The sequence below is a fragment of the Glycine max genome, chromosome 8, assembly GCF_000004515.6.
Source record: "Glycine max cultivar Williams 82 chromosome 8, Glycine_max_v4.0, whole genome shotgun sequence".
Lineage (NCBI taxonomy): Eukaryota > Viridiplantae > Streptophyta > Magnoliopsida > Fabales > Fabaceae > Glycine > Glycine max.
In genome coordinates, this window is record NC_038244.2 from 8,828,595 (window position 1) to 8,957,595 (window position 129,001).

Here is a 129,001-nt window from a genome sequence, read left to right on the forward strand (position 1 = left end):
TTTATATATATATATATATATATATATATATATATATATATATATAGATACACACTACAGTGCTCGTTACTAATTCGCCACAATAAAAAGTGTTTCCAGAACCGAATATATAAACCCGTGCATGCTAGTTATGGTCTTATGGATGATGAAGCTTTCGGGTTGCTGTTGTTGGTTATGAATTTCGTCTTTTCTTTGGGGCTGCAAAATGTTTCTTTTCAAACTGGCTACAAAGGAATTCTTGATAAAGTGAATAGGAATCATTTTGATATTTCTGAATTGGGCCTTGTTATAGCTGAATCCAAGTTTCTGTCTTGATGTTGTAAGGAGACAAGGCATAGAGTTGCTCATGCTTTTCAAAAGTAGCTCCATCTTGTACTCATAATGGTTTCCAAGTTTTTTTTTTTTAATAGTCACTTTTTTAAAAATTTGCTTGACAAATGTATCCCTGAAAAATAAAAATATAAAATTTATTTCTCAAAAATATAAAAAATATAATAAATATATTTAACTTTCATCCGTCACCATTAATAAAATAACCTACGTGACACAAAAAAACGAATTTGTCATTGAAATAATTGTTAACATGATAATCTCTAATTGCCAACATAGAACTATATTTGTCATATAATATTTTATTTACTTTTTTTCTTCTCACTCCTTGGGAATATGAATGGGTAAATAATCACTTTTGTCCTTGAATGTGTAATTTGCTAACAAATTTATTCCTGAAAGATTAAAATATAAAAATTAGTCATGGAAAGTATAAAAAGTGCGACAAATATATTCGTCCATTAACTTTGATCCGCCACCATTAATAAAATAGGCAAGATTCAATGAATTAAACTATGAGATGTATTTATCTTTTAGGGTAACTTGAAAAAAAATTGTAATGATTTGTACACTGTTACAATGTTTTATTTTAGTAAACTAGTACAATATTTATTTTGGATAATTTGTATTGTGACAAACAAATTATGGTTGATAATCAATATTATTATTATTATGTTTATTTTAAATTATGTTTGTCAATATATTTTTTAAGTGATTATTGTAATGTTATGTTTGTAACAATAAAAAATGGCGAAAATTTATCCTAAAAATATATTTTACCCTTAAGTGAAACAAATTTTTTGATCTAACAAATTAGTCCAATAAAAACATATTGATATTTAAGTTCAATAAAAAATTGCTAACATTTTCATTCAATAATGATAACTTATTAACATTTTTTTGTCCAATAGAACACACTAACATTTAGGTAAAAAAAATTATTAACATTCTCCTCCAATAAAAAAATATTGATGTTTTCGTCCAACAAAAAATTATTGGCATTTACATCTAAAAATAATATCTTATTGACATTTTTGTCCAATCCAGTGAACATGGTCACGTTAACAATCATTTCAGTGACAAATTTAGTCTTATATGTCACGAAAGTTATTTTATTAACATTAACAAATAGAAATTATCGGTCGAATATATATATATATATATATATCGTTGTATTGCTCATTTGATCATTAATGAAATTCCTTAAATTGATTTTTGTCAAAAAAAAAAAAAAAAACCTGAGGTTCAACTTGAAATGGCTTCGTGAAGCACTCCAATTTGTTCTGTAGCTAGCAAAACCATAAAAAATAATATAAATTAACAATTCATTATGAGCAATGAAAGAAGCATTATAAAAATTGATTTGGTTGTAAAATTCATCCTTTTCAATTTGAACAAACCCAATCAATTAGTTTTTAACTTTTAGATTAAGTTAAACTGTAATTCTATTCCCCTTAATCTTAATTTCATCATTTTAGGTTTTCCATTTTCTTTTCCGCAATTTTAATATTTACATTCACATTTTAGAAAATCTAAAATTTTAGTTTATTATTTAATCTTGCAAACATCTTATTTCTTTTACTTTAGTACAATTGAAGCACATATCTAACATGTTTATCATAAAAAAATATTTTAATTAATTAAAATGTAAATATATAAATATACATATGCACAATTTTTAATTGAACCAAAGTTGTTGATTTTTAAAATGTGAGGAATAAAATCACGAAAAAAAAAACTGTGACCAAAATCAAGGATCGGTGCTATAAAAAAATCTAATTAGTTCATACTTAATTTTACCCTAAAATCAAACCAATCAATATTATCTTATGAATAGTGATGAAATTTTACAAAACTTACTGTTCAAAATTAAAAGTGTTTTTTTAACAAGTTCAATTACATAACGTAAATGCAATAAAAGGGATAAGGAAAGAGGAAAAAATACAAGTGTTTGTATTGGTTCATTTAGTAACCTAAGATTATATCCAATCTTTTGCAAGAACCATGGTTTCATTAAACACACAAATCTACACTAACCAAGATTTACACTATTACAAATATTCTTCCAACTTTGTTTCCTTCGGAAATGACCGAATTATTTTTTCACTTGGCTATCTTATACTACAACAAGTTCATCCATTTCTTTTCATCATATTTATAAAACTAGCTAAAAAAATTACCTAAAAATTGAAAAATTATTTGATAATTAAAAATTAAAAAATTATCCTATTAAATTATAAGTGTTTAATAAAAATATATAAAAATTAAAAATACAAAAAAATTATCTTAAATAAAAAATTAGAAAATGAATATAATAAATATAAAATACTAGAAATTAACGTTTTAAAAAAATAATTAAAACAGCATATCAAAAACCAGTAAAAGCTAAAGTGTCTTTTTTTAAAAAACTCATGCACAATTTTTTTTAACATGTTACAGGTATAAAGTATCTAAATTTTCACATTGAACCCTCTCTTTCAACTATGTTTTTTTATTATTATTTTATTGAAAGGGCTCACATCGAGATAGTCTAATTTGACTTAGTCCAATATTATGCTGGTTCATGCACTGTTGTTTTTTTCTTTTAATAAAATCTTGGGCATGTAAATAAATTTTAATTGACTAAAATATATTTTTTGTTTTATATTATTATAAAAAAACCGTTTAGCTTTTTATCTCTGAAAATATTCATTTTAATTCTTTAACTTTTAAATTTAAGTTAATGTTGTCCTTTCAAAATAATGATTTTGTTTTATTTTGTAACATGATTTTGAGTCCTTATTTAGCCAATCAAGATGTAAAATTTATCATATTAAATTTATTTATCCAGTAATGTTAAGGTTAAAAATGATAAATTTATGGTGAAAATGGCATGAGAAGTGAATGAATCATAAGAGCATGAATGAGAGAGGGGGGGGGGGGGGGGGATAATCACAAAAAATCAAATCCATCCAATAAATATATATTATTAATTTTTAAAAAATATTTATAGCCAAACACACAAAATCTTATCACATAAAAAACACATAACATCTTTCTTATATGTCACGAAAAATCAATAATTACTATTTTTTAAATATTTTTTTCAATGTAAACTAACAAATATTTGATAAAAAATATAATCTTTTATCGTATTATGAAGCGTTATCTTGTTACTCTAACATTAAATATAAAATAAGAAAAATAAAATAAAAACTTTCTTTTGTATGGTGGGATGCCTTTCGCTCTTTGTCGATCGTATCAATGTGGCCACTCATAACTATAACAACCGTTATTATGCGTTTTCGTAGTTTGAAAATTATAATAATTTCCAACCAATATAATGACATTTGTTTATTTTAGTTTTTTTATGGGTTCTTATTTTTAATAAGATTTGAAAAACAAGAATTCCTTTTGTTGCAAGAAAATAGAGTTTAATAATTAGATATTAACTATATAATAACTAAAATTTAATGTAATATAATATTTAAGTCCAAATTTCTTAAAAAGATAACATTTTCATTAATTTCATAATTTAAAAAAGTTAGAAGATACAAATTAATTATATAATAACTAAATTTGATATAATATATTGAGATAAGATTTTTTTGAAAAAATTTACTATTGTTTTTGTAATTTTAAAAAATAATGTCAAGAGATAAAAACTAATTGCATAATATTTTTTTAAAATATAATATTAAATTTTAAATTAGATTTATTTACTTAATAAAAAATTCAATTTCTTTAAAATGCTTTTGCATAAGTGATAATTACGAAATCTGAATTAATTTGATAGTCAATTTTGGCTAATAAATGAGTGTAATTTTTTTATTTTATCATTGTTTTCAAAGAAATAATGAAGAAATTAACATCTTTGTAATTTTTTATTAGCATGATTTAAAAGAAGAAAATTTCAAGTACTTTAGAGGAAAAATTGGTGCAAAAATTGAAAGAAAAGTTGAAAAAATTAGACAGTTTGTTTAGCGCGAGCTGCAGGCATAACGCGATAAATGTAGGCTTAGCATGCACGACAAACTTATTGCGCAAAAAGTTCACAGTAAGACCCAAATACGCGTTTAGCACGAGCGCGAAGTCAGCAAGAAAATTAAGCTACCCAGAACCTATACAAGGAGGAGAAGCAGAAGAAAAAAAACACTCAGACTCATACTTATCCAAAACCTGGGTCTATCTCTTAGGGAAAATCCCTCTCTCTTTTAAAGTCTTTCATGACTATGAGAGGCTAAACCTTTTTTGTTGGGAGTTTGGAGGCCAAACTCTTGCAATGTAATTATTTCTTATTATTTATTTAATGTAATTCTATTTCTATTATTCTTTTTGTATGCTTTTTTTGACAGTATGATTTGATTATCCATATAATGTTTAGAAGATAATGTATTAAAAATGATTTTTTTAAATAATTGAGAAAAAATATCTAAATAAATAAATTCATTACTAGAAATAGATTGACATTTATTTTGTCTAAGAATTTTTGCATTTTTTATCTTAATGCGATTTGTTATTTTATCTCTTCAAAGAAATTTAGGAAAAATGATAAATAAACTAGATCCTTCGTGCGGAAAACCAAAGATAGGATAATTTAGTGGGAGATGCGGCTAAACATGAATTTCATTGATTAGAGAAAATATATTACAATGCAGTTTTGACATGTTAGACCCCAGCATGATAACATTTTAATTTCATCATTTTGTATTAAATTGTTGCTTAATAATTGGATTTGCCTACAACCCATTATGATGCAAAAATTTCTTATCATTTTTTTGCCTTTTTTTAGTTAAATCATTAGTTGATCCCATAATTTTATATAAGTGAATTTAATGAGATAAATATTGTGTATTAAATTATTCATAATTAAAATTAAAATTGTGTTTCAAAATAAAATAAAAATGATAATTATTTCACAAGAACATCATAAATTCAAATTTGAAAGTTGAAAAACGGAAACAAATATTTCAAAAGAAAAAAAATCAAAATGAATATTCAGAAGATAGAAGAACAAAAGTATATTTTATCTTTTTTAATTAGAGCAAGTCTAGGTCCAAGTTTCTTCAAATTAAATATTAGACTTTGGAATCACAAGTTGAAGAAAAAAAAAAACGAAAAAGTAGGAATGATGTGTGGATAGAAATAGCACTACGTAGCAGCCGGTGGCAGGCAAGAATAGAAGGTAAATGCACTTTCCCTATCTGAGTGAACATTGAATAGCTTTTGGTGGTACTTGTAGCCATAGGGTTGGTATCGAATAATTTTGTCAGATTTTCTAGAGATTAGTTGAGTTGAAAGGAAACTTGCCAATTTGTTTGCGCCTCAATGAAAATAAATAATGAAATTTAAGTCAAAAAGGCTAATAAAGATATAAGGTTGATTTTGCCGATAAAAAAAACGAAACGGCTGAACCAAATTTGTGAATGTTAACTTTAACCTGGAAAAGAAAAAGGAAAGACACGTTTATATTTTAGATTTAGATTTTTAGTTCCCAAAGGCCAAACACACATACGTACGTTGTCGTATTTTACATTCTCTCTTACGGGGAAAGCAAAGCAAACCCAATCAATAATAATACCAAGAACCAATGCCGTGTGGGTTGTGGTCGTCCTCATGACTCATGTGAGTCATGGGGGTATGTTAAAAATGTTAATGTGCTATTTCACTTTCTTCTTTCCCAACCATACCCTAAACTAAACCCTTCTTTGATATTTTTATTTTATTTATTCTATGCCTTTATGCCTAGGTAAGTTATTATTATTATTATATGGATACGTTATGATATATTTATTAATATGATGACTATGGCTATATACTCCTTTTCTTCTCTAGTCTGATCTCGCTTAAATTGAAGACATTTATTATTGTTTATATGATAAGATTTGAAATGATATGAAATCCACTTCTTGAAATCCAATCCATTACCCACTCTATTCTATAGATTATTGCTTGAGCTGTGAAAATTTGATTTTTGTGCAGAACGTTTACTTGAAGCTGCATCAATCGAGGAGGGATTCTTCTTCATCTTTGGATTCGCTTTTGATGCCTCGGAGTCAGAGCTGGGATGAAAGCTGAATTTTGGGGTATGAACGCTTTTCTCACTCTTTTGGAATCAATTTGATTTGGTTTCTTTGTTATTGGGGTGTGTGTGGGTTGAAAGCCTGAGATCAGGTGAAGAGGAAAGATAAAATTGAATCTTTGTTATTTTTTAAGAAAAAAAGATGTCCAAAAAGATGGGCTTGCTGAGAATAGGTTCTAAAAAGAGACAAGGTGACATCAAAAGATCAAAACCCAGATGTAGAAATAGCAAGTAAGAATTGATTCGAACCTTCTTTAACATGGCATAAAAAAGTATCCAATGATTCACCCTTTATCCTGCAACAATACCAGTGGATGTATATATGCACTGTGTTTCTGATATTTGTTTGATACCAGCTTTAACAGACTGTTGATTGCTTGTCACAGTTAGTAATGCATGATTCATGCCTATAATAATGAATTTACTGTTGTGAGTTTATTACTAGTCTCCTCCTGTGTGTGTTTACTTATTGAGAATATATTGTGTTGCTGTTAATTTGCAGGAAAATGGCAACTCTAGTTGAACCTCCCAACAGAATTAAGCCAAAGGGCAAGCATTATTATACAATATGGCAAACATTGTTTGAGATTGATACGAAGTATGTTCCAATTAAACCTATAGGCCGAGGAGCGTATGGCGTGGTGTGCTCTTCGATCAACAGGGAGACCAATGAGAAAGTTGCAATTAAGAAGATTGGTAATATATTTGAGAATTCTATTGATGCATTGAGAACTTTAAGGGAGCTGAAGCTGCTTAGACATATTCGGCATGAGAATGTCATTGCTTTGAAAGATGTTATGATGCCAATCCACAAAACAAGTTTTAAGGATGTCTACCTGGTCTACGAACTCATGGATACAGATCTTCATCAAATTATTAAGTCCTCTCAGCCACTTTCCAATGATCATTGCAAATATTTCTTGTTTCAGGTACTAACCAGTTTGTTTTGGCATTTTCCATTCCTTTAGCTCTTCTTTCTAATTTCTAAGCCTTTGTGGTAGTGAATTTTTTTGGATTTGCAGAAATGTATAAAAATAATCATTTGAAGGAGATTTTGTTGGGGTTTGAAGTATGATTGCAATGCATTCTTGCAGCGTTTAAATGACATTGGCATGCTTCGAAGTGAATTCCCATTTTCTATTATTAACATACAACTTAAAAGTGAATTAACTATTAAATATCCTCTTTCATGCATTCTTATACACAATCATCAGGCTGCTTTTGAGGAGTTGGGACAATTTGAGTTGTGGCTTTACATTTTCTAGTTTGAATGTATGTTGCCTGAGTCAAAGAATTTAGTGTTTCAGTTCCATTATTTTTCAGGTGAAGTAACATATACTATCATTCTGTAAATTAGTGAAGTCTAGGGAAGGGGTATCTGTATTCTCTTCTTCAGGCTGGATATTGACATGGTACTAGACAAAGAAAACCATTGGCCCAAATTGGGAAATTGATATGACCTTAGCATTGTTTGATTAACTGACGAAGCTTCTTATGAAAAAAACCCTATTATGGACTATTCTTGTCACTCATATTTTCTACATTTTTATGAATTTTGCAGTAGAATGTTGAACAGAATTGACAATAATAATCTACAAGTAGAAAGCAGTTAACGGATTCTTTTTGAACTTCTAACCTTTGCATATTTTAACTATTCTTGTGAATGATACTAACCACATACTCTTACTTTAGCTCCTTCGAGGTCTTAAATACCTTCATTCAGCAAACATTCTTCACCGGGACTTGAAGCCTGGGAATCTGCTCGTCAATGCCAATTGCGATTTGAAAATATGCGACTTTGGGCTTGCACGAACTAATGGAGTTGATGGCCAGTTTATGACAGAGTATGTTGTCACTCGCTGGTATCGTGCACCGGAGCTCTTGTTATGCTGTGACAATTACGGAACCTCTATTGATGTCTGGTCAGTAGGGTGCATTTTTGCTGAGATTCTTGGTAGAAAGCCAATCTTCCCTGGGACTGAGTGTCTCAACCAGCTGAAACTAATTATAAGCGTTCTTGGAAGCCAGCATGAATCTCATCTTGAGTTTATTGATAATGCAAAAGCAAGGAGGTTTATCAAATCACTGCCCTATACTAGGGGCAGACACTTCTCTCAGCTATACCCACAAGCAGATCCATTAGCCATAGATTTGTTGCAAAAAATGCTTGTGTTCGATCCAACCAAGAGAATTACTGTCTTGGAAGCTCTCCAACACCCGTATATGGCTAGCCTATATGATCCAAGGTGCGACCCTCCTGCTCAGGTTCCCATCAGTCTCGACATAGATGAACATTGGGGAGAACCGATGATTAGGGAAATGTTTTGGAATGAGATGCTACATTATCATCCTGAAGCTGCTTCCGCCAATGCATAAATGATTAATTCTTCCAAGGCTTTCAGGTCTTGTTGCTTGTCTCTAGGAGTAGTTCTGTTTTTTCCTAGACAAACTGTAATCTTAAAAGGATTTAACTACCGAATTTTGTACTTTGTATGAGATTGCTTTAGTACTTTTTTAATTTGGCGTCTCCACAAGGATAATGGCCTCTTGTAACTTGTATATAGCCATGCATACTGTTTTTGGTGTTTCGGTTAAACCCATTTGAACTAGTGTCGTTCATTAGTTGTTTCCTAACATTTAACAGAAAAGAGTAAGATAATTTGTGCTTTCAAATACATCCATGGTTATGAGGTTATGCTTTCCTTAAATAACACGCCTACCTGGTTTTCAATCGCGGGATCATTCAATTGAACCAGAATGTGTTTGGGTTCAGACCATGTGTTTAGATACGCAATATAATTAAGTACTTCTATTCATTCAAGATCTTATTCACAAGCTTAACAGTGAAATTTATTGAAATATGTTGAAAATAATTTATAGAAAGGTCGTAAATCACTTTCATATCCCTAAATAAAGTATTTCAAATGCCTCCTTAGTTGATTTACAGTTCTCATATTGTAATCTCTTCATTTCTAAGGGACTTGTATCAGTGGCATTTGCTTTGTGGAACTTACCACGGGTTTGAAAATCTTGTGCCTGTGCTTTACTGGTACAGTATCAAATATCAATACCGGGAAAATGTATCATAGTGTCATAGAAAGTTAATCGTTCCGGGTAACATAGGCACGTTTGAAAGGGAAAGTTATAAAACAAGATGAACTATATGTTTTAATGAAGTTTATGAGACCTATGAGGAGTGTAATTATATTTTGAAGTAGAAGCAGTAAGGAGATTATAAAACATATAAAGACCTCAGAAGTGCATTTTACCTTTTTTCTTGCAAGTTGCAATCATATTAACCATTAATTTGGTTGCTGAGTTGACAAACATTGGACTGCTAATGTAGACTGCAGAGGAACTGAATTGAGTAGGCTGGAATCCATATACATCTTGCTGCTAATTATGTAGTCGGTGACAAGTTCAGTACTAGGTTTTTTGGCCTTTTGTTTCCTTGCCAAAATATAAATTCATATTCAGCATTAGTATAAATTAACATGGTAATGAAATTAACAGTCTTTTATTCCCCTAGAAATGCGAATGTGTATGGAAGTCTTAATATAAACCCATGGTACTAAAAAGAAAAATGATCCATGAAAGATTTAGTGCTCGCATTCACCTAAAGAGAGAAAAATGGAGAAGAGAGAAAGGTAATTGTGATAGTATAATAATATAGGGTTAATTAAGGAACGTAATTGGACTGAAAATTAACCCAATAATATACTATGAAGATAAGATTTAGGATAAAAAAATTGTTTAATACATGTATACTAAAAAGGCTTAATTATGATATGGGTATGCTGTATTGATAATCCTTTTTTTTTATATACATACTGTGCAGATAATCTTATATATATAATTTTTTACAACGATCTTATATAATTTGCTAAAGATATATAACTTAATGATGTTATTAAAATGCAGATACAGTATTAATGCAGATACAAACTTATAAATTAATTAGTTTAATAGTACACTAAAAAACAAATCTTAATTAAGTAGATGTTGTTATTTATTATCTTTTTTATGAAATGCTTGAATTAAAATACAATGAAACTTTACACATAATTTATTTAAAAATAAAAAAGTAATTTAACATTATAAATAACAGTGTTTTAGGCTATTCGTGGGTATATTGGAATCCGATAACATGCAACAGAGATAAAAATGAGTATTAAAATTTTAAATGTGTCTTTTATACCAGCACATAAACCCTTCCCACCTTTTATGGGGATGTGAATGAGAAGAGTTGTTTAAGTCCCCCACCATGTTGTCATCCTTAGTAGGACTGTAGGACTTTAAGCGGATCTCAATCGGATTGAGTCATTGAATTTGTTTAATTTTAATTTAATAAACTCAATTAAAATTAAATTAGATGATGGATTTTAAATTTTGGACTTGATTAAAAATCAACCAAATTCAAAATGTATACAATTAAATTACCAACATAAAAACCTAAACTAAGTATACCTCTTTCCGGAGGTAATGCATTATTTTTGAGTTTTTATTTTAAGCCAATACATTATTTTATGAATCACATTGTGATTATATATTTATGATTTTTTAAATTTTTTTTCAAGACGTAAAGATGTTAGACTTTTTTAATGATCCAATCCTATAATCAACTCAATTCAATCCAATTAAAATTAAATTCAATTGATAAAATACAAATACAAATCCAATCATATCATATCCAATTAAGTTTAATTAAATTGGATTAGAAAATAAATAAAATTTAATCCAATTCATATTACTTACACCCCTAATCCATAGTATCAATTGAGTTTATCCTTAAAATTGGAAAAAAATGTTATTTTAATTTTCAAAACTATTAAACTGACTTAATTATTAAACTATAAATATTAAAACAAAAGTAATTAACATTTGATAGTTTTAAAAACTAAAACAATATTTTTATAAAATTAAATGAATCCGTATTTATATTTTTAAAGATTAATTTAATATCTCATCTCCCATCCAAACTCCAAAGTCATAAAAAGTGTGTTTAATTGAGGTGGTGAAAATAAATAAAATAAAAAAAGAAAAATATTTAAATTAAAATAAAGCTTAAAAGATATGAGATCCATGTAGGCATAACAATGGAAGAAGGGCAGATTTAATCTCCGCACCCCCCCTCCCCCAACTCCCTAGGTCATTCCCACTTTTTCCTTGATTTCTTCCATGGTCCAAAATTAGATCCATTCTTGCCCCCATTTGGGAATTGGTTTTCCCCACCTTTCATTCTAACTTGTTTTTTCCCCTCATAAAAAATTGAAAAAAATAAGACAATTTTTTTTATAATTGGATCAAATCTATTATAACATGTTAAATTAAAATTTTGAGTAAAAATTGCTTGATTTAATTTATTTTTTGATATTTTAAACAAACAGTGATCATGACATCTTATTTATTAATATTGAAATTCTAAGTGTTTAGCAACAAATTAAGTAAAAATCATTTACTTTCATTTATTTTTTAACTCAACATGAAATTAAGTAAAAATTGTACATAATTATAAAGAAAATAATAATTTCATACATAAAACAAGTATTAATCCATTTAAATTGTAAAGTTATAATAATTTAAAATATTTATTATATTAGAATAGTAGTGGGATGGGGTAAGTACCAGCATATCCAACTCTAATTTTCTCAATCGAGAAAAACCCAAAGCAGACCCAACTTCTCTTAACTTGATTTTTTTTCCATTAAAATCGAAATGGGTTCATATTGGTCCCCGTGAGGATGAGTGCAGTAGCCATGCTTAATCCATGTAAAATTTATCATAATTCTTTATTTCCCTTTTCTCCCTCTACTATACACATTCAGAAGTTGTGTGATATATTGGAAAATACCTAAGTCCCACATCGGCTGCCTCATTCCTTGGAGTGCGGCTCTTATATATCTGTTGGGCAACTTCACTTAATGCCAATTGGTTTTAAGATGAAATCTAACATGGTATCACTTAATACCAATTGATTTTAAGATGAAATCTAACTTGATAAAGAACAAATAAAGTAAAATAAATAAATTTCATCTTTTTTCTCTTTAATTTATCAAACATAAACTAAAGTGAGGGAGGAGTGAGTAATGGTTCAAGAATATGCAATAGAATCTCCGTATTATTATATGAGTTGTGACTGTGATGCGTTCTTTACCGATGAAAACGGTGTGAAAAGAAAAGCAATATAGGAAAGAGAAATCAATAGCGCCCGCCAGAGTCAGACACAGGGAGTGCTGACAACGTAAAGTAACATAATGATAAATTATAGGGTGTTGCTTGTACGTCTTTGTCTTTGGAGCACCCACATGACATGATCAGATTTTGTAATAGTAATACATTTCGTTTTTCTAAAGTGATCAAATTTTACAAAATAACTTGCACTTATAATTATTGAATTAAATAGTCGAGAATTGTAATAAAAAAATAAATTAAACATATAAATTAAAATTTAAACCTATTTATTCATTAAAATTTTAAAAAACCAGTTAATTTGTTTAAAATATTAAATTTGTCCTACATTTATACATTTTTTTCAAAATTACACTAACATTAATGAGATATACTTCTTTTAGGACAATAATTAGAAGTCGAAAAAAATCCAAATCTAAACCTGAAATCAGTCAAAGCAAGTTTTCTTCCCATTAAAGTTAAGATGAAGTTAAATGGTAAAGTTTGTGAAATGATAAATATGTAATTAAGTCAATTATTTCCTCATAATATTCACCAAATTAATACATTAGAATGTGTTATAAAAAAGCTCTATAAATCTAGATATGTTTTAGATTTATCAACGATCTTGTTGAGAATGCCAAATTGACAATGGATATGGATATGCATGATTTTGGACAGTGAGACTCTCTATCATAACTACTTCTATACACTTAGGCTTCCGTTCCCGGCAGCGAGTATGTTTTCTATAACACTTCGTGGTTATATAATGTTTTCATTTTCATCTCATACTTCCCTTTTTTTGTTCTTCTAAAATTATGTTGGTGTCTTTTTTTTTTTTATGGGACATAGTTGGATATATGAACAATCTAATTTCGGGTACCGTGAGTAAAGTAACTTTTCTTCCATTTAGCAACTCTACACATTCGGAAAATTTTCTGAAGAGCGAATGTGAAAGCAATTTGCAGCTATATTGAGTTGCTTTTTTTAATTGTTATTTTTTTTTTATCAAATACACACATTGAGTGTGTGTTTGTAGGCATACTTAATCACATTCATCTTTTGTTTTTTGACGATTCATAGGATTGGGTCCCGTTTCTGTAATAGGGCGGGTAGCTATGTTTATGCTTGGCTATTATTTCTCCTTATCAATCAGCAGGTTTGTAATTGTAACTACATTATAAAACAAAAAGCCGACAAAGATTAGATAAAGACAGAAACGGACGTCAAAATTGTCAAAAGATTTTAAGAGCTTATTGTATAGTACATGTTTAGGGAATTCAGAACAAGTTATTTTTTGACTGGTCACAACAAGTTACCTTACTTTAAGTTAACATAATTGAACTTTTGCAACAGCTCCCTTGAAATACAACTCGACTTTCTTTATTAATGGTGTAAGTAACCATATACAGTTTTTTATTACTGTGCTAAAATTCTGATTTTGTTTTGGAAGGAGGTTTAGAATTGAGATTATTAGCAACTCAGAACTTTCCATCTTATCTAACTAAATTGGACTATAAAATAAGCTAACAGATAATCGACCCAATGGAGATTATTGGTCAAAGAAAAGATGAACTGAAGCCGCCATCTGATTTTTCCTAGGATAAAATTATAGATAATTGACACAACGAAGATTATTTAGTCAAAGTAAAAATGAACAGAAGCAGCCATCTATCTAGTTTTTTTAAGGATAAAATTATAATTTATTCTCCCACGTGGAAAGCATTTGTAATTTTCCTGAAACAGAAGGAGTCATAAGTCTTTAAACAATATAACTAAAATAAGATTTGGCTGGCGCTGGTGATGTCAATAACTTAAGCGATAAGGTTTATATGCACAGTTGTAACATGCATGAATGTAACCGAAATCAATGGTAGAAGTGGTTCAATTTTATTGTGAAAATAAAATAAAAGTGGTTTAATTTTTGGTCTCTTAATTAAATTTTGGGATTCATTTTTTGATTTAGAAATAAAGTCATCACAACTTGCACTACTATAAAAGTGTCAATTTCCTGTAGGAAATTTTTTGTGGATTAAGCTGCGGAAGTTATATCCGAAGGAGATTACTACGAAATTTTATCAAAAAATCATTCGTACAAAATACTTTCTAATTTTTAAGCGGAAAATTAATCCGCAGAAAATACCTATTTGCCTGCCAATTTGTTTTGTTTCTGTGGGTAACATATACTAATATAATAATAATGGGATAGGAAAATCTGTAGACAATTTTTTTTTTGCGAATTTACCTGTCAATTTATTTTCACAGGAAATATTGAAACAAAATTGTATTTTTTAAATTATTAATTTTAAAATAATTAAAAATAATTCGCTTAACAAAATATTATTTTATATAATCAATTATAAATATCTCATTTTTTAATCGAAACATCCTCTGTCCTATAATAATAGATCGAGCCGGTGAGAAATATTAGTTAGACGTAAAATACAAGTCTAATATTAATATTCCTGATTAAAAAAATGCATAAATGTATGTTAAATTGAAGCTTCCTAGAAACAACATATATACAAAGATGGAAATGAGTGAGACCCAACTCAAACTGGTTTGAAAAAGGTTTGTTCGATCTGCATACATGGCTTGTACCTATTTGTAGAATATAGTGTTATTAAAACACTCATGCGATCTTGAATGGGAGTTTCGTAGAAGAAATTTCTCATTGGGGAACGTTTGAGAAAAGAAAATAATAATAATTAATTTTATGTAATATTTTTTATTTTTCATTGTTATATTTTTTATATTTTAATATCTTTGTGTTTAATTATCTATTATTATATAAAAATATTTTTATTAGTATTTTCTTTTAATGTTATGTAATTTTTATTATTTTTTATTGATATTTAATATTTTCTTCAATTATTCATATTTATTATTTTTATACATAAAAATTTAAAAAATGAATTAATTATTTTATTTGAACAATAATTAAGTTATAATAAAAAACATAAATATGTGAGTTTTTTGAATTTTTTTATGATTTCTTAATATTAAATAGATTTATTAGACGTGAGAATTATAAAAAGTGTTATGGAAAAGAAATTAAAAAACTTAGAATAAAGATAGATGCCCATTCACATTGAGGGATTTAATTTGGATCCTTCTAGCTAGCTGCTGGATGATGCAACAAAGAGAGAGAGAGACGCAGAATTTAGTGGAACCTAGCTGACAAATGGGTCTCACTTGAATCTTGTATGATCTTGCTTTCTCTTAGCTACATCAAGTAACAGCTGGAAAATAAACCAAGGAACATATATATACACTATTCTCATTTCTTTTATTTTCTTCTTCTCTTGGATTTCTTCTTCCTCTTAAAAAAATGCATGAAATAGTTGGGCAACTTGGACTGGCATGGCCACCCCACTGGATTTTGGTCGGGAACCTTTTTCTTTCTTTTCCAACAACCCATAACTGGAACCATGTGCTTAATGTTATAATGTACATCGTAAATCAAATAAATATACATTCTGGGGTTCAAAAGCTGCCTCTGTTGAAAAAAGCATCGATCACCTTCGGTAAATTAAATACTAGTATAGAAGTAGTACAGTACTAGTTATGGTGCATCATGTGACAATAATTGATTTTAAATTATTTCTGCAGAATATGGAGTATAGTTAAGTTTGTTAATATTCGAGTTCAACTCCTCTCAGATCTCAACCAAAACCTCACATGAAACGCATAAACAAATTTGTTCAATACGTTTTTGGCCTGCTTAATTGAATCTGTCCGCCATGTGGAAAAAATTTCTTAATGATAGTAATATTTTAGTAATTAAAAATGTGCATGCTGTGATTTCAAGATGTCCATTTTTTTGGAGATATAAATATAAATATATATATATATATATAATAGCTGTGACAGATAGATTTAAACCTAAACCAACTGCAAATTATATATATATATATATATATATATATATATATATATATATATATATATATATAATACATCATCAATGGCTCTAAACAATGTGGAAGTTTTATGTACATTACTTTTGAATTGATTATTTGATTCGTTTATATCTAATTATTATTCTGTTTTATAGAGTGTTGAAATGATTAGAGAGAGTTATTTGTTGTTTTTTCGTGAGTTCTAAATTCCGTTTCGGTGATATGATTTGTCAGGAATAAACAAATTCAATTTAAGTGATTTTATTTAATTTTTTATATTAGATTTAGATAATTAAAGACAACGGGTCAATTGTAAGTATAAATAAATTATGCATATAGTGGATGATTTTCTGTCGTTAGTATTTTTTACTTGGTTATATACGTATGTTTATGTTATGTGTATATATACAGTATATCATAACGTCCAGTGCTCAGGTTTTCTCATCCCATTAAATACCCCTTAATACTCTATGGAAAAATATGTTGAAAGCTGTTGATGTTTCATTAAAATAACAGGCCAGGGTAGTTGAACATAGTATTGTTTGATGAAGTAACTTAATTATATATTTTAAATTACGATAAATTGTAAACAAACTTCAAATGTTTAATACATGGAAAAAATTAATCACACGTTGAAATTGATGTATATATAATAATTTGAGTTTACAGTAAGAGGTCAAAAGCTTTTAATTGTAGCTCACTCAAACAACCCTAGATGATTGCCAATACAAAGAGTAGAATATCTGACACCAACAAGGAGCACCAAGAAAATAAATAAATAAAAAGACCAGAAAATGATTATTATAAAAAACCAAAAGGAACTGCAACTGCCTAAGATTCCACTAATAAATAAATATTTGAAATGGGTGGTCCAACATCTACGAAGTAGATCACCGTCATATTGCATTACCACTTGGTAAATAAATGGCAACATATAGTAAATAAATATAAAAAAAAAACTGCGCGTGCACATGAACAGGAGCAGTGAACATCGTCGTACTGTGTGACCTTTTCCACCTTCTTTTATTTCTATTGACTTTATTTATTTTGCAGTGCACACCAAAAAGCAAAAAGCAAAAATCAAAAGACCAAAAAACCCCACTACTCAATTTTTTTGATTTATTTAATCGTATTCCATTATTACAATGGGCTATTTTTTCTCTATAAATTCGATCCCTGAATCCCTTCAAAACCTCTTCCCCTTCTCATCTTATCCTCCTCCTAAAAATTGGTCAAAATCTATCCTATCTCTTTGCATATTCTTTCTTATCATCATCTTCTTCTCTCTTGCCTCCAGAATTGAAAAGTTCTTCCTCTGCCCATAGTCTTTGACACCCTTTTCCAATCTCTAGTTTTTTTATTTTCTTCCCTCTATAATTATCTCCTTCACAAACCTTCTATCCCTCATAACATCAATTACCACAAACCCAAGCCTTGTACCTCTCAAAGTTTGATTCTTTTCTCTTGCCCAAAGCGATTTGGATTGCTATAATTTTTGTTCGTACTACATGTTATGCAGTCATGAATGATTGAGAGACAACACAAATGTCTTCCCCAGTGATCAGCGAGATCCTCCTCTCTGGCTTCACCATAAACTCTTCCCTAAGACGCAGGACACACTTGGTGCAATCTTTCTCAGTTGTTTTCCTCCACTGGTTCTACGTTTTCTCATGAACTAAATTAACTGACCTCGTACATAGGAGTATAAACATAGTACTCGTGTTCTTTTTTCAATACTACATCACATTCAAATCATTAAATCTAGCTAGCAAATTAGAGTTATTATTTATTATCATTGCACAAATTAAATAGCATACTAGTACATGGCTTCTCCTGGTGGAAGTGGGACCTATTCATCTGGTTCAAGTTCTCTTCAAAACTCTGGTTCTGAGGGAGACAGAGACATCATGGAACAGAGGAAGAGGAAGAGAATGCTATCCAATAGGGAATCGGCACGTAGATCGAGGATGAGGAAACAGCAGCACCTGGAAGGTCTCAGTGCCCAATTGGATCAGCTAAAAAAGGAGAACACCCAAATGAACACAAACATAGGCATCAGCACGCAGCTGTACCTCAACGTGGAAGCTGAGAACGCGATTCTGAGGGCTCAAATGGAAGAACTGAGCAAGAGATTGAACTCTCTGAACGAAATGATAAGTTTGATTAACTCCACCACCACCACCAACAACTGCTTGATGTTCGATGAGGCACAGGAGACTACGACTCAGTTGTTCAATGATTGTGGCTTCATGGATGCTTGGAATTACGGAATACCACTCAATCAACAAATCATGGCTTACGCTGACAATGACATGTTGATGATGTATTGATTGGTGAAATTAATTTTGAGTTGGAGTTTTTGTGAATCCTGGTGCTAATCCTTTGTAACACAACTACAACACGTGTTTGTTGTCTCTTGTTTTAATTTGTTTTTTTGTTTTTGTTTTTCTTGTAATAAGTAATGTCTATTGTTTTCAGTTTATGTTATGTTTAGGGTTGTCTTTGTGTATTTTAAGAGGGGTTATTTTTTCTTCTCGAAAATGTAAAAAATCGAGCTTTTATTTTCCATGTAGTAGTATATGTGATTTTCGTGAATTTCCACTCATATCAATTAAATCTCCAGCTTATGCATAGTATAATATTCCATATTTGTTATGATATTTAAAAATAAAAAATATTTCTAGACATTATTCATTCCTAGAAAGTAGTTTATATTGTATTTTCCTTTTCAAGACGACGGTTGAAAAAACCATATTTCTCATGGGAACCTGGAAAATAATTTTTCAACTCAATTATAACTTCTACTCTATTTTTTATTTTTATTTTTAAAAATATTTTAGAAATATTAAAATTTAACCAAACATTTTTAAATATATCCAAAAATAACATTCTTACTTATAATATTCTTGAAAATATGATTTTTGAGATTAAAATATAATATCTTGATACAAACACTTTATTATTATTATTATTATTATTATTATTATTTAATAAGATAGAGTCACATTTGATTCGTTGCTGTTTCGAAATAAGCAAAATATAAACAAGAATCACTCTTCATCTGACTAATCACGTTTTCATGTGACAGTATGTTCGTCTTTAAGCTTGAGATAATAAAAACAATTAAAAAAATGTTGTTGACAAGGTATATAAAATTTCCTCAAAGAAAAAAAAAGCATATATATTAGTAAGAAGTTTATAATAAAAAAGCGTGTATATTATTGTCAATTTGTCACAATGAACAGACAAATGACGTATGTCATATAAACAAAACTTTAAAACCAATCACAATCAGTTAATGTGCAACTTCTTTTTATTAATTGTAAAGGGGGAAATAATAAAGTCGGTGGATGCTTAGATCTTTTAATTTAGGAAAAGAGACAATTGTTTCATTTCATATGATATTTTTCTTATTCTTTCATTTCATTTCATATATGATACTATAATGATACATTTGTAACTTGTAAGCACAAAAAATAATGATACATTTGTACCGTTTCCTAAAATCCAAGTGTTAATTTGTGCATGTGAATATAATATTTGCATTATTGCTGATGCATGCTTTCAATGCTGAAGAGAATAATCGGGGAAAGATATATAATAATCAAAGTGAGAGTTAAACAACAGTTAGTAGTTCATCATCCTCTAAAGAAATGAAAATGTGAAAGCAATGAACTGGAATCTATTAGATATTCCTTTATGAGAACAGAAATCTATCATGCATGTATTAGAAAAAGGGCCTAATCACATGGCCACTCGCGAGCTCATCCTGAATCCAGACAATTCGAAATCACCAAACTATAGCCTGATTGTTTGTGTTTGACTTTTTTTTTAAATTACTTTTTGTTCCAAATTCAAATGTTTAAGAGATTGTTAAGAGTTTTTTATATTTGAGATATTATCTTCTTAGATATTTGATCGGATGTCATAATTTTATAAGATATCTCGGTGATTTTAATTCTCAAGCGAGACTTTATGTTTACTGAAACATGTTTCATTAGTTATATATATATATATATATATATATATATATATATATATATATATATATATATATATATATATATATTAAATAATAAAATTGGAAAAAATCCAAAATAACAGCTTTAGAGTTTTTCTTAAACTATATAAAAAAAGTTATAAAAATATCATTAAAAGTTTTCTTTTTCTTTTTCGAAACTTTACGTGATTACTGGTTAGTTTGAGTCATGATTTGTTTTGTGGGGGAGAAGTCATAATTAATTTTAATCGGTCTTAAGAGAAGTTCCATTAAAAAAATGAGAATTCTACAATGAAGTCTAACCATTTGGGCAAATCATCCATTATTATACCATTTTCTAAAATATAGAAGTTTAGCTGTGCATTAGAATATAATATTCGTATTATTGGTGAATGCATGCCTTCATTGTTGGACAGGACAAGTGGAAAAAAAATAATCAAATATTCCAAGTGATAGTTGAATAGTTAGCTCATCGTCCTTTATAGAAATGAAAATGAAGACGGTGCTAGCAGTTTGGACAAATTATAAAGCAGATGAACTGACATCTGTATAATTTTTAATTTTCTAGAACTGAAATTAATATGTAATGTGTCGTAACTCGTAATAAGACCTAATCATGTCTTCACGATCCCAGCATGGACCCAGAAAATCCGAATCCCCTGATTGTGCATTTGTATCATTCTCACATTCGTTTGTGTTTTTTAAAATAAAAAAAATAGTTTTTTAAATAATTAATTTATAAAGAAAAGGCTAAAAAACAGTTGATATTTTTTCCAGAATTAAAAAAACAGTTTATGAAAAAATAATCTCATTAAAACAATTTTTTAAAAAACTTATATGATCAGTTTGAGTTATGATTTTGTTTCGTAGCAAAAGAAAAGTCATCTTTTCTAATCATAAAGAAATTTTAAGAAATTTTTTTATTTTTAAAATCAGCAAATTCCATACTTATAAAAAAACATTGGTAATAGAAGTACCAAGTAATACACCTCAATAAGGTGAGGTAGTCCTGCATAAGCCAACCGGTTAGTAGCTATTAATATCCATCACAGATATAAATACAGTTTAACCGCAAAGCTAGAGAGCAGAACCCCAACCCCACAAAAAGCACCCATCACAAACCCACTATTCCCAGAAATATATGCACGCAAGACACCCCACCCAGTTCTAAGTCCTTCCCTTCCACTTTAGCCACCTACCACGATACAAACTCAGTTCAACCGTTGTATAAACAAGCTGCAACATTACTACTCCATTGAACATATGAATACTTAAATCCTGAATCCAAAGAGTGAAGACTGTTGAATTTTATATGATTCAATCAATTCTTTTTTTATAAAAATAATCACTTATTTTTATCAACATTTAAGGGATTTAAAAAAATAAATGATTGTTTTTTTTTCCAAGATTAATGTTAATCAAACATGGGCTAATTACTATATAAAAGGACCGAGGTAGTTATAAGCTTTAAAATTGTTTAGAAAAATCATTCAAATTTTAACACTACTTTTTTGTTTGTTTAAATAACTGTGTACTACAAATTAGTCACTGGTCTTTGAAAAAGAAAATCACTTTATCCGCACTTAAAATTATCCCAAGATGATAAGCAAATTGCCAATGTTGTAGTTCCTTTTGGAGGAGGGGAAGAGGTATCTTTCCTTTTGGAAGAGGAGAACGGGTATCCGCATCAGATAGATAAAAGTAAATTGACGTCACCAAATATTAACGTGTGTTTGGATTTATGTTCTCACACCTCAAACTTTCGTTCATCTCAAATCATTCAAGGGGGATTTTTTCTGGTTGGGTACATTAGAACGCGTGTAAACGATTACTTAAACACACCCTAAGGTTAGCATGAATGCATTGAAACATCTAAAATTTAATCCTCTACTATTTCCAAATTACACATTGCAATTAAAGTTAGAAGTTTCTTGTTAGATATAAATGCCATTTAACATGGTGATATATTTTTATTCTCAATTTTATTTCCTTCATATCTCCATCTAAATAGTAAAAAGCTTCTTCTTCTTCTTCTTTTTTTTTTTTTTGATTTCTCTATTCACTGTTTTCTTTCCTTATTTTAAGAATTATTAGTTTACCAATAAGAATAAGAGTGATTTCAAAAAAAGGTATTCGAGGTCAAACTACAGCAATGATAATTTTTTTTATCCCACTAAATAAAGTTGACTACATAATTGTATTGGTTAAAGACCAAATTCTAAGAAATGTTATTCGAGGACTCTCGTAACAATTTCCTCCAATGCTTTTCTTCATCTTCATCTTCCTCTCCCTCTTTTCGTAGGGCTAAAAGCAGACCAGGTAAAATTAATACAGCTAAAAAGTTGGGACCACAGACCATAATGTAAACGCTGATTAGTAATTAGTACAGCTATGACAGTGAAAGTGACATCATAATTGCAATGGTTGATGTTGTGTTGTATTCTGCATCACTAGAGTTTGATACTTTGCCCCAAAGCACAACCTTATTTATTGAACTACAATTGTTCAGGATGCAGGTGTCACCATTTTGGGAACAGTTCCAAGCTTAGTAAAAACTTGGAAGAGTACGCAATGTATGGAGGGCTTGGATTGGACAAAGATAAAGTAATATCTCTCGTTAGTGTAAATAGTCAAGTTGCTACTAAGAAAAGTGAACTGAGCTATGGTTATATGCTGAACATTTTGTTCCTCTGGAGAAACATCAAATGTTGATGATGATATGTGGCTTTCTTCAAAAGCTTACTACAGTCCAATTGTTGAATTGTGTGGAGGCACTGAGCTCGCATCTAGCTACATTGCAGGAAGTCCCTTGCAGCCTCAAGCTTTTGGAGCATTTAGCACAGCATCAATGACAACTGGTTTTGTCATTTTTGACGAAAATGGAGTTCCTTATGTAAGATAATTTTCTGGATATTTTAAGTTCTTAGGTCATGATTTTTATTTACTTATGCTGCCACTTGTGACAACATTACATCATGCCCATATCTGGGTGCAATTTTGTTGTTTGCAGTGTGGATCTGCCTATTACATCTTCTCCAATTCTTTTAAATTTTCATACTCTTCCCAATTGAGTTGTTTGCATTTTCTCTAGCAGATGTCTAAACAATTAATTATCCAATAAATTTCACCATCTTATTTTCATAATTGCAAACCTATCTACGGGTTTAGATAAATTATAATTTAGGTTTTCTAATTAATTTGATCTCTTTGACTAATATGACAGCCAGATGATGTTGCTTGTGTTGGGGAAGTGGGCTTATTTCCTCTCTCTCTGGGAGCATCTGACAGATTGCTTAATGCTGACCATGAGAAGGTTACTTTAAGGGAATGCCCATTTATAAAGGGAAGGTAGGACCTCAATTAATATGCTTAGAATGATTTCCACTCTTAGATACAGCTATCTTCGAACATGAATTCTTTCATGTGTACTATCTCTCCTCTGATCTGGAAGTATTTTGTGGTTACTTTTTTTTTTATGGTCCTGTTTCACAATCACTTGTCTTCATGCACACTTAACAAATTACACGTTGAAAATCAAAACTATTTAGACTGTTAGAGTGAAAAGTTAGAAATATCTTTCAATCTGGACTTTTGGATGGTTTATAGTTGGTTATCAAATGTCATCAATACCCATGCAAGCTTTCGATGTCTAAAAATACTGTAGATCAGTAAGACCTCCATTAAACATTTTCAAATGATCCCTTCTTTGTGAACTACAAAATAATATAATAAATTAAATTTGTAATTTTAACTACTCTCATTCTATTATTATGGTTATAATTTGACATGTCTAATTGTCTATCATTGTAAATTTATTTACAGGTTCTTAGGAGACATGGAGATATAGTCAAGAGAACAGTTGACGGATATATCGTTGTGTAAGGGAGGGGTGATGACACCATGAATCTTGGAGGAATAAAGGTATCACTCTTACATGGAAACAGCTTAATTACAAACTAATCAGGAATTTCGAAGATTCTGATAGTAGTCAGAAAAAATTCCATTCCTTGATTCACAACATCTGATCAACTTTCCATTTATAAAGGGTGCAACAGAAATTACAAGAAAAAAAGAACATAAAATGATAAACTATAAACAACTCTGCTACACTTGATTATGAGCTACACTCCTTCCAGCTTAACAATTCATTCCAGCTCGGCAACAATAATTAGAAACACTGAAAACAACTGTAATAACTTTCTGTTCAGAATAAACATAGTAATTAGCCATCCTGGGACCATCACTTCACCTTCTATATTTAAAGAGTTCTACACACACTGACTGGGGGATGAAGCTTTTGAAGAATAGGTCTGCTTGTTACACATAGGGTGTGAGAATACTATATCGTTCATGTCCATGGTCTGCATAAACTTGGTAAAATGGAAGATACTCTAAATGATAGTGGATTCTTCGTAAATTCTTAAAATTATTAAGAATGATTTATTTTCCATTCTTTACACATATGGTGTAAGAATTCTATCATTCCTTTCATGTCCATGATCTGCTCGACTTAGTAAGAATGTAATACTCTCTAACTGATCATGGATATATCAGAAAATTCTTAAAACTTACATGATTCTTGCTCTTACTTTGCCATTGTTGGACTCGCTGTTCTTTTAACTTTGAAATTTCTGTTTTTCTGATATGTAGACAAGTTCTGTAGAAATTGAGAGTGTCTGTGATGGAGCGGATGAATGCATTTTGGTGACAGCTGCAGTTGGTGTTGCAACTGCAAATGGAGGCCCAGAACAACTGGTTATATTTGTAGTTTTAAAGGAAGGATACAATTCCAGTGCAGAAACTCTAAAGATGAAATTCACTAAAGCTATTCAAAGCAACCTTAACCCTTTGCTTAAGGTCTGACTCTTGGTTTGTTTTAAACAATTGTGAATTAATTGCGGTTTATTTATTACTTTGTGAAAACTGGCCTGACTTGGGATGATACAGTTCACTGACTTTGCATTCACAATTTGTTTTTCATTACATAACAGGTAAGCCTTGCTAAAATTGTGCCAGAGTTTCCTGGGACATCTTCCAACAAAATACCGAGGAGAGTAATGAGGGATCAAATGAAGCGTGAGCTATCAGTCCAGAGCAGACTTTAGTGACACCATTGATTCTCAAAAGACTAGAGCAGACTTTAGTGACACCATTAATTCTCAAAAAAAGACTAGAGCAGACTTTAGTGACACCATTGATTCTCAAAAGACTAGAGCAGACACCAACATTCAGTCCTCTTGATCTCGAAAAATAAGTGAAGGATTATTTGGGTGAGGGATGAACATGATAGACAAAACCTTGGAATTGGAAGCATTCAGATTTTCACTGCAATGCAGCATAGATTATTTATTAGCTGAAGTCCTTGGTGTGTAATCAAAGGTCAAAGTTAAGAAAATAAGTGCTACCGGTGGTGGGTGAAAATATAGTAGATATATGAATATAAATATTTTTCAAGTACATGTAGCAAAAAATAAGTAAATCTGGTTGTAGAATTACAACCATTCAATGCTCTATACGCAATGCACCTTTATATAATAAAATAAATTTAAAATGAAGACATTTTCTTCATAGATACATGATTTTATCATTATTCAATATTTTTAATTAGGCTAAACTATTAATTACTTATACATTTTTTACATGATTTTTTAAAAAAATGCATGCTTTTAAAATATGATATAGATTTGATTGAGGAATTGAAGAAAGAGGTTAACTCTAAACTTGAGCTCTAAATATGGACATTGGAAGCAAAAGTGTTCCCCTTGACTTGGAGTAAAATAGAGTACGTGCATTGACTTTTTTTAGCAAGAAACAAAAGGAAAGTGACTTAGAAGTAAAAACATATCACATGTTTCAAATTTAAATCATCTCAAATCAATATTACAAAATTATGCAAAAATTAATGATGTCATGCTAAAGACTAGCTAGGTAATAAAATAGGAAAAGACATCAAAGGTTATTCCTGACTACAAAATATCTATCAAGTTAAAAAGAAAGTTTTATTGTATTATTATAGTGTAGTAGCGGGTGCAAAAAAATATTATACAACAGAAATTTGTTTTCAGTTGTGGCAGGGATTTTTGTCAAGAATAAAAATATCTATCAAGTTAAAAAGGAATTTTTGTCAAAAATAAAAATACCAACTCTCGGGGGGTTTAAGTAGCACAGATGGGGTGCCAATAGCGAAAAAAGCAGCACTAACATGAAGACGCGACTCGCCACAGATGAAGCTGAGTAGCATAGTTAGCAGAAGTGACATTGTGGAGAAGAAAGGCAACTACATACACACACACACCCGTACTTCTCTCGTTTCAGTGCGTATCGCTCACTATTTCGGAACTTCAGTTGAATCATTTTCCACGTTCGGAACCCCAAAACAAATCAAAGTAAGGCTTCATTTGTTAAAGTTTGGGATATTCTCTGTGTTTTGACCCTTGAGCACTAGCTGTTTGATAAAATAATCCAACCATTAGTTTCCATTTATTTGAAATTAATGTTTTCCAACCCTTGAGCACTATCTCGACGATGATTCTGACACTCTTTGACACAGCTGAACAGAGAAACAGACTCCTCGTTCTAGATAAATAGATGAATTTCCGTTGAGAACGTTGTGAAGTTACGAAAATGCTGTTTCTCCAAACCACTGTCTTAACTAGACGCTTCTCACCTTTTTGTGATGCTACTTTGCATCCATTGTCATTACTTAATGTTCAAAATCCTATGTTGGAATGTGCTCACAGTTTTTCTCATTATTCCCCTGTACCTAGCAACCGCACTGTAAAGTCTATATCATGCTCTGTTTCTAGAAAGTCCCATTCAAAACCTGAGCCTGAACCACCCGAACCTGAAGCTAATTCGAACCAAAGAGCAGGGCCTAAGGCGAGAAGCAGAAGTCACCAACCTAAAGATGTGGAATCCAGTAACGACGATAAAAGTTCAGCAGAGACATTCCCCACAACGATTCCCAGGAAGCCGAGGCGTGGTCGTAGAAGTGAAGCAGTGGCAGTGGAAGATTTTGTACGCGATTCGCTCGAGCGCACGTTTGCTGCAATTCGGGAACAAAACAAGGATGCTTTGGAGAGTCATGAAAATATAATGAAGGAGAGGGATGGTGACAGTTCTAAATCTGAAAGCAGCGATAAGGACGATGACAATGATGATGAAGAGGAAGATGGCGGAGAAGGCGTAAGAAATAAGATGGTGATTGAGGAAGAGAGTAAAAACTGGCCATTGGATGCAGATGTTGGGTGGGGAATAAGAGCTTCTGAGTATTTTGAGAAGCATCCAATCAAGAATGTGGTGGGAGAAGATGGGTATGAAATTGACTGGGAAGGGGAGATTGATGACAACTGGGTGCAAGAGATCAACTGTTTGGAATGGGAGAGTTTTGCTTTCCATCCCAGCCCTTTAATTGTCCTTGTCTTTGAACGCTATAACAGGTAATTTCTACTGTTCTGGATTTCCCTTTGGGTGGGTCTGCATGGATTTGCTGGAGTAAAGAAGAATAGAATTAATCGCTGGTAATACTTAAGGCAAGAGTGGGATGGAACAAATGGTATTACTGAATGAGATGGTAAAAACTTCTCAACAAGCACTCATAAACAAATGGACAAGGGAGAAAATGAATCAAACTTCTTGCATAAGTTATGTTCTTCATCTTTTTCAGAAGCTTCCTTTTTCTAACTTCTCTAAAAGTACTGATAAACCTAATAGAGCTTGGCACCTATACTTCCCTTATAAAAAAGACAGCATTTGGGAACATGGGGTGCGACAAGTTGCTGGTTGGTTAACTTTGGATACTTTTTCTCCACATGCATTTGAATTGGGGTCAAGAAAACTTTTGCTATACCTACTTTTAAGATGTCGATTCTTCAGAGAAGATAATTGTTGTTTATTCAGAGGCACGTGATAATGCACATGAGTGTGGAAATGCTTAAAAAATTATAATTTTTTTAAAGACATGTTAGTTTGTTAGAAAGTTAATTGGTTAGTATAGGGAATCAAATCCATGACCTTTCTTCTCTTCCCTTCTCCGTTGACTATTCAACTCACCTTATATCTCCCAAAAACTTGTTAGCCATTGTGAATAAAAAAATATTTAGAAAGTAAATTCCGTAACAATTATTTTAATTAAATGTTTCTTTTTGTTTGTGAAAATTGAATGAATATATGAAATGGCACATCCCCATATATAATGAATGATATGTTGGTAGCGATTTCAAATAATGTTAGTTATTTATAGGTAAATGTAACCTTTAGTTTGGCGTTTGATTTTGTTATTCCACAGGGCATCTGATAACTGGAAAAATTTGAAAGAGCTGGAGAAAGCAGTAAAGGTATTTTGGAGTGCAAAAGATCGGTTGCCTCCCCGGGTATGGTCATTTTTCTATTTCATGTGCTAAGACTGCACTTTCATCCATTTATACATACCTAAAATGAAAAGAATGATGTTGCTTTCCATCAATACAAATCTTCCCTCTGATTACTAACTTGTTAGATTTATTGAATTATATTTTCTGTTATTTAGTTATCACTATACAAATGTTACAAGTGATAACCTCACTATTTTAGAATACCATGTAACATGCTGAATTTCCTATTTGTAGGCGGTTAAGATAGATATCTATATCGAGAGAGATTTGGCATACGCCCTGAAAGTTAGAGAATGTCCTCAAATTTTATTTTTACGGGGTAACAGGGTCGTGTACAGGGAAAAAGGTGAGATCATTGATCTTTCTCTTCACTCTTTTTTATGTATATAAGAGTTTTTGTTTGGTTGGTACCAAGAAATGCACATTCTCTTTCTCTAGATTCTTCTTTTATAATAATGCACTGTTACTTATACCTTTGCAGAACTCAGAACTGCGGATGAGCTGGTTCAGATGATTGCATTTTTCTATTATAATGCAAAAAAGCCTGCGTGGATAGATGATAAGGCCCTGTATTTTCGTTTTTAATCTTCCCCAATATCATATAGCCCTTGACAACCTGAAGATTGTGTGTCTTTGTAATGAAACAAACAAAATTGGCAGCAATTTTTTTTTTTTTTGTATAAAAAATATCTAAGCAAAACAATCCTGGACTACCAAATTTAGAAATTTTAAGTAGAACAATAGACATTCATATTCATTGTTTTCTCTTCTACGCATTAGCTACTGAGTTTAAAGTCCCTTGGATTGTTGGTTTCTCTCCCTTGGATTAATTAAAAGTCGTATGATTACCATGAAAAGTTATATCACTAGGGAGGGCAGTTTTACGTGCACAACAAATATACTGCCTTTCATCTCGTACTATACATACGAATTGCGAGCATATTAAATATGCAATTTATATAGGATTTTTTAAAGAAAATAAAGAAAAGAATTTGAGTTAGTGGCCTATGTACTAACAATATAAAATTATTTTATCTTCCAATCACAAAAATTTCTATGATGATAAGTTTATTGATTTGTATAATAATTATCTTGTGTTAAACGTAGCATATGGTATGATCAATAATATAAAGATTTCTACCCAATTATAAAAATTAAACTCAGGGTTTTTTTTTAATTAAAGAACTATATGTTGTGAATGGCTATTCAGCTGAAATGCTCGACTCTAGCCCCACTCATTGGTCATAAATCATAATCATTCGTATTCCTTGGTGGGTGGTCCTCTTGGCTTTCAAGCGATGCATATAACAGAATATGGTGATGTCTATCGAACTAAAAATAAAATACAAGGAGTGGCTTATTTGTTCTGGATTCTATTGTAAGCAGCCTTTAAAGGAAAAATAAAATTTATTCTGTTTCTTTTACGCCAATTTTCGTTAAAGAATCTTAAACAAATAAGTTTGAAAATTGGAAAACAATGTGATCTCTTTAATATTTTTTTTACATCTTCTTAATCATTCACAACCAATTATTAAAATAATCAATTCTTTCGCTTTCAATCAAATAATAATTAATAATATCATCAGCATTCTTCGTTAAAAAAAAATATAAATTCAAACATTAAAAAAGTATTGTTATGCTGCCACCTTCGCCAACATAGAAAGATGGGTGTGGTTTACAAGTTGCAATACCAGTCTAGATCCAAATTTGGTGTTGCGTGCCACGAAGATCGAATCTAAAATGTTTAGCTTGAGACTCAATTGGCTCTAGAATAAGTTAGCTTTCCCTTTATATCGAAAAAAAAGAGATTAAGATGGCTTTCATTCTATTTGAACATTGTATAAAACAAAAAATTGTAACAATTAAACACAAAGGAGTACAAAAACGTGTAAGGGGACAAAAGTTTGATGTGATAATGGCCATTCAACGACAAATCCTAAGGGAGAGTTTGGTATTTTTTAGCTTCCACAAGTTTTATATCCACCCCACAGCAGCAACCAACCAATTCCACAAGTTGGCAACTCTCATGGAATCACACGTCCTCGTGTGGAGCACCGATATTAGATAATAGATACAACAAATCTCAAGTGTCAATTCTCTAAAATGTCCTTCATGCACTCCTTATTTTACTCTTGTAATCCGTATCCTATTGCCCTTCACATGATTGTTATGCCATAGCAAATGCAAATTCAGAAGGCCTTGCTAATATTTATTTGGTAATTGCTAATAACTTTGTTCATAATGGAAAATATTTCTTATTTATTTGTAAGAATAAAAAATCGATACTAAAAAATACATAATAACTTATATATCTAACTCAAGCATGTGAATTAGACTTTCTTGCTATAACGGATATGATTCGAGTAGAGTATCATAATTCTTTTGTTATATTATCCACCATAAACTTTATTGGATACTCATCCTCATCCAGTCTATATACGAACCAAATAAAAAAAAAACGCAAAGCTCATTCGTTGCAAGATCCGAAAGCAACCAACCCCACTTGACACTTGATGGAACATTCTTCTTTTTCCTTTTTATTATACAATATACACGTCTATACAGAAAGAACCGCACATCATATGCACCACTACACTTGTATACAAATATACAATTGTAATTTTCATATTACGTAACCAAAACTGCGCTTTGAGCCACCATGAGGAATCATATTTCATATATTGTTAGTATGAAATTTTTTATATTGTGAATTAATAGAAAATAATCTAAAGTATAATTGTTGATAATGTTATAAAAGTTAATAACCTTCACCATACATAACAATTTAAAAATATATAAATATATGTACCATCCTTTCAGATAGGCCTTCGATATTGAATATTCTAGCGCCTTAAAATGTTTGAATATAGGCTTTTAAGAAGCTATGCCTAAATTTGCCCATAATTAAAGTAATGGTTTGACTTATTAGACCCGACGCACCTAAAATTCGTTTCTATCGCTAAGGATATGATAACTAATCTTCAGAAAAAAAAAAAAAAAGATATGATAACTAATACTGCATATAATTTCAGTGGCTTGGGAGTAAATGTCATATTTATCTCTAGTAAATAACGTATTAATAAAATTATAAAATGGATCGATGCAGTATTTTACACCAATATAACATGGTGAATAAAATAAATTATAATATGATTTTTTTATATCATAAATTAAGGCCACTGAAAATGTCAAATATAAAGAATTAAATTTAAAAATAACATAAATTTGCTTATATAATTAAGTATATAAATATATCATAAAAGGCTAGCGACAATAACTTAAAACTAAAATATATTCCAAATTTTTTAAACCTCTATTTTTTCAACTTCTTATGTGGCATTTGATATATGATTTTTTTTTTCATTTTCAATTGAACAACTTCTCTACAAATGAACTATCAATGAGTATATATTTTTAATAAATATTAAATATATCTAATTATTATTTAGATAAAACTTTTTTTTAACTCAGTTAGATTGGAATATTTTTAGAAATGCTATTTTTTAAAAATAAATCAAACATGGGAAACAAACATCCAAAAAATTTATAAATTTCTCTTGTATCAAACATCTTTTAAATGTTAAAATGTTGAGTAAATCATATATATATTGTTAGTGTAATTTTTCTTTTTATATCTTTATCAAGTCACGAATTCTTATACATGATAATTCTATTGATTGTCATAAATAATTATTTTTAATTACTCGTAATTGAGAATATTAAAATCCGTACACTGATAACATATAAAAATTTAATTCTAAAATATTACATATACCCACTATTACTTTAAAATAATTGCATTCTACTAGAAAATGATTAGTTTTTTTTTCTTCTCAAAACATGGTATTACCTCAGTAAAAAATTATAAGATTAATCCCTGAATAAGAAGTAGAATACAAATTAAGAAACAACTTATTTTTTCATAAATGTTTACTCTATTCACATAAACAGAAATTAAACCCTTATCATATGTTTAAATGGTTAAGTTATTAATCACTTGTGTCATACTTGGTGGTAATAAAAAAATAACTAGTTAATCGCGATTATCTCCAATTAAATAATTAGAAACTAGTTTAAGCAACCAGATAATCTATTTAAATTTGGAAAGAGTAATTAAAAATAAATAAATAAATGACGAACATGGATCTCATTGGCCGAAAACTAGTTTCGTAAATTACAGGAAAGCCAAGGTTAATAACAAAAAAAGAAATACCACATTAATTTTATCAAAATGTTGTTCTCTCATTTGTTGGGGGAGGGAGAGAGCACGAACAACAACAACAAGGTTTACAATTTATAAATGCGCTTCTAAATACTGTGGCCTCTCTCTCTAGGATTCCCCCATACCTACTTTCAGCTCCTAAGAGCACGCATCACTGTTGCACTTCTTACTCGTTCTCCCTCTTTTTTTTCTTCTTCTTCTTCTTCGCTAAACCCCCCCTTTATTTTTCCTATCTCACTAACATCGATGGGAGACGAGAATAAGACCAAGTCCCCTGCTTCCGGCGTGTGGTCCACCATCAAGCCTTTCGTCAATGGCGGAGCCTCCGGCATGCTCGCCACCTGCGTCATTCAACCCATCGATATGATCAAGGTGAAGTAAAGCTTTCACCTTTCTGCCTTTTTTTTCTCTTTATTCTTCCAAATGGACTTCTGGGTCTCTTCGAATCTTGTTGCTGGGTTCAGATCTGTGGCTTTTTGTTTACGATCTCTGTTTTTGTGTTGTGGGGTTTGATTGGTTTCATGGGTTTTTGGTGGTGTAGGTGAGGATTCAACTTGGGCAAGGATCAGCTGCGCAGGTCACTTCCACCATGCTTAAGAATGAGGGTGTTGCTGCCTTCTATAAGGTTTTTTTTTTTTGCATCTCTTCCCATGTTTTTTTATGTTGTTTCATTTTGGGTGTGGGTTTGGTTCCAATGTGGGATGCTTGTTGTGTTATTGGTTTTGGTATGGCCAGATGGTGTGTGTGTTGTGTTTGTTTCACTTACATGGCTATAGATCTGCAAGTGGAAGTGGATTTTGTATACGTTTTTGCAAGGTTTTAAATTGCCCGCGGTTGCGGTGAGTCAAAAAACCTTTACATTGCACGTAAATGCGTCCGCAATTGTAGTCCTGGTTGCAGTGAGTCAAAAAACCTTTACATTGCGCGTAAATGCGTCCGGAATTGTTGTCACGATGCGGTTGTGGACAGTCGAAAAACCGTTATGTTGCAGCCTCAATTGCGGTTGTGGACCGATATTAAAACCATGTGTTGTTGCTTTGGCTTATGAGTTATGAAGGTTTCTTAATTGATGAGTGACTGTTTTGTTCCAGTTTGAGTTTGGACTTTTTTTTAATTATCTAATAATTATAGTGTCTAAAATGAATCACTTCTTGTAGGGTCTATCTGCTGGATTACTCAGGCAGGCTACATACACCACTGCCCGTCTTGGATCATTTAAGTGAGTTTTTATGACTATGTTCATCACTCTTGATTAATCAAAAAGTAGAAACTCTGTAGTTTTCATTTCTAAAGGCTTTCTGCTATTCCTTTGCTGTTTTGCATTGTTTATACGATGATAGCTTTGATAACTGGAAGGCACATCATCTTTCATGGCTTCTAAGGAATTGTTGTGTGTGATTGTGTCTAACTTAATGGTTTTAATGATTTTTAGAATCTTGACGGCCAAAGCTATTGAGGCTAATGATGGGAAGCCCCTGCCACTGTATCAGAAAGCTCTGTGTGGGCTGACTGCTGGTGCTATCGGAGCAAGTGTTGGTAGTCCAGCAGACTTGGCACTCATTCGGATGCAGGCTGATGCAACATTACCTGCTGCTCAGCGCCGAAATTACACAAATGCCTTCCATGCACTCTATCGAATTACTGCAGATGAAGGGGTTTTGGCGCTTTGGAAAGGTGCTGGGCCTACTGTTGTAAGAGCCATGGCATTGAACATGGGCATGCTTGCATCTTATGATCAAAGTGTTGAGTTCTTCAGGGATTCTGTTGGTCTTGGTGAAGGTGCTACTGTGCTAGGTAAGTAACAATTTTATTATTGTCAAATTATTTTATTTGAACTTGTTGGCTTTAGCTTTATACATTGTGATGGTATGTGTGGGACAAGTAAGCTCAGATGTACTACACCTTTCTAAAGATTTTGCCCAGATTATTTTTAGTGCACTTTATTTAAAATTTTCTGTTGATGTTTCAAAAGTCTATGCTTTACTCCCATTGGCTTCATGTAGATTTGACAACACTGAAACAAAATGATTTAGTCAAACCTTACAATAGTTGGGTTGTCTTCCACATCTACTGCCATTATTATTTGCCAAAAGCTCAAAAATTGCCAACAGATACAATAGTTGGCCTTGTTTGTTTACTGTTTACAAAAACAGTTTTCTGTTTTCTAAAACTTTTGTCCCCTGAGCACATTTGGAAGTGAGCACATTTCTGTTTTCTAAAAGTTTGTTTTCTGAGAACTTGACAGAGAATCCTTGAAGAAAAAAGAAGGGAATGGGAAAAAAACACTTGTTTGGGAAACAATTTTCATAACGTAATAGATTTTACATGAGAAATTAATTGCTCAGTGTGGAATTGTTTTATAAAACAGTTCTAAAGACAATCTGGTAAAGGAATCAACAGGTCCATAGTGTTTCCTTTTACTGTTTTCTATTGTATAAGAACTGAATTTATTGTCTGATGTTTCCTTTTTTTACGACTGATTCCTGTCAATTAGTCACTTCTAGTATGCTGTAGAAGACAAATATCAGTGCATTTTTGAAAAGTTTATGCAATTCAGGCAAAATGAAAACAATTGCAACATTTCTGTATGTTATTGTCGAGGTAGTTTACTCTTTTGAAACTAACCATTTTATTGGGAGGATTTTAGGGTTAATGCACCAATTTTGATTTGGGCAAACTCTTCAAGTAGATGACTGTAATTTAGCTAAACCTTGAAAATGGTCTAAGTTTTGCATCTTATTCTTAATAAGTGTTATTAAAAATTTAAAATGTCCCTACAGTTCTAAGTTTTAGACATAGAGCTATATATCTGTATGGGAAAAAAAATACATATAATCATTAATCCGTTTTCTATTAATATAATTATGATTACTTCAACATTATCTATCTTCAAAATACTGATATGTATGTTTTGAATTTACTGGCTGAATTTTCAAAGTTTAAAGTTGATGAGATGTTGGCTTTTATGGATGGGTTTTTATGTTGCCAAGATCCAGTGGGATGCTCTCTTAATGATTCTCTGTGATATTTGATTATGTGTTCAAGATTTTACATGCAGACTATGGAAAATGTATTACATAGTCTGTGATGTTTTACCCTTTTAGGAAGTTGGGGAAAGAAAATTGAGTTAAAATAGTATCTTAATGTTTTGACTTTTTGGCTTAGAAATGCTTATTTTTAAATAGTATCTTTTAACAAAAGGGCACTAGTGGTAGGTAAAAAGAAAGGAGTAGTAACTCTTGATTGATTCTGTGTTAAGGACTGGTAATGTGATATATTATGGTAATATAATGGATACAGGAGACTAGCTCCTGAATTTTTACAGAAAGAAATACAAGATGTAAATTGAAGTAGAAGCACAATAACAATGGGGTTCTAGACCCCAGGGATCTCCCACTATTGTGAACCAACCCTCCTAATTTTTCCCACATTACCCTCACCTTCCTATATCCTCGCCCATGCTTTTGATCTCTCCTCTTCATACTGATAATCAGTCTGTCTTATTCTCTCCATTCACAACCTACCAGCTGTGCTTTTGTATAAGAGAATCCTCTTTTGTCTCCACTCCAACTTCCTGAATTGTGGTCCTTCCACTCTGCTTGGCTCATTCATTCTCAGCCCACATTTCTTTCTTCTGTAGTTCTGTATAATGTATATGTTGGTTAGAGATGTATCATCCTCATTTCATGCATTAAGGTGGTGGTTATTCATGTTTGCAACTTGCAAGTAATTAAAAATTATCCTCAGTTGAACTATGGTGTCATTATTTTGAACATTGAGTGGTTCTTCATCCAGCTGATATCCATGACGCTTTTATGTTCATAACACAAATTCTTGTGTTTATACTGGGGTGGGGGGTATTGCATATTCACCAATTGCTAGTACTTGCATTTCCCGTGGTATTTAGTTCTTGTACAATGCCTAAGCAGATATGTTTCTTTTATTTCTACTTTTTGTACAAATTGGGGGACTTGGTTACTTTTTGTTGTTTTAGCACATTGGTTAAAATACTGCTTAAGATTTTATTCTCATTGTTACCAACTAAAATTTGTTCTTCTTTAGGTGCAAGTTCTGTTTCTGGATTTTTCGCAGCAGCTTGCAGTTTACCATTTGACTATGTCAAGACCCAGATCCAGAAGATGCAACCTGATGCTGATGGGAAATATCCATACACTGGCTCCGTTGATTGTGCTGTCAAAACCTTCAAAGCAGGAGGACCATTCAAATTTTACACCGGATTCCCTGTCTATTGTGTTAGGATTGCTCCTCATGTGATGGTATTATTCTATAATGATTCCTTTGCTTTTGTTTATTATTTTGATATTCTGATGTCTAATTGTATTAATTTCTTATGCAGATGACATGGATTTTCCTGAACCAGATACAGAAATTGCAGAAATCCTACGGGTTGTAGTTTGTAGTTCTCCGTGGTAACGGATATTTTCTGTTGAATTCAAGCTTTTTGAGCATATTGAATAATTTGTTGGCTGGGTTGTAGCCCTTTTTGGCAACTAAACACCAATGGAGCTGATCATTTTTTAAGTTTAATTAATCATCCGAATGAAGCGAGAATTTGCATACAAACATTGTATTAGTTATATATATAGAATTGGATGCGGCTGGAGCAGTTTAGTATAATTCCATTTTAGCATGGATGTCATTGAGAAACTAGAATAAGTAAACTCCCGACATCAAGTTTTGTAATTTCTTTCCATATTTATTTGTTGCAAGCTTTTCCTTTAATATTATGTTGTTGGTGTCTTGTTAAAAGTTAAAATTACTGGTTAAGGTAAAAATGAATACAAAGTTTTTTATTAAAATTAAAAATCGCATTGGAAATTACAGTGGAAGTAAAACAAGCGTGGATTTCATGATATAATTGAATTTAGCTAACGATTGGTTAGATATTATTTTTCACTATCTTTGGGTCTTCTGTCTTTTTTAATGAGGTTAAAAATTATGTAGTCTATCATCTTAGCTGGTGCTTCTAGTGGTAAATTTACATGTGTTCAAAATTTGCTTGATTCATTTTCTCATTTTTTATCTTTTATTTTGGTCCACGGCTACGGTGGAGAAGTCTTTAATATGGTCTATAGTGGATCACAATTAATAGCCGTTAGATTAGTCTTGTCCTCACATCACTGCGATGTACCCTCAGCTGTATTTTAATAAAAACGAAAGATGAAAAATGACAAAATGAATCATAGTAATTACGGTTGCCTGGGGGACTTGTTTCCCATGTTATTTTCATCACGAATACGGTCCTTTTTGTTCAAACATCGGTAGAATTTCATAGTTTTTATGTAAGGTTATGCTTAATAACATATTTAAATTAATTTTAAATTTTTTTATTAACTGAAAATTTTATTTTTCTGTTCGGTAAACACTTATTTTAATAGTTTTTCATTAAAGTTTTTTTAAAATTCTATTTGAATTAATATTTTTTAAAATGTCAGTTTCTAGTTTTTTTTTATATTTTCTTTTATTTTTATCTTTAATATATTTATCAAAATTTCTTATTATTATTATTTGGTTATATTCAACAAAACTAACAGAAAAGATAGCTAATAGCTGATAGTTGATAGTTGAAGTTGAAAATTAGTTTATTAAATTAGAGGTATTCGGTAAAATTAGTTGTGAAAGAATATATAAAAAAAAACTAGAAGCTAGAAGTTAGAGTTTTAAAAAATGCTACTTAATGTAACATTTAAAAAATGTTAGAAACTACTAAAAAAAGTTTGCTTATCGAACAACTAAATAATCTAATAATCTTTTCAACTAATAAAAAAGATAGAAATAAGTTAAACTATCTTGTCGAACATAATCTTTAAATAAATCATAATTTTATTATTTTTATGTCATTTTATACTTTTCAATTAATGCAATAGTTAGTTTTACCAAACATTTAGGTTATGTTAGACAAAACTTGTTGAAAAGTTAGAAGGAAGTTGGAAAGTTAGCTGAGAGATGAAAAAGTAATTGGTAGTAGGAAGCTAAAAAAACTAACTTATTAAATGTTTTATCAAACATATCTAGTAGTGTTTTACAATGTTAGTTTTCAGATTTTTATATTTTCTTTCATTTTTATCCTTTATATATTTATTAATTTCCTTATTATCTTTTTAAATAAATCACGATATTATTATTTTTTGTCATTCACACTTTTCAGTTATTTTAACAGCTAATTTTATCAAATACTTCTAATTTAATAACCTAACTTTTTAATTTCAAGCTATCATTTCAACTAGCTTTTTAGCTAATTTTGACAAATATAATCATAACCTAAGTGAATCTAATATGGCAAGATTCATGTATTGAATTAATAAAAAAGTGTTCAAAATTATATCCTAAAATTGTAAATAATTATTATTTTCAAAGGATCAATTTGACTCAATTAAAAAATATAAATAATTAAATTAAATTTTTGAAAGATAAAAAATCAAATTAAATATAACTAAAATCATAAAAGACTAAAAATATAGTTTAGCCTGTATATTATTACATCTTGTCTTTTGCATAACAGATAAAAAGAGTAATTTTTTTTATTTTAATTATATAAATATAGACCTATTTTTAATTGTATTAATGGTTAATCTCTTTTCATATCTTTAATTTTTTGTGAGATGAGACACCCACTTATTTGAGAAATTATCAGTTAGCTTTGGACCATTACCTGTGTATGGTCCGATGAAATATGAATCTTTGTAACACGATTTAAGTTTTTTAATTAAAAAAACAATTAATAATATTTAATTCTGAGTTATGTAAAAATTTGTGAGAACCATGAATTAGATGGATCACCAGATAATTTCTCCACTTATTTCCTATGAAAACAGATGCATACTTTTCTTTTTTAATTTTTTTAGGAGAATAATCATGATATTCTTACTTTTAAAAAATATTTTATCCTCTGAACATCGTAAAAAATCGACCATTCTAATTTAGTTAAATCCCAGTAATATAAATGACGTGTAATGAAAATAAATACATAGAAGTATAGTATCTTAATTATAATGAAAATATGGTTAATAATTATATTATGTTTTTGTGTCAAAAAAATATTTTTTATGTTCTGAAAATATATTAAGGACGAGCCCTGGTGCAGCGGTAAAGTTGTGCTTGGTGACTTGTTGGTCATGGGTTCGAATCCGGAACAGCCTTGTTGATAATATTGGTCTTTGATCTTTACCATCCATGGATGTCTTCAATTTTTACTATTGACGATTTTGATTTCCGTCTTTCGATAATTGATGACAGTAACCAAGTAATTGAATAATTGAAGACAAATAATTAATATGCTAAAGTTAAAATTAAATAATTTAGATACTATCTAAATTCAATCCAATTATTAATCAAATTTTACTTATTTTCTGATAAAATTTCAAATTAGCTGATCCCTTTCTACTAATGAACAACATAGTTAAGAGTAAAAAAACAATTTCATATATTATTATTTCTAGTTGAAGTGACTTTGTCAGCTATATCAACTAGTATTTTCAGTTTTTCACATATATTGTCAACACATCATATTCGTAGCATATCTCTTTTCATAATATGTGCAAGGAAGTCGCATACACGGCAACACCCTTCGATTTATTTATTAATTAATAATTGATAATTAGCTTCTAAACTTCAATTTTGGACCTTGTCACTTAAGAGTATGCATCATGCTGCCGTACGTAGCTAGCTCTTCTTAGGCAGCTTCTGCAGAATAACATAAAGTAGTCAAAAAATTCATTCCAATAAAATTCGTGATAAGGTTTCATTAACCTGTTAAATGGCATAGTAAATGAAAAACAAAGTGATAGTAACATATATCATATGCTTTTTTCTTTATGGTGACTGGTGCATATATTTTGCCGTCCATAGCTTTCCTCTATTATATATACACTATCGCGGTATAAAAAGGTTTTTGCTTTGCAATTTCCACTTTGTCTACTCTTTCAAGTTTAGGTTATGAGCAGCAAATTATAAAAAGAGAAAGAAAATCCATCTATTGGGGACTACGCGTGAAATTAATAAGTATATTATATTCTTACTTAATCATGTTTGCATTTCTTAATGTAGCTCTTGCTGGTTCTCGTGACTATATATATACACTACAAAGATTCATAAATCTGTCTAGACTTGCCGGTAACGAAATAGGACATATGAATATATAATCTTGCTGTCTTCCGTAATGTGTGAATTACACATATGATTAATTTCATAAGCGCTCCAAAATATCAAAACTTTTAGAAGGAATAGAACAAAATAAAAGGTAAAATTACAAAAATTGAAAGAGGGTGAAAACAAGAATTCAATACTATTGGTGAGGAACAAGGACATAGCTTTTTTAATTACTTTTGTTTCTCTGGGGTTATCTAATATTTATATCCTCACTGATATAAATATAAATAAAATATAACATAACCTACCCTGTACTTTTCGGTACTACTGCTACCTGTTTTTAATGATATATGTTCGTTGTTGATTTAAAAAATTATTACTATATATCTACGTACGTATCAATTGCTATATCAGATTTAGTTTCTTTTTATTTTGCATTGACAACACAATGCATGTCATTGAGCATGCTTGATGATATATATTTATATATATATATAAAAAATTATTACTATATATCTACGTACGTATCAATTATATATGATTGTAGTTTAACATTGTGCCAATGTGGAGATATAAGGAAGACTGGCAGGAGGGCAGAACTGTGGCCATATCCATACAACCCAGAATACCATGCATGCCTAGGCTCGCGGCCATTATGGCTATAGTTATGGTGAAGACTTTGGCTATTACCACAAGCCAATTGGTGACAACCCTCAGTCTTGTTCTATAATGTGAAGCATACATTTAATTATCGCATCAAGTTCTGGACTTTTTCCTGTCATTAAATGTGGGCTACTTAGAAGAGAATTCTCATTTGTTTGAAGAATAACGTGATTTAAACATCACCACTTAATTCTCAATGAAATAATTCATGCTTTCAATGTGAATATTTTAATAATAAATATATATAGTTGTGATATAATCAAATAAAAGTGAAACGCTAAGTTATAAAGGTCTATATATGAGATTTAAGAGAAAATTATTGAATTAAGAGTAAGACTCATAATTTTGCAATTTTTAGTAAAATTGAATTAATAATAAAAAATATAGCATTAAAAAGAAGAAATTAGTGACATTTCTTTATCGAAATGTATTGTTGTAGGTTGGTTTTGGTAAGAAAAATAAAATAAAATAGAGGCCGCCAAAGCAAAACAAACCCCACTGATGAGTGGTGAGTTTGCGGTGACGCCACGCTGTATGTCTGCGTTGCGTTGCGTGTCGTTTATCGCCTACTCTTGTCGTTTACAAATTCACAATTGGCCTGTTCCCACCCACGAATCCATTGCCCATTCCGATTTCTGAGTTCTGAGAGACTCAAAAGTTCAGAGTGGTATGGGCAGTGTTGTGATTTGGTCCAGAAGATAACAACACGACACTACACTCGTGCCGTTTTCCTTGCCTTCAAACAAGGATTGGATTATATTATTTATCTTGCATCATACATATGGCAACCGCTCCCTTCATTCACGCGCGCTGTGCTTACTCGCCTAGAATTTCCAATCGCAACAACAAGCCTAGTTCGCAACAAGGCCCCTTGGCTTCTTCGTCTTCTCATGCTTCCTCCTCCTCTTCACCCTCCAGTTCTAGCTTCTCTCACCCTTCTGGTAATTTTAATTTTAAACCATTCACTTCTTAATTCCCTAACCTTCGATTTTTTTTAATCAGATTTTATTGCGGATTTGTTAGTATTTGAGCATAAGTTTCTGGTAATTAAGAGTGTTTTGTATCATAAGTCAATTAAGCATCGAGGGTTGATCATTTTCGATTTTTCGTTATGATCTTATTCTTCGCCTTCTGTTCTTCTGTGCACACGAGAGGTTGGTCTACACGTGGGAGAGCAATGGGGTCCACCCCTCGAAAGAAAAACAAAACTACATAGGAGTGTAAATAGCATATTAGCTTTTTCATTTTTGTAGCGCCTTTTTTTTTCTTCGTAAAATCACACTTCCTTAGTGTAACTTGCTTCCCTTAGAGTACTTTTGTGATTGTTTGTTGTCGCCGGTAGTGTACGTGCGTTATTTATTGATATACGGTGAAATTCGATGATTTTTCGTTGCCGGAAAAGAAGATGTGCGTATTAAAAAATTTCAAAATATACGGATTGTTAATCCGTATGAATCATACGGATTGACAATCCGTATGTTTTGAATTTTTTTATTTATAAATTTTGATAATTAAACAAATTTGATATTTAATTGAATGTTATATTTAGATGTTTATTATAGTAATTAATAGTTAAGTAAATTTGATATTTAATTGAATGATGTATTTGGATATTTATTACAGTGATTAAAAATTAAACAAATATGATATTTAATTGAATGATGTATTTAGATGTTTATTACAACAATTGATAATTAAAAAAAATTGATATTTTTTTTACATATGTAAATTTTTATTAAGTCTATGATTTTTATTTACAATTTATATATATAAACAAATTAATTATTAGATAAAAATTAATTATTACAAAATTTATTATGTAAATTTATATGAGCATTAAATATACATTATAAATTTTAATGTTATATATAGCGACATTAATTATTTTATAACATAATTGGTGTATTAACTTAATTGGTTAGAGTGTTGTACTAATAATCCGTATGTGACAGATTAACAATCTGTATTGGGCCTATAGATTGTCAATCCGTATTGGACTTACAAAAGGATAAAACCAGAATTTCGCATGTTATGCTAGGTGTACCAGCAAAAAATACTGGGTGCCCCTAACAGTTTCCAAAACTCTTCTAAAGCTACTTAGGCAGTGGGCCAGGTTTATAAAATTGGGCTAGAGGGTGGGGTGGGACTCGTACTGGCCCAAGGTGCCCTCTATGGTCCACCTTCCTTGATTATTGGGAAGTGACTTGAAGACCAATTTAATTTTGTATTTTGGTACTTGGCAGTTTTCAATGTTCATCTAGTTCTAGAAACTTTATTTGTTGATGTTATAAACAGGACTCTGTTTTGATTGACATGTAAGGATATGCATACAACTTATACCAGAGTTAAGAGGTGGTGACTGAAAATCTCAGTGATAAGACCATTAATACCCTGTGAGTTCCAAGCTTATTGATCAAACCTATCTAACCTTAAAACACTAGTAAAATAGAGGTCTGCAATCAACTCTGTCAAACCTTTAAACCCCATTGGCGTGAAGCTTAGTAATAAAAACTATCGCATACTATTTCCGTTGGTACTATATGCAGAATTGGGATACTATGGACTTTTCACCCTAAGGCAGTTAATTTGAATTCAAGTATAACGTTGATTTTAGTAGTTTATTGATATATCACTTGATATTATGGGTCTATATATCTCATTTTGGGAGTGAGTGTAAAGTGAAGCACCATGCAAAAGCAAAACATTCTTCCATTGGCTAGTGGCTACATTCAACCAAGCATTCCCTAGGTAGATAGTGTGGCTGTGTGGGTGGTTTTCTGTCGTGGACCAGTTCAAATGATCATACGACAATGAAGTCTTCCAACGTTTGTTGAGCATATTCTTAGGACGATCTTCATGGGACTGTATATCTTTCAATCAGATGGATTGTCAATTTTTAATCCCTGTATGCTTAGAGAGAACATGTTAGCACATAATATTTTTATTCCTCAATTTGCTTTGTTTGTTATCCATTAAAACTATAGGGTTGGATCATCTTTTCCTCAAGAAGATTCATACATATGCCGCCTCAAGGCCCCAAAGTGTTAGAAACCTTGTGCATTGGGCAACATTTTTTACAATTATTTCCTCCTTGGTTTGCTTTCTCCGTCCTCTTTCTTTGTCACTCTTTTATCTATTTTCTTTTTGTACTTTTCTAGGCAAAAGACCATTGTAGGAACAATAAGATTTTGGTCGGGAGGAGATAAAAGAGAGAAAGATGGTTGTGCATATTTGTTTTCTGATTGAATATAAGTTTGATAAATGTGATAAAGTACTACAACCTAATACTCCTATAAACCTAGTAATGATTACGGCAAGTACTAGTACTAGTCTAAGCCTACAAACACTACGACTAATAATCCCAATATTCTAACAACAGTATTAAGTTTTTATTTTCATTAAGGCTGGTAGATGAATTTTTGCAGGTACAAACAGTGGACAAAGACACCAGGGCCTTAGAGCTCAAGCTATGAGTACTGTCACACTTGGAAATTCTATTGCTAGCATAGGGAATTTGAAGAACGATCCTGATCATCTCCTTGTTCTTGTTCATGGTATCTTGGCTAGGTATGCGATATATTTATATTGAAAAGAATAAAAATTTGTTCAAATTATTTTGTGTTAAAATATGAGTGATGCTTGTTTTGAGCCATGGGAGTATGGGTCAAAAGTGAAGTTAATGTGCTTAATGCTTTTAAAGTTAGGTACTATATTGAAGTTCAGTTGGAAGGGATTATGATTTTCATCCTGTTTATGATTAGTGGGTACCTTTCCAGTTTGCCTGTCAATTATAAATCTGATTCAATTTATAATCTCACAATTTAGCCTATAATTGTGAATAAAGTAAAATATTCCTTTCAGTGTTTACATTTTTACTAGTTGGTTTCATTGCAAAATTTGTGCCAATGGTTGTTTATCATGTCTCATCTGTCTGCTTCTTTATGTTGGTCATTTGGATGTTGTTTTGTAGTTTAGTCTCATACAAAGTTGTACTGATGTTTTTATTGATACAGCACAGCAGACTGGACTTATGCGGAAGCAGAGTTGAAAAGGCGCCTTGGAAAAAACTTTTTAATTTATGGTTAGTGCATCTTTTTAACTGGTGGTTCTCTATGTTATATTGCATAGTGCTCCTCTAGGTCTACTAATTGAGCTTGTTTGTAAGTTGTACAAGGGTGTAACCACCCTTAAATTTTAGTGGGTTAAAGTAGTTCAAATTAGTTAAATGTGTTAAGATTGTGATGTAGTTGAAAATTAAATCAATGGTGAATACACCCTTGTTGATGTATTTTACATGCAAGCTCACTTTAAAAGAGCTTTTTACCATTATGTATTGTTTGATTGTTGAACCAGAGTTTTCTTAGTTTCTTTAAATTAAATCGTTACTTTTGGGATTTTGATTAAGAAAATATTCAAATGTTTCATCTTTTTATTTGAATATGATGGACAATGTCTGTGTGTGTTATGCACAAAAATGGAATTGGTCAAAGCATGAGAACAATTGTGAATTTTTTCCAATGATCTATGTTGGAGGCAACTGGCTGAGATACCTTAGCCAACTCAAACATAATCTGCTTTACAGGTTTGAGTAAACATGCAAAACTTAACTCTCACTCTTGTGCTGAACACACACCCTGAACTGTTCTTTTCACTTTCTTTGAAGTTAAGCTGGAAAAAGTCTATTTGTATCATTTGGAAAGAAGTAAGCTTAAGCTGCCTAAGATTTTTTTTTAATGTTGTGAAGATTTTCTTGGGTATTGCATGGGTGCCTCATCCATGAATGTAAAATTATTTGTCTGGCTGAAGTCCTTAACAATTATTTGTTGTTTGCAGTAAGTTCATCAAATACTTACACTAAGACATTTACTGGGATTGATGGAGCTGGAAAGCGATTAGCTGATGAAGTGAGTCACGAGATATGCAAATTTATGTATCTGAAGTTAGCACGCCCAATTTCAGTTCTGATATCTTTGGATTTCTTTCAAATTGTTTCATGTTGAATGATTATGGCCTTTCATTAAAACAGGTCTTGCAAGTTGTTAAAAAGACAAAGAGCCTGAAAAGAATCTCCTTTCTAGCCCATTCTCTGGGAGGCTTGTTTGCTAGATATGCAATTGCTGTTCTTTATTCACCTGATACTTATAGTAGGGACCAACCAGGTGATCTAGCAAACAGCATGACAGAAAATTCCCAGGGAACAACCCTTTCAAGAGGAGGGATGATTGCTGGGTTAGAGCCAATCAATTTTATAACTTTAGCAACACCACATCTTGGCGTGAGAGGAAAGAAGCAGGTTTGTTCTGGACGATATAATTTGTTTGCCGTATATATTGACTTCTATTTGAAACATCTATATATCAGATTTGTTTTGTCTTTCTTTTTTAAAACTTAAAATTGTCTTGGTGCTGTATGTTGAAATTATGAGCTTAAGGATAGAGGAGGAAGAGCGACAAGAGAATGAAATTAATAATTTGATATTAAGTATTAACTAAGATATTACTATGTATTGGTGTGTTTGATATGTTCGTAAAACTTGAAGCACTAACTCATATTTATACTAATTAACTGATCATAATCCTAGATAATTAGGTGAACAAATCATGATGAGATAAGGAAATATGTTGTTAACCAATATTAAGAGATAATGAGGAAATATGGAAACTAATCCTTGAAGATAATGCAAGATATGACACTCTCCCCCAAGCTAAAGCTTACTAAGTTTTAGGCTTTTTTTTATCCATCAAATAATGCATTGAATTAACTACATTAAGTTTTAGGCTTTTTGTCTCCGAGCTGAGATTTGACTTAACTATTCACTTTCTTGAATTAGTTTCTTGTACATAGTTCTTAGTTCTTACATTGAATTATGCATGCTTGTATTTATTTTTTTAGTTTCTTTTAAGAAATTTTTAAATAGAAAGAGTGGAAGGAGGAGAGAATGCCAATAACTCTTTTAATAGCAGTTCGGATGGAAAGAATACTAGAATAGGATTTGCATTATCCCCAAAATGGTCCTAACAAAGTTTTAATTATACAGGAGAAATGCTATATTACAATCATGAAAAAGGCGATTAGAAAATAATGCTAATAAATGGGACTTTTAAAGTCAAATGAATGAATTGAATATCCAAACCATCCTTCTGCCAACCCTCCGTTTATATGTCTTGTTGATGCTCTTCATGTTTCTCAACTTGCTGAAAATTTGCAGGCCATAAGAGTTTTGATTGTTTACTGTGCATATATTTCAGCTTCCATTTCTGTTGGGTGTCCCAATCCTAGAAAAGCTTGCTGCACCTATAGCTCCTTTTTTTGTTGGTCAGACAGGTAGTCAGTTATTCCTTACTGATGGTAAACCTGACAAACCTCCTCTCCTATTGAGAATGGCTTCTGATTCTGATGATGGAAAGTTTTTGTAAGTAAAGGAATCTTATTATACTAGTTTATATCCCTCTTTTTCAATTAAGTGATCTAATACAAGGTTTAATATTTCTGTAGATCTGCACTTGGAGCATTTAGATGTCGTATCATTTATGCTAATGTTTCATATGATCGTATCCTCTCAGTATGTTTTTCTGTTTTACAACTTGTTAGGCATATCAATGATAAACTTATGGTTCTTTTCTCCTCAATTTTAGTAATTTCTTTAACTTCATATAGATATGGTTGGGTGGCGCACATCCTCTATAAGGAGGGAAACTGAGCTCAGTAAGAAGGTGAATATGATGATTCTCCTTTTGGTTATTGATCTCCAATATTTAACATATTTAAGTTTAATGATTAATAATTAATACTTATATTATGACTAAATTAAATTCTTGTAGGATGCTTAGAATTATGCTTAACATCCTAACTGTGTTTATGTCTTGCATTTGTAATCTGTTTTACTTTCTTAACTCTTAGATTTATCATTTAAATGATAAGTTGTAATTTAAATTCTACAATTGCTAATAGGATAACTAGACAAATTCTTTAGGTATGAAATATTATCAGGAGTTCTAATATAAAATTTTGTTTGTGACAATGAATTATATCAAGTAATGAAAATAATAGAAGTATAAAATACTAAAAAGAAATTATTATTATTTTTACTACTCTGTGTACTAGAACTGTTACAGAGCATCAAATTTTCTTACCCTCTCCTAATAATAATAATTTGATGATGTATTAGATTTCATCATCATCAATGTATTAAATTTCAACAGAAAAAGGGTTTAAAAGTGAACTTGCATCTACCACGACAAAGTTTATGTGGGACATTGTGAAAAAACAAATATGTAAAATTTGAGAGAACTGAGAGAATTAAGTGTCCCATCAAAATGTGCCTATATTTCATTTTTTTTAATTCTTGGAGAAATACTTGTGTACTACTGTACTTCACTAGTTTGATTGTTGATTGGGATCTTCAGTTCTTCATATTTTCAATTATAAGGATGGTTTTATAATTTGCACTATGTTAACTAAGTTCATTAGTGGCCCAATCTCTATTGTCCTTTCATAATTACTTAATTAGGAATTCCAATTGGAATTTCCTATCACTGCAGAGTCACAGCCTATCCGCAAAAGATGAAAGCCTGTATCTAGAAATGGACGTGTCGTGGCAGTGGTTCTTTTGTATCTGTATCAGTTGATCTATGCAATACTGATGTTCTTGAATGTCTATAATTAAATCCCTTTGAATTTTGAAACGAAGAAAATAAAATAAAATTGATGGATCTATTCAATTGATGCTGCAACTAAAATGTTGTGACCTGTGAGTGGTGTTAATTCTGGCATCCTAGTTTGTCAGTGTTAGCTTCCGTGTTGCAAACATGGAAAAGAAACTATAGACGTTGAGTTAAGGAAAAAATGCTGGAATCCTTATTTTTTGGTGCAGGTTCTGTTTTGAAAACTAGGAGGAGAATTTGTATAGTATAAGAAAAGGGAAACGCTTGAATTGTGAAAGTTAGAGAATGTGAATATGTTTTTATGGTACTAACATTTTCTATTGTATTAGCAGCCTCCTCGCCAATCTTTAGATGGATACAAGCACGTGGTTGATGTGGAATACTGTCCCCCAGTTCCTTCTGATGGCCCTAAATTTCCTCCAAAAGCAGTAAAAGCAAAAGAGGCAGCACAAAATGCGCCCAATACACAGAATACTGTGGAATATCATGAAATTGTAGAAGGTGATTAATGATTATAATTGCCCAGAGTAACTTATTAAACTTAAGCTGTATCAATCATCTGTTCAGTCTCTGGTGTTCCTCTAAAGCCACTAATCTTTTTAACAGATGAGATGATTCGAGGATTACAGCAGTTGGGATGGAAAAAAGTTGATGTCAGCTTTCACTCAGCATTCTGGCCTTTCTTTGCTCATAACAACATTCATGTACTGCATCCATTTAATCTGTCGGATGATGATGGTATCACTGATACAGAGTTTTTAACACGAGTGCTTGTCTGATTTTCAGGTGAAAAATGAATGGTTTCACAATGCTGGTGTAGGAGTTATTGCTCATGTGGCCGAAAGCTTAAGACAGCTAGAAGCATCATCATTTTTGTCTGCTAGCTTGTAACTAGTGTACTAGTATGTGATTCCACTTTGCCGGGAACATGCCTAATGTTGTCTTTGGTTCAGAGAATAAAAATAGAGATGTAAATTGAAGAGAATTTTTTATTATTAAAATAAGGTGTAAAAGGTATGGGTCCACATGAGACCCACCAAATTTCTTTCTTATTTCTCTCCTAGCTTCCTAAACTAAACACCGCCTAACTTATACAATGCAAGATGAGAAAACATTTTTTTTTATTATAGTAGTCATTAATATACTTACAATATTTTATTATTAACATACATTCATACAACTTTTAGACAAATACACAATCATATCAATGGAAACAATATGATTTGTGTGTATCATACCCATTTATACTGGAAGATGGATTTTATATGACTTTGTATCTTATGATACATGAATGAATTTATGTAATTTTGTATCAGGAATACAAATTATACTATTTAATGATTCATTTCGGTTGTTCTTAACATTAATAGTTGTTCATTTAAGTCTTCAGGTAACATTATTAGATCTTCAACAAGGTGAAAATTCTTAGGGTGTGTTTGGTTTGCATTTTCATTTTCTGTTTTCATTTCTTGTTTTCATTTTCTGAAAACTGTTTTCATTTTCAAAAGATTAGAATTCTGAAAATATGTTTGGTTTGACTTTTTGTTTTCTATTTTCATGAAATAAAAATACTAAAAATGTATGATATATTGACTTCTTGTCTTTTTGTATTTTTAGATTTGCTTAAAATTATATTCATTTTCACCACAATTTCATTTTACCCGAAATAAGGTTTTTGTTTTCAACTGAAAACGAGATTTTATTGTTTTCATTTTCTGGTTGTTTCTTGTTTTCATTTTCACTAAAAATGTTTTCAAAAATCCAACCAAACACATTTTCATCACGATTTTCTATTTTCAGTGAAAATGAAAACAGAAAACAACCAAACCAAACACCCCCTTATATTTTATATGTATTTTTTTCTCTCATCCCGTATCTTGTTTTGGAAAAATATTTTTTTATTCTATTTTTTCCCAAATCTCCTTTTAAGGGATGAAATAAAAACTTGAGAAGAAACACTTTTAAACTTGTTCTATTTAATTGTATCATTAGTACTTATATTTTATCTTTTTAAATGTGATTTTGGTCTCTATTCTAATTAATCACATTCAGTCTTCATAGTTTCTCAATTTCTATTAAACTAAATTTCTTTACCTCAAACTTTGTCGTCTAATAATTCATGGTAATGTAATATACGTATAATGCAACATTGATTTGTATAGATTAGTAAAGAAAATGCAAAATTTATTTAAATAAAGAAATATTTGGATTTGATTGAAGTATAAAAATTAGCATTTTTTTTTAAAATGTTAGATCATGGATGTCAGTTTAATATGAAAAATATAGCGACCAAATGTGATGGGGGATTATTTTGCAATTTTGACGTAAATGTGAGTGTCACTATGTAACTGGTTGTACAATTTAAAATAAATAAATTCATCTGGACCATTACATTATTTAAAAATTATATCCAACGGTTAAGAATTAAACGTGACCATAATGAACAAAATTTTGCCCATTATAATTTTTAATGTTTCCGTGTGAAGAACAACCCCCCCTTATTCAAAAAAGTGAATTTGAAATTCAATGCCCACCAAACGCCATTCAATTTGCCTCCCTCCCAATCCCACAGCGCTCCCTCCACCGTGACAATCACTCACTCCCCACTCATCACCAAAAGACAAACGCGTGAGAAACATTCCTCTCAGAGCGCGTGGAAACACCCCCTCTCCCACCACCAACCCTTGCCGTCGTGCCCTGTCCCTCCACAACCAAACCCTTCCTTCTCTCAACTTGCTTATTCCCACAACACAACACAACGCACAAACACACAAAAAATTTCTAGAGCGAGAAAGTGAGAGGAGAGAGAAAGTAGCTGATCCTCCATGGCCTCCACCAAGGAACGCGAAAACTTTGTCTACACCGCCAAGCTCGCCGAACAAGCCGAACGCTATGAAGGTATATTAATAATAATAATCCATTCTCTTCATTTCCATGTTGAGATTTGAGAGTCACCACACTGTGCTGACCTAGATGTTTAATTAGATAATCGCCTTTTCTTAATTTTGGTTCAGACGGTTGAATTTTCGTTGTGGATTTTGAATTTGAACTTTGCGGAGCACAATTGTGTGTGATTTTTTGAGTGTTTGGTATGTTGTGGTTAGAAATGGTGGAAGCAATGAAGAATGTGGCGAAGCTGAACGTGGAATTGACGGTCGAGGAGCGGAACCTTCTGTCGGTAGGGTACAAGAACGTGGTGGGTGCTCGTAGGGCTTCGTGGAGGATTCTATCGTCGATTGAACAGAAAGAAGAAGCTAAAGGGAACGATGTGAGTGTGAAGAGGATAAAGGAGTATAGGCAGAAGGTGGAGTCTGAGTTGTCCAATATCTGCAGTGATATCATGACTGTTATTGATGAACACCTTATTCCCTCTAGCTCTGCTGGTGAACCTAGTGTCTTTTTCTACAAAATGTGAGTGCTGCTCAGTTCTCATTTTTGTTCTTCAGTGGGGAATTTAGACTTTCGTTTTGTGTGTGTTGATTTAAATTAAGCCTTTGTTGGTTGGTTGGTTGCAGGAAGGGGGACTATTACCGGTACCTCGCGGAGTTCAAGTCCGGTGATGAGAGAAAAGAGGCTGCTGATCATTCCATGAAGGCGTATCAGGTCTGCTTGTATTTGGACCTCTTGCATCTGTTGTGGTTTTAATTTTAAGCCTGGTGATTCTGATTCATGGTATCTGTGTTGGAGTGTGGACTAACTATATGGTTGCTTTGCATGTCAATCTAACTGAAGCCAGAGAAGAAAAAAAATGCTTCTGTTTTCACTTTCCTTTGTTATTAGAATCACAAGTCTTGCTTATTGGTATTTCTTTGTGCTAAATGAATCCTAGACAAAAGTGCAAACATTATTGTTGGCCTGTGTCCTTTTTTAGTTTTCCTTTGAAGATGATTGGCAAGTCAAAATTCTATTGTTGTAGTTGTAATGCAAATCATTTCATTGGAAGACCTTCAACATCATCAATATTAATGTATTTGTTATGTTGGTGTTAACCTGTAGATTTTTTAACCACAACTCTTCTCCGGTGATATGATTTTGAAGGAGTGTTTCTAATGGTTCTTTATTATACCTTGTATTTGTCTTATGACCCATATGATTAGTTTTACCAGTGTGGCACTGTGACATTCATTTAGATGAAGTCATCACTGATATGGATTTGGCTGTTTCATCACCGAAGTATTTTTCCACCTGTTCATATTTATCTGAACAATTCATAAATATTGCAGTCGGCTTCCACTACTGCAGAGGCTGAGTTACCACCCACACATCCCATCCGTTTGGGCCTGGCTTTGAACTTCTCTGTCTTTTATTATGAAATTTTGAACTCTCCTGAAAGGTATGACTTTTATTTTATTTTCCTGACAGTATTACTGTTTAAATGCCAACCTCTTTGTGTACTATGTGCCTAAGTTGGGCCCTGTTTAACAAATTTAACACCATACTCTTCATATCTCAGGGCCTGTCACCTTGCTAAGCAGGCATTTGATGAAGCCATCTCTGAGTTGGATACTCTGAGCGAGGAGTCTTACAAAGACAGCACCCTAATTATGCAGCTTCTGAGGGACAATCTCACCCTGTGGACTTCTGACATCCCTGAAGAAGGAGGTATTCATTAATGGAAATCAATGTTTTGTGTCACTCTGTTAGCTGGACTTGTCCACAATGTAAATTAAATACATGAAAACTTTTAGGGTTAATTACAAGAATTACACTAAAAAACATTTGTAGCTAAGCAGAACTTAAAAAATTAAGAGCATTCATAGGCTTAGCCTGGATTGATCCAATGAATTTAACCCAGTAAATACCAAATAATTTAAAATGAAAGGTTTCCAACCAAAAACTCAAACCATCAAAGGTTGGTTTTGGGTGGTGAAGATTCATGCTTGCCCTTATTGGGTCAGAAGCCCACAAAACTTGAAATTTTGGCTGCCTGGTGTCAGAAAAAACTAAAAGGGTTTCCAAAATAAAAATTGCAAAAGCATGCATACCATGCAGCACACATTCCAGTATTGGACATTGTTACAGACTACAGTGGCCTGAAGGCCATACCACTGCTTTAGTATTTTTAGGGTCAGGTGAGTTTGCTGAGAGTATTATGTACTTGGTTGTGGTGACTTATAAGGTGATGTCCTAGTCTTTCGCTTTGTTTTTCAATTCATTTTCACTCTAATTTATTGCTTCTATTGGTCATCATATTTTGATTGTGGTTTACTGTTTGCTATACTTATTTTGCTGTTGTTTCCGACTAGGCTATTGCTTCTCATTTTATTTTCTAGCTATTTTTCTTTCTTTGTTCTGTGGTCCTGCCAACCCAACATCAGTATCTATGATTTGTCTGGTTAATTAAATACGTCCTCTTTTAACAGCTGAGGAACAAAAGGTGGATTCTGCCAGAGCTGCTGGAGGTGACAATGCATAGGTAGGTTATGTACCCATTTAGCTGATGGTATTTGGGTTTTACTTTTCACCTTAACAAAGTTACATTTTGCAATGAAGTGAAGCAGGTATTGGCTAGGAATTTGTGGTGTCATACGAGAAGGCTAGTCTTTCTCTTGATAATTTACCATTAGGATGTAGTAATAGAACATGGAGTTGGTCTCTAGAAAATCACCATAGGGCTTTGTGAGCCTTTTATTCTATGCGTGTGCTTTCTGTTACTGGATGGAGACTGGAGTTGAGATTTGTATGTTGTTTGCCTGTGATTCAGTGAATTTCTTCATTTTGACTTCTTTCTAAGAGGATGATACCTTGCATTCTTTTATCAGTTTACATAGATAGATAATATTGAATCAAAATTATGCGACGAATCATTGTTCCAAAAGAAAAGTGTGAATTTACGACCGTATTTTTCTTAATGGTTGACTGGACTCTTACTTTACCATACCCATGATATTATTGCAACATGATTGTGACTAAATAGACTTCCCAACAACTACTGCCAGTTTTCAATTTTTATTTTTTAAAGGGGGCTTAATATCACGTTCAATGTTTATGGTTACATTCACGACAAGACTGCAGACATGTAGGTAAAATCTAAAAACAAGAACGAAAACACATCCATTGCGTAAACCAAAAATACCAAATTATAATAATGAAGAGTACTAAAATCAGTAAAATCTCAATAATTCGTCTTGTAATGCCCTATGGATCCTTTTTAGTCCCCCGTGGAAAGACATTCTTTATGATACCCTATTCGGCTTTTTATATGAAGAAAAGTGTTTTATTTTTTTAAGGAAGAAAAGTTTCTCTTAAAAATAAGATTAAATGCTATTTTTATTCCATTATATTTTAGTGTTTTTTTATTTTATTTTATCACATTAAGTTTTAAAAAATTTATTTTGATTCTTTTATATTTTTAAAAATTTTATTTTGATGTATTAAGTTTTATTTTAGTTTTTTATGTTTTCAAAAGTTTTATTTTGATTTTTTTTTCAGTTTTTATTAAAAATGTTAGTGTTCCATTTATGTTTTAATTTTGAAATAAATAATTATTTTAGTCGCTACTTTTTAAATTGATTATTTTATTTATATTTAGTATCCTGTCAAAATTTTAAACATCAATAAAGTTGGAAAAAATTTAACGAAAAAAATAATTAAAATAAAACATGAACTAAAATGAAAATTAAGGTGCAACTGTACGCGTGGAGTGCAAGGAAGCTGTGACGAGAGAGTGTAAGCTGGGGAAGAGCAGCAAGGCTGATTGCGGAGATGTTGACAGTGAGCAGCTGGTATCGGCATCGTGTCCCCACTCTTGCCTTCTTCATGAAGGAGTTAACTTAAAATAACAAATTCTTTTTTCATCCGATTAAAATAATAGTATTAACACTTTTTGGAGTCTTCATTTGGGTACATCTAGATCCCAATTAAGCTTTCAGGATAAATAAAATTTTGCTTATAGAAAAAAATTAACACTGAAAAATTCCTATACTAATTAATTGTTAGTTATTAAACTTGTTCCCTTTCATATATAGATTTTATTTAAATTCTAAAAGGTTAGTCAAATGAATCAAGATAGATTCTCACATTTTACATTTGACAAGTTACAAATTCAAACTCACTCATTTCTTTAGGACTAGGAAAATATAAATATTTTTTGAGTTTAGAGACTTTGTCAAACACCGTCTCCTCCCCCAAATAAAAATATCACGTAACTTTTTTATTCTCAAAAAATTTATATAAATATTAATATGATCAATCAAATAAATTTGATTCATTTTTCAAGAGTCACGATGAATCATGAATTTGTTGGTATGAAAAACTTCTTTTCCTCCAAATGTGACACTCTCTATTCTGGTATACATATTTATATAATCAAATAGATAAAAATGTAGACTTACATAAAATGATTTTATTCAATAAATATAAAGGAGTTCGAGTGAGTATAATGTTCACATTTGCGTTATAATAACTATGTCAATTAAGGGTATGAAAACATCTTCGGCTCAAAATAAGGCCTCGGTGTCTAGAACTACATGTCCAGAACTTCACACAATTAATACAGAAATTCATGTCCCGATGTCACATCCTATCAGAGCATTATGTCACAACGTCATCTAGCATGAGGTTCTGCATAGTCATCCACCTAATCATCTACTCCCACAAACACAAGATTCAAGATTATCATAAGATCCAAAGACAAACAACACACAGAGAGTGAATTATCACATTCATAAACAGGTAGAGATAAACAAAGGCACATAAACGAAGGTAGAGATAAACAAACACAAACAACTTAGCATAATTTTCATCATTTTACCACTCATTGCGTAACATCACTTGTCCCAAGGATTTAGTCACAAAATCACATTAATCAACAACACATCCCAAGTGTAACACAATATCTTACACTCACACAATTCATTACCCACCATCACGTAATAAGTCATAATGATCATTACATAGACGTTATTCAACAGATACACTAAAACTCAATCTTATATGTAATGTGGTATCATGTCAGTGAAAAATCTCGTCGGGTGTTTAGGAGTACATAACAAGATAGACCATACACTGGTAATTCAGGTCACTCTCACTAATTAAAATCATAGGAAGATCAATCAGAGTCACGATGTTTTACGAGAATGATTCAACCATGTGAGATCAGCACAAACTTAAAGGATCACTCAAATCAGGTGTATTTACCCACAAGGCCTAGACTCCGAATAGTCCATCAGGGTCTCTCCCTCCTGATTCTGGTCCAACTCAAAAAACATTTTAACACGCAGACTCTATCTATGAATTATACAAAACACATAACTCCTTAATTGTTCTCAAAATAATTTTAACTCGTTGCGTCTCAAAGTAATTAAACTTGTCGAGTTCTCACAGTGGATCCCATCACAATATTCATCGCCCATAAAGGATCCTATAGTTGTGTGATTGTATAGTTCAATGCGTACAATATCTCAATACATATAAATCTAACAATTCAATACATACTCAATTTATCAATTACACATAATCTCAATATAATAATTTATCACACCTTATGAATCATGTACACATCACACATTAGTAACATTTGCATGGTATAAAACACACACACACACACACACACACACACACACATATATATATATATATATATATATATATATATATATTAAATCAAAATATATTATTTTCAATTAAAAAGAGTTTTCTACAATAATTAAATTAAAATTGTATAAAAAGAAATTACTATTAAGCATTAATTTTATAACTTTCTTTAATTTATTATTTTATTACAATGTATATATAACATGTTGATCATCATCGTGGGAGAATACCAAGACAAAGACAATAATTTGTATAAAATAAGCAACTAAAAAGAAGATTATTTAAAGTATAATTCACATTTTTTAATAAAGTGTAATTGATGTGTGTGGTGTCAAATATCAAAAGTGCAGGATACAAAACATAAAAATTTGTGTATGATTTTGGCTTGGTTTGAAAGTTTATTTTAATATAACATTACAATACCTTTTTCAATCTACCGCAATATGCAAAACAAACACAAAGATTTTTTTTGACTATTTATTCTTTATCACAATATGCTAGATTCAAGTATGAACTCATAACGCAAATTAACTAGTAATGACATCATATTAATCATTCAGTTTCATCATTTCACACCAATTAGAAAAAAACCTAATTTCTAGGGTTCACACTCAACACAATAACACATCAATTTTATAAAAATTTCGCATTGGACATCAATTGGCCCGTCAAACATAATGATCTCGTGATTATAATTATAAAGGAAGAATTATAGTACAATAAACATCCCAAAATAAATCTCAATTTGATATTCTAATGATCCCTACACATGTTCATTTTAACTCTAATTGTGATAAATTCATCCCTTACCTCTAAGCGGGTTCACGTGTGTAGTTTGACAGTGATAGTAGAGTCTCTAGTTATTCTGCTAGAGTTTTCAAACGTTAGAAAAAAAATAAGGAATTTGAATCTCAATTTCACGGTCTCCATGCGAGGGACATTTCTCTCTAGAGAGGATTTTAGAAGAGAAAAAAAGAAAAACAAATTTAGAAGGAAGAAAGAGAGCATACAAACATATTGTAAATTTAAAAATTGACCTAATATGTCTTGATCTATTCATCTCTAGGATACCTTGAGTTTATTATTTACTCTATTTTTTATTTAATTATTTTATAAAAAAGAACTTTGTTCTACTTTTTTATTAAATAAATAACCAATTAAAACATTCCTTTATTTTCTAAAACATCATTTTACTCTATTTATTTTTAATACTATTACATTCTTATTTTAATTAACAAAAACTCTTTCATCTCCTTTATTTAATTTCTAAAAACTCTATTAATTTTTAAATAAAACTATTTTTATTTATTTTAGGAAAAACGTTCCTTCCCATCAGACAAAAGGAATTTAATTTAATTAACGAAACAAGTGGAAAAATAAATTACTGATGATCAAGGCTACTCTATCACAAATTTGATACGGTTAATTACATACGTTTACAAAACTTATCCGATTAATTAGATATCGTTATTATAATAAAACAATAAATCTGACCACTTATATTATTATAAAACACGAAATTGGAATCCTTATTTTATTTTAACTTCAAATTATTTTCTTATATTGAATTATTGATACCGTGTACTAAACGTTTAAGCCGGCCTCTAGAACCAAGATGTGACCAAAAGACGGATAAATTCCCTAATTTTCAAGGCAGAGAGAAAATAAATAATTAACAAAAGTAAAATTTGCTCTCAAATTTTCGTATTTACTTTAATAAACTTTTTCCTTTCTTTCTCATTGACCATTTATTCCGCTAATCAATTAATTAATGTAGCTTTTGCGGATCACACGTCAAAGTAAAGGGATTAATGTACTTGAATTAATTCTATAGAGATTTTGCGAGAACTAGAGCATGTAGATGAGAAATAATCTGAACCGTTCACGTCTCCAACAGATAGAACATGGTTGGTTCATTTGCTGTGTCTTTTTTCGAGCATTCGCATCTTCATAATCAGATAAGCTTTTAGATTGTCACTGCCTTTTCAAGCCTCCTTTGTTTCTATCTGATTTGGATGTTAACAAACTTTTTTTGAGTTTCATGCTGAGCTGCACTAACAAGCAATTCTATACAAAAATTATTTTGGCCCATTTTATTTATATGTAATGCCAAAATATTAACTATACAAAAAAGCTTATTTTCCCGGAACAAAATCAAATAATTGGATCATTATCACTTTGCTTGGGTCATGACTCGTGAGTATTCTGGAAGTTGGGAAATTTCGGAGTTCCATGCATATTGAAGTTTTCTTTTTTAAAATAAACACACATCAATTAATGGCTTCTCCATGCTTAATAAGCAAAATATCAAACAAACTCTTTCGCTTGGTACATGGGAACATATTTTTCCTTAGAAAAATCGCTTTAGATGTGTGAATGAGATGAATTTATTAAAGGATTACTTATTTACTCACAGTCTTTTTGAGTTAGAAAAGAAGATACTAACAAATAGATGGATGAAACATACATGCATGTAATATTATAAACAGTTTCGGTGTTTTCTGTTCAATAAATTAAATATACAAAATATGTAACAATTATTACAATAGTTATATTCTTATCAATTACATGTTATACCTTGTGTTTGTATTGGGAAACAACAACAACAACAATACTTATAAAATGGTAATTGATACCTAAGTTTCGTAAGCAAAATTAAAGTAAAAAAAAAAAAAAAAACCCTCCAAGGGAGACCTATGTTAATACAAGAGAAAAAGAGGGAAGAGAAGGCTTAACAAGGTTGAAGTTGAGCACCTGAGATGGAAAAAGCTGCCGGAAGTCAGCGTGAGCAGCGGTGGCAACATGTGATTCATCCAAAGTCATGGCACGGCGGTTTGGCCTTTCGCCGTCCGGCTCCTATTGTCACGTTACTTGCAGAAATGCCTGGGCTGATTAACGTTGTAGTTATTGAAGTAGCAAAACTTGGTTTCCATGCTCTTGCATCTTGGGCATGGAATGATCTTATCAGCTCTCTTTATGTCCTCATCTGTCCCATCTTCTCTATGGTTTTTATCTTCTTTTCTTTCTCTACCATACAACCTAATCGTTGTCCCAAACAGCTTAATAATTCCTTCACTAGCTTGGCCACTTTGTACTTGAGCCATGTTAGAGAGAGAATATTAATTATTCTTACTGAAGAAGGTTTAGGTTGGAATGGAGGAGGAAATTTTTTTAAGTTGCCTTTTATATATACAAAGGGGAATAAAGCTAAAAGTGTATAATAGTTAGTACAATCATAAACCATGGTCTTGGGAAGAAAGTCCATGTGATAAACGCCAATCGTAAGTGGAATATATATTAAGTGCGTTGCCAAATTACACTAAAGAAAAAGAGAAAAGGAAGAAAAGTTAAAAGGGTTTTGGGGAGTAGAAATTAGAAAAAGCTATGGATGAGCTTTTTGTACACATCAGTAGTCTACGTCATGACCATGCAGTGCTAAAATTTATACATGCAACAGGCCCAATCCAGGTAGATCGCTTACAAAGTGTAAAACAGAGTGGAGTATAATATACGATAAAGACACGAATGAAAAGAATTGTTTGCTATTTGATAAGTGATGTGAAGAAAAGAAAGAGAATTATATAAAAAAAATATCATAAAGTTTTGTTATAAATGTATCATTACTTTATATACGATGAGAGAGAGAAAAAAAAGAGAGGGAGAGAGTAGTTTCTTGTATTTAAATTCTACTTATATTCTATTTTCAAATGTAAGCCAGCTCATAGATATTATATACACTAGCCAAAAGGGATGTCTATATATTCCTTGTTAGTTTCTTTAAAGAAAAAAATTCGGAAAGAGAAATAAATTAAGGAATATTGTATATTAATTAATTTTCTTTGAGACGTCTAAATTAATGCATTGATCTATGATCTATGATCTATGATCTATGCAAACTTGCAATTAAAGTTTGGAAAATAAGGATGTTTGCTAGCTGATCATAACGGATAATTAAGTAATGCATGAATGCTCTAGAGTCTAGAGCATGATTCGTTGTTTGTTTAGATAAGTTATTGTCTGGGTGTTGCTATCCTCCCACAGCTAGCCACATAGAAATGTAAACTAATGTCCGATTGGATTCTTTTATTCTCACACATGTTTTAATAAAAAAAATATTAATACTGAAATTAATTTAAATATATGTCTTAATTACATTTAATGATTCAAAATTATTTTTATTAGAATTATATTTGATATTTCAAAAATACTTTTATTAAGATTAGTTTTACCTAACTTTAAAACAAACAAATCCTTTATCAGGTCAAATTAAGTATATATATAACATTTTTTTAAAAAAAGGTTTAACTTATTTAGAGAGTTTTAAGTTTGACTCTTTAATGCATCCTAACATTAATATTTTATAAAATTTTAAATTATCAAATTCATCCCTCAAAAGTTTAAATCATTAACATTATTTCCTTTAAGATTTTGTTAGTACATAAAAAAAATTTCATCTATCCATATTTATCCTTACACAAGACTAAAGGGGCAAATTAAATAATGATCTTTGTATGATTTATTGATTTCATTTACTAACGGACAAAATGTCAAGATTTAACACTATATATCAGTTTTTTTTTTTTTTTACCGGGATACTATCTACAATTATTAATTTGTATATATAATTTTTATTTAAAAGAATTATTTTTTGACAGAATTTAAAAGAAATTCAACACTTAGTATATCTTAATATTCACAACAACAAAAAATTAGTATAAATATATATTGTGAATAAAAAAATACTATAGTTTTAATTTGTTATTTTAATAATAAAAAAACAGTTTCATAACAAGAAAGGAAAATAAATTCAAGAAACTCTATCTGCATGGATATATATATTCTGCACGTGACGTGAGTAGGGAAGGGATGCCTCCAAATAAGTGTGCCTTTTAGAAGAACTATCATAGGTCGGTCACGAACGACTCACGAATCATTTTTAAATATAAAAAAATATCCTGCCTTTTTCTTTCCGTGGATATATTTTGTTTGTTAAAGTGACATGCTCCTAATGGCATTTGGTAGCACTTTTCACACAAAAAACCTAACTTTTCAGGTTCCAATAGATTTTTGGAAAACATTAATGTAGTTTTTTAATTTAAAAATGCTTTGTTGATTAAAAACAAATCTTAAAAATATTATTATTGCATAAGTTTTTTAACAACATAAAAATCACGTAAAATAGTTTGAATAATTTTTTATATAGTGGAAAGTAACTAATAGCATTTAATAAACTTTAAATATTCTTTATCAAACGTTAATTTTTTTAAAAGATAAAAAATAGACACACCGTTGTGGCCTTGCCAGCTCCTTTTAGTACGCAACATTTATATGCCACTTTTTTTACTGAAGGATTTTTAATATTATTAATTTGGAAAGTGATCCCATTTCCAACTCATTACTCTGTTTTATAATGAAGATTAGGAAGCATCAATTTGCTTCTTTTTTTTTTTTTTTTTTATCGATAAAGGATACACTTTTTCGTGAGGATTCTTTTAAAAGTCAATCAGTTCGTATTTATTTAGTCTTTTATCAATTTTAAAAGCAAAGATATATCGGAGCAAAATATCATAGTCATAGATTTCTAATTATAATAAGGGGAAAAGTTGGATGTTGTTGATCTAATCCAGTCACAGAAATCGAACTCATTCGTTATTACTTTTTCTTTTCCATTTTCCTTTTTTTCCTTTACGCAAGAAAAAAGTTCAGCTATCTATAAAATATTAGATTCACTAATATTATGTGCAGGTTTTGGCAAATATCACTTATTTATTATTATACGAATGATATCGATAATAAATAAGATATGCCATAAGGCTAGCGACAAAGAAGATGCAGCAAATTGCCTACCTGTAATGAAATCAAAGAGGAAAACCTTAGCAAGAATATATGAAGAAACAAAAATAAGGTGCAGTATAGGTATTTTTAATATCAAAATTGAAATTTCATGCTGACTTTTATTGTCTAAGTATAGGTAAATAAAACTCTAATTTTTAATTAGAGAATATTATTAAAAATTAACAGCTATAATACTGTAATTAAATGTTATCCTATATAAAATTTAAATTTAAACTAAGGAGCAATAGAAGAAAAAATCACCAACTTCCCCTTGGACACAATGGTGCTGCTACATGAGCCACAAATCGACGCGATGGAACATGATGAACAGCCTGATTCATTGATGCAAGTTGAGGATCTTCAACCTTCAAATAAATATATTTCTGAAATTCAGCTTGTGCAACAAACTCAACCATTTTCTCAGAATTAAGATTTGATTTACCAATGGCACTGGCTTTAGGAGGACAGGAATTTGTGGGGTAACCTGTTAAACAATTTGTGGGGTTCATTTCATAGAAAGAAAAGAAATGAAGAATAAAATAAGAATTAAAGATGTTTATTGAAGAGAAATAGAAAAAAAAATGAATAAAAATAGAATTAAAAAGTACTAGTTGGTCCTATTCTATTTTCATTCAACCAAATAATCAACCTTATTTTCACACCTCCTATTTCCATGGTACCGTACAATGGCTTACATATAGATGAAAAACAGAGAAAAAAAGGTAGAGTTATATAAAAATATTGAACATACAGGGGGAGAGTTTTATATGTAAAAGAAAATTGTACGTGGAAGAGCACAAACTCTAAAGTTAAAAAAATATCTTACCGGTTTAATTTTACTTTCAATCATGTCAATGACAGGTTACAAGAAGTTGTGACAAAAAATGTGTTGAAACACAAACACCATACCTTTGTCTGTCCCGAAGGTGTCTGATGATTAGTCGCTTTTTCTGGCTCTGGGATGCCCTCCATCAATTTGCAAACACTTTTAATTTACAAGTATAAATGGGCATAGGCTAGAGGCTAGAGGGTGAGTGGAGCAAAAGAACATGCATCAAGCTGACCCATGTTTTTACACTTACAATATACAAATTTAATTATTTTTTTATTAAATCCAACATCATATACATTAAGGAAAATCGTATTCCTTTCACTCAAGCTGACCCATATTTTTAACTTATTATATTCTTTTAGAAAGTTTTCTTTTAAAGTAGAAAAATTAAGTGTTTATTTATTATTCATTTCAAGTGCATTATATTTTCACTTTATTAAACCTGAAATTTAAAAACATTCTTATTTTATCATTTTAAAAAGTATTGAATAAATTAATCCAGCACCTCATGGTTTTATCAAATTTCTCTCGATATCTCTTCTCCATATTTGTTTGATAAAACATTGCATCATAAAACTTATAAAGGATTCTGTTTTTTTTTTTCCAAGAGGGATTCTGTTTCATCAAGTTTGTTATGTATTTTAAAAAAATCATTCTCAGGAAATTATTAATTTCCTAGGAATTGTTTTTACCAACTTTCTCACAAAAACATTCTCATAACCTTGACATTTACAACATTAGTACCACCGATAGAAAAATTGGTCAAGAACATTAGTATCTTAAATTGAAATCAAGTCAAGTACTCGGAATTTTTTTTTTTCAGGAACTTTTTATAAACAATGGCTTGGATTTGTGATCTCACAATACATAGGGTCAGCCCAGATATTCAAAGCAAAAACTAAAGAAGACATAAATTCATCATACGAAAATGAATGAAACTGCCTACACTTAATAACAGATAAACAAGATTTATTCACACGTGTGTACATACAATAAAACAAAGCCTCATGCAACTTCACTTCAAGAGGCTAAAAAACATAAAAGACTGCTCATGTATGAAATAAAAAAAAATGTCATGTATCACTCCAGTTATCATCATCTTCACCATCATCACTCGCAACAACCTGAAAGGTTATCCATTATGGGTGCCAGTTAGATATAAAATGCAGACACCAAAAATAGTAATGTATAACCAAAGAGGAGTGACCAATACCTGACGGATTGCATTTGCCTTCTCCAAAATTGCTGTAACTTTGACGTTTGCGGTGGGACCAGTGGTATCATTTGACTTTCCTGTTACTGTGGGCCTCAGGTTGAAGGCCTGAACCGATAAATAAATTGCAAAAATTAACTACAAGAAACATGATTACTTTATTTACAGCTTAATGTTGCTAGAACATGCTCTGGATTGATATGGTCTAGACTCCAATGCCAATTTTTTGTCATCAATTTGTCATTTGGAAGACTAATTTGATGTAAAAAAAATTAAGTATTTAATTATCATTTTGATGTATTTATAATGAAAGACAAAGTCAATGACACTTATATCTGTGGAGGACCAAAATGTTTAGTTACCCTTAAAATAGTTGAGACTATAACATGACTACATACTTTTGTTCTGATTTGATATAGGAAATCTTCTCTTTCATCCGTCTCCTTTCCCATTTTCAACTGGTTTGCTTCCTTCTGACCCTTCAACTTCTGCGGATCCAGCTGCAGGAAATGCTCAATGAGATTAATACACTGTTAAATTCCAATATCTACTATGGCTTCATAAATACAGTGTGCAAGAGAAAGGTAAGACCAAATGTTACCTTGTCCTTCAATCTATATATAATGTTGTTATAAGATTCATGATCATCGTGATTAATTTGTAATTGCTCAACCTGGGTGAGCCTAGGCTGCTGGAAGATAGTAGAATGTGGAATACCGTGATCATCAATATGTTCAGCATCTTCAGACAAATGGTGTGTCCCATTTGTCATATCCAACTGTGGTTTTGAGACTCGCCATTGCGTTGGAGGAAGAGGTGGAGGAGGAGGTGGTGGTTGTGTAGGCTCTGCATGACTATGTGACATAACATTATTGCATTTGGAGTGTCTTTTACTTTCTTTCTCAAGTGCAGGATTAACATTATCATAACTTGGAAAATCAAGTAAAGGCCTAGATAGAGAATGTTCCACACCATTTGTAGTACATGTACCTTGTCCACTTCTTACATTGGTATCATCAATGGACACAGATTCAGCTGATGACCTTCTGCGAGGAGAATCATGTACCCCTTGGTCACTGTTTTCAGGAGTTTCATCAGATTCCCACTGCTCAGAATTATAGTCAGAGCGAGGGCTTCGGCCATCATCTGATATATATGGAGATGATCTACAGAAAGTGTCATCATCATCTGAGTGAGAAACTAAACCATCCAGAGGAAGGGAAGCTTCAGGGACCAACTGGAAAGAAGGAAACACATCCTTTAAGCTTTCATGACGATTACTGCCATCAGGAAATTTCAATTTTAGTTTCGAGATCTCAAGTCCACTGACAGGATGGAAGGATATTTTCATATGTTCAAGTGGAGGTGAAGGAGGAAGTGACTTTATAGGATATCCAGAACCAACTTTCTCTTTGGAGGTTGTTGTCTCAGGAAGTGACTGTCCTACAATGCCATTTTGTCCACTCTGGTCCAATATAACAGATTTCAGAGAATTATAACGTTCCAATTTTTCATCAAAAGAAACTTTCCGCTGAAAGCTATTTATTAGTAATCTACGACTAAGTCCAAACACACGGGATGAGTTTTCACCATTTCCCTGGTTGGGTTCAGTAATGTCCTTTGTGTCAAGGATCGATGGGAGAACACTTTCAGGTGCAGCTACCCTGATTTCCCCTAAACTGTTCCTCTCAATCTGACAAAATCCATTACTCTGCTGAGAATTGCCAGTGGCCTTTTCAGAGATACAAGCTTGGTCATCATTATGGCCTGATGTTAAGAATCTAGAACTTGGTTCCTTTAGAATCTGCTCAGCAACGTCTTCTGATGATTCCCGTTCCTCTTTATAACCATTGCTCTTTTGCATTGAATTATGATGTGAACCACCATCTGTTTCACTTTTAGTGCTCAAAGACCCTTGACTTAAAGAAGTTGACTTGTTAAAGTCAGGAGGTTTTGATGGCTCAAGTCCTAATAATCCACCATTAGTCCAGAACCTAACTGAATGATCAGCCAAAGACTCTCTACGAGTCTCTTCAGATTTGCAGATATTGTTGTTGATCTTACCTGCTTCCTCATCTGGTAAATTAGAGTTATTGGAACCAGAAAATGATATATCAGTCTCAATTGGTGCTGACACTGTATCATTAACAGTAGAAGAACCAATGTAGGTATCAGTGCATACTGAGTTATCCAAAACAGAATTTTCAATTGTGCAAGGAACCTGCTCACAGGCAGGAGTCTTGGGGTGATGAGAATCAGCTATATTCTTGGCTATCCCTTTGCTAACAGAAATATCTGATGGACTCACAGATGCCAAATTAGATGCATGTGGCTCTAATGTTAGAGCAGGAGTTTCTTGCAATGAGTTGGGCAAATTTCCAAACATTTCTTTGTTTAAGGAAATAGTATCAGTGGTCGTTTCTTGACTATAAGGAGCATTTGATGGATTCACAGGTCCCAAATTTGATGTACGTGGCTCTATTGTGAGAGGAGGAATTTCTTGCATTGAGTCGGGCAAATACCTGAATGTTTCTTTGTTGAAGCAAACAGTGTCTCTGGTCATTTCTTCACCATAAGGAACATCTGATGGATGCCCAGGTCCCAAATTAGATGCATGTGGCTCTGATGTGAGAGGAGAAATTTCTTGCAACAAGTCAGGCAAATTCCCAAACATTTCTTTATTGAAGCAAACGGTGTCTCTGGTCATTTCTTCACTATAAGGAACATCTGATGGATTTTCAGGTCCCAAATTAGATGCATGTGGCTCTGATGTGAGAGGAGGAATATCTTGCAGTGAGTCAGACAAATCCCTGAATGGTTCTTTGTTTAAGGAAGCTGTGTCTCTGGTCATATTTTCTCTATCAAGATCATCAGATGGACTAACATATCCCAAATTAGATGCATTTGGCTTTGATACAAGATCAAGAACACGATTTTCTTGCAGTGAGTCGGCTAAATTCCCTTTTTCTTCATTTAAGGGAACAGTATAATCAGTCTGAGAAACGACATCAGATAAATTATTGTCCAATAAATTGGGAGGAGCTTCAGTAACTCCATTTTCAATTGTTCCACGAGTGACACGTGAAGATAACTGCTGCACCTCTCGTTTTGTTATATAATCAATATCATTTTCAGATTCTGATTCAATGGTGTTGAGAGCATCCACGTAATTATCAGGTTCACTATCAATATCATCAGTTTGAACCCTGTTGGAGACTGGTTTCAGGTTGCTTTCTTCATTAAATAGGATATGATTGTAGTCAATGCTGGTTATGGTAACAGCCTCATTTACATGCATATCTAAGTCATGGTTCTCCACAAGCCTCTCAGGAGTTTTATCTATATCACATGCTTGACTCTTAGATTCCACTATCTCTTCCTTTTCATCCCAAGTAACACCAGATGAACTAGAGGCAACTTGCTTTTCCAATGTATCATGTGAAATACTATCATCTATATGATGAGATACTGATGACAGAGTATCATTTTTCCGTTTCAATTTTGTAGAGGATGGTGCTTTATAATCTGGCTCATCAGATTGCTTAGAATTACTTGGATGGAAAACACATTCAATGTAGCCAGCACCAGATTTTGAATCAAAAGAATTTGAATAATGTTCCAGATCTGATTTCATTGTCATATCTATGGTGGAGGTTGTTTGTGAGGAAGAAGTTCGCCCATTGATAGCAGAAGAAATAGATTTCATTCTGGGTAGTCAATACAATATGTAAGTGTTGATTTTGAATGAACAAGAAGTATGCCAAGATTAAATGGACATATATAGATGCAATACCTGCCACTAGTGCCATGACTCTGTTCACCCCTTAAAATGTCTCCATTCCTTCGTGACCTTTTCTTCTGTCCAACATTTTTTGTGTAAGCATCGAGAAATTGTTTGCAAAAAAATCAATGCATGCATATGAAAGGAATGAAACTGGGTTAAAAATAATCTTCCCCCTGAAATGATCATTATTGTACCTTGCTTTTATGAGATTCCCTTGCTTTTTCAGTTTTCCCAGAGTAAGATTTGTCTGAATCTGTAGATACTCTTTGAAAGAAGGTTGGATCTGAATATCTCCTGAAACAAGATCCTGGGCCACCAGTATCAAATCTGATGGGCACATGGAATATTTCATTAACCAGTACAGGACACTTGATTTAAGCAGGACTAGTTGACTGTATTCAACTCTTTCAAAACCAGAGAGAGATGGCAAATAGGACAGGTACAAGATCCAGGGATACCAGTCCAAATTTGAACTAGACTGTATTTTTTTTTTTTATCATCTAGACCTTGGAAATTAATATAAGCAGTAGTACCTAACTAATCTTGAAGTCTCAAACAGAAAGACAAAACATGGAAGGAAATTTAACATACTTATCAAGCAAGTGAACACGTGGAGGGTCACAACATTCTTCATATGAATCCATAATAAAGTGAGGCAAGTCATTGTAAATGAAATGATTTTGAGCAGCTTTCATGCGTGGATGCCATTCACAACCTGAAAGGAAACTGCTGTTCATTAAGGACTCCTATAATCTTTGAACATTGAAAGTTTGAAACCATGATCATTAAATAATGTAGTATTGCAAAATTTGAAGTAAAATATATAGATATATGCTATCTAAAAAGTGCATAAATCTAGCTTAATGCCACTTGACTGCAATCAGGTTAAAAATAATCTGAGATCAACATTACTGTCAAAATTATATATATTATGAGTTTGCTTTATAGTGTCTTTCACACATCAGCTTCCATGCCAAACAAATCACAATGCACACACAAGATTTGATATATAAGCTTCATCATATTTACAGTAAATCATGACCATATTCAACAATGATCAGCCCCTATTTCATCACAATACCTTGACTCGTTGAACATATTGAAGACATGAATACTGAACCAACCACAGTATTTCCAATTTCCTTAAAGTTTTAGAGGTCTACTAACAACTTAATAGCTTGCATGCTAACAAAGATCTATCTATATATTAACTATGGAACACCCAAAGACAAATGAAATTTCTCAGAGCGATTTCCCTTTGATAAATGCAAAAGAGAGAGCAAAAGCGGATTCATGAACAATGTAAAGAAATAGAAAGAAAATACATTGGAAAACACAACCTAACTTCAATATGATTCAGCTGCCTGATCAGCACATCACTAGACAAACAAATGAGAGCCCTTCACATTAATTCATTGATACAAATTCTAGAATGCCAATTAATGTTTAGTGATGATTGGTATATAAAGATTCTACTCAAAGAAACAAGTTTAAGAAGTTTGCGATATAATCAAATATTTAACATGGGAATAACTATCTCAAAAGCTACTCTATTTGATTCACTTGGGACATAAATATGTTTATATCAGAACTTGTAAAACAGTAATGATTTGCATTCTGTGACATTACTCAGGAAGCATTAATTTAAAACATAACACTTTCTTGGTACAAATTTAATTTTAAGATATATTTTGGCAGGGCACATGTTCAAATCACAGAAATAGCCCCCTGACCCCATTAGGCCGCCATTTATATAATTTGGGAGAAATTCTATTTGTGGTTTTCAAAATTCCCTTCAAATAAAATTTGGTAAAGATACACCCCCATTAAGCAAAATAAAATAAGGGCCTGCTTGGGTAAGCTTCTCAAGAAGTACTTTTAGGAGAAGAAAAAAAGGAAATGAGCTCTCCATTAGCTAATTTGTAGATGTCCTCTAATCTTTTAGAGAAACTATATGAGAGAGCTTCTACGAATTAGCTAATGGAGAGCTCATTTTAACTTATGAAGAAGTTCATTTTCTTTTTCTCTTCTTATTTTTTCTCTTAAAAGTGCTTTTAGAAAAAAGCATCCAAATAAGCCCTAACTCTATCTTTCTAAGGCAATAACATTCAGAAATGAAATTAACATCTTCTGAATAATAATAAAAAATTCCAATAAATCTACACATAGAATGAGATAATTGCCTAAAAGAACCATACCAGCTGTGTAAGCTAAATGTATGTGACTTGTTTGTGCCAATACAGCCTTCTCCAAGGCAGGTAATGAAGCTTCAATGTTTTGAACACGAAACGTCAATCTATGACTCCTGGAAGCTGTTGTCATTACTTGCTCTTGCAGACCATGAAAAACCTCTGCTGCGAAACTACATTTTCAAAAATGTTTCGTCACTAATTAATATCAACACAAATAACAGAAGGAAAACTATAACTACTTAGATTAAATTGCATTCATCAAACAAATATTAAACAAGGTTTCAACAAGCATGGAGTAAATGTCACAATTATCAGTAACTGAGTAATAATAATTACCCTAGATAATGGAGCACATACCAAACACACAAACAGATATCAGAATAGGATGGAAGTACACAGTGGGCAATGGAGAGATTAAATTGAATCCAACACAAGAAATCATTATTTATTTTAGCATTAAAAAATTTCATGATTTATTTTAAGAAATGTGCAATCTTAATACGGGATATTTCCAAAACAAAAAACACACACCATAAGTAAGGCTTCACATCTAGCAAAACTAACAATAATTACTAGCTATTTAAGCACTACTTCTCACAGAAGAGCAACTTGTCCAAATGGGGTCCAGCATGGATAAGGTTTTGAAGGAAGAACACACAAGATCCCACATCCGTTCTACTCTATCAAAATCAAAATATATAATCAAATTGATTGGAGTTCCAACTTTGCCAACAAGCTCTACAAATAAAACAACAAAGCCCTACAAATACAAGAACTTGAAACTTTAATTCTTACACAACCATAGCCTGATTTCATTGAAACTAAAGATATAGGTTTTTGAATTGTAACTCAGATCAAAATAAGTAAGGAGTAAAGCAGAGGGGAGGAAGGTGGCATATATCAGTAATGGCGGTCCAAAAACTAGAAAAAACCCCACAATGGCATTCAGATTAGTCATATTCCTTCTACTACGGACTATATTTACAGCTGTTTAGCTGGAGCATGACATGGTATTAGTTTAGTTAAAAGAGAAAACTTCTAGAAGAAATGGAAGTAAGAATCAAGAGTCAGTTCACAAAGTTTAAACAAGAAAGCATTTTTTGACAAATCCATTCCTCGAAACTGTTGCACCTCGTGAACCACCCAAACAAACTCTTAAAGAGGAAATGAATTAGAGTTATTATCCAAAGAGCAACCAAGGTCGAGCTGTACACAAGCTACAAGAGTCTACTCAAAGCTCAATCAAAAACAAAAGTCAAAGAGCATTTTGTCTCCTTATCAATTGAAACTTGGCCCAAAATCCGAAAAATAAAAAAAAAACAGACCTCAGTTCCAACGGCTAAGTATCATCTTTCTCCCTAAACAAAAACTCAGCCATATTTCGTTATAACTAAAACCAACAACATTCACAGAAACCTCCCACCCTTCAACCCCATTAAAGCCACGAAACTACAGAAATTAACCAACCCCATTTCCCAAACAACTCCAATAAGCATAAAAATTGCAAATTGCACCTATTTAAACAAACCCAAATGAAAAAAAGAGATGATATTGAAAGAAAACATACTCAGCAAGATCACCAAGTTGCCTCAAGATCCCGACAAGACCAGCCACAGCCACACCATCCAACACAGCTTTAGGGTCCTCTCTGTTTGTCTTTCTGTACAACTCAGGCTGCCCCAAACCGAACTCATTCCTCACCTGCAACCTCACCAGAGGCATCTTCCTCTCACTCAAACAGTGAAAGCCCAAAACAAAGTACTCTTTTATTTACCCCCTTCTAGCTGTTAACTCTTCTGCTGAAACCAATGAATGTGCGTGTGGAACGAGAAGCATTAAATGAACGAATTAAGAGAGAGAGAGATATCAACAACAAAAAAATGGATTCTTTTTTAGTTTAAAAGAGAGAAATTAGGTGGGAGTGTGGATTGAAGCAGCTTAACTGCCAAAGAGAAGCGACAAAGAGTGAGAAAGCAGGTTAAGTGTACGGATCGGTGAGGTAAGGGAGAAGAAGGACATTGCCAACTCTGCAAGCCATTCTTGAACGGAAATCATTGTCTGAGAAAAACATGGCTGGAATTCACTACTCCCAAAATACCCTCTGTCTTTGCTAAAATGCCTTACGTGTCCCAAAAGTGTTGTGTGATAATAGATTGAATAATCAAATTCATGTATGAAAATATAATAAATTTATGAGATAATTTTGTTAATCGATTTGTTAGCACCTTTATTGTAGCATCTTTTATTGTCAGCTTTTTGAGAATTTGTCCTCTAGGATATTTCATGGTGTCACTTCACCCGAGGTTCTTGTTGGTGAGAATTTCTCTTTATAGGTAATTCTATTTGAGATCACCACAATTTATTTTGATTGTTTTAAGGATCAGTTTGTATGAACTAATAGATGAATTTTCAACATGTTTTATTTACAATTGTATATTTTTTGAAAAACTTTCAAAAACATAATACATCTTATAATTATTTTAAGTCAAATATATTACCTAAAAGATTCTTAATATAAATAATACTAATTAATTTTTTTAAATTACCATCAATTATATATGTGGAGTGTGACAAAAAAAATGTGGCTTTCTATGGCTCCGAACCTTCGACGTGGGTACCACAAACTTTTTGAGGTTTGGTCAAAATGGTAAAACGCAAAGGGACCCTAACGCTAGACATGAATCGGAGCATGTTCAATTTTTGTTTCTGAAATCCTACTGGGTCAACTTATGAAAGGAAAGAATAAAAATAAAATAAAATTGAGAATAGTGAAGAAGTAGAATTCTACGTATGTGATGTGGATAATGCGAGAAAGTGATGTTTATGAACGCAAAAATACGGTGCTTCGGGTGACAATTACGGATGGAATGGTTTCTGATTTTTCAATTTCAAGGATTTAATGCTAAGATCTACAATTTGTTTTATGTGGTGGGATATTATGTATATAGCACCATAGCTAGAATCATGCGGCAGCCTTAAATAGTTCAAGGATTTAATGCTAAGATCTAAATTTTTTATGTGATGGGATGTGTATAGCTAAAATGCTAGAATATTGATTAGTTAAAAAATATTGAAAATGTTGTATAAAATTTATTAATATATTGAGAAATTGATGGATTTTTCAAGGGTAGTAGTAGTAGTACGTACCTAGATAGCCATTCATAAATGAATTATAAGAAAGCAGTTGAAGTTATTTACTTGAGCTACTAAGTAATGGCGACTGCGTGTTACACTCTGTAATCTTTTCTTGCATGCTAATTAATTTGGTTCTAATAAGGAGAGAGAGGGAGTAATGGCATGGCAAGGGCTACATAAATCTAAGTACGAAAATGGTATTTTTGTCAAAGAAAATAAGAAAATAAAATGAAAGAAACGGGAAAAGGAAAGTGATAGAAAGAGATTTGTCATTAATAAGAGTAAGGGGCAAACAAATTCATGTGTCATTTGCCATACATCATAAATGTAGATAAGGTAAGTTTTTTCTTCCTTTCTGGAGTTGTTAAGCTAAAGTGTTCAGTGGATGAATTGTAATCCACGTCTTTCAAAAATCTATCTGTCTAGTAATAAAATGTAATTTTAAATGTATTACGTGATATACCAAAAACTAGATATTTTGATATATAGTCTATCTGAGTGGAAAATGGTTAACAACAAAGAACATAATCACCATGATAAGCCAGTTTTTTGTGAGGCTTTAATTCGACATTGTAGTCAACAGTAAATATGCATTCTAAAAAAAATGCACGTTTGTTAGGGGAGTAGTTAACAGTAATACTAACAAAAACAATAACTTAGGGCAATTCTCACCAAATCCTTGAGGAATAAAATATGATCAATTGTCTCTTTCGCTGAGTCAATAAGCGTTGACTAACAAATCTAGAGGTTAAACGTTTGGTGAAAGGTTTCACTTGAAACAGTTATCAAGAATCTTTATTGGCTTTCACTTCACCCAAAACAAATGCCATTTGATCCCTTTGATTCTAATTATATTACTACTATCAAATTGATCATTATACTACTATTATTCCCGGGTCATTGTAGTAACACTCTGAAATCTTTGAGAGAGCTACATATTTTTAATTTGGGTTTCCTAATCCTAGTTTCAACCAATACACGCATACTCCCTAATTGGGTCAGTAGAAAGTATAAACGCGCCATTTATTTTAAAACATTTTTTTTATTGCGTGTGATACATGGTTTACCGACATTAAATATATTTTATTGAATTGAATTATTTAAATAATAAGACGAACAAAAATTAAATTACATCGACATAACTTAAATAATTATTACATCATTTAATAACTTGATGTAGAATATAATTTTTATTAATTCAATCATTAACTACATTTACATATTATTAAAATTTTCTATGTCAAATTTTATCAAAATTAAACAAAAATAATCAAATGATCTATATTTTAATATATTTTGAAAAAATTATATTACATTAATTTTAATCTATATGAATTAAATAATAAATAATTTTAAATTAATATGAAATTTTAATATGATCTATGTCAAAGAAAGTTTTAATTTAATAATAAATTTTAAGAAAATATTATCTAATTAAAAATTATTAACGGATGTAAATTGTAATACTTTATCAAAGTTACATGTAATTTGATATTTCATTAAGTTTTAACATAATAAATATTTACCCCAAACAACTATTTTAACTTCTCATCATGCTATCATGAATACATAATAAAAATATCTTTTAATAAATATTAAACAATAACTATTATGGTAGACAAGAACTATTTTAACAGATAATTAAATACCATATTTGTTGTTTTGTTCAGGGTCACTTTATAAAAAAAATCTATTTATTTTTTATTTTAAAATTTCAACGTAACATTTTTTTAATTTTATCTTCATCTCAGAGAAAAAAAAACAGTTGTTTGTTGTTTTGTTTAAAATATTTTTTAGTAATTAATAAAAGATATAACTATAGAAGAACAGCTAGAATATATTAGAAAAAATGAAAATAATTTTAACATATTATTATATTCTTAATCCGAGTGTAAAATCTTTAAACCACAAATAAAATAATAGTTGTCTTTATTTTTAGGAATTTGTTCCTTTTTTTTAATGTCCCTGACAATCCCAAAGAATTCTTGGTACTAATAAACAATAACACCAAATTTATTATTAATAATAGCATAATTAAATTTACTATGCGTTATTAATTTCATATGATTGGATAAAAACATAAAATAAAAAATTCACATTAATATTTGAATCATTTTCATCGTTTAAATACAAAAATAAAAAAAATGCATCAATGATATGACAAAAAGAATAAACCATTATCATTCAGTATCGAATATTTATTTCGAACATGGGCATTTTAAACAAATTTAAAATGACCATATCAAGTTGTGGTTGATTATGATTTACTATATCTGAGTCAACATTATTATATAATCTAACATAATTCCAACAAAGTGCACAACGGCACTCTGCTTGCCAAATCCAATGCTGCCATTAGCTGAGTAGTGGAAAGTTCACGCTGTTGCGTCACAGTAATCTATGAAGACAGGCAGTGCCCATAATTAGTCCTTCAATTTGTTTAGGTTTCACAATATTCAAAGGGATAGAATAGAACTTATATTTTAATTACTTTGTCAATTTATCATAAATCAGATCGTTCAAGTTATTGGATTGTGAAAAGAAGTACGTGAAAGCAATCAAATATAATAATACGTGGCAGGCTAGATAAGTAAAGCCAATGTGTTAACATGTCTTTAGGCATCTTTGGCCATAATTAAAGGGTCCATGACTGCTCAATGCAATTAATTATATATTCAGCCAAATAAGCTACTCCTTTCTCTGAGTATGAATTAAATAGTTGGAGGACTTCAATTTTCCATTCCTTTTCTTCCTGGTCTTTTTTTTTCTTTATCTTTTCTTTGTGGCCTTTTAATTTATGTGTCATTAATTTGTTGCTTATTTTCGTTAAAATTAAAATATGGTACATAAAAAGTAAGATGTTTGTGCTGTCCCATTTCTTTACAGAGTGATATTTATTAATTCATACGGCCAGTTCAATGGGTTAGTTTCCTTTTTCATATGTCAATTTTGAAACAACTCGAGTCCTAAATACGTATGCTTAACTCTTACTTAGCACGGGGTAGAAAAAATTAAAATAAAAACGGTAAATCTATCAAATCTACTCAATTTATACTTTCATGAGTAGTATATTATATTGTTTTAAATATATTTTTAATCTCAATTATCACTAGTATAAAAATGTTTTTAAACAACACCTAAAGTTTTAAATAGAGTATCTCTTCAACCATATGTGTTTTAGTATTTTGAACACCCCACGCTCACAAACTTTGGAAATCCCTTTGCAATAGAATTTTTTAAATAACTCTTGTTTGATTTATCCGTACGCAGGTATCATTGTATCAAGGCTTCAAGAAATCATATGGCGTATCATTAGTAAAGTAAGGTGAGAAATTTCATTTCTTGATTTTGTTTGTTTGTTTGTGTCTTCAAATAGGATTCTTAAAGTTCGATATTTCTTTAATAAATAAAAAAATGAAATATTAAATAAAAGGGGAGACAAAGATAACAGTTTCACATGATATTCACGTGAGCTACTTACACATCAAATACAGATAAGGGCAATCAGGTGATGGGATCATGGTACCTGTGCTGTGCTCACCATTTCTCTATAAAATACTGAAGCTACATAGATCATGCCAATGAAATAAATTAATATGTATGGAGGTTTCGAAAGATAATTTTTAAAAATATATATATTTTTTAATTATGTCTTGATTAAATTAATTAGCCACTAAGAGTTACATCACAAACCATTTATTTAGGTGTTTTACAATTAAAATTTCTTATGTTGATGTACATATAAGAATAGGCGAAATTAGAGGATGAAGCAAATAAGAAGCTTTATGGGGCATTCGACCGATATATCTCAAGCTATGCATCTCTGTGTGGAGGTTTCATATTTTGCAGCTTCTTTGGATTGTTCAAACACCTTGTGGGAAATTCTTTTCTTAATAATATTTTTTTGCCTCTTCAAAATAATAATTATAATAATTAATGTTGCAAGTTATATCAATTGTTGTCAGAAAGCCATCAATCACGAACCGCAAGTATGATTAACTATTGAGTCACTCTCTTATGACTTAGGCCTATTCTTCGATTTTTAGTTGAGATATTAATTAATTAGTTAGCATGATAGGCTAATTATATACAATAAATAGAATACTCCTCACACCATATGTCCTTGCGGATTTCAACATGAGACGGTCACACCACCATCACAAACTAAATACATAATCGATTAAAACAACTATACATCGCAAGAGCCATCGTTAAAAAGAAAGAAAAAAAACTATATATCGAAAGAATATATACCGACAAAAAAAATATATTAATTGATTCGCTCTGGGAAATTAAGAGTTTCTCAATATTGACTAGTTAGCGCGTTAGATGGATGTTAACACAGCTTTAATATGCAATTAATCCAACCATGTTACATCTCAAAGACAAAGAAGATGTTTAATTAACATATTTTTAATTTTATAGTCATTTAATGCATAAACTAACAAGGCTTTAAACTCAAGGTAGTGGTGAAGCAGCATAACTGAGGTTAATTATCCTTCTATGTGTAGTTACTCTGTTATGTTCAGTTATAGTTAAGTCTTTGGTTCTGGTTCATGTGTAGAATGTCACATGTAAATATTGTAACTGACTTTGTACACTTGATCAATCAAGAAAAATGATTCCTAATCTGGTATCAGAACTTGGCCAAGAGTTCTGGTTGCATGAATCTATATTCTTCTCATTGTGATTCTTTCCATCGTTTTCTATTACCATCTCCTCTAAAATTATGGCAAATCAGAGTTATTCTAGTTTTCTCACCAATCCATCAATCCCTCTTTTCTTCCATCTCAAGTGCTTTTTTTTCCTCCATTAAATGGTAGAAAGTATCATGCATGGGCTAGAACAATGAAACTGACTCTTTTTGCCACAAGAACAAATTGAAGAATGTCTATGGTGGTATTCCTGTTCCATACTTTCATTGATGTCAAATCCGATCCATGCAGTTGGGGCTTGCGAGAGGTGTAATGTGATGGTTCTTGCATGGATTCATTGTTTGATTTAGGACTTTATGTTGCAATCCATCTGTGCATAGATCAAGTTTCGGATCGAATTTGCAAAGGGGTTATTCTCAAAATCTTTGATCTGGTACAGAACACCTATCCTATGCATCAAGATACACTAACTGTCACTGAGTATTTCACTGAATTAGAATTCTTATTGAATGAAAGATAATTTCAAGCCTGCTCCTAGTTCCATGCGTTTGGTTTTGGAGAAAGTCATTGTAATTTTAAGGGGTGTTGGGTATTTAGATTTACATGCAGGGAAAGGGATATAATTGTGTGGTAGCATGCTTTCACTGCTCCTATTTTTTTTTACTGGCAAATGTTAGTAGTCATTAGTTTGTTAACACAAAGATTTGAACTCAAAATCTTTCTCTTTTCTTCTCTTTTCACCATCTAGACAACCTTATATATCTTATTCATATTACTTGTATCAGTGTTTATCTTAGAAAGGACACACCTTGTGTTGTTCTCTAAGTTTTATTATCAATAAATTTCACTTGACTTAAAAAAAAACAGTTGTTTTAGACATGTTAAATGTGTGATGCATATTTTTCTTTTGAAAAGAAACATCTAAATTAGGATAAAAAAAAATTGTTTGAAATACGATTCAAACTAAACAATAAACATGGCTACCAAAGAAGACGCTGAAATACAAGCCGAGAGATAGTATGTTTGGAATAAATTTATGGCAGAAAAAAATTACTTAATTTTTGACAGTGAAAATAAAATTATAAACAGTTACTTTTTTTTTTATTGATAATACTATGATTTTGTAGGATAGACTATAATCAATTACATGTTATCCAAATACTCTAGAAGCCAGTGATGGCCGTGGTCAAGTTTGAAAACTGGCGCCAGGGTGGAGGCTCCAGGTTTGTTTGATGTGCTTGCAAGTGTGTCTGTATTTTGCAAGATTTTTGACAAGTTTTCTTTCACTTTTTGGTAGGCCCATTCCTACCCAGTGGTCCAACCCACATAATTAGCCATTGGCAGAGTATTATCTGACATCAATGGTCCAAGAGACCATGTAGCATTAAATCCCAAAAGCCTTCATACAATTTCGTCCCTTGGAATGAGATCATTGTAAACTTTTTTTTAATTGATAAATATTAATTTATTAAAATATTAATTTTATTAGTAAAAGGGATTGAATCACAACTTTTTTTTTCTCGCCCAACTTACATTATATCTCTTATAGTGTTATTGTAAACACATTTAGCTTCTACATCAGCTAATAGGCTCAAAAGTAAAGTGCTATTTGATTAGATCGTAGAATTAAGGCACCGAATTTAGGACTCATTCAATTATGGAGGGGATATGTACCATAGCACCTACCATTCCACGCTTCGGATAAAATAAAAATATATAGCAAACTAATAAAAATGTTTACGTGTTATCACCATGTTGATTAATGGGATAGTCTTAGATCGAGAGGTCACATTCAAACTTTTAGAGAAAGCTCTTTGTCCCTGCAAAGTAGCTCAAGTGGTAGTTATCAGGACACGGGTTGAAATCTTCCCTATAACACAAATCATTGTGTTTGATCTTCCATCAGGGAAATGTTTTGGTCACTAAATGCAGTTGATTGGGTAACATAGCTACCAACACCCCCGAAAACATCATACTATATAACATGAATAAATATAATTAATAAGCACACTCTCTTATCTTGCCTCAACTTCTCTCACACATAGATCACTGGCTCTAGTGAATTCACTTTCATAATCGAATATAAGGCCCACATTGTCACCAATATGCTATGGCATTTTGTCTGGAGCTGGTTCTCTTGAGAAGTTGGGAAACACTATGTCCAATAGCTTTTGTTCAATTCATCTTATTTTTGGTTACTAATTTGGCCCAAGTAGTCTACCTACATGGCTACATCACCAAGCCCATACAATCCAATTATGTTAGCTTATGGATTGGACAGTACCTCCATAATTGTGCTCAAATTTGAGATCCTTAAGTCAACCCACATAAGCTGAAGTAGTAGCCGGGAATGGTTGTCTTTCAGAGCTTTACAATATGGAACTGTATCAAATTTCCCATCATCCTTCTTTTCAGCAATTGCTTTGCATGAGTCATCTTTGCTTTATTGCTTAGCCACAAATGGATTCAAACATGATCTGACAAGCTGTGGGAACACCCAACATTTGGTGTTTAGCTTCTTAGCATAATTGTATCAGTCTTGAAAATTTGTTGCTCTGCCCGTTGGTGAATATTATTGATTATTGATATGATTGGCCTGTTATGTGGCTTATAGTTTATGGGCTTAAAGTATGGATTTGTTGTTACCATTAGACCAGCCCAAATGCTCCATCATGAGCTATAATTAGTATGCGAAAATTAATACCTCTTAACTCAATTTTTTTTATCAATTTTAGGACAGTTTTTTAAAAATTAAGCGAATATTTCGTTAAATTCAAGCTAAACCAGCTATTGTGCACATTGTAGCTCGAACAACCAGCTATCCTTTTGAGCTGCTGAGAATTCCTCTCACTCTTTCAACATTTCCCTATTGCCTTTTTAAGTTAATTTTGTTAGGGAGAATTCCTCTCACTCTTTCAGCATGTTTCATATATAAACAAAAAGACATAAATATATAATGAACATTTAGCCTCAACTTAGAAGTAAACTTAATTCTGCTTAAGATATGCTTATTTGCTGTTGTAATCTTATTATCGTTTCTTTTAGATACATATATACTTGTCTTGGCTCTCTGGTAAAATGGTTCTAGAGAGACAAATAATAATAAATAAAAAAGTTAAGTATCTTAGAAATAATTCTACAGAGTAGTATAGTAGAATATTAAAATATAATTTATAATGTTATTTAGTTTTTATTTTAATTTCCTAAAGGCAGGTGTAGGATTATAATTATTTAATTGTTGGCATTTGTTAGGTTACATATATAAATGTATTTATCCTACCCTATCAGTATAAATGAAAAAACATTTGCTAGGTTAATTACATTTGTTATGGTAGTGTATATATTTCACATTGACTGATCTCTCGAGAATGGCCCTTTACTTTGACGCCTTCACTATTATGAGGGTTCTTCTTTAGTTGTCTTCCTGTTTGTTTCTCAAAATCTACCCAGAAAACGCCATTCACTATAATTTCGGATCCTAATAAGGGAGCCTTAAGATGGTTTATCCATCTCCAAATTAAGTAATATCGATACAAAAACAGTTTAGTTCTGTCTCATCCTGATCTTATGCCTACTGCTAGAATGCTGTGATATATATATGGTGCCAGCAACTGTTGATATTCTATCTTTATAATGAAAATTTTCATGTCTCTTTTTAGGCTGCTTTTTTTAATAATCATTTTCATGACTATTTTACATGTGAATTTGAAGGATGACATGGGAACTTAATTCTTTCCCAAATAGAATACTCAATATATTGTTAAAGATGTGATTTTTTTTTCATTGGAAACATGCATTCAAGCAAGAGAATCAACTATCCTTTAACCAAGAGATATTATTTAAGCATGAGATGTGACATTATTATTTAATAAACGCTGATTGAATCCATCATATATTTTGCGAGAAACAAATTAGAGTGGGTAAGCAAATTATGCTGCGAAACAGATTCAGTATTCACAAATAAAATGCTTGGGAGAAGAAAGTGCATGTTGCGTTGATAACCAGATTATAATCTCACTATTGCAGCTATCATGAGTGCGTGACCAAGTTTTACGATTCATTCAGCCTATCCTTGGAAGAAGCAGGATGGATATAAAAATGAATCGATTGAGAGTTGAAGCTGAAATTATTGAGTATCCTTGTCTACAACATGAAATGAAGACTTTAATTGTTAGCTAATACTTATTTGAACAAAATAAAATTATTAGATGAAGATCCATTTTTACTATTTTATTATAGTTTTTTTTTATTTTCAATAATTAAAGAAAATAAAGTGAATGATCCATCCTTTTTTTTTGTTTGGTTAGATTAGAAAGTAGAATAAAAAAATGGAAAAGTCAATTTTTAAAAATAAAAACTTAAAATTTTCCTTTTCTCATTTCCCTATTTTTTTTTAATTTCATTTTTTCCTCGACTAGCTTTCTTATTTTCTAAGGGTAACAAAGAAACTTCTTATATGAGTATCATTGCTTATATACTATTTTTTTTATCAATAAAAAAGAATTATTTTTCTATAAATATAATCAGTGCAAAAATTAAGAAAATTGATTAAGCACTCACTTTAAAAACATTAATATTTGAGTAAATTTTCATATAGAATTCTTAATTTATGTGACAGATCTATAAATTGAAGATAAATAATTTATTTAAATAATCATGCATCATAAATATTCTTAATGGAGACAAAAAAAAGAGACGATAAAATTGACAATAAAAATGTCATTTTAGAGACCAAAAAATAATTATAAATCAAATCAGCAAGAACCACTTCAGACTGGATCACTGAGTGCAGTCCTCGCTAGAAAACATTTTATCAGGTCCTTTTATTTGAGAAAAATCAAAGGACCACAAAAGAAAATTAAAATCAGGATGGAATAATTTGATTGAACATCCACACTGACCAGATAAAAATTCCATCTGGAATGTGCTGCAATCCATATTGACATTTTTAATCCCAGCTCTAACCTGCTGTACTTTATGGAAAGCATTTTGTTTTTCAGAAATGATATAGGATGACAGAATCATTCCTCCCAAGCAGATCATGTTTATCAAAGAAAAGGCACTGCAACATTGGTGACCCGTTGAGCTTTCTGGTTTATGTTTTTCAACTTTTTTTTAGAAAAATGGTACGTGGGATACTCCAAAACATCATGTTTGAGGTGAGTAACTTGGAGGTGATTATGAAAAAAAACATAAGAGAATGATAGTAGTTAATTAGTTGTTTCAAATCAATACTTTACTTTTGCCCTTGAAAGAACATTTGATTCAAAACGAATAAAAATATTGAGATAAAGATTTTGTATTGATTTGAAAATTTTATACTATATTTTAATGCTATTTTTTCAAGATTATTTTTTTTAAAACACAAATGGCTCTACTTTAAAATTAATTTTAATCAAAATCAATTTTATAAAAACAGAATTACCTAAAATGAAGCTTATGCTGAAACTAATCTTGCCCATGTCGTCCTTCTGTTAAAGAAATGTAGAATTTCCAATCGTTGGTGTCAATTACGGTTATATTTTACTTGCTAAAAGTATACTATAGTATAAAAAATATGCTTTCGTAATTACAGTCATAATAAATTATGGAAAAAAATCTCAAATTGAAAAATATTAGAATCTGATTTACAGTTATGAACCCCGATGTCTTACGGCTCCAGGATGAGAAATGTATATAGTAGAACTTGAACTATGATTCGTTATTATTGGAACTTAATCAAGGATCGAGGATTAAAGAAATTAATAAAAGTTTCTTATTCTAGGATGAATAAAGAGTCTTTGATATAGGGGACCAGGGAACCCTGAAGTAACCGGAGATTTCATCATTTAATTGGAGACAGTTGAGAAGAAAGTGGGGGCCATTTCACGTGCTTGTGCTATTCTCTTACGCTTTGCTTGGGTGGGAAAGAAAAAGAAAAAAAAATAAAGAAATAATAAATTTTATAAAATAATTAATTCTAATTAAAAAATTAAATTTAATCTAAAAAGATTTAAATTTTTACACATATACACAATCTCAAGGAATAAATCTGTGCTAAAACGAAGATTGGACAAGCTGGTTCAACCAAAAATGGTGAACTGATTAAACGTCCCCGATCCAAATAAATTATAAAATTGACCATGAGAAAAATTGATAAAAAAATTGTAAATTTTTTCAAATTTAGCCAAAAATTGGTTCACAACGAGTCAATAAAAAACATTTAATGTAATGTCGTTTTAATTTTTTTAAAAGTAATTATTTTTTTTGTTTTAGACGTGAACTTATTATTATTAATGAACCTTGTCGTGTATTTTAAATGCCATTTTTTTCACAGAAATTTGTATATTAAACGTTAAAAACTTATAAAATGCTTTTAAATTCGGAGACAACAGATACTGACATTTGTCATACAGATCCAACTGACCAACACCAACACTGAAAAAGTGGAAAAAGAGAAAAAAAAAAATGAAAAGCATTGAATGAAGGTATTTTCGTAACGTCATAACTCATAATCTCTGTCTAATTACTATTGATAAAGCTGCTTATATTCATTTTGCGCATAATCTTTGCCTTTTCTATTTGAATGACTAGATATACGCTGCCAAATTGCCTTAAAATTAAAATTAGACTAATCTGGTCAGAAGTCGTATAAAGATGCATAATTAAAGTTTCCAAGAATAACATAATTTAATATTGGCTTACATTGTTTACAACCTAAGTCTTATCTAACTGGCCGGCCTATCATATTGAAAAATGAAACCCTTAATACAATAAACTATAATTTTATTCTTACACCTATTTTAAAAAAAAAATTACAGTTTAGCAAGAAATAAAAAAATTGTGAGAATTATTATAATAACATGATCTAAAAATAAAAGATTTTTTTAAAACTTGCATGCGACACATTGTAAGTTTGAGTCTCCCATCTCCTTTAAATGATGTAAATAAAAGTTTTTATTTTTTAAAAAAATGATGTAAGTCAAGGGATTTTTCTCACTTCAAACTATAGTACTATCTCTTTTTCGTTGAATATATTACCTATAAAAATATTGCATTCTTTGTTTAGAAATATTTGAGTTAAATTTATTTACTTAATAAGTTAAGTAAAAAAATGATATCTTATTTAGAAATATACATTAAGTTTTAAGCACTGATCATCTAAATTTTTAGTGCATCACATATTAACTTATTTAAATAAATAAATTATTATTATTATTATTGTTATTTTCATGTGTGTTCACTTTTTTTTAAGATACACTAATGTCATTTGACAAATTTGTAATTTTTTTTCTGTTTTACTCTTAAGGTAGTAGTTAATGTGAAAAAAGACCTTTGTCATTGTGGGGTTTACTGTCAAGACATAAACTTGTATTGATAAAAGGTCACCGGCAAATTTTATCCACTCCCAAAAGGATAATATGATGTGATCACTTCCATCATTGACTTAAGATGTTAATTATAAAAATTAGGTATGACCAAATGCATACTAAATTTGAAAATGGCAGCATCCAAATCCAGTGAAACACAGGTAAATATTCGAGCTGACGCCCAAAGAAAATACTAGCAAAATCATATAGTCCACTAAAGAGGAAATAAAAGTGTCCCTAACATAAATAATTAAGAGATGAGACAAAAAAATAAAAAGCATAACCATGTAACTCAAAAAGAAGGGAGGAGCAGGATAGCTACCTCAGTTTTTTTAATTATTAACAGAAATATTAGCAATAATAAAATAAGATAACTCTCATGAAATTAAATCAAATTAGTTGAATTTGTTATATATATATAAGCATTGAAGTTTGAAGTGTTTTTTAATAGTTTTAAAGTTGAATGTTATATTACATTTTGAGTAATTTGAGTTAAGTTGGATGAATTTATAAAAAGAGATAATTTATTTTTTCCATTCACAAGATTGAGATTTGAGATTTGAGACCATAAAATCTTTACTAGTTTAACTAACAAATGTTATAACTTGTTAGTTAATTGGGCCTAAACCATTCTCGATCATGACTTCACTGGTTAGTTGAAAGAATAGTGATGAAAACCGAGGAGTCAGGTTGATGAGGGGATAGTGGGGTGAGTCTACTTCTTTCGTGTGGTATGATGTCTGGTGCTGATCATGTTGAAGGGTGAGAATTAATGAATTTATCAAATACTCACACTCGATCGTTGAAAATGTTATCAATTGTGTTTGATATCTAAGGTGAGTTGGTCATACGTACGTAGAATATTAACCAGTTTTAGAGTAATACGATCGACTTCTTCTGTATACACGTGAACTATGATGTTCTTGGACTTAAGTTGTATAGATGTTTGACTTCAGTTTACATCTGAACTTTGACTCTTCTAGAGTTGAACTCCAAGCTAGCTAAGCCTAATCCGAAACGCATATTTTTTAGGGTAGTAACATATTTAAGTTTTGGAATTCTGTTCAAGCCTTTTATTCTGTTTCACACCCCTTCATTATTTTTCCATTATTCCTAGTTTCATCGCTAGTTTCACTCGTTATGAAAGCTGGATAATTCTATCTTTACGACCCCGGAATCAAGTTAACGTACGTCTCCGCCATATGGTAGGAACTACGAGTTATATAAATTTGATTTGGTGATCAAAGGAAAAAAAAAAGATTATAGATTCAAATCTTTTCTACTAATAAAAACTAACATACTAATAAATAGCAACTAATATTTGCCCATAAAAAAACTATCTTGTATTATTGTTGGACACCATATTGCATAATATTCGTTATTGGATACTATAAGTGTTTTTGTTTACACATGCAGAGAAATTCAAAACTCAAAATGGGTCCACTGGCTCAAGAAGTATCTCTGCTAAAGAGCTTTTAGCAGAGAATCACAGTACTAAGGAGTAACTAACGAAAAAGAAAGCCAATCTTAAAAAAAAAAAAAAAGGTCCAAAGATGTACTCTTAATGACTAGACATCCATTCATATTTGGCTTGGTTATAAACTGAAATGATTCATTATTTTTCCGTTACTTTAACAACGAGCTAGATACGTAAAGGGTTGTTGAAGGGGAAAAAAAAAGAGAAGATAAACATAGGAAGGACAAATTAGAGTAAATTAATGGCATTTTGTATATTGAAAAATCATTATACCTTACTTTGCTGCTGATTCTGTGTTCCGGTATATGCGTTTCAAGTGATAACTCCCTCGAAAAGTGCATCATTACCCTTGAGTTGGAGCATTATATATATAGACTTACTAGCTGTTTCTAATTAAGACTCAACAGAAAAATGAAATAATGATCGATGCAAGCAAAGGAAACCTTGCACTTGGTGAAAAGCACATATTATTACCAGCATTTTAACCTGGTACTACATGGAATTGTCTCCCAAAAATTAGACAAGGAATCCCAGGATAAGACAAAGGAAGGGCCAAAGGAATAAACCCAAACCTTTGTCACTATTTTTTTGAAATGACTTCCATTGACTGTAAGAAAGGAAAAGAAATAGTAAAAAACATATATTTCTGAAAAAGGAATATAATTAAAAGAAGAAAAAAGAAAGTAATAATACTTGATTACTTAGTCATGTAATAAGAGGATGGAGGAGGTGTGACAGCTTATGGTGGTTCGTGGAGCTGGGTCATCATGACTTCATGTTACCATGGATCGCAGTGACTTGAGCTAGCTAGGGATGTAGTAGTATATGGTTTTCGATTTTTTAAATTTTAGAATACGTAGACTCCAAAATGGAGAAAATATTACATACTCCGTTTATATATAGTTCAAGATTATTATGATCTGAATTAAGTTTTACTGTTATGTAATCGAATTTTATTAATTTTTTAAATTAAAAATTATATTTATATATTACGTAAAGATTAGTCGCAAGATCATAAATACATAGTAATTTAAAACCATCTAATAATTTTCTAAAAAAATGTGTGGTCGTATGAGTTCCGTCCATATTATAAAAATTGTTGTAATCGTGTCGGTCCCTTGATTAGAATTTTTTCTTGTTTGATAAAGTATCCGTACGTAGAAATCCATTCTCTTATGTTTTCGTTGTCATTTGCTTCTAAGAAAACTTGAATGTTTTACTAAAGGGAGGTTGACGTTGTTGGTGGAGGATATGACCAGGTCAGAGAAAAATTTGCAAAACGGGTGGGCCATGCAGAAGCACGGTACTCGTGCAATGCATAATGGGGGTGGAAATGGAATCAAAGGTACTAACTTGAAGAAGAACATGGCGCGGAACATGATGTTGTGGTTGCCAACATTCATGAGAGAGCTGGTTGTTGGTTGGAGTGTGAAACTGAAACATGTATCCACGAATCTGAACTAGTGAACTAACTCCAGTTTCCACAAACGAGCCATCATCATCCACGAATGTGAAATTGGACTGAAAGCTGGCAATAATGAATAACCTGAGGCTCAAACTACGTACAAATTAATTAAACTATCAATATTCGGAAAAAAAAATAAAGATAAAAAATGATTTTTGTGCTTCAAATATACTGGTTTTAATACTTACAAAGATTTTATGTTTTATTATATTAAATTAAAGTTTAGATTTTTATTTTGCTTCATATAATGTTAGTTTGAGTAGAATTAAGTCTAAATTTCTTAAGATATCGAATTTAAATATTGTAGATAAAAAAGTAATTGAAAAATAGAATTTGATTAAAGATGGTTGGTTAGAATTCTTGGCAGAGTTATTTTATTCATCGACAAAAGTAATTAATAAACAAAGTATACCTAAAGGGACCAAAACTAGTAAATAAGCATAACAAAACGTAGTTGGGAAATGATCATGAAACCTCACTAAAGACGTGAGCATATTTTTTCAGCAAGAATCTGAACTGTTTTTTCTATGTGGTAAGATATTAATTCATTTTATTCGACCACTAGCATGCAATTTTGATTTTTTTATTTTACTTAATTCATAATTTTGAACCCCTATAAAAATAAAATAGAAATATTTGATAATTTTTTTTCAATTTTTTTTTGGTTCAACGTCATGAGCTTAACCGTTGATTAGAAAATGTTGATCACTAAATTGTTTACACAACACTATAATATTAAATTTTTAATTAGATTCTTAGGTGATTTAAAGCGATTTTAAATAATTTATAGTTTTTAATTAAATGAAAAAAAAATATAATTTTAGTTCCTTACTTTCTTGTCAAATTTTGTTTTAGTTTCTATAATTGATCAATTTGATTTTTGTATTTTAAAAAATAATTTTACTTAATCTCTGTGCATTGATGACCAATGGATCAAATAGAGATTAAATCTATTTATTTTTTTAAAAATAGAGATCAAATTGATCAATTTAAACCTACACAAACTAAAACAAAGTTTGACCGAAAATATATATTATAGTATTCATAAAAAAACCTAATATTACAATATCATGTCAGTGATTAGTGATTAATGTTTTAAAAATTAATGGTTGAATAAAAAAAATTATCTTGAAAATAGAGGAACTAAGTATTTCTATATTTTTATAGGAGACCAAAATTACTAATACATGAAAATTATATTTTGACCTAATATTTGAAGAGCTGTGATATGAATCAATGGCCTAGGAACTTTATTTTGGCTATGATCCAAGCTAATAAAGGCTTTGAAAAAAAAATGAGAATCTCCTAGGAAAAGAACAAAAAGGGGTGGCCATATACCCATGTTGTATCTAGCTAGGTGGGGAACATGGAGTGTTTCGGACCATTTGCATTGATCGGGTCTTTTCCTTTTTAATAAGTGAAAATGGTAAGCACTGCACAAACTGATCAAGATATGCTTCATTGCGATTGTGCCGAGTGTCTTCGGGTATTACAAATTTGATATTTTCAAAATCAAACCTATCATTCAACTGGAGAAATTATTGGTTGACAGTAACCTTAATATCATCCTCTGGTATTGGTAACCACAGTGCAATTAGGAAATTATTTTAAGTTAGTCTTATCATGAATCTCTAGCAAAACTATACAACGAAATTAGATAGAGCAGCAACTTAGTATTGCTCACTGTCACAGTCATGGGCACTACTAACAATGTAATTTGTACCACCCACATATCATATATTGTGATCAGTGTTGGTATTTCCAGGTGTGCCAATTAATGAAATTTAATTTTATTCATGAAGATGTCTAGATCATCAGCAATCGGCCGGTGCAAGAGTTAATGTAGAAGGCAGTGTCAAAACTTCAACAAGCACCATAATGCGCTAAGGACATCTCCGGGAGTTATGGACCATCACACAAAGTTGTCTATCTAATTTGTACCAATCTTTCTTTTCAGTGTCTTGTTTCCTTTTATTCTTTGATTTGATGATAAACATGAAGACGGCATTTCTTTTTCCCATCTTCAATCTTTCAATGTTTCCTTTTTGTTGTAATTGAAAATCTGTATATGTAATTTAATTTGATTTGATTGAAGGGCTATGCTATTTAATCAGAATACGTATGTCCGGATGCATATATATAGGATAGGTAATTATTAATAGTGAGTCCTGTCTATAGGGCTCACTCAGATGAGACTTACCCCTTTGTTTACCTGAAATCTATACAGACATGTACATCCTGAAAAGGATTTTTCTCCCCATCGATTACCACTTTATGTGATTACTATTCTCTCAATAAATCTTATGCGTGTGATTCAATCTTTAAATATTACAGCCACTTTATATAATTCTTTTGTCCATTTGGATATTATGTTGTTGAGATAATTACTAATTAATACTTACATATGCCACAATCTAACCTAATCATTACTCTTGAGATATGAATTTGGAGTTTGTCTACTTTGATGTCCTATGTTAGGTAGTTCAAAAAAATTATGGTTTCGTACATACAGAGGAATTAAAAGGGGAAAAAGAAGAAGAAGAAACACATCATTTAGTTAATCAGAAGCAATTGAAGTGTTAAATTCTTTTCAGTGAAGCTAACCCTTCAGCACTAAGCGAAATGTAATATATGTATCACTTTTATTAAAAGGTAACTGCTTGTATGTTGGGGGTCAGGCATGATTATAACCATTTGTCAATTCATGCATGGACATGTACTCTCAAACCTGACATTGTTTTGAGCTGAAAATTTGTAAACAGGGGTCAGAGGTATCTCTGGTGCTACTTACATTTCATACTAATTCAAGCAAACTTTTAAAAGAGTCTTAAACTAATTAACAATTACTTTTTCTTACAAATTATGCTGACCATGAATTCTATCTCAACAACAATAATTACAAGCAATTTATACTGCATCACTAAGGCACATACACAGATCAGGCTCAAAATAACCCCATTCAAAATTACCAAAAAAAAAACTATACCTGATCATTAAAATATCAAATCATACACTGTGGTTCATTATTACTTTTTTATCCAGTTAATTTATTTATTACTTTATTCTTATTAATTATGTTGGGGCCTCCAAATAGAATATATACATATATATGTTTTATCATTTTCCTGTGCCAAACAGCACTCATAACCAAGTTGATTAAATTATTGTTATTAATAAATTATAGATAAAACTTAGATATAATTCTTTACAGATTTTTGGTTTTAAGAATTAAAGTTTTATCTCAACGATCTATGTTAGCATCTAATGAAATCTTTATTATGTTGAGTATTAAAATAAAACTCCAATTCTTATTAAAAAAAAACAACATTAAAAGTACTTAAAGAATTATATCTAAATTTTATCCTTTTAATAATTAATGAAGACAAATCCTAAAAATCAAGCAGCATTTGGACTATAAGCACCAGGTCGCCGACTAATGAGTAGGGTATTTCTAGTCGGCTCCCACTGGATTAGACAAAATCAAGAAAAGAGGGTCCAACGCAAAACCATTACCAAAGTGACAATAATGCCTATTGTGAAAAATGATGATTGGTGTGATTGTATTATTGATGATTCCATATCCTATATAATTACCCAAGCAGCATCTCTTTTCCCATCTAGTGAAACATGTACGTATAGTGTAAAAACAACGTAAAAGGTAGAAATACAAATACGAGAAAGAGATGGAGGAGGAGAAGAAAAGCACCTTCAAAGGCCCCACATTCTGTCCTCTCAAAAGACCACAAGACGTGATTTTCATCTTTCTCCACTGCACCAACACATTCTTTCGCCTCATTCCTTCTCTCACTCACCCTCTTATTTCTTCCCAAAACTCCATATACATCCATATCTCTATAGCCATTAATTCTTCTACCATAGCACACAGTTACCAAACCAAAACATGTCTACTCAAATTCAAAATGGTTCTTCCTCCTCATCACAACAACCACTGAGTCGCTATGAGTCACAAAAGCGGCGAGACTGGAACACCTTTGGACAGTACCTGAGGAATCAGAGTCCCCCAGTTCCACTCTCTCAGTGCAACTTCAACCATGTGTTGGATTTCCTTCGGTACCTCGATCAATTTGGGAAAACCAAGGTCCACTTGCACGGTTGCATCTTCTTTGGCCAGCCCACCCCTCCTGCACCCTGTGCCTGCCCTCTCAGGCAAGCATGGGGTAGCCTCGATGCCCTCATAGGCCGGCTTCGCGCTGCCTATGAGGAGCATGGCGGATCGCCAGAGACTAATCCCTTTGGAGGAGGAGCCATTCGGGTGTACCTGCGTGAGGTCAAGGAGTGTCAGGCAAAGGCTAGAGGGATCCCATATAAGAAGAAGAAGAAGAAGAGAAACCCAATTCTCAAGGGGACTCAAAGAGCTAAAGATATCGAGCAACAAGCTTCTTGAGATGATATATATCTATATATATATATATATATATATGATATGAACGGTAAATTTTTCATATTATATATGGTGCACATAATTGTTGCTCCAATTTATATATGTTTAATTTTTATTCATGCAAAGCATCAACCCTTTGAATTGCTTGAATTACAAACTAACTCGCAACTTGTATATTAGAATAATATCCATTAATATATATATATATATAGAGAGAGAGAGAGAGAGAAAACAGATTATTGAGAAATTGGAAGCTTTTATAACTAAATAGGCTAAAAAAATCGTCAATTAAGTGTGTTTGGAGATGTCATTTGTAGCTTACAAAACCCTAGAAGCAGAATAAGAACCCTAATATTTCATTGTCGATTGGAAAAAGGTTTGGCTGAAGAATATTTTACTGGCTAAGGCTAAGAGTAATGATGAGACTAGAAAGAATAGTGTTTCTCTCATCCCTCCTCTTTCTTTCTCTCTCCTATCATTCAAAACACTGTTATTGCAGTTTCCTAATTAAATACTATCAGGTGTTTTCTTTATGCTAAATTTGGGCCTTTTGTGATTCTGCGAGATTTCTTGTGCTCCCCATGGATGTGTGAGCTTGATCTATATATCATACGTTGCATGTGATTACATACACAACCTGACGTTGCTATAGAGATCGATCATAACATATTGGAAGAATTGGAAGTCTTTCACTTCACATGTTGTAATTTTAAAGAAATACATATTTTTATTAATAACTAACAATTGTCCTTCAACTATTTGTATATGTGTATTTGTGGTCCATAGAAAGTCTTCTAACATTAAATTCATGGTTTAACGAGAAAAAAACTTAATTATTTTTCCACATGAAGGTCTATTTAATCAATGTTAGTCATTCTTTTATTAATGCTTATTTTTGTTTATGCATGTGAAGAGACAAGGGGCCTTGGACATACCCTTTTTGTTTGTCTCGTGACTTTCTCTAGCTAAATTGTTATATACTTATTGTCTCTTATTAGTGGAAGCTGACTCCACTTTATCACAGTTATCTAATAATGTCTGTATTTCTTATTCTTGTGATATAATAGAGCTAAAAAAAATGTAAAAATAAATATTTTCTAAAAGAAGAAAATTAAAGTAGAGAAAGTGAAATGGTAGATTTGTTTTATATATTAAATAAAAGAAAAAACAAAATTCTATAGATAGATAAATAGCTAGATTACTGATCACTTAAACTTACCTGAGTTGTTGTGGCGGGAAGGATTTGATATTCGAGTCTAGTGTTTATATATGTTTAAGCTTTAGTGCCTGTGTGTACGTGGATATACCAACAAAGGCTTCAATAATTTGTTGGCCCTACCAGAAAATACATAACTGAAAGTGTTTTTCATATCATCAAATCAACAATTCTAGCAGCAAATACATCAAATTGGATCATGTTGCAGTGAGATAGAATAAGCTTCCAACCAAGCATCAATACATACTTGCTTTCATCCACCAATCTTCCACCATATTCTCTTCTTAATTTTTCATTCACTACAAAGGGGTATTAACAAGTTTTTAGCCATTCATATATACCAAACTTCTTCAACATATTTGTTTTAAGCATATCTCTTTTGACTAATGAAAACACCATTTTCATCTTGATAAACCCCAATACCAAGAAAGTGTTGTAGCAAGCCAAAATAAGTTATCTTATACTTTTTTGTCATCTCTATTTTGAAATTCTCAATCATTTTCATGCTATTACATGTATACACCAGATCATCAATATAAAGTGCTATAAGAAGAATGTCATTATTACCTTGATACTTGACATGCAAAGTAGGCTCACTCATGCTTCTTTGGAATTTTTTCTTAATGAAGTACCTGTCAATTTTACTATACCATGCTCTTGGTGCTTTATTTCATCTCATAAAATTTATATTTATTTATAGACATTTTCCTCTTAGCCTTCAATGACAAAGCCTTGAGGTTGTGCATATAGGCTATAAATTACTGTTAATTTGGCTCTAGTTTTTTTGAAAGAAGAACAAGTGGAGGAGGAGAAACATATATACATATCCTTTAAAAATGGTTGCCATGCTTGTCAAAAATACATATCCTTCATACACACTAGATTTTCTCAAATTGTAAGCTAACCATACACCATCTTTTGAGAAAGCAACTTGAGGCTATTGTGGTTCAAGTGCCCTAGTCTTTTGCATGTGCCACAAACTAGAGTCATTTAATTACTTCTTTTGTCATCAAGATGAATTTTTTCTCATAATTAAAGGAGAGAAGAAAACTCCTGCTCTTGCAACTTTTACAATAGTAACAACTCTTGTTTTTTAATTTAAAAAATTGCACTCTTGATCTTTGTCTTTTTACCATAAAAACTCATCCAGTTTATTCCTACAACTCCCGTTTGTCCCCATTTTTAGTTTATTAGGAGACCTAGAAACCAACTCCCACACATCATTTCTAACAAATTGATTGAGTTACTCTTGCGTAAACTACCATGCAAAAATCATCAATAGTAGTCTCATCCATAAATTTAGGCTCAATTTGAGAAACAAAACGCATAATGACAAACATTTCTAAGAGAAGATCGAATAGAAACTCTCTTAGAAATTTCTCCAATGTTGTTATCTAATGGATTATTCTTCATTTTTCTCCATTCCTTGGGTGTATGCATCTTATTTTTCACAAATTTTCATCTTCCTTCAAGATTTTTCTTCCTTTCATCAATGTCTACCTCACAAATTTAAAAGTTTTCTTCTACAGGTCCAAAACTCTAAAAATGAAAAAAAAAACATCAATAATAAGATCCAAAGCTCTACATTCATGTTCTATGATTCATGAATGTGAACCCTATTTTCATCTCAAATTTAATGTTTGTGTGTGTGTATTTGTCAAAAATAGAGACCTCTCTACTTCTGTGTGTCTCTGAACAAGAAGTCTGAAGCCTTTTTTGTAAATAAATAAAAAAAAAGACATCTCGCTACTTCCTGCACACACACGTGTGTGTGTGTGAGCCTTGAATTTTGGCCTTTTTGGCATTCTATATATTATGTCCATGCTGGTATTTTTCATGATTCAAGAACATGAATTCTGACACCACTTTTTTTTTGTGTCAAAAGTAAAGAATAGTCACATTTGTCTCATTACATTGAATATTGTGTTTTGATTTAATTTGTAACACACAAATTTCAGAGTGAAATTTGTTTTGGAACTTGAAACTTCAGTTACCATCATGCATAGAAAGAAATTACTCATGCATGTTTCGTATGCATGATATATCAAAATGATTTATTTTTTTCTTTTTCGAAAGGGTTAATTTTATTGCTTTAACAAGTCACTTTGCTGAATATTCTTTGCATGCAGGGCCATATACGAGCGAGTTAATTGGATATAGCAGATTTGGCACTTTGAAAAAAGAGCATCTCAGCTGCTTGGACCAAAAATTGTTACAGAAAATCAGTGATATTTCACTAAGTAGTTCAGAACAGAAAAATCCTTTTAGGCCCATTTACTCGCAGTAAATCTTAAAATGCATGTTAGAGATGTACAACCTTGTAACTTCTTCTAACATATGAGACCTCTACTCCAAAATAGAAACAACAAGAATGGCTGGCTTTACATTCTTGCAGTAGTTTTTCCTTATAGTACTTTCAAGCATTATCAACTACGCAAATATATCTAGGCATTATATTGAAAGAGTTGGAATTTACATTAATTTGGATTAATTAGTACGTTGTAGTATGATGTCTTAATCTTGATGTGAACTTCTTGGATTTCAACTTGATGCATATACTGCTGAAAATATTCAATGTAAACTTAATTAGCAGAGTTGCAAAAGTTGTGCTTTCCTTGAAACAAATTGTTAAGTGGACGATGGAGACTTGGGACACTACAAAAAAAATGTCATATACTACCAGAAAAAAATTGTTAGGTGTTATGACTGCGTTTTTATTTGCATAGCCTTTGTCTAATAAAAATTAAAATGATAGTATATCTAGCTAACAGTGTAATGTATCATTCGTAAATGACAACACTAAACGAGCTGTATCAATGTATCAAGCCAAAAAAGATGGTTACATAATGCATATGATGTAGTAGTTCTATGACTACTAATGATGATATTTTTTTTCCAAATAATCCCCTTTTTGTTGGTAATATTATAATATATCTAAGAGAAGTTGGCATGAGAAGGCAAGAAGCTTTTTGAGGGACAAGGTATTTCACGAAACTTTTGCAAAGATCAAAATCGGTAGTTAGAGATAACTACTAATTCCGAAGGAACCTGTACGCAGATGCAACTTAATTAAAAAACAAGTGAGCTATCCAATTTCCAAACCCATGCATCTGCCCTTTCCTTAAATAGGGAGATTGAATTTAATAGGGACATAAACTCCTTTAGTGATTAGTCTTTTTCCTTGACGAAAAGCTCCCTTCTCCACCTCAATTTACAAACCCGGAGATCATTTTATTTTTCACCATTCCCCCATATCTGCAAGGTACAACATTTTTATCTTTTGAAATTTGAAATAATCTAGACAAGGATTATTTCAGAGTAAAATTAGCCAATTATCATGCCAGAACAATCCAACCTTCTTTACACCCTGTTTTGGAACCAATTCAGAGTAATATTAGGCCCAAACTCAATGTTGCACTAGTCCTTACACCAAGAAGATGAACTTTTATGGTTCCATAAATTAAAAGAATCTGGAGAATCAAAATTGCCATACTTGAACTGGAGAATTAATATTGTCCCACACTGTCTTTTTCAACAAGAAAACCTCCACTTCCATTTACCAAAGAGGCTAGGCTGATATTAAACTTCTGCAGATCTTATATCCCAAGGCCACCACACTCCTTATGCTAACAGACAACTTTTTCCTAACTTAATCATGCTATCTTTATCTTAGACTTCTCATAACATCCACCCTGTAGAAAATATCTTCGAATGCTAGAGTGTTAAGAATCCTGTTAGGTACATTAATTAAGGTATATAAAGATTCACTTTCTATTAAAATGTCATAATCGCTTCTTATCTTTGAGTTAGACACGAAGAACTAAACTTCAACATATCATACATGATGGCCAAGACAGGTAGTTTTGCTCTTCGTATCTTTTCAAGCTAGCTAATATAAAAACTGTTTATCCAAAAAAAAGTTAGTATAATAACTAATTTTAACTTTTGTGCTACATTAGAGGGGAGATCATCATATTAAATGGCTGAGATATGTTAGAATATATTTTTATCGTAAGAAAAAAAAATTATATGAATTTTGGGAGTAAGCCCAAATTTATTTGATGAGATCCATATGAAATTTACTTAATCAATAAATAATAAAGATTATGTTAAAAAATGTGTTAAAAAATATCTAAAGAACATATATGGGGTACTTGCTTAAAACATTAACAAGATTCTGCAATCACTAAAAGTTCATTTCTTTTTTATGTCTGTTTTTATATTTTTTTTCTCCAGTTTCTATTAGCTAAAGGTAAAATAAAAAAAAAAAATGACCGGGATCCAAATTTGAAATTTTATTTATATAGGAGTTCAAAAGTGTAGAGTGTCCAGTTGACAATTCCGCCATTAAAATGATTAGTTTATTTATAGAAAAAGAAAAAAAATTCTAAACACAATGTTAATAGCATTTGTCTATGAGAAACGAATAAAACTTGAATTTGTATCAAGGATTAAAAGAAAGATTTACTCAACAAATTATTAACTTGATTGATATAGAAGACACGTGAGAATGCAAAATCCACCCTATCTTTCGGGGTTCAATTATTTGTATTTGTCGTTCATATCAGAATACTAACCGCATTTCAATAGATTCAAGAATTCACAATAATATCCCAAGAAAAATCTTCATTATATATAAATTGCAGATACTTCGAAAATCTGCATAAAGATAATCTGTCATCACTCCGTAATCCCTATCCTATCCCTCTAATTAGATCTTTTGACATATAAATTAAAAATTTTAGGCAGGTTATCATCTGAATTGGACGTCCCACCTTTTAATCAAGTCAATCCCAAGTAAAACTCGGAACATTGGTTTTTTTTTTAAAGGTTAATATTAGTTGTTAATTTGTTGATTTTCACTAGTGAGAGAGATTTGAATCCACCATTTTTTTTTATCTTTTAACCATCAAATCAAATTAGCTTTATAACTCCAAACTTTGAAACTTGTGTCTTCCAATTCATTTTTCATATCAAATTGTTCACTTGCTCTATGTTGATTATATTTTGTTCCAGCACCGACACCTCATGCCAATTCCATAAGCTTCAATATTACTAACAAGAACTCGGGACTACTTTATCAAAAGAATTAGTTGTTTGAGAGCTCAAGATTTTATAAACTTGAAACTTCTCATCAGCGAGATATATCTAATACAGTACTTAGGGGACTGTTTCAAAGGAAAGGAGACGAAGAGAGGAGATAGATTTTAATTAGATATTTTGTTTGGTTGAAAAGAGAATAGAGGAGGGATTTTAATGAAAAAAAGAAGAAAATAATATGTGATTTCAGTTTAGTTTAAATACATTATTAAATCTAAATCAAATCTATTTTTACAGTTGGGTTCGGATTAATTTTGTAATTTTTTTAAATATTAATTTATTTTTATATAATTTAAAAAATAATTTTAATCTAACAATTAACAAAAAAAAATTGACATGATGTAAATTTTAATAACTAATTGATAATAACTATATTATGAATCTCTTATGAAAAGAAGTATATTACAAATTATTCATACACAATTAGTTATATGTTGTCAAAATGTCCTTATAGTATAGGGTTATGAGACTTTAAAGTTTAAATAGGAGCATAAGAGAAAAATTAACATAATCAACATGAAGTTTGATTTGGTTTAGTTTTTACGAATGCAAATTGAAAAGCGAATTAAACTGTGATAAAAAAAAGCAATTTTTTTTAATTTTCAGTTTGGTCGATTTTGATTTTTTTTGTTTTATAATAATTTAAAATGATTTAATTTGATTTTGAATACCTCTAATAAGAGGAGGTATTTTAGTGATTATATTTCAATAATAAGTCATTGAAATTATATTAATTAACTAATAATGTTCTACAAAGTTGATAGGTACGTAGCTAAGATTTTTAAACATATAGGAGTTTGATTCTTAACTATGTGATATGTGAGTGAAGAATATTTTGTTTAAAAAGATAAAATTCATTTAGATAATTTCTATATGTTAAGATAAATTAATATTTAAAAATCCATTTAAAAATATTATATATATATATATATATATATATATATATATATATATATATATATATGACGTATCATATGTGAGAATAGGAATAATTAATTTTAACTATTATATTAAAATGAAAAATCAAAATTAAAATATTTTAAATTCAAATTACAATTTTATTTATCCATAAAATCTCTAAAATATTCATCAAACAAAAAATTAAATATCTTAAAAATTTAATTTATGTTATTTTAAAATATTTTAAATTTATCACCAACATGACCATCATCATCATTATAATCATTTTCGTTACAATTGTCATGATGATCACCATAATTATCATTATTGCAATCATTATTGTGATTGTTGTGTCATCCTATATTAAATCTTTTTACGGGACATTTAGGTAATGAAATTAGGAATGTAGTTAGTTATCTTAATGTTGATGGGATCATGGCTGCTAAATTTTTATATTTTCTTCATTTTCGTATATGTTTTTTTGTGTGTGTGTGTTCTTAAGAGACAATAAATTTTGATTTTAGTTTGTGTTTAGTTCATATATACCACCATTAAATTTAGTACAACTGTTAAACCTGACCATATACATATTGTAAAGCAAATTTAAGTATAACTTAATTAGTTTGAGTTACGAAGAAACAAAACTCCATGGTATGATCCATCGCCTTAGTTGGTGGAAGTATTTATTTAAAAAATATATATTTATAGATTATTAGTGGCATGATACTGGAAATTGTTATATGAACATGTTTTATTTCATTCATTACTCACAAGATATGTGACAAGATTAGAAATTAGTCTTTATCTTGATTATGATATAAGAAGACCTATAGTCTGAGTTTTTAAAGCACACACTATCCGCTTGCCTTTCTCACCTTATAGCTTTAAATTAAAGTATGACATATTATTTCTTGAAGGGGCAGTTGGTTGTGTATCAATGAGGTGGCTTTGCTTTTTGATCCAAGTGGTTGGTGGTGTAGCTAATTCCTTTGAGAATGAGGGAGAAAATAAGTAGGGTAGAAAGAAGAAGGACTATAGGAGAAAGGATAAAATGAGTAAGAAATTGGTAGAATTTTAAGGGTTTTGTAGATTGAAATAATTAAAAGAGAAGTAAAATAGAAAGAAAAAAAGTTTAGTTTTCTCTTTACATGTTTTGTTGGATAAAAAATTGAAGACAAAGAAAATGAAGTTTTCTTGTAAAAATACATTTTATTAATAATATATGTAAATTTTGAGGAAGCTAGTGGTAGAGAATAATCAACAACATTAAAATTATAATTTTGAGTGGGTTTCACATACAATTCGTTATCTTCTTGCAAAAGGAGATTTAATTTTTTTTTTTGGTCTTATGCTTTGTTTTTTCTTTTCTCTATTTCTCTCCCTAATAAAACAACAAAAATATTCTTTGAGTTTGAAGGATGGTAATAACACATTGTTTCTAATTATTAGAATTTATTAAAAAATACTCATTAATTAAATAACAAGTGATAAAACTAAAAAAATATATTTTTACACTAAATTCCAACTAATCATAGATACAAAGTGTGATTAAAAGAATATATAAATATATTAAAGAGTAGTATATTGTTAGCTTTTTTCATACATTTTTTTTTCTCTTCTAAAATTTTATGTAACCAACGGAGTCACAGCATTGTCGTGATTTATTTGTTCTCATGTCAATTTATTTCTATATAAGAAAAAGCACGATAACTGATAACTGCCAGATAGATAAATACTCTAGCATAAAATTTTAGTAATAAATTTTCTGGTTAGGAGAACATGAAAATGCTTACTTTCACCAGAACCACACTGACGACACTGACATATCATGAGATGAACAGAAAAAATTCTTTTAGTCGATCAAAGATTTAATTGTCGACTTCAAAAAAAACAAAAATTTAATTGTCGCACAACGTTTTCCAGTGGTATATAATAACAATAATTTAGAAAAGTTTATATTATTAATCTACATTTTAACTTACTACTCTGGAAAAAAACACTCAGCAAAAAAAAAAAAACTTACTACTCTGCATAACTTTTGTAAACTAGATATCTACTGGCACCTGAATTGGGCCATATTACATTGCAATTCATTTATACACTAACTACTTTGTCTACATTTTATTGGCCACTGATGGTGGAACATTCAAGTAAAAAAAAAGCCCATAAATGCTCTTGGAAAAAAAAAAGGAAAATCAAAATTAAGAATCAGAACCAGAAATAAACTAGAATAGAGTCTTTGCTCAAGGCCCATGCCATCCAGCCAATCCCAGACGTCAAGCTCTCCTGTGTTAATAACCTTTGCAGATGCCATTGCCACTAACCAAACCAGTTTCCCATTCATAACCATACCCAAAAGAATAAAATGCTTAAACTAAAGCCATATCCCGCTCATTTATGCAAACTTAGCATAACAGTGCATTATTAGAATATTATTGGAAAGCAATGTGGGGACTTTCAATTCTTTTTACCACAAATTTATCTCTTTGGCCTTTTCTTCATCTAACCTCACCTTTCCCTTTACTTCTTTAATTTTTTTTCTTCTCTCACTTGTTTGCAGTGGGGTGAAGTACAACATGGCTTTGCACTGCATAGATTAGACACTCATGAATGAATTTGTCCTCCTCCATTTGGGGGTCCAAAAGAATTTTTTCTTTTTTCCCACTTCAGAAAAAAAGGGTAAAATTATCAACTTCAATTAATTCTATTATGAATTTATGATCAGCTCAGTGCTGTATAGAAAGTGCTGTGTCATTTTCCTAAGTGAATCAATAGAAATAATGGTAAATAAAAAAACTCAATTGCTAGCAAAAGCATAATATCTATCATGTCGCAATCACCTTCCGTTTTCATCCAATACAAAATAAGGCATGACAGTGCAACACTGTAGAAGTAGGATCGTTCTATCTGCATCTCAATCATAGTTTATCTTTGTAGCGTGTACTATTCTAAATTCCGAGCTTCAACAATTTAAAGCAAAAAAAATTGAAACCCATTACAGAATTCTTCTCTTGTTTCACCTCTTCTAGAAAATTACAAAATATAACACCGTCTGATCAATTTCATGCCCCACCAACTGTAAGTCTGTAACACGACCATAAAAACTCAAAATTCTGCTATCAAAACCAAGGTTTTAAATTGTCGTCACATTAAAACTCTGATCTTTGATATTACAAAAAATTAAATGTAGTCGATACAGAAAATTATACAACCACAGAAATCTAAAAAAAATTATTGACAAATGTTAATTGTTAGTTTTTCTTTTTTCTTAACCACTCAATCAACCTTATATCTCCTGAAACCTCAAAAACCTTGAAGTTGTGTCACTGACCATTTAATAAAACCTTGATGAAAACATACCCTATGGTGGTCTAATATAACTTAAACTCTCCAACTGGTTAATTACAAACCTCATATTATATGGACAACCCTATGTACACAGCAACCTTTGCAGAAGAAGCAGAGTAAAACATTGAAAAAAAAGGAAATATTATTTATTTTCTCTCTACATATTTTGAAAAAATGGAGTTGGAAGCCTATAATATGAGGATTATAATATAAACTATATGGACATGACATGACCCTTAGGCAAAGGCTGTGATTTGTGAATAAAAAAGAAAGAAGAAGAATTGTTACGGATCAGAAGGTGACTCATAAATGCTCTCCAAGTGAGGCCTCCACACAGCAACACGCCCTCTTCTTCTGTCTCTTTGACTTGACACCTTCTCTGAGAGTATATCATTCAAGTAGCGATCAGAGACAAGCAAGCTAGTCATAGACGTAATCATGGACGCGTTGTTGGTGTTGTTCATAGTTCTCTCTCTATGTTCCTTCCTCTTCTTCTTTCTCTGCCGGTTCTTCTTCTCTTGTGTAGGAGGAGTAGGAGGGAGTGGCATGAGGAAGTAAATCTTGCCACGTTGGAGCTCAGCGTCGGGTGGCACCACCACGATCTTGTGGACCCCGCCGCTGATGCCGGCGGCATCGGCGGGGGAAGAGCATGGCTTCTTGAGGACATGTTTGGGGTGTGCCTTCATGACATCACTGGCCTTGACGGTGCCGCTGATTTCTTCTACTCTGCCATTGGAGTGCACTATGCGGATCACGTCGAGAGCCCCACATGGGAAGATGCAAGAGATGCAGCACCTTATGCAATTTCTCATGGCTTTTTCTCCCTTCCCTTTTTTAGCATTGGTGTCTGTCTTGAGGAGAGAGTAAATAATATACTGTGGGGGAGGAAACGGATTTGGCTCTTTCTTTTCAGACTTGAGATTTATTATCTTTGCTCCTTTCTCTGTTTTTTGCTAATCTTTAATTAGAGAGGGGGCAAATTCGATCGTATAAATTAATTGTGCATCAATATGATCCATCTTTTAAAGGGAAAAATATTTGGTTGTTAATTAACTTCTGGAATCATGATATTTTTTTACTACTACATGAATCTATAAATTAAAAAATATGTATACATATTTATGTATATACATATCTGGGTGCTTTATAAAAAATTCATTGTATTGAGTCTTGTACCTGACCATGATCAAGTTAGTTCTTACTTACCATTCCAAATATACTTATAAAAATATCCATAAATTATACTCATCAATGACATCTCATATTCACTATAGAATTCAAACTCATGAACACATGAGATATGAATTGTATTTGTATCTTTATATACTATTAAAAGAGAATATTTATGATTAAATTAAGATATTTTAAATAAAAATTAATAGAAAATACTAAGTGTGCAGATTATGTTTTAGATAGAATATGGTTAAGAAAACTCACAGAAATAAAAATATTCTAATCTGATAAATAAGAATTATATATATACTATAAAAGATTTCCCCCTATTTTTCAAATTTGTTAATTTTTGGTTTGCTGCTTTTGAATAGGTGGGAGGAATATTTTCGGTGCTAGGTTAGGAGGAGATTCATGGTGTGAATAATTGCATAACACCCTGTAGTTTGGCTTTTGATACATAATTTAGGGACCCTACCCCACCCTCATCCCTCGAGCTAACAGTCTCTTCCCTTTATTGAGTTCAATAATATTAGGTTGGGAGGACTGAAAGATTGGGATACTAATGGTATATTGAACGATGGGACTTCTCAGCAATCAAAAACTTAGGACCCATTTTGAATGCGTCATGTAAAGACATACGTGTCTCGATAAAAAGTTGACACTTGTAGACCCCTGAATGAATACTATTGATTATTATTTATTTATTTAACGCTTAAGTTTGGTTGAGAAAGGGTGGTAAAGTAGGGTCAGTCAATGAGAGAAAGAGAATGTGTTTTGTTTGGAGTGAAATTTGGGGTATGAGCGCTGGGAAATGGGGTACAGCGTAGAGGATGGAGGAGATAGATCTTCTTTTAAGAGGAGAGTTTGTGATCGTTCAATATCCCCAAGCAAGACCATGTGGATTGTGGTTTTCATTGGAAAGTGAAGTGTAATATGGCTTTTATGTTTGTGAAGTGCTTTGACTATGGCCAATGTGTTAATTTGTCTGCTAGCCACATCTTCAAGAGCAACCCTTCCAAAATGCTTTTATCCGTTTCCTTTTCTTTCTTTTCATACATGGAATTTCACCACTTTTGCCATCTATCATACATTATACATTGAATTAAAGTCAAGTACACCTACTCTTCTATTCTGTCCGTTAGTACCATTACCATATTGATATTGATGAGGTAATGATGGTAAGGCATAAACATTATCTGTACAGTAGTGCAAAACTCTCTTTGGGGCCAAAGCTTCACAATCACTAATAATCACTTTCTTAGAAAGATAATGAGATAATGATTATTAGGTATTGTCTACACAGATTGTCACTCTATATATAATGACTTATATGGGATTCATGCAAAATTTAATGACACGGTTCAAATCAAAATTATGACAGTACCACCTATCTACCTCAGAAAGATACCTAATATCTCTACTAGTAGACTACTGTACGACAAGAGATGTTACTCTCATTTCCTAATTGTTCAAAGTTTATAAATTATAAGCGTTAAGATTTCAACTTCAAATATCATAGTTCTCTTTTAAAGATACTCAACTAACTGAAACTGAAACTGAATGAGACAGGCACACTCACCAACACGTTATTTTTGTCATGAATGTCGCCAAATTGGCATTGGATGGTGTAGTTTTATTCCTTGTTATGTAAAGAGTGGTAGCTCAAACTTCAAAGAGGCTTTTAAGTAAAAAAACAAAAAAACAAAAATTCAAAAGTAAGATAATGACATCCAAGAAAGTGATTTGTTCTAATCTATTAGGGGAAGCTAGGAATTAGTGTAGGGGTGATTGATGATATGATTTAGTATATGTCTTGTTGCGTTATGGAACTTTTTATTTGATAGCAATTAGCCAAGCCTTGTGAGAATTTGCCAAAAGAAGAGATGCAGTTAAAAGTATTTAAATGCCCGTTAATTTGAGTTATATCACATTCATAATGTGGCCCGCTCTTTAAATAGCTAGGTGCAGATGCAGATGTTAGTGGGCATCATGTGAGGCACTGAGAGGGAGGGTCCAAAGCTGGGCTTTGATATTCTATTTGCTCTGTATCATCCAAATTTAGATGCCAAGTTAACTTTGTTTTATTATGCGGATAAGACTGACTTAAGAGATTAACATATTCCCTCGTGAGTTGAGACGAGTTCTATTCCCCACGCAGCACTCGCATTCTTCTTCTTTTTTCTTTTCTTTTTTTTCCTTTTTTGTTGAAAAAATATAAGTTATGTTTGTACAATGTAGGAACCCACCACATCCTTATTGGAGATCCTGAGTGACAGTTGAAGGGAGTAGTTACCGAGTTGGTGAGCTTCCTCATCTTATTTACAAGATAAGTATTCTAACACAATATAATATACATCTCAATCTAAACTAACTGGAGTGTTAAAGTTTTATTGTAGGTATTATTAATATCACCATTCACCACATGTCCAAGTCTTAGTTATGTTCTGTAATCATTGTAGGGATGGACATAGTATATCTTGGAAGACTTGCATCACGTAGATAAGTTAATCTCTCCATTAACAAAATAGTCTCTGGAAGGGTAGTCTTTCATTCAATTAAGTTGATCCGTCCATTAAGTCTTTTTACAATAACTTTAACATCATGCGTGACACATTTGTATCGTCTATGTATACAAAAGACTATTTTAAAGAGTTTGAGGTTAAATATCAAAAGTTATAAATTCTTTAATTTAGTCACTAAACTTATTGTCAATTTCACATCTACTGTCATACGAAATTAAAAAACTATTCCTTGGAATTCACAATTAATATTCACTGTGTAATAACGCTGCTATAATTTGGTTCATACTAGTCTACATAATCCTAATGATTGAATTGCAGAAATTTGTTAAAACAAGAAAACAAACTAACAAAGAATCCAGAGCTGTTATAAATTGCTAACCTATGTCAAAAGGAGTCTCCTCCATTATGTCAATGTGACAGGATAACAAAAAAGCAGTACACATTTACATAAAGCATCTTTTGTCCAAAAAAATTGCAGTATTGCTCTCTGTTTGCAATGATTTTACAAATAAGCTGAAGAGATAAAGGAAAAGGGAAGACGTAAATAAATTATCCGTTTTTTATTAGTTATGTTTTTCTTTTGGACTTTTCTGTGAACCCAATCCTAGGATTTTCTTTTCGGGACCAATTTTCGTGTTTGTTGTTAATGGGCTAGATTTTAATTTATCCTATTGATTAGGTTTGGGCTTATGAGATTCCGTTTCAGCTTGGAGTTTTTCTAAAATGGGCCGTGTGTTTCTTTTAAATGAATTTTATTCTGCAGGTAATTTGTTTCCTAAAATTAATTTTAAACGTATGAATGATAAAAATAAAATAAAAATAATAAAATATGAGAATAAATAGAAAAATGTTAAAAATAAAAAAATAGAAAATAAAATAAAAGTGCAAATAAGAATAAAAAATATGAATTTTCGAGTTTGAAATAAAAGAGAAAAAATACTCATTTTGTATCGTTTTATTATAAACAAAAGTAAGAAGAAAGAAAATGTAATTACAATAAATAATATTTACATCATTTTAATATAATGATGGTAGGTAATTAAATGAGTAAATTTTTTATTCTAATGAAATTTTCTTTCTGCTTCATTTTCTGTCTCACAAAATAGTTTTTTTTTAGTTTCACTTTTTTTATTTCCCCCTCGTCTCCTTTCCCGAATCTAGTGATGGATATTGTCATTTTCCTTCTTTCCATTTATTTTATTTCCATTCATTTTAATGTCAACCAACCCTCATAGTGTATTTTTTTTTTATTTGTTTACGTCAATGTAAACAGAAAATATAACCTAAAAGAAAGTGGACTAGTTCAATTAATCTTGCTTGCACAATGGAAAGAGTCACTGTTTATCTCTCATCATTTTATGTTATTATTTTCTACTGTTGGCATAAGCAGTGCACAAATAAATACATGCAACAAAAACATTCTATGAAAAAAGATAATCTTTCTAACATCATCGTTCTTTTAAAGAATGTTATATATATATATATATATCTTGATTTGTTTGGATAGATTGTTACTTATGTAAGAAAGAAGTATTGTTTCTTACATACAAGATAATGTGATATGTTTCTACATTTTCTTAGTATCAAATTGTTAACATATTTTTATTTGACTTGGTTATATAGAAATTAGAATACTCAATGAACTATGTTTTTTGAATTAAAATACGCCGGCCGGAGAATGATGAAGCATGCATGTTGAAGAAAAAGGCATGAAGCAAAGAAAAAACCATCTGCTAATATTTTAAATCACATGCAAGAGAGGAGGCATGGTTCCATTTTCTACCTTCACATTATTTGAGAAAAACGAACTTGTTCTGTGTTTTATTTTTGCCCTTCACATTAGTACAACGTGGAAGACTCATGGTTACACAGAATCATACATAAGTACAATGCTTGTCCCTAAGAAAACAAGCACTCGTTGTATTGAACCTTTACGGCTCAAAGAGGAGAGTGATCAACTCTTCGATGACCTTTAACGCGAGCAGACACCAGTGTTTCTGATTCCTCTTTGGTTGGGTATGAAGCGAAATAATTCATCCCACACACTCCTAATAAATTACCCGTGTTTCTTTGGATCCAAATGTAACCATCTTCTCCCCAATCTTCTCCCCATGAATTTTTCGCTATCCAGTAATCTACACCATCCGCTGAACCATAACCCACAAGTAAAACAAAGTGATTAATCCCATACGGACTTGTACAGTTTTCTCCATCATAAATTCCCTGCACAAATTAATTAATGAATTAACAACAATAACAATAATACTATAGAGTATACTGTACAGTAATAATGAATTGATGAGGTTAATTTGATGATCCGAAAAAGAAAGAAATCATGATTTCGAATCTTTTCCCACCAAAATTGACCGATAAAAAAATAGTATAATAATAATAATAATAATTCCCAAATAGTAAGATATTACTTTACCCCGGTGTATAAATGAAAATCTTTTGCATCAATGGAGACACTAATTGGTTGCTCAAGGATGGCGCTTAAGAACGCTTGCTCTGTCTCTGATTCTGTACTCTCATCTGACATTATTAGAGTTTCATATCCGTCAATTGTAACCTTGTCTTGTATCTACTCCCAGAAAAAAAAAAAAAAGTTGCACAAAATTAAACAAAGAGATGAAGGGTTAAATTAATTAAAAGGAATCGCATGCATGCATATTATTCAGTTATATATTCACAGACCTTATTGGCTTTGCATCTACCCTCTTTAGCTCTGTAAGGATAATCATCATCAGTGGCAATCCCACCATGTTCTAAAACCCATTCGAACGATTGATAGTGCCATCCATTGTAACAACCTTCGCTTTCTTCCACACAGTCTACGAGTTCTTGTTCAGAAAGGCTAACAAGGTCTCCTGTTGCTATTGCATGTGCTGCTTCTATGGCTCCCGTGGCAGAAAACGCCCAACCGCTTCCTATATATCAAAATGATTTCACATACCACAAGACAAAGAAAAAAAGTTAGTGTTAATAATTATTTTCCCATTCCAAAATAAGTGTCACACTAAAAAAAATTGTAGCAAAATAAATATCACATTTAACTTTTCAACGTAAAATTAATTATTTTTTTCACCAATAACTCTAATAAATATATTTTTAGTTTTTAAATCTAGTATTAATGGTAATCTCTTTCACTAATAAGGTTAGTTTGGTAAAAATATTATTTTATTTTATTTTATTTTTAATTTATATAAAACAATTTAAGACAACTGTTTATTTTAAGATAGAAGGAGTGGTAATTACGTAGTAAAAACAATTAATGGTTTCACATACCACAGCCCCCTTGGTACTTTACTTGGGTGATGACACCTTTTTTCCTCCAATCCCATGATGCAGGTGGATGGTCACAAGAATATTGTTCCTTCTTCATTTTCTTGTTGGCCATTTTGATTTGCTGCGACACATCCTTGGGAGCTTGCAAGTACTTTTTGCTGAACTCTTGAGGAGTGATGTCAGCAAACTTGTTCAATCCTAAACGATGAGAATGGGGTGATTTTCTGTTTGCATTCATGTCCCTGATATAGTTCAAGTTATTCTTGAAAATCTCAAGTCTCTTTGCCTCTTCTTCGTGGTTATGGTAGACACGTCCATGCTCACTCTTCCATAGTTGGAACAGTGAAGACACCTGTTTCTGTGTGGTAAACTTGGTTAGGTCAAGGTCCAATATGGAACGATGAGTTGATATGCTGGAACTAGAAGAGAGACCTAAGAGGGAGAAAAGAAGCAACACAAGGAAACCCATAACTTGGTGGAAGAATTTTATGATTTGAAATTAAGATATGGTCACTTCACTTGTAGCATGTCGTATATATAGTGATTAGTGAGCTAGCTAGTAATGACTGAAGAAGTTCCCTCGTAGCTATATATTTGGTTTAAATTAATTTCTGATACGTAATTGAATTGTGATTTGGCTTAAAAACCAACAGGGAATGACAGTTTGCCAACTTTTTTATTATTAAACTAGAACTTCTGTATTGTTTTGATATGAATTTTCATTATCCAGCAGGGGCAGTGAAAAAGCCGGTCTATCTAGCCAATATTCTTTAATTTGATTATTTTGGATTATAAAATTGGATATAATTCTCTTTATTTAAAATTTATCTCTTTCTGTAAGTTTTGTGCTAACACAAAATGAATTTTCATTATATATAAAATAGTAAACTTGTATATATCCATTTAAAAAAAAATTCAATTGATGTTAAACGTGTATATTCTATCTGATTTCGACTTTCATTACTGCTTGAATCACGATGTTTATTTATTTAGTTGTAATTAATTTGATGTGAATGTGAAGTAGGACATTTTTCAAATTTTTGCCTCACTGTTACCATTCTTGTTTCGGTTTGGTAAAATGTGAAATTGCAGCTTATATACAGCACACAGTTGATTTAAAGCGTATTTTTATCAGCTTATTTCAAAGTTAAAAGAAGTTTTAGAGCTTTTGATGTTTTCTTTTCTCAAAATAATCTATATGCATTAATTTATACGTCCGATGGCAATGTGTGTTTGAAGTTTAGGTAATAGGACGCATTTTATTGCATTGGGTACTCAGGTTTAGATCATGATTCTTCCTTCATTTGATTCATATGCAATAGTTAGACTCATTTAGGTTATTTAGCAGGGCCATAAAACCAATAGCATAATACTGCAATAATTAATAATGCATATATAATAATGTATATTTTTTTATATAAAAGTGGAGCATATAAAATGAAAGGAATAGATTAGTATCCTTAATTTACTTGCAAGTGATTGCATGCACTTTTGTCTGATTCACACATGTAAAATCGAAAAATCATTCAATATTGGCTTTGTACTCAAATGGTCCAAACTCGACACTGCATTCAAGATGATGTGCGATATGATTCTGGCCTTTTGTTTACAGAAAAAAGTCGGCACTGTTAAAATTATTATTCTATAATCGATTGAAGTTTTGTCCATTGTTTAATCTGCGTACACGTCTTGGGGAATGATGAATCGTTGATAAGCAGCGAGCCTCATAAGCTAGACTGCTAGAGGCACATCACCTTCATCAGAGTAACGTGTTGTTTGCACCTGCATGTGCTATTTGTTATTTTAGTTGGAGTTTTAGCAATAAGGCAATGGAACCTGAAACAACTCAAAATGTAATTTGAGAGCTTTTTTTAGTTATCTTTTAAAGTATATCAACATTTTCATTTTCAGAAAAAAAATCACTCTAATTAAACATATTTTGAAAGATAAAGAAATTGTGAGTTTAAACTCTACCACTAATAAAAACTAACAATTAAAAAAAATCAAATTAGTCATTGATGAACTAAATAAACCAAGTTAGTTCTGAAAAAGTTAAACCATTATATTAATTAATTCATATATATATATATATATATATATATATATATATATATATATATATATATATATATATATATATATATATATTAACTAGTTTCCCTGACAAATACGTTACACCTTTAATTTATTCCTTACATTTGCAATAAGAACTTGATCAATATATTATTAGTTTGAATGAAACTAAATTTAGTCTCTTAATTAAATAAGATATTAGGTTTGAGTTTTTTAAATGAATATACACGATTGATAAAAAAAAATTCATTAAACAATTTAAGTTTCTGAACAAAAAATAATCATAAGGAAAATTATTGGATAGCACATTGATATTATGATGACTTTAAAAAAAAACTTGACCTCCTTTAATGCAATCTTCTCAAGGAGAAAACCCATTACCAAAGTCATGGTTGGAGACTTAAAAGATTGAGTCAGAGATGCAGGAGAAGACCTTAGGATTCTCATGAGCCTTAAGGTAGATTTTCGATCAATAGACCAAGTATGAATCCACTTATTTTTGTACATATATTATATTAGGATTTCATTATTTTTGAGTCTTGTATTTAGGACTCCATAGTGTAAGGAGGGTACTCTGATAATATAGGATTTTTCAGTCTTTGTATTTTAGGACACCTAGACTAGTTTTTGTATTTGAGATAGTTTTGTAATTTCACGTGCATTCAGTGCACTATTTGATGTGTGTGTTAAAAAAGAAATTTAATTGAATTGGGAGAAGCTCAATCCAATTAAATTTTGGACCAGCCTAAAGGGAAGGTGAGCATTTGCTTGTTACACCTCATTGTCACATCATATGGTCATACTTTGTACATGTCCTTTATATTTTACATGCCTCATGACACCTAAGCACACTTAGTGAAGAACTTTGGACTTGATATTGGATTAGCAGACTAAACCATAGTTGAAATTCACTGATTATAATTAATGAAATTTTGACTCAAAATTTGACTCTATAAATTCAAATTCAAGTGAAATTTGAATAGAAATCTAAATTTTTCTCCAATTTTGAATGACACTTAAACTATAGAGGTCTTGTGTGTGTATTTTTTCAATTTTGATCATTTAAGAAATTAGACTTCAATGTTCAGACCTTATTTGAGGCATAAATTTTGTGTCATCTCTCTCCCTCTCCCTCCACTCATCTTCTCTTACTTTCAAGCTCTTATTCATGACTTCCTATGGTGGTAAGCTTATTCTTGACTCATTTTTTCTTAAAAATGAGGTCTCCAATCACCTTTCTTACTTCTTCATTTTGTTGTCATTGATCTTCAAGAAGCAAATGACTTCATTAATGAAAAAGATCCAAGACCTACAAACTCTACATAAAACTACATCATCCTTACTCCCTTAACATGAAATCACAATCAAAATCATGTCCACAAAAGACATTTTATCCTTTATTTTCTCCTGAACATAGACAAAATCACGTCCAACTTAGTAAAAGGTACCTAAAAAGTTCTTCAAGAGAATCAAGACGAACATGCTATTTTCCCTGAAAAATTCATAATCGTTTATAGTTAAAACAAGTACCTTTTGTGTGCCATGTTTTTGCCTTCATAATTGTGCTATATGAGAATTTTCCATTATAATTGTATGTCATGTTATGAGGGTTGTTTATCCGACCAAGGTTGACCTTGACTGGCCGTGTATTGAGTCATTAAGCATTAAAAAAATATTTATAAATATTTCTGGATCGTTAATTTAATATGCTAGTGAGAAAAGAGAGAATGCTAGATTTTTTATCCATAGTAATAAAACTCAAACATTAACAGATTTATAACAAATCATTAACATTTTTTAACCAACTAATTCTCCTATTGGGAGAATGCTAGGTTAGTTAAAAGACGAACATACTATTCTCCATGAAAACTTCATAATCGTTTATAGTTAAAAGAAGTACCTTTTGTGTGCCATGTTTTTCCCTTCATAACTGTGCTATATGAGAATTTTCCATTATAATTGTATGTCATGTTATGAGGGTTGTTTATACGGCCAAGGCTGATCTTGACTGGCCGTGTATTGAGTCATTAAGCATTAAAAAGATATTTATAAATATCTCTGGATCGTTAATTTAATATGCTAGTGAGAAAAGAGAGAATGCTAGATTTTTTATCCAGTGTAATAAAACTCAAACATTAACAGATTTATAACAAATCACTAACATTATTTAACCAACTAGCCATTCTCCGATCGGGAGAATGCTAGGTTAGTTATGAAGTTTGAAATGAGAGATTGCACTATTTGAAGTAATAAAATAATCGTAATTAGCTTAATTAAAACATATAATATATTGATAATAATTAATTTAATTATTTCAAATTAGAAGATATATTTGTTCTAATTATCTTAATTATTATATTTATATAAATTAATGAATTAAAAAATAGAAAAAAAAATGTCTAATATTTTCCTGCTCAATTGCATACTTTTATTATGATAAAGATGTATTCAGAGTTTGGATTTTGCTGTTACTCTATCAGAGTTAATGCTACATGTCATTTGATCTCTCCCTTCAGGACTAAGCTTGACTCTTGAAGCTTTTATGTGTACTTGTCATATTATTGGGTGCCGTCTTTAAAAAACAAATCAACCTTTCGACGGTAGCTAGCTAGCTAGCTAATGGGAAAAACTAATTAAACAGGGCATTAATTATTCCTTTCACATAGTCAAGGTAAAGGCATGAAGCAAAGGAAAATCCATCTGCGAATATATATGTTGATTAAAACACATGCAACAGTGGCAGTGTTCTATTTTATTATTTTTGAGAAAATATAGTTGTGTGTTTTATTTTTGCTTTCACGTCAGTACTACGTGGGGCATGCATGGTCACAAAATCATATACAATATATGATGCTTGTCTCTAAGAAAACAAGCACTCGTTATAATTGAACCTTCACTGCTCAAAGAGGAGAGTAATCCACTCTTTGATCAGCTTTAACACGAGCAGACACGAGTGTTGCTGATTTCTCTTTGGTTGGCCAAGAAGCAAAAAAATTCATCCCACATACTCCCACTTTATGACCAGTTTTTCTTTGGATCCAAATATAACCATCCATTATTCCCCAATCTTTTCCCCATGACTATTTTGCTATCCAATAATCTACACCATCCACGGAACCATAACCCACAATTAAAATAAAGTGGTTAATCCCATAAGGACTTGAATAGTATTATTACTTACGCCAGTGTAGAAATAAAAATCTTTTCCGTCCAAGGCCACACTAATTGGTTGCTCAAGGGTGGCGCACAACAATGTGTTAAATTAAAATTAAAAAAGATTTTATTTAAAAATAAATAAAGTTTTTAAAAAATAATGAGATTTTTACAATTAAATAGATAAGAAGAAATAATTTTATTAATTAAAATAATAATTTTAAGGTAAATAAAATAAATCTACATCCTTAGAAAAAAATATTTTATTCATTCATTTGATAAGAAATAAAATAGAATTTTTTTATAAAATAATAAAATAAAGAAAAATAAAATAAATAATAGGCTCTGAGTACCCTAGTTATAAATAGAGACATATTAAGTCGGTCAGTTTTCACATTGACATACGTCTCTATGCTTTGTCTTCCTCTGAATTTTGTTTTCCCTTCATCCCCTCTCAAAATCCTCTCTTTTTTTAATATACACCCAAACCCATTTTAGTAAAACGACGATTTCAGACTCGTTAATCATTGGATCATCGTGAAATTTAAACACCAGGTTCAAAACTCATTTTCGCACATCCCAAACGTTGGGATTTGTAAATAATGTCTATGGAGAGAAATGTCCCTCATACGGAGACAGTGAAACGGAGGCTCCAATTCTTTCTCCTTCTCTTTAACGCTTGAATACCTTAGCAAAGCTGCTAGAGACGCTGCTATCACTACCAGACTACACACGTAAGTCCACTTAGAGGTAACATATGAGTTTATTGCAATTAGGGTTAAAATTAATATGTGTAGAAATCCTTAGAGGATCAAATTGAGATTTATTTTGGAATGTTTACTGTATTATAATTCTGCCTTTGCAATTATAATTATGAGATTATTATGTTTGATGGGTCAATCGATGTCTTGATGTGAATTGGTTGATAAAATTGAGTGCTCTTAGTGTTTTCATATTTTTGACCTATAATTTTGATTCATTTGATTTTGATATGAGTATGTGAAATTGTTTGAGGGGTTTAATCATACAAACATAACATATTAATATTATTATTGTCTGGCATGTATATGATGCATGAGGAGTTAATGCATGACAAGTATTGTGATGGAATCCACTGTGCAAACACGACGAGTTTAATCACTTTGAGACATGAAGAGTTAAAATTATTTTAAGAACAATTGAGGAGTCATGTGTTTTATACAGTTCATAGATAAAATTTGTGTGCTAAAATATTTTCTGGGTTGGACCTGAATCAAGAGGAAGAAGCCCTGACGAACTCTTCGGAGTCTAGATCTTAGGAGTAAATACACCCGGTTTGAGTGATCCTTTAAACTTGTGTCAGTTCCACATGATTGGAGCATTCTCACAAAATAACGTGACTTTAACTAGTCTCCCTATGATTTTACCTAGTGAGAGTAACTTGACTTACTAGTATGTGATATGTCTTGTAATGTACTCCTGGGCACCAAACAAGGTTTTTCACTAACATGGTACCACATTGCATATATGATTGAGTCTTAATATATTTGTTGCATAACGCTTGTGTATTGATCAATATTGATTGGTTGAGTGGTATTGTGTTTTGATCGTACATAAATGATGTAAAAACGTGTGAGACGTGTAGTGTTGAGATGTGATGTTATGCGATAAGTGGTGGAATGACATGAGTCGTGTTAAAGTAAGATGTATTTCATTTATATGATATGTATATATATGTTATCTCACTTCTCTCTATTAGTTAGGAATGTGATAATTCACTCTCTGTATGTTATTTGTGTTTGGATCTTATGAGGATTTCGAACTTTGTGTTCGAGAGAGCAAATGGTTAGGTGAATGACTATGGATAACCCCATGTTAATTAGAGGATGCTGAAACACAATGCTCTCATAGGATGTAACATTGGACCATAGGGTTCTGTATTAATTGCATGAAGTTTTGGAGATGTAGTTTTTATCGTTTTGTTTCACATGTTGAATCTTTAGTTCATTCTTTAGAGTTTTGGACGGCCTGATTTTGAGTCGGAGATATTTCTAATAAATTTTATCCACGTGAATTTGTTTAAGTGATTTGAATAAAGTTAATTTAATTAAATTTTAAATTCTTATATATTTTTTTAAGTATATGTATGTCGAGATAAAAAGTGTTACAATTAGACCATCAAAAGTATCAATTGTAACCTTGTTTGGTGTCTACCTCCATAAAAGGTGCACATGCAAAACAAAGAGATAAAAGGGTAAATTAATTAATGGGTTCTATTGTCAAAAGAAGGTAAAAGAAAGAGGGAATGAATTATGGAATCACATATTCAATGATCGTGAGAGACCTTATTGGCTTTGCAGGTACCATTATTAGCTGTATAAGGATAATCAACTTCAGTGGCAATCCCACCATTTTCTATAACCCATTCGTATGCATGAAAGTGATATATCCACCGTAACAACCGCGGCTCTTATTGACACAATCAACGATTTCTTGTTCAGAAAGGCTAACAAGGTCTCCTGTCACTATTGCATTTTTTGCTTCAATGGCTCCCGTGGCAGAAAATGCCCAACCGCTTCCTACCAAAATGGTTTCACACTCCACGAGTCATTTCCAAATAAAAAAAATTGAACCATGTTATTGTTAATTAGATTATCTTCAAACTTTTGTAAAAACTATCAAATATATTTAGTTGACAAACAAATTTTAAAAATACAAAACTGTTTTAAGCAAAGCCTTAGTATAGTTCTAATGCAACTGTTTATATTGGTTCTTAAAAGTTAAAATTAAGCGACTTGAGATTACTGTTAGAACAAATTAATGAATTCATTAAAGTGCTTATATAAGTTGTTTGTATAAATAATCGCAAACAAGGTTGTTTAATCATTGGAAAAATAAATTTCCAAGTCAAAATTTGAGTTGTTGAACGTGAGTCAAAAGATAAAATGAGACTCAATAAAAATAAGTTAAGAATTCAAGTTGCACTCTTTCATTAGAATGAAAATTATTGAGTATTTTTAAATCTTATATAAGAATAAGAGGCTTACTAAAAAGAGTCATGATATTCGTATACCTCAAAATGAGATGGATTTGGTTGGAAAAAGAGATAGAAACAAAGGAAAATGTAGATAAAGTAATGGATGTGATAATTTATGTGATATATATAAAAAAAATAAAGACAGAAAGAGAGAAAAAATATGGTGAAAAAGAGATGGAAGAAAAAGTAGATGAATAATAAGTATTTTGCTGCTAAAAATGAGAATTAAGAAACCATATGGTAGTAATATTGCACGAGTTAACAGGCCCAAAAGGATAACCATTAGGCCAACCCACTCAGAGACTATGTGTGAAGGAGATAAGGACAGAGTTGACAAATTGCTGAGAGATTCCACACCACCATGTCAGCATTCTGTTATAACCACTTAGGAATATTTACCAAATTCTGTTATTCCAATACTCTGCACCAGCTGGCCAATGATTGGCAGCAACAATCATCATCTGTATTTCAGTATAAATATTACAAATATGAATAAAACAAGGGCACAGAATTATCCAGTAACAATTTTAGTATAGCTTAGCATAGTATCGGCACCTAACATATAATGTTTATTAATTATGAGGGTCACTTGCACCATCTCGTATATATAGTGGTTAATTAGTGGGTAATGAAGTTCCTACGTACGTTGTTAAAATACAATAATGTTTTATTATCCTAACATACGAGGATATGTTTTTTGTTTGCATTTGTGGTATTTAATATAATTGTGATTCGGCCTACAAGCTAGCTAGCTATAGGGAGTGTCACACAGCAAAATAACAAGAATTAATTTTTAAATTAAAACTTTTTTTGTTTTCTTCTGATTATTGTGGGTTATAAAAATGAAGATAGATTTATTTCTTTCTTTAAGATTTGTCTCTTTCTGTAATTTTTGTGCTAATACAAAGTGGATTTTCTATAGAATATAATCAACTTGTATGTAGCCATTTTAAAAACATTCAATTGATGTCAAACGTGTAATATTCTATCTGTTTGTGACATTTAGTGCTTGAATAATTTGAAATGTTTGTTTCTTTGGTTATATAATCTGATGTGAAGTAGGATACTTTTCAAAGCCTCACTCTGCAACCATACTTGTTTCCGGTCGTTTGGTAAAAATCAAGTGAAATTGCAGCTTACTACGTACACAGTTGATTTAAAGCGTACACGTTTTTATCAGCTTATTTCAAAGTTAAACAACCATATATTTTTTTAAAATAACATGTATGCATTTATATTTTGTTAAACGTGTATTCTATCTGTTTTCTAGATTTATTGACCAAATAACAATATTTTTCAAATTAAAACTTTGTATTCTTTTGTTTATTGTGGGTTATAAAACTGTAGTTTTCTTTCTTTCTTTAAGATTTGTTTCTTTCTGTAAAAGGAAATACAGTACTGGAGAACCTATGAACGATGAAACATGTTAAAGAGAAAGGCATGAAGCAAAGGAAAATCCATTTGTGGATATATCTCAAAACACATGCAACAGTGGCTGTGTTCTATTATTGACTATCACATTATTTGAAGAAAAACTAGTTCTGTGTTTTATTTTTGTCCTTCCACATCAATACAGCGTGGAAGATTCATGGTAACACAGAATCATGCATACGATGCTTGTCTCTAAGAAAACAAGCACTAGATAGTTAACTGGACCACCTTCACGGTTCAAAGAGGAGAGTAATCCACTCTTTGATCAGCTTTAACGCGAGCAGACACCAGTGTTTCTGATTTCTCTTTGATTGGCCAAGAAGCGAAAAAATTAATCGCACATACTCCAATTGGATTAGCAATATTTCTTTGGATCCAAATGTATCCATCCATTCCCCAATCTTTTCCAAATGAATTTTTTACTATCCAATAATCTACACCATCTAACGATCCATAACCCACTATTAAAACAAAGTGGTTGATCCCATACGGACTTGAACAGTTTCCTCCATCATAAATTCCCTGCACAAATCAATGAATAATAATAATACTAACCCCCAATTATATAATATTCTTCCATCATATCCCTAATTATAATTATAAGTTCCTTAAGAAAAATGATTATTTAGTTAATCTTATTAAATATGTCAATAATTTTTACTATTATTCCAAAAAAAATTATTTTTCTTATCTTTTATTTACTTAATTGTTTTTCATTAATTTTTTGAGAAAGAATAATTAAGTAAGGATGTTTAGGAGAAAAAATAATTAATATATCTAAAAATTAGAAAAAGATCTTATAAATAAAAAAACAAAACAAATTTATGGAAAAAAAATATAATAAGGAAAGGAGGAAGTATATATTACTGTAATTAATTACTTACGCCAGTGTAGAAATGAAAATCTCTTGCGTCCATGGCCACACTAATTGGTTGCTCAAGGGTGGCGCTCAACAGTGCTTTGTCTGTCTCTGGTTGTGTACTATGTTCTGATATTATTAGACCTCCAAAATTGTCAATTGTAACACTGTTCTGTGTCTACTTCCAGAAAAAGGTACACAAATGAAAAAAAAAGATGAAAGGCAAGAGTAATTAATGTGTTATAAATATATGCGTAGACAAGCAAAGTTGTCAAAAGAAGGTAACAGATCGAGGGAATGAAATCACATATTCACATACCTTATTGGCTTTGCATGTACCATGATCTTCAGCTGTGTAAGGATAGTCAACTTCAGTGGCAATTCCACGATTTTCTATAACCCATTCAAATGCATGAAAGTGATATCCACCGTTACAACTGTTGGCTTTATAGACACAATCTGTGATTTCTTGTTCAGAAAGGCTAACAAGGTTTCCTGTCACTATTGCATTTTTTGCTTCAATAGCTCCCGTGGCAGAAAATGCCCAACCATTTCCTATATATCAAAATGGTTTTCACACTCCACAAATCATTTACAAATAATATACAAAAGAAGTTAATTAGTGTTACTAGCTATTTATTATTAGGTTTAAATACTTTTTTCCCTATAGTATCTTTTTATTTTTTGTACATCCTTAACACATTTTAAATGATACCTTAAACAGTAAAAAAATATTATTTAAAATACTTTAAAAATAAAAAAAAAACAAAAATAAATATATTTTGTAAAAACTAAAAATAATAATAAAAACAAAAATAAAAAATAAAATACTAAATTAGAAGGAAAAAAAATTAACTTTATTACTAACATAGTAACATCACATACCACAGTCCCCTTGGTACTTTACTTGGGTGATGACACCTTTTTACCTCCAATCCCATGATGCAGGTGGATGGTCACAAGAATGTTGTTCCTTCTTCATTTTCTTGTTGGCCATTTTGATTTGCTGCGACACATCCTTGGGAGCTTGTAAGTACTTTTTGCTGAACTCTTGAGGAGTGATGTCAGCAAACTTGTTCAATCCTAAACGATGAGAATGGGGTGATTTTCTGTTTGCATTCATGTCCCTGATATAGTTCAAGTTATTCTTGAAAATCTCAAGTCTCTTTGCCTCTTCTTCGTGGTTATGGTAGACACGTCCATGCTCACTCTTCCATAGTTGGAACAGTGAAGACACCTGTTTCTGTGTGGTAAACTTGGATAGGTCAAGGTCCAATATGGAGCGATGAGTTGATATGCTGGAACTAGAAGAGAGACCTAAGAGGGAGATAAGAAGCAACACAAGGAAACCCATAACTTGGTGGAACTTTTTTATGATATATTTGTTAATTAAAGTCTTTGCACCACCTCATATATATAGTGGTTACAGCTTGTGTGGAAACCATTTCAATGAAACATTTGACGTGAAAAATCACGTCTTTATTGAAGCCGGCAATTATTGCTTCAACAATTTTTTACTATTAGACGTGAAGTTAAACGTGTAATCTATCTGTTAAATGGGTCTAAATTTGAGTAGGATACGTGGCTTATTTAAACATCGTGACACTTCAATTTTTAGGATTAAAAAGAAATGTAGTCTATCCTTAGTGTGTATAGGGGTGAGAATAGGTCAAGTCTACGATGAAATCTTTGAGACCTGAGTCTCGCTTATAGCCTATTAAAGGCTTTTATTTTGACTCGGTCTGACCTTTTTAAAAGTTTGGCTTGATAGCCTTTTTAAAAGCTTTCTTCACAATAAATATTTAATATTTTATGAAGTAGGGACGTAATAGGAAAGTTAAAAAAAAAAAAGGAAACTCAATCAAAATAATGAAGAATATAAAAGAGTACATGACTCACACTTAAATTGTAATTAAAGTCCTTGATTATAGGAATAAAAGTTATGGAACAGTAATGTGTAATCAAAGTTTGATAATTTCAAAAAAAAATTAATTGTATCCAAAAAATAATATTATACATTGGTACCCAAAAAATAATATATATATATATATATATATATATATATATATATATATATATATATATATATATATATATAGGTCGGGCTATGAGACTTTTTAATAAGTCTAAGCCTGGTCTATTTAATTTAATAGGCTTTTAAAAAAGCCTAAGCCTAACCTTTTAATTAAATAGGTTAGTTCAGACCAGACTTTATGTAGGTCAGATCGTAGGCCCCTGTAGGCCGGCCTAACTTATTTCCACCCCTAAGTGTGTACAACGTTTACAATGTGTTTGGCAAGAAATTCACAAAAAAAGTTTGGTAAGAAATAAATGAAAACGAATAAGAAATAGAATAAAAATAAAGAGATTTAATTGAAGATAAGGAAAAGAGAAGTAAAAAACATTTTTAATAAATTTTAAAGTTAAATAATCAATTATGAAACACTGATAATTAATTATGAAAAATTGGTAATTGATTATAAACCATTCATAATAGAGTAGGAGACTGCTGCCTCGTTGGCAAGTGCATCAAATTGTCACAAGTAGTAAAGTACTCGAAAGTTCGAGTGTTGAATCCATCGGGACTTTGTTTGTATTCAGACTAATGCAAACCTAATTTACAAGCAAGAGATAAGAAATTTAAAATAACAAATAGAAAACGATAGAAGATAAGGTAAAGAAAAGATAAAAGATTTAAAGATAAAATTAGAAGATAAAGGAAAAGATAAAATAGTGTTTGGAAACTGACTTGCCTTATCTGCCTAGGATGTATGAGTTTATGATTTTTTCTTTACCAATTCAAGTAATTCTATCCTACCTACATCTATTCATTTACTTGCCTCTGATGTCTCATGATGACAAGCATATTTTACCTACCTATCTCCCAAATGCCTTTGCAAAGACTCAATAGATAAAATGCATGAAGTTCTAATTCTAATTGTTTGCTTTGACGCATGAGCATAATGCAATCACTCTATGCCTAGCAATGATTTTATTTTATTATGATATATTTTCTTCTTGTTCTATTAGAAGTTATCATCTCCCGAGCATCTCACCCCTAAAATTAATGCATGTAAATCTTCTTTAAATCTTATTTACAAGTTATCATCTCCCGAGCATCTAACCCCTAACAGAATATAAAGATGAATATGCAAGATAAAAATAGAAAAGAAAATAAGAAAGAAAAACCTGGTATTGCATTGATAAATAGTGAAGAGTACATCATATATCGCATTGGCTTCTAGGCCTGTCAGGTCCTAACTAAGGGTTTAGTCACTCATGATCATTGAGGGCTTTACAATGAGAATGGGGTAAAAGAAAGAGAAAGAGTAAATGAAACCCCTAGGAGAGGGGATTCTGTCGTGGTGTGTTCTTTTTTCTCCCTTGGACTGACTCTCTATTATATAGCTGCTGAAGTGGGCTTTAGGTCTTCGTAGGCGCGCTCAGCGCGACACCCCCTCGCTCAGCGCGTGTAGATCGCGCGCTTAGTACGCGTGTTGCAGGCTTAGCGCGTGCTTCTGTCAGATCGCGGGCTTAGCACGCGTGTTGCAGGCTTAGCGCGTTCTATTTCAGTTATACGCGCTTAACGCGTGTTGCGTGCTCAGCGCACATGACAACTATCGAGCTTAACGCCTAACTTAGCGCTTGTGCTTCTTGGCCCGCTTAGCGCGTGACGGGCGTTAAGCGCACGTATTGGGCTGAACTTTTTCTGATTTCTTCTTTTTTGCTTCATTATTTTCCACTTTTTGCTTTTAGCACCTTTAGTTTTTATATCTACAGTCAAAATTCAACAAAACATCAATTTTTTAATATTTAAGCGCAAATAACTGTTAAATAATTATTTTTAAAGATAAATTTACCTTATTTTCTATCAAAATACAATTATTTAAAAATTATCAGAAACCTTCTAACTGGCTGCTGGGGATCATCAATTAGAGACCACGCCTCAGACCTGCTTTGGAGAACAGCCCCTCATCAGTTTGTCTTTGTTGTTTCTTTTCACCATTACCAAAAGAAAAAAGAAAAAAACCATTCATAATAGACTATCATTGGAAAACAAATGATCTCACCATTAAAAAAATGTTTCATTATCAATTACGAACCGTTGATAATTGATTATTAGTGACTAAAATTAAACAGTATATTACACAATTTTTGGTCCAATTTGAAGAGATCACGTTTTTATTTCTTTCATCCTTTATTTTCACTCTACTAAATACACTATCTTTTTATTTATCATCTATTTTCACTCCATTTTCTCTACTTCTCTTATGTCACTCCTACATAACAAACCGTATTTCAGGAGAGGCTTCAGTTATTTGAAAGTGCAAATGATTGTTAGTTTTAGCAAATTCAGTTTAGGTTCATTTGTTTAAGTTTATTAAAATAATAAAATTGGAAATATTTTGCTTTTTGTGTTATTTAAATTGTTTTGTAATAAAAATATTTTTTATTTAAAAAAAACAAATTCTATCTACTTAAAACTTTAATTAAAAAAAAGTAAACAAATTGTTCTTTTTTATGGAGAGGTTTAAACAGATTGTTCTAAAACTGTTAAAATACAATTTCTGCTCCTGTAAAAAAAAAAAAAAAAAAACATTACTGCAGCGGTCCTGAGAACCGTCAGGTCTACATCAGAAGCGGTACCATGCTAGGTCTACGGAAATAGCTACCTCGTATAACTATATTTAAATAGAACCCACGCGTTATGCGAGAGTCTTTACTCTATACTTGATAAAATAATAATAATAATGACTTTTAGTACTTTGAATATTTTAAAATATTTATTTGTTTTGTCCTATAAATTATAATTTGATGTGAAGTAAGATGTTTTCAAAGTAGGTACATCAGCGTAACTTGTTTTGATGATAAGCTTTCAGCCGTGCTATTTGTTACTAGTATTTTAGTTGGAGGCCGTTTGCCAAAAGACGCAATGAGACATGCAACAACTCAAAATGCAATTATTTTCTTTTCTTTCAAAGTATATTAGCATTTTTTTTTTCCCACAAAATTTTCAATCCAATACTTTGATGGCCACGTGCATATCCAATACGTAAGACTTATCAAGTAAATGCCATACATAAAATAATAAATAGAAAATTGCAGCTGTTAACCCCAAATAAAGAACGTGTACCTTGTTATAGGTAGGGACCAAACGAGTAAGAAAATAAAATAAAATAAAATATAAAACTATTATTTTCTTCAGATAATATTTATAAGAAAACACAATAAATTAACTTTTTCGTAAATTAAAATTAATTTATACATATCAAATTTTTAGAGAAATTAGCGAAATAAATCTATAAAAATTAAAATATAAGTTAATTTTTCTTATAAAAAAACAAACCATTTTTTTATCTCTGATTTTCTTCTTCTGTTCACAGGAGGCTTATCTACACGTGCCCCAAAAGAACTAATTAAGCTGTTTTTCTTCATTTTATTTTTTTATTCCGAATTTGGAAATTAATATCACAGTCCAACCAACCAAATGAGATCAGAGTTTTTGGTCGTCTTCTCTATCTTATGCGAAACGCACGTTGCTCGGATAAGATTGTGGGGTGGGTGAGCCATCCAATTCTACTCTCAAACCCTCCTGCATTGTTAAATATTGCTTAATTATAAAATTAGTTTGTGTATTTTATCTATTTCATCAAATTCGTCCCTTTATTTTTTAATTTATTATTTAAATTTTCCCTGTATTTGAATTAAAAAAATAACTATTAAATTTTAAATGTTGATTAGACTAAAAAGTTTATCAATACTTAAAAAAAAAACTTTAGAAATGATTGAGGAAAAAAAGTAGAATCATAATCCTTCAAGTGAAAAGGACATTTTTTTATCACTATATTCAAATGTATATTTAAATATTTAATGTAAAATATAATATTAATATAAGTTTAATGTGAAAATAGTTCAAAATTAAAATTTTATTATTTTTTATTTATTATATTTTATAATATTATATATTATTTTTTAAAATATAATATATAAAATTAAATTTATTTTCATATAAATTAGAATATGTATATTTATATAAGTTTTATTTTTATTTTATATATTATTTTATTTTTAAAATAATGCTTGCGATTTATTGATAATATTTTTTTATTTACATTAAGATATTCATATTATTTATTATAATATAGATAAAATAATACTGTCAATAAATCACATACATAAATATTTTTAAAAAATAAAGTATTGTTATTTTATTTAATTACATATCTTTACTATATAATTTAATTTTTTAAAAAAATACATACCTAATTAAATAAAGTTAAATATAAACAAAAAAAATACTATTATAATAAATAATAAGAATACCTTAATATAGGTAAAATAAATATTTTCATTAAATCACATATATGAATATTTTAAAAAATGATAAAATACTGTTATTTTATGAAATTATAATTTATATAAAAATATATACTAAAGATAAAATTTATATTATATCTTTACTACATAAAATAAGTTTTAACTCACCCGATCAAAATACATAAGATAGTATATATATTATAATTTATATGAAAATATAATTTAATTTTATATATTATACC

At 31.1% G+C, this 129,001-nt stretch overlaps 10 protein-coding genes and 2 pseudogenes across 20 annotated transcripts; 8 read left to right on the forward strand and 4 right to left on the reverse strand.

Annotated features, from left to right (window-relative positions):
• The first annotated feature begins 5,475 nt into the window (after positions 1–5,475).
• LOC100783422 (mitogen-activated protein kinase 7) lies at positions 5,476–8,987 on the forward strand. Of its 4 annotated transcripts, none has more exons than XM_041018108.1 (4): positions 5,476–5,494; positions 6,292–6,395; positions 6,894–7,320; positions 8,084–8,987. In XM_041018108.1, the coding sequence occupies exons 3-4, from the start codon at positions 6,898–6,900 to the stop codon at positions 8,765–8,767; spliced, it is 1,107 nt and encodes a 368-aa protein (XP_040874042.1). In that variant the 5' UTR covers positions 5,476–5,494; positions 6,292–6,395; positions 6,894–6,897; the 3' UTR covers positions 8,768–8,987. The 4 variants fall into 4 exon arrangements, with proteins under 4 accessions (XP_040874042.1, XP_006585163.1, XP_014634374.1 ...); XM_006585100.4 differs by lacking the exon at positions 5,476–5,494 and adding an exon at positions 5,796–6,058; XM_014778888.3 differs by lacking the exon at positions 5,476–5,494 and having other exon boundaries at positions 6,087–6,395.
• Positions 8,988–17,683: 8,696 nt separating this feature from the next.
• BZIP110 (bZIP transcription factor bZIP110) lies at positions 17,684–19,091 on the forward strand. Its single transcript, NM_001250218.3, has one exon. The coding sequence runs from the start codon at positions 18,285–18,287 to the stop codon at positions 18,789–18,791; it is 507 nt and encodes a 168-aa protein (NP_001237147.1). The 5' UTR covers positions 17,684–18,284; the 3' UTR covers positions 18,792–19,091.
• Positions 19,092–23,144: 4,053 nt separating this feature from the next.
• Positions 23,145–26,029, forward strand: LOC113002379 (probable acyl-activating enzyme 18, peroxisomal; annotated as a pseudogene).
• A 287-nt stretch (positions 26,030–26,316) lies between these two features.
• Positions 26,317–29,590, forward strand: LOC100784488 (thioredoxin-like fold domain-containing protein MRL7 homolog, chloroplastic). 3 transcript variants are annotated; one of them, XM_014778890.3, is made up of 5 exons: positions 26,533–26,847; positions 27,012–27,900; positions 28,749–28,833; positions 29,068–29,179; positions 29,315–29,590. In XM_014778890.3, exons 2-5 carry the CDS (start codon positions 27,086–27,088, stop codon positions 29,416–29,418), a joined length of 1,116 nt encoding a protein of 371 aa, XP_014634376.1. In that variant the 5' UTR covers positions 26,533–26,847; positions 27,012–27,085; the 3' UTR covers positions 29,419–29,590. The 3 variants fall into 3 exon arrangements, with proteins under 3 accessions (XP_014634375.1, XP_014634376.1, XP_003532752.1); XM_003532704.5 differs by having other exon boundaries at positions 27,020–27,900; XM_014778889.3 differs by having other exon boundaries at positions 26,317–27,900.
• A 3,469-nt stretch (positions 29,591–33,059) lies between these two features.
• On the forward strand, positions 33,060–37,798 carry LOC100807439 (mitochondrial dicarboxylate/tricarboxylate transporter DTC). Its single transcript, XM_003531206.5, has 6 exons — positions 33,060–33,427; positions 33,597–33,680; positions 34,213–34,274; positions 34,488–34,849; positions 37,118–37,332; positions 37,413–37,798. Exons 1-6 carry the CDS (start codon positions 33,302–33,304, stop codon positions 37,467–37,469), a joined length of 906 nt encoding a protein of 301 aa, XP_003531254.1. The 5' UTR covers positions 33,060–33,301; the 3' UTR covers positions 37,470–37,798.
• A 4,461-nt stretch (positions 37,799–42,259) lies between these two features.
• Positions 42,260–50,783, forward strand: LOC100806373 (putative serine esterase). Of its 2 annotated transcripts, none has more exons than NR_183215.1 (11): positions 42,260–42,768; positions 45,253–45,394; positions 45,841–45,908; positions 46,661–46,731; positions 46,854–47,120; positions 48,076–48,239; positions 48,323–48,389; positions 48,485–48,540; positions 49,824–49,992; positions 50,098–50,195; positions 50,278–50,783. NR_183215.1 is itself a non-coding variant. In NM_001415689.1 (11 exons), the coding sequence occupies exons 1-11, from the start codon at positions 42,609–42,611 to the stop codon at positions 50,380–50,382; spliced, it is 1,356 nt and encodes a 451-aa protein (NP_001402618.1). In that variant the 5' UTR covers positions 42,260–42,608; the 3' UTR covers positions 50,383–50,783. The 2 variants fall into 2 exon arrangements, 1 of the variants encoding a protein (NP_001402618.1); NM_001415689.1 differs by having other exon boundaries at positions 48,323–48,378.
• A 1,273-nt stretch (positions 50,784–52,056) lies between these two features.
• Positions 52,057–55,303, forward strand: SGF14L (14-3-3 protein SGF14l). 4 transcript variants are annotated; one of them, NM_001354062.1, is made up of 7 exons: positions 52,231–52,389; positions 52,596–52,902; positions 53,007–53,094; positions 53,715–53,824; positions 53,945–54,093; positions 54,855–54,907; positions 54,985–55,303. In NM_001354062.1, exons 1-6 carry the CDS (start codon positions 52,317–52,319, stop codon positions 54,905–54,907), a joined length of 780 nt encoding a protein of 259 aa, NP_001340991.1. In that variant the 5' UTR covers positions 52,231–52,316; the 3' UTR covers positions 54,985–55,303. The 4 variants fall into 4 exon arrangements, with proteins under 4 accessions (XP_040873569.1, NP_001340991.1, NP_001340992.1 ...); NM_001354063.1 differs by having other exon boundaries at positions 54,990–55,303; NM_001354064.1 differs by having other exon boundaries at positions 54,993–55,303.
• A 10,190-nt stretch (positions 55,304–65,493) lies between these two features.
• LOC100785016 (protein SCAR1) lies at positions 65,494–73,984 on the reverse strand. 2 transcript variants are annotated; one of them, XM_006585105.4, is made up of 9 exons: positions 73,450–73,984; positions 71,889–72,052; positions 70,282–70,405; positions 69,885–70,017; positions 69,700–69,764; positions 66,508–69,613; positions 66,305–66,406; positions 65,907–66,014; positions 65,494–65,817 (listed from the first exon to the last, which is right to left on the reverse strand). In XM_006585105.4, the coding sequence occupies exons 1-9, from the start codon at positions 73,602–73,604 to the stop codon at positions 65,767–65,769; spliced, it is 4,008 nt and encodes a 1,335-aa protein (XP_006585168.1). In that variant the 5' UTR covers positions 73,605–73,984; the 3' UTR covers positions 65,494–65,766. The 2 variants fall into 2 exon arrangements, with proteins under 2 accessions (XP_006585168.1, XP_014634377.1); XM_014778891.1 differs by lacking the exon at positions 73,450–73,984 and having other exon boundaries at positions 70,282–70,416; positions 71,889–72,015.
• A 19,712-nt stretch (positions 73,985–93,696) lies between these two features.
• LOC100810655 (protein LIGHT-DEPENDENT SHORT HYPOCOTYLS 10) lies at positions 93,697–98,078 on the forward strand. Its single transcript, XM_003531211.5, has 2 exons — positions 93,697–94,414; positions 97,711–98,078. The coding sequence occupies exon 1, from the start codon at positions 93,865–93,867 to the stop codon at positions 94,366–94,368; it is 504 nt and encodes a 167-aa protein (XP_003531259.1). The 5' UTR covers positions 93,697–93,864; the 3' UTR covers positions 94,369–94,414; positions 97,711–98,078.
• Positions 98,079–104,386: 6,308 nt separating this feature from the next.
• On the reverse strand, positions 104,387–106,519 carry LOC100785552 (uncharacterized). The gene has a single exon (XM_003532706.5). The coding sequence runs from the start codon at positions 105,739–105,741 to the stop codon at positions 105,214–105,216; it is 528 nt and encodes a 175-aa protein (XP_003532754.1). The 5' UTR covers positions 105,742–106,519; the 3' UTR covers positions 104,387–105,213.
• Positions 106,520–110,350: 3,831 nt separating this feature from the next.
• Positions 110,351–112,470, reverse strand: P34 (P34 probable thiol protease). The gene is made up of 4 exons (NM_001251290.2): positions 111,910–112,470; positions 111,319–111,551; positions 111,053–111,205; positions 110,351–110,847 (listed from the first exon to the last, which is right to left on the reverse strand). The coding sequence occupies exons 1-4, from the start codon at positions 112,376–112,378 to the stop codon at positions 110,563–110,565; spliced, it is 1,140 nt and encodes a 379-aa protein (NP_001238219.2). The 5' UTR covers positions 112,379–112,470; the 3' UTR covers positions 110,351–110,562.
• A 9,145-nt stretch (positions 112,471–121,615) lies between these two features.
• On the reverse strand, positions 121,616–123,810 carry LOC100811196 (P34 probable thiol protease-like; annotated as a pseudogene).
• Between the last annotated feature and the right edge of the window lie 5,191 nt (positions 123,811–129,001).

Bases quoted from the DNA above. Each gene is read 5' to 3' on its own strand.
- LOC100785016 (XM_006585105.4), bottom strand. From the start codon at position 73,604: ATGCCTCTGGTGAGGTTGCAGGTGAGGAATGAGTTCGGTTTGGGGCAG. The intron at 69,765-69,884 runs GTACAATAATGA...AATGTTGGACAG, and splicing joins GGGAATCTCATAAAAGCAAG to AAGAAAAGGTCACGAAGGAA. The intron at 66,407-66,507 runs GTAACATTTGGT...CATTTCCTGCAG, and splicing joins TATATAGATTGAAGGACAAG to CTGGATCCGCAGAAGTTGAA.
- LOC100783422 (XM_041018107.1), top strand. From the start codon at position 6,534: ATGTCCAAAAAGATGGGCTTGCTGAGAATAGGTTCTAAAAAGAGACAA. The intron at 6,623-6,893 runs GTAAGAATTGAT...GTTAATTTGCAG, and splicing joins CCCAGATGTAGAAATAGCAA to GAAAATGGCAACTCTAGTTG. The intron at 7,321-8,083 runs GTACTAACCAGT...CTCTTACTTTAG, and splicing joins GCAAATATTTCTTGTTTCAG to CTCCTTCGAGGTCTTAAATA.
- LOC100810655 (XM_003531211.5), top strand. From the start codon at position 93,865: ATGTCTACTCAAATTCAAAATGGTTCTTCCTCCTCATCACAACAACCA.
- LOC100806373 (NM_001415689.1), top strand. From the start codon at position 42,609: ATGGCAACCGCTCCCTTCATTCACGCGCGCTGTGCTTACTCGCCTAGA. The intron at 45,909-46,660 runs GTTAGTGCATCT...TGTTGTTTGCAG, and splicing joins AAAAAACTTTTTAATTTATG to TAAGTTCATCAAATACTTAC. The intron at 48,240-48,322 runs GTAAGTAAAGGA...ATATTTCTGTAG, and splicing joins TCTGATGATGGAAAGTTTTT to ATCTGCACTTGGAGCATTTA.
- LOC100807439 (XM_003531206.5), top strand. From the start codon at position 33,302: ATGGGAGACGAGAATAAGACCAAGTCCCCTGCTTCCGGCGTGTGGTCC. The intron at 33,428-33,596 runs GTGAAGTAAAGC...TTGGTGGTGTAG, and splicing joins AACCCATCGATATGATCAAG to GTGAGGATTCAACTTGGGCA. The intron at 37,333-37,412 runs GTATTATTCTAT...TTTCTTATGCAG, and splicing joins GGATTGCTCCTCATGTGATG to ATGACATGGATTTTCCTGAA.
- SGF14L (NM_001354062.1), top strand. From the start codon at position 52,317: ATGGCCTCCACCAAGGAACGCGAAAACTTTGTCTACACCGCCAAGCTC. The intron at 52,903-53,006 runs GTGAGTGCTGCT...GGTTGGTTGCAG, and splicing joins AGTGTCTTTTTCTACAAAAT to GAAGGGGGACTATTACCGGT. The intron at 53,825-53,944 runs GTATGACTTTTA...TTCATATCTCAG, and splicing joins ATTTTGAACTCTCCTGAAAG to GGCCTGTCACCTTGCTAAGC.
- BZIP110 (NM_001250218.3), top strand. From the start codon at position 18,285: ATGGCTTCTCCTGGTGGAAGTGGGACCTATTCATCTGGTTCAAGTTCT.
- LOC100784488 (XM_014778889.3), top strand. From the start codon at position 27,086: ATGCTGTTTCTCCAAACCACTGTCTTAACTAGACGCTTCTCACCTTTT. The intron at 27,901-28,748 runs GTAATTTCTACT...GTTATTCCACAG, and splicing joins GTCTTTGAACGCTATAACAG to GGCATCTGATAACTGGAAAA. The intron at 29,180-29,314 runs GTGAGATCATTG...ATACCTTTGCAG, and splicing joins GGTCGTGTACAGGGAAAAAG to AACTCAGAACTGCGGATGAG.
- LOC100785552 (XM_003532706.5), bottom strand. From the start codon at position 105,741: ATGAGAAATTGCATAAGGTGCTGCATCTCTTGCATCTTCCCATGTGGG.
- P34 (NM_001251290.2), bottom strand. From the start codon at position 112,378: ATGGGTTTCCTTGTGTTGCTTCTTTTCTCCCTCTTAGGTCTCTCTTCT. The intron at 111,552-111,909 runs GTATGTGAAACC...TTTGATATATAG, and splicing joins AAAGTACCAAGGGGGCTGTG to GAAGCGGTTGGGCGTTTTCT. The intron at 111,206-111,318 runs GTCTGTGAATAT...TTCTGGGAGTAG, and splicing joins GTAGATGCAAAGCCAATAAG to ATACAAGACAAGGTTACAAT.